This window comes from Dama dama, chromosome 25 (assembly GCF_033118175.1).
Source record: "Dama dama isolate Ldn47 chromosome 25, ASM3311817v1, whole genome shotgun sequence".
NCBI classification, from domain to species: domain Eukaryota; kingdom Metazoa; phylum Chordata; class Mammalia; order Artiodactyla; family Cervidae; genus Dama; species Dama dama.
In genome coordinates, this window is record NC_083705.1 from 67,756,849 (window position 1) to 67,901,027 (window position 144,179).

At 43.9% G+C, this 144,179-nt stretch overlaps 1 protein-coding gene across 1 annotated transcript; it reads left to right on the forward strand.

Moving 5' to 3' along the window:
• Positions 1–13,866: 13,866 nt before the first annotated feature.
• On the forward strand, positions 13,867–107,304 carry LOC133046637 (large ribosomal subunit protein eL33-like). Its single transcript, XM_061129510.1, has 2 exons — positions 13,867–14,004; positions 106,882–107,304. Exons 1-2 carry the CDS (start codon positions 13,867–13,869, stop codon positions 107,266–107,268), a joined length of 525 nt encoding a protein of 174 aa, XP_060985493.1. The 3' UTR covers positions 107,269–107,304.
• Positions 107,305–144,179: the final 36,875 nt, after the last annotated feature.

The window sequence follows — 144,179 nt, forward strand, 5'->3', positions numbered from 1 at the left end:
AAATGATCACATGGACCACAACCTTTTCAAATCAATGAAACTATGAGCCATGCCGTGTAGGGCCACCCAAGACGGATGGGTCATGGTGGAGAGTTCTGACAAAATGTGGTCCGCTGGAGAAGGGAATAGCAAACCACTTCAGTATTCTTGCCTCGAGAATGACATGAACAGTATGTGTGTGTGTGTGTGTGTGTGTGTGTGTGTATATGTAAAACAATGAAGATTAATCAAGTAGTGGATTCTGGAATTTATATTTACTTTGCTATAAAGCAGTACTCCCTAGAAAAATAATGGCAGAAATATAGGTTAAATTAGGGTTGCCAGGTAAAATGCAAGATACCCAATTATATTTGACTTTCAGATAGCAGTGGAAAAGATTTTCATAGTAAAATTTTTCTACAGCTGCCATAGCAAATCACCACATATTCAATGGCTTATAAACAGAAATGTGTTACCTCCGGAGATCAGAAGTTCAAGATGGGTGGGCAGAGTTGTGTTCCTTTGGGGACTTTGGGGGAGAATTGGTTCCTTTACTCTTTGCAGCTTCTGCAGGTCATCTGCTTTCCTCAGCACCATCTTTAAAGTCAGCAGCACAGTATCTTCAGACAAATCTCTGTCTGCCTGGCTCTCCTGCTTTCTCTGTCTCTCTTAACCTTAGTCTTGTGTCTCCCTCGCTCCCTTGTAAGAACCCTTGTAATTACACTGACAATCTCCCTATCTTGCTCTCTTTAACTCAATTACTTCCACAAAGTCTGTTTTGCCAGGTAAGCCAACATACTCACCAGCCTGTGGATGAGAATGCAGACAGCTCTGGGAGGACGTTATCCTGTCTACTACCTTTGGCTTTGCTGTAGAGTCATACAGAGACCAAAAAAAAAAAAACACTTCAAATAGTTCCTTGCTGTGTTGATATCTAAATTCCTAGAAAAAGACCCTAAAATAATCTAGCTCATAGTATGTGTTTTGTGGGGTGAGGGGGTAGGGTGGAGAATAAAATTCATTTATTTTTACACTGGTACAGTTCCAAAATCACTGAACAGGTGGCAATTCTCATACATATTTCTAGTTTTTTTTTAAAAAAAGCTTTCTTTTGCTAAATGTATTTATGTTATTTAACCGTATTCATTGGAGTTTCCCTGGTGGCTTGGCTGTAAAGAATCTGCCTTCAAATGCAGGAGACGCAGGTTCGATCCCTGGGTCGGGAAGGTCGTCTGCAGAAGGGAATGGCTACCCACTCCAGTCTTCTTGCCTGGAGAATCCCATGGACAGAGGAGCCCCAAGGCGGAGAGACTGGCCGCAGCACACAGCGCAGCCTCCAGGCTGTGAAGCATTCCTATTGTTCTGAGGCATTCAAATTGCATTAACTTTTGACAGGAGCCCTGGGAAACCAACATGCTTTCTTCAGGCAAGATTCCATCTAAGTGATAAAATCTGACCTTGCTCTTCATCTCTCAGTTCAGTTCAGTCACTCAATCATGTCCAACTCTTTGCAACCCCATGGACTGCAGCATGCCAGGCTTCCCTGTCCATCACCAACTCTTGGAGCCTGCTCAAATTCATGTCCATAGAGTCATGATGCCATCCAGCCATCTCATCCGCTGTTGTCTCCTTCTCCTCCTGCCTTCAATCTGTCCCAGCATCAGGGTCTTTTCCAATGATCAGTTCTTCACATTGAGTGGCCAAAGTACTAGAGTTTCAGCTTCAGCATCAGTCCTTCCAATGAATATTCAAGACTGATTTCCTTTGAAATCAGTTGGATCTCGGTTCCGAACCAGTTGGAAATCAGACTGGTTGGCTCTCCTTGCAGTCCAAGGTACTCTCAAGAGTCTTCTCCAACACCACAGTTCAAAAGCATCAGTTCTTCGGTGCTCAGCTTTCTTTATGGTCCAACTCTCACATCCATATATGACTACTGGAAAAACCATAGCTTTGACTAGACGGACATTTGTTGGCAAAGTAATGTCTCTGCTTTTTAATAAGCTGTCTCGGTTGATCATCAGTGAGAGACTTGATCTCTCATGGATGACATTTTTTAAGTCTCACCCTCCCTTCCCCTTCAGCCCTGTATCTGGACAGAGTCCTAGGAAGACCCCGAGTTCACCTCCTCCTCTGACGTCAGCAGGAAATTTAACCTTCCCATGCTTGGGAACGTGTCACTGTCCCACTCCTTAGTCCCTTCAGAAAGACCTAAATCCACTCCCTCTGCCCTGCTCAAGTCACCCTGCACAAGCTCATGGCCACCCAGCTCTTCCCAGAAGTAATAATACCTTCTCTTAAGTTCCCTGGTGCTTGGAGAGCCATCAACCCCAATATCCAAACCAAATTTTAGGTGGCATGTTTCCTCCTTTTTTCAATGGTGGTTATACTTTTAATATGCTGCTAAAGCAGGAGACAGCAATCCCTGGGTCGGGAAGATATCCTGGAGGAGGAAATGGCAACCCACTCCAATATTGTTGCCTGAAGAATTCCCATGGACAGAGGAGCCTGGCAGGCTGGCAAAGAGTTGGACACAACTGAACTGACTTAGCAGCTGCATGCTTTCAATATCCAGTGATTAAAGAAATGCATAATAGCAAAGTTGCTCTGAATTTATTAATGCTTTGAAATAAATTAGTACTTTTTCTTTCAACATAATATATGCACTTGAATATAATAGTAAGTATACGTGAGGGGTGTTGTATATTCACTCTAAAGACAGTGCCCACTGGGTATCCTAAATCCATTTTATTAATTAACTTTTATCAGTTTTCAAATGAGGTATAGCTGATTTACAATGTTGTGTTAATTCATTTTTTAATAGTGAATGGCCAGGTCAGAAGTCAGGGCACTAAATGAGCTCAGTCCCAAAGACTTATGGAACATTTACGAGTCCTTTGCAAAAAGTAAAAAGTTCAAAGAAACTTTTACAAAATGTTATGATTTATGAATTTATTTTTGGCTGTGCCGGGTCTTTGTTGCTACACTCAGGTTTTCTCTAGTTGCAGCGAGCGAGGGCTACTCTCCAGGTGTGGTGCATGGGCTTCTCGTTGTAGTGGCTTCTCTGGTTGCAGAGCAGGGGCTCTGGGGCACCCAGGTTTCAGTAGTTGTGGCTTTCAGACTCCAGAACTCAGGCTCAGTAGTTGTGTCGCATGGACTGAGCTGCCTCAAGGCACGTGAAATCTTCCCAGAGCAGGGGTAGAACCTGTGTCTCCTGCATCGGCAAGCAGGTTCTTAACCAGTGGACCACTAGGGAAGTCCGAAAGTTTAAAAAAATAATTTTTTTTTGAGCTTGTATGGTGAAAACATCTAGGAAATGCTGCACATAAATCTTCTTCCTCTTGGAGTCACGAAACAAAATAAGTTGCAAAATTTTTGAGAAGTCCTGAAATCACAGTAGCTCTGTACTTTTGTTTACCCTAGACTCTCAGTTCTAGAGTTCCCGAGTCACGTTTGGCTGTAGAACCCTTTCTTCCCATCAGACCGGCAGGGCGCTAGGTGCTTTTACAGAGAAACGTGACAACGCTAAAGAGGGAAGACACTGGCGTTGAATGACTGACATCTACCAATGTAGATGTCATCTACCAATGAAACCAATAGGACCTGCAACTTTTCTTCAACACCTGGGACGCCAGCCTTCATGTTCATCACCCGACCTGCCTCTTTCCTCAGTTCATGAGAAGAATTCTAGAGGTCATTAAGACAAGCTGACATCAGAAAGAATCAGTCAGAGTCTCTGAGAACATTGTCCTTGATGGCACCACAGATTTGGTGTCATCTGATTTCAGCTTTAACCTGATTTGTACCAAGTTTTGACAAGGTTAACTTAATTAGCAAGCAGACGATGGCAGCAATTTAACATAAAAAAAGAAAGAAAGCTCCTTTGGATCTCCAAGGTGATGACGCATTTCTGCTTTGGTCCCAACTTTTGCTTGCCATGAGACCCGGACTTGGCATTCACCTCCTCGGGCCAGATGCTAAATTAAGTTTGAAGACATTCAAGGTATTCATTATTGATTGGGTTTTTGGCAGCGACAAAGGGAACTAAAGAAGAAGCAGGTGTGGTTTCAAAGGTACCATCTCTAAGTTAAGACTTGCCAAAAATAACAAGCAAACTTTCCAGGTCATCTCCTCTTTGAGGGATCAAAGTCAGCTGCCCTGGGCTCTTTGCGGAAATGATCAAGGAAAACAGTGCTCCCAAGTGGCTCCATCGCTCCCTGCATGGAAGAAAAGAGGAGCTGCCAGGTTAAGAGTTCACATTAAGTAGGAATAATAAACCTATTAAGAAGTGGATGGCAACCCACTCCGGTATTCTTGCCTAGATAATCCCATAGACAGAGGAGCCTGGCGGTCTACAGTCCGTGGGGTCACAAAGAGTCGGACACGACTGAGTGACCAAACAACAACAGCAAAAAAAGAAGAAAAATGGCTCGCTCGCTCTCTCTCTCTCTCTCTCTCTCTCTCTCTCTCGAGAACCACATCTGTCACAATATTTTGGTTGCACGTGACTGAAACCTTGACCCAGACTGCAACAAGCAAAATGGAATTAATTTACTCATGTCAACAGAAATTCCAGAAGTCACCAGGCTTCAGGCATGGCTGGATTCAGAAGCCAGATAAAGTCACCACGGACCTGCTTATCTCTCTCTCTTAACTCTGTCTCCAGGGCTCCTGGCTGTAATAACCAGGTGCAGATGTCAAAACTCTCTAAGAGTCTTGTCCTCTCAACTGTAAATCCATTAAGCAGGAAGAACCCCAACAAACCTCAGCAAAAGTCTCAGGGCATCTCATTAGTTCTTTTAGGGTCCCAGGCTTATCCCTGAATGAGTTACTATAGATGGAAGAACGGAAAGCTCTAAAGATACAAACTGTTTAAAAGTTATTACATACCAAGCACGGCACTAAGAGCTTTCCTGTGTATTTCTTAAAGCCTTTTTAAAAATCCCAACATTAAAATATACTTTGAAATATTTTTTAAAATATTTGATCTTATAGTCAAGAAAAGAGAGACTCAGAGAGGTTAAATACCTTCTTCAAGGTCATACGGTAAGTGGTGGGATTTGGGGCTTCCCTGGAGGCTCAGCTGGTAAAGAATCCACCTGTTAATGCGGGAGATCTGGGTTCAATCCCTGGGTTCGGAAGATCCCCTGGAGAAGGGAATGGCTAACCACTCCTGTATTCTGGCCTGGAGAATTCCATGGACTGTATCGTCCATGGGATTGCAAAGAGTCAGACACGACTGAGCAACTTTCACTTGAGAGAGTTATATGAGTGTTTGGATTCACATACTTGAGTTATGAGCTTCCCAGGTGGCGCTAGTGGTAAAAAAAAATCCACCTGCCAAAACAGGAGACCTAAGAGACGTGGGTTCAATCCCTGGGATGGGAAGATCCCCTGGAGGAGGGCATGGCAACCCACTCCAGTATTCTTGCCTGAAGAGTCCCATGGACAGAGGAGCCTAGAGGGCTATAGCCCATAGGGTCGCAAAGAGTCAGATATGACTGAAGCGACTTAGCATGCACTCATGCACACAGTTAAATGGGGCTTGGGAGCCATTTAGCCCAAAGCAGAATCATACTTACAGCATCCTTGACACATGTTCTCCCAGATGTTCACAACCTTCTAGGGAAGGAAGAATAAAATCAGCCCTATCTAATCCAGTGAGTAGCAGAAAGGCCCCTCTTACACTGAACTTGCATCCATTCCCCCTGTAAGTTCCTTCCCCTAGGTCTTTTTGACACCGAACCTTCATTTTTCCTTTGAACGTGAAAGTGTTAGTCACTCAGTTGTGTCCGACTCTTCTCAACCCCATGGACTATTGCCTGTCAGGCTTTCTCTGTCCATGGAATTCATTAAAACTCTCAGTCTCTTTTATCTGGGAGGGCAGGGGGGGCGGGGTTGCTATGTTTGTTCCTGCAAATATGAATTCATATTATTAGGACCTTCTCTTTAAAATTTTGATCTTTTTAATTGCACTTGGATTTCACCTTGTTTGTTTCACCTGTCTTTCTGCATCCTGAGTCAGCATTCAAGGAATCCGACACCTCTCAGTGCCATAAACCTGACCCTGCAGGGCTTCATTCTGGTCCCATGTTCAACAGGAGCAAACCCCGCAGGTGACTTCTCAGAGTCAAAAATTTTATCAGTGGGGAATATTGTTCACCTTGCCATTTGTGGCTCAGATCTGTGCTCCATAACTTGTAAATATCTCCCAGATTTTTGCTCATCACAATGGATGCATTATAGAGGTAATTAATACCACCATCTTAGTCTTAACCATCTCACCTCTGGGAGATGGGGAAGGACCGGGAAGCCTGGCATGCAGCGGTCCACAGGGTCGCAAAGAGTTGAACTGAATGACTGAACAGTAGTCTTAACCCTGTCAGATGCTCTGTCCTTACGATGTGGCCTTTTGAACTTATGCTGTCTCACAACCTAGGAAGTGACCTTGGGCAGGCCCTTTTCTTGCCAGGGCCTCAGTTTCCTCCACTGGCAAAATGAGAGTATTGCACTACAGGGGCATCGAGGCTCCCCCTCCTGCAAATTTATTCTTTGAAATCTCTGGCTGTGCTTCTCACACAACCAGATGCTCAACAAAACTTTCACTTCTTGTTCTCATGGTTTGGTTTTGAATTTCAACACTATTTTTAAAACACCCTCAATTTCCTGCAAGTTTAGACAACAGCTAGTTCAATGTCTCACCTAGTACATTTACAGTCCATCCATTTACTTGCTTGTAGATTTTTTTCATTCCCTCTCATTTCGTTTCAAAGGCTTGCACGTCAAAGTAGCTCCTTGCCTGTCCAGAGAAATCTCTCTGGGTAATTCTTGGAGATGAGTGAAGTGTACCTTTCAGACATTTGAATATATACCTCGGCTTGAAGCAATTCCCACCAGAAACTCCAAGTGATATGCTTTCAATTACAGGCCAGGAATAGGTTATTTTCTGTTATAAAGACAAAGAGTCAATGGGACTTTATTAAAATAGCATTTGCTATCTTCCGTGACCACATCTTGTCTAGTTGACTCCTGGGAGCTGCGCTCTCTGCTAGCATCCTGGTTCAGCTGACACATTTTAGAGTCTATCAGGATTCCCACTACCAGCCACCACTACTGATGCTGCTTTAAAAACATAAGCATTTATCCATTTATCTCTGCACCATGTCAAGTTTAGCTCCTCTTTCAAAAGAATGAACAGCAAGTGAAGTAAGTACATGTTTAGCTTATGAACGTAAAAGAAAGAGAAGTTATAAAATTAATGAATCCAGCTGTTTCCAAATCTCCTGTTAGACAAAACCATTTGTCAACTGAATACCTCCTACACCTTGATTGCAAATGCTCCAGCTATGGAAATGTTGATGAATCCTGGAAACTTGTTCTAGAAAATCTCTGACTTGGATAGGGCTGACACAGGTCACTAAAATATCCAATAACCATCACTGGACTAACAGGAGATTTTGTTTCAAACAGGAAAATTAATACAGTTGACAAGAGCAAGAAATAATACCTGGAATAAGTAATGCCTTCACTTTTTTTCTGGTCTTAAGCATCTATCCATGACAGACATGTCATACGTGCTCAGTCATGTCCAACTCTTTGTGACCCCATGGACTGTAGCCTACCAGGCTCCTCTGTGACCCCATGGACTGTAGGCTACCAGGCTCCTGTATCCATGGAATTTTCCAGGCGAGAATACTAGAGAGGTTTGCCCTTTCTTCCTGACCCAGGAATCAAACCCACGTCTCCTGCATCTCCTGCCTTGGCAGGCAGATTCTTTACCACTGTACCACCTGAGTGGTAGAAGCAGACACAAACACAGAGATCTTTTAAGTAAGGACTCCGATCTACTTGGAAGAAGTTATTTGAATTTAGCCTTTCCTTTTATGGATAAAATGATATCCAATTTTTTTGTGCACCTTAGGTTATAGCCTTTTATTCAGTCAAGCAATACCACCCAGACAAAGAGTTGTCAAAATAAGAGTAATTGATTTGCGGGACTTCCCTTGCAGTCCAGAGGTTAGGACTCTGTGCTCTCACTGCTGGCTCCTGGGTTCGATCCCTGGTTGTGGAACTAAGATTTCATAAGCCCCATAACAAGGCTAGAAAAAAAAGTAATTGATTCTGACTGATAGAGTAGAAAAAGAAGGCTTTTACAGGACTGTTGGGAGGGCTAATGAGACAGAATTGAGGTTAAGACTCCAGACACCTAAAAACCAACATGGGAGGTGCCGGTTGAGGAACACATGCTTCTGCTGCTGCCTCTGGGCACAGAGGAAGCAACACTGATGTCACCTGCCTCGCGGCTTCTGTGTTAGGGAGGGATCTTGCCTGACATCTGTGCACCCACCTGTGCTGGGAGAATGGATTCTGCCCGGAGCCACCCCTCCTTCCGTGGTGGAGGCTGGGCAATCAAACTCAGGTCACTTGTTTGCACTGATGCTTCAAAGATGGCTCAGCATTTGAACATTCCAGTCTGTGCCTTGGGAAGGTTGGACTCAGTCCAAGCAAGATGTCCTAAGAGCGTCCCACCTCCAGGCAAAATGACAAATGCCACTAGGACATCCTTGAGGATTAAAATTACCTCTAACTTGAAAAAACTAAAAATAGAGTTACCATATAATCCAGAAATCCCACTCTTGGGTATATAGCTGGACAAAACTTAATTAAAAATGACACATGTACCCCAATGTTCATAACAGCACTATACAACCCAAATGTCCATCACCAGAGGAACGGACAAAGAAGATGTGCTATTTAAGTACAATGGAATTTTAGTCATAATAAAGACTGAAACAATGCCTTTTGCAGCAACATAGATGGACCTAGAGATTATCATACTAAGTAAAGTAAGTCAGAGAAAGACAAGTATCATATGATATCACTTCTATGTGGAATCTTAAAAAATGATCCAAAGGAACTTATTTACAAAATGGAAACCGACTCACAGACACAGAAAACAAACTTATGATTACCATAGGGAGAAGGGGAGGGAGAGGGATAAATTATGAGGTTGAGATTAACAGATACACTTTACTATATATAAAATATATAAACAACAAGGAACTAATATAAAAAGCAGAGACATTACATTGCCAAAAAAGGTCCATCTAGTCAAAGCTATGGTTTTTCCAGTAGTCATGTATGGATATGAGAATTGGACTATAAAGAAAGCTGAGCACAGAAGAATTGATGCTTTTGAACTGAGGTGTTGGAGAAGACTCTTGAGAGTCCCTTGGACTGCAAGGAGGTCCAATCAGTCCATCCTAAAGGAGATCAGTCCTGAATATTTTTTGAAAGGACTGATGCTGAAGCTAAGACTCCAGTACTTTGGCTACCTGATGGGAAGAACTGACTCATTTGAAAAGACCCTGATACTGGGAAAGATTGAAGGCAGGAGGAGAAGGGGACGACAGAGGATGAGATGGTTGGATGGCATAACCAACTCAATGAACATGAGTTTGAGTAAACCCCGGGAGTTGGTGATGGACAGGGAGGCCTGGTATGCTGCTGTCCATGGGGGTCACAAAGAGTCAAACATGACTGAGCAACTAAACTGAACTGAATGTATAACACAGGAAACTATATTCAGCTTCCCAGGTGGCTCAGTGGTAAAGACTCTGCCTGCCAGTGCAAGAGATGTGAAAGACACAGGTTCAATTCCTGGGTCCGGGAGAACCCCTGGAGTAAGAAGTGGCAACCCACTCCAGTATTCTTGCCTGGGAAATTCTATGGACAGAGGAGCCTGGTGGGTTATAGTCCATGGGGTTGCAAAGAGTGGAACACAGCTGAGCGACTGAGCACCATGATGGAAAAGAGTCTGAAGCTGCACACTTGAAACTATCACAATATTATAAATCAACTATAGTTGGATTTTTTAAAATGACATCCACCCATTGTCATTCATCAGCCAACTAGGAGAAGCTGTGAGAAGGACATCCAACTGTCGGAACTCTGAAGCCTATCAGATCCCCGTGCTTCTTCCATCCATTCCATTTGCCTTCCCTAGGCCTGGCCTCCCTCCATCCCAGCCAGACACAAAGTGTTCCAGTGTTTACGGCTGAGATGGAGTGACAGGAGCCCTGTTTATCCTCCCATCATCAAAACTTGGGAGACTGGACAAGATATGTGCAGTAAAGGTTTGGACCAGGAGCTGCCCAGGATTATCATCCACAAGACGAAGGAAACAGAATGGCCCCAGGATGGCACCAGGGCAAGGAGGGGAACAGAACCTGGCTGAGTTGATGAGAGCTCAAGTTTGGGGAGGCGAAGGGGACCTGAGTTTGTGGGCAGAGAGAGGAGAGAAGGAAGCTGCACAAGCTAAGTTGAACAGTGGCCCTCTCCCCTGACCCTGAGAAGTCCTTGCCTTGTCCTCCCCGGCTGGGCTTCTCCTAGACCAACACACTGATGTTCATACAGTTTTCAGACATGATAGTGAGCAGCTACTAGGCTACAGAATTCCCCAATTAGCACAAGAGTGTTTCCTGCGCTTCCCAGGTCATACTTTTTAGAAAGATCATCCTTTGAGTTTCTTCTGCAAATGTCTTAATTAATTTAGTTTAAAATGGTCTTCTAAGCAGCCCTTCTTTTCCAAGCATGTCACTAAATGTGGAGAGACTGTGTGTGGATAATGTCCCATTAAGAAAGTCAGCTCAGTAAGGAATACACCTCTGACTCACTCCATAAGGTACATTTTGGATGGTCGTGTTTTCAGCAGGTAACCTTTGCTCCGTATCCTGGGAAGATCTTCTTTCTTTTGAATTTCAACATATCTGCAGGCATCTTGATTACCTGCAGCACTCTGAGAATCTTCAGGAATAATTTTTGTGCTCATCTATGAAACTGAGTTACTTTAAATACATAAAGACCAAGCTACAACCCAGCTAATGTGTTCCTCTCCGTTGCAGTGGATATGTTAGGTTCTGGCCACGAAACACCCACTCATTCTGCTTTGGGTAATAATGATACTGCTTTCCTCTGGGGTTTGACTACCTTCTCCACCCTCTGATCTGTACATTGGGAGGAGAGTTGGCTCTTCTCCTAGCCAGGACTCAGATCTGGCCAATCAGAGTATGGTATCTCCCTCGTCACTCTGCTTGGTTCAGAGATGATCATGCATTCCAATCAGAGCCAGTGAATGTAAGAAGACTTTTCCTGATGGCTTCTTAGCAGTAAGGACAATGAGAACCAGCTGCTAGCTGAGAATGAAGCTCTGTGTGTGTGTGTGTGTGTGTGTGTGTGTGTGTGTGTGTGCGTGCTCAGTCTGTGTGTGTGTCTGACTCTTTGAAGCCCCATGGACTGTAGTCTGCCAGGTTCCTCTGTCCATGAGATTTCCCAGGCAAGAATACTAGAGTGTGTTGCCATTTCGTGCTCCAGGGGGATCTTCCTGACCCAGGGGTAAAACCCTTGTACGCTTGTGTCTCATGCTTTGGCAGGTGGATTCTTTACCACTAGCGCCACCTGGGAAGAATGAAGCTAAAGAAGCAGAATTCAGAGCCGGGAGATAGACGCAAGTCTTGGATGGCCATCTTCAAATGCCTTGGCCAAGTCTCACCTTGAGGATTTTAGTAAATGGACCAATAACGCCCCGTTTTCTGCTTACGTTTGAGTTGACTTTCCTATGGCTTGCCATTGAAGGGCCAAACCCCACCCGAAGCAGATCTAACCTGAAGCTTTTAAATAAATGAACCTATAATTTCCCTTCTGCTAAGGTTAGAGTTGCATTTTCCAGTACTTGCTATTAAAGCCCTCCTGATATGCCGATTGAGTCACTCCACTGCCTCATTTTGTGCTGATTTTCCAAACTGCTTTAAGGCCTGCTCATCACATAGGAAGACAGGGGCGTTTTTACAGATCCTTTATTTTAAATGTGGTGTCTGGACGTTCCTGGTTCTATGGACAATAGGATGGGAAAAGCTGAACATTAGGCAAGTTATTTGGGGCATTTTGTTTCACACATGCCAAAGGGCATTATGAATTTCCAAGGTTTATTTGGAAACTGCCAACTAAAAATCAGCATTTGCCATCTGCCTCTACAAGGAGTAAGTCACTGGCGACTGCAACCACTGATCTTTAACACCCACAGGAAAGGAATGAGGCACTCTGTGCTCTGGGAAAAATTGGCAGGATGGGCTTTCAGATAGTTTGATACTTTAAGGAGAAGATTTTTTGAGCCTCAATTCTTGCATTATCTCAGAGGTAGGAAAGCACTACAATCATTAATGGTGACATCTACTCCTCATGATTGGAAACAAGCCTTTCCCAAAATGTGTGCCTGACCGCATGTACCTCCTTCCCTAACATCATATACTCTGATAATGATCTTCCGTTCTAACTCTTTGGAGCAGTTCCTCAAAGTTATCTGGGAGGGTGTCTCCCAGGCTAACCATAGCTGACTTTTTTATTTGTTCACATTTTCTCTATTTAGTGCACCATTCTTTAAAAAACATTTATCAATTGTCAGTAATTGGTATGATCACTTTGTTCCCATAGAAGGTTATTTTAATTATATCCCGAGAGGAAGTAGCCCTTTTTAAGGACATAGAACCAAAAAAACGACGGACGCATGGAGCTACATAATTCCATAGGTCACTGAGAGACAGGGCCCATCAGTATAAGACTCTTAGCCAAGTGTGGGAGCTTGTACAGTGAAAGGGAGTACTTCCATTCTTCTTAAGGAAGTCACAAGAGGAAAGGAAAGGAAACCAGTGAGCAGAGAAAAAAGTCATGTCAGTTTCATAGCAGTCCACCTGGGGTGTGAAAATGTGGAACAATCCTCGTCCTTCCTCCGTTTCCCTGACAATTCCTTTCCTGGTGTTGCCTTGGGTTTTTCTCCCTCCATTCACTCCCTAAATGTTGATCATCCTCAGACCTCGCCTCTTGCTCTGTGTCCTCTGTTTATATAAATCAATGATTTGAGCCATCAGTTGTTTACAGGATACCTTCAAGTTCATATCTCTTGTCAAGACTATACCCCAAGCTCCAGACTTAAATGTGAGTGTTTTCATCACTTCTCCCATGAACCTCTCACAGGTAAGCAAATGATTCATTTTCCTCCAATTCCCTGTAAACCTCCTCTGCATCTTTCAGCTCAGAAGATGTCCCCACCGCCCGTGCAGCAGTGACCGCCATTCTAAACCCTCCTCACTCCTCTGCCCATATCACTAATCAATTCCATTGCCTTGAAATTTCTCAGTCCTACATGTTCTTTCCTTCCCACTATCTCTGCTTTTCCAAGCCTTTATTCCTTTTCACCTGGACTCTTAAAAACAGCATCTTCGTTGACTTCCCTTTCTCTAGAAGCTCCTCCTCCAACCTATATTCTACACTTTGGCCAGATCTGTTCTTGAGCAACATAAATCAACCTGTATTGCTGCCCTGCTTTTCAATTCCTTTTTGAGAACTTCCAGCATAACATCTGAATTTTAAGAAATTCAGTCAGAACCTGCCTCCACAGTAGCTCCTGAAACTTTCTGCCAGGACTTCCCTTGTGGTCCAGTGGCTAAGACTCTGTGCTCCCAATGCAGAAGGCCCCAGTTCAATCCCGGCTCAGGGAACTAGATCTCACATACCACAACTTTAAAAAAAAAAAAAAAACCCACAAGCTGCAATTAAGACCCAACACAAACAAATAAATACACAAATAAATAATTTTTAAAAGTAAAATTAAAAAAAAAAAGTTCTGCCATACCTGTCCTTACAACTGTCCCAAGCAATTGGCCATGACACAATGGTCCCCATGGCTGCAGTCCTGTACATCTGGAATGCCCATGGCCACTCTTCACGTCCATCAGGACTCAGACTAAACACCACCACCTTTAGGAAGGGTTCTCTGGTGCTATGATCTGATTTGGACCTCTCTCCCCTTCCACAGTGCCTCCTGCATACGCCGTCATGTCCTTCCTACTCTGTGTTGCAATCACTGGTTTGCTTTGCCGTTTCCAGAACAGAAGGCAACTTGAAGTCCACCCTGGGCATCTTGATGACCTGAGCTTCTGGCATGAAGCCTGGCGCGTGACGGTGCTCAATGAGGTGAGTGTTCCGTATAATTGTTGGGGGGGAGGGCACTTGAGATGGGTCTCCGCTCACAAATTATCTCACTCTCGGAAGACTTGGACATATCAAAGGAAACAACCAGCAAAGAACTGTACTATTGCAGTTTAAGCGATGCATATAGGATTTGGAGCATAGGAGCAGTATTTGACATAGAAATTGGCCAGGTGACCATTCTTAGACCCCTAAGATAGGAAGAGAGATTTTAGTCGAGGTAACAGACTGAAAAGCACAATGACTGACTTAATACTTTCGGTAGTTTCTTTGGGCTCATTCTCCATTTTCCTCAGACCACTGATCAGAAATCTTATGGTGTGTGTGTGTGTGTGTTAGCTGCTCAGTTGTGTCTGACTCCTTGCAACCCTGTGGACTGTGGCCCACCAGGCTCCTCTGTCCATGAGATTTCTCAGGCAAGAATACTGGAGTGAGTAGCCATTTCCTCCTCCAGGGGATTTTCCTGACCCAAGAATCGAACCCGGGTCTTCTGCATTGCAGGCAGATTCCTTACCACCTGAGCCGCCAGGGAAGCCCAATCATATGTGGATATAACACCAATAAAACTGACCTCCATTCTTTGAACAGGGTATTTTTTTGAATACTCTATAAAATAAAAAATAAATTTTATGTGAAGTCTTTTCAAATAATCCCAAACTCGATTACACGTCTATTAGAAGGATATAAACCTTTCCTTTGAAGCCACAATATCTCTCCTATTTTTAAAACACTGAAACTTTCATTTTTTTTTAACAGCGTCTTGATTTATGAGGTATTGCCATCCACAAGATCTTCATTCCCTCTAACATAAGCATTTCCCTGACAATATCTCAATGTACCTACGATACGAAGAGAACAAAAAAAGAAACCCTCTAAAGCACTGTGGATACCAATATAGCTTCGGTGGTTTAACTGTTTCTCATTTAGTAAAGAGAAATTTACCAGCCTTCTACCCTTCATGGGCATTTTCCAAACTCCAATAACCACCAGAATGTCAAAGCCATTTCTTTTATCCAGTTGGTAACCTCACACATAAGAACAGAGGAGTTCAGACATTAAAATGCCATTAAGATCACTTTGGTTGTAAGATTCCCACAGGCTCAGCAAATCTGGGCCTAATTACTGCCACACTAAATGTGAAAAGAGGATATTCTGAAGTTGCTTACAGGAAGGTCTGGCACAATTTAAAAAAGATGAAAACCAGCAGTGAGACAGTGGACAACTTTAACTTAATTAAAAAAATAGCTTTTGGTGAGAAAAGCAACTTGTATTCAGAACTGCTGATACAGAAACACTGAAATACCTAAAGTGGTCTGATAATTAAAGAATCTAAGTTCTTCTGCATCCAGTCTTCTTCTCCTATTGCAGGAGAGTTATGTGCTTCCCTTTGAAGAAAGAAGGAAAGATTATGATCCCATTAAAATAAGTTTTAGATAGGAGGGGTGGTAAGGGAAAGACCTATGAAGAAAGCATGTCACCCCTTTCAAGGCCAACCAGAAGAGACCACAGTTTAGATCCTCTTAAACCTTTTATCTTCTTGGACTCCAAAATCACTGCAGATGGTGACTGCAGCCATGAAATTAAAAGACGCTTGCTCCTGGGAGAGAAAGCCATGACAAACCTAGACAGCATATAAAAAGCAGAGACATCACTTTGCTAACAAAGGTCCATATAGTCAAACTGTGGTTTTTCTCAGTAGTCATGTACAGATGTGAGAACTGCTTCAAAAAGAAGGCTGAGTGCTGAAAAATTGATGCTTTTGAATTGTGGTGCTGGAGAAGACTCTTGAGAGTCCCTTGGACAGCAAGGAGATCAAACCAGTCAATCCTAAAGGAAATCAACCCTGAATGTTCGTTGGAAGAACTGATTCTGAAGCTGAAGCTCCAAAACTTTGGCCATCTGATGCAAAGAACTGACTCGTTGGAAAAGACCCTGATGCTGGGAAAGACTGAGAGCAGGAGGAGAAGCGGGTGACAGAGAATGAGATGGTTGGATGGCATCACTGACTCTGTGGACACGAGTTTGAGCAAACTCATGGAGACAATGAAGGATAGGGAAGCCTGGCATACCTGCAGTCCGTGGGGTCACACAGTCCGACATGACTTGGCAACTAAACAACAGTTACCATCAAGTGAATGCAATTCCCAACAGTATGTCAAGTACAGACAGACTCAGCTATGGAGAGGCTCTTCTCAGTTTAGAAAGAAATTATCTTCTTTCTCATGGCTTCACTTTTTTTTCAACAGTATAATCGAGAAGATAGCTGACAGCTATGAAAAGCAGAGGCCAGGGACTTGAATCTGAGCAAACTCCAGGAGATAATGAAGGACAGGAGAGCCGGGTGTGCCGCCATCCACAGGGTCACAGAGTTGGACACGACTTAGCGATTGAGCAACAGCAAAACCAGCAGCATTTTTTTTTCACTCTCTTTCAATCCCAGAAAGGCTCCTCTTCCATTCTAACCTCTTTCCAATCTTGACTTTCGTGCTCACTTCTCTCTGGATTTATCTTCCTTTCTCTCCCTACTTCTTCCACCACTGTTGGTGATACACATTGGAAAATTGGGAGATAGGATGCAGAGGTAAATGACTGTGGATTTTCCAAAACTAATGTTAGCTTGAGACAGACAATAAGAGTTTGAGTCCACATTCTCGCATCAGCAGTTCTTTCTCTGTGTATCTGAAGTACAGTGAACTCTGAACTGGAATTAAGTCCCTGGTGGCTCAGTCAGCAAAGAGTCCAGCAATGCAGGAGACCTGGGTTAGATCCCCTGGTTGGGGAGATCCCCTGGAGAAGGAAATGGCAATCCACTCCAGTATTCTTGCCTGAAGAATTCCATGAACAGAGGAGGCTGGAGGGCTACAGTCCATGAGGTCGCAAAGAGTCAGACATGACTAAGTGACTAACTTTCTTTCTTTCTTAATGTAAAACACAGTTCAAAAGTCACTTGAATATTGTGTCAGGTCCTCTTGAATCCCCATTTACAAGGCACTTCTGTGTGTCTTGCATTTAGTTAGGCACTAGGGTGAGCTTGCAGGTTTGGAGCGATTACACAATCCCTGTGCAACCTAGAGGATGCTAAAGAAATTTTGATCATCTCTGTCTAGACCCTGAGCCTCCTCCAAGCCTCCTGTGTCTCCTCTGTGTGGTCTCAGAGCTACCAGAAATAGACACCAGAGAGGGCGTGTTGCAACCCACCCAAGAGGCCAGGTCCCTCCTGTCCCGCTTTCTCTTTCCCTTAGGGACTGAAAAACAACAACAGAATCTCCAGGGCAGAGTTAGCAGGAAAACTCCCCAAAACCAAATGAGAAATGACCCATTCCTGTACTTAACACTCATCTCTTGATCTGGAGATGCTTCTAAAGCCCATTGCTGGTCATGAGTTTGTCTTAAAGATGACACATTTCATTGTTGAGGCAAAGAAACTAAGCCTTGATCTCATCTACCTTTAAGATGCACCTTCTTCTTTAAACCATGACTGAAGTACTGATGATGTCAAAGAGGGATGAACAATACGTGCCAGGAGAAAAATGAAAATGACAAGTCTCCATGTCTACCTCCTAATTAGTGAAGAATTACAACTGCCTTCAAGTTACTGTAGGAGGCAAAATTGCAGAGCTGTGACTTCTGAAAGGAATGTGTTGCTGAGTTTCTTACTCCTGGCTCTTGAAATTAAAAATCTCATTATTTAAGAGCTTCTAGCAGTATCTCAGCATATTAGTTTCCAACGCTCATTCTCAAAAACCTATTCTACATGAAGCTGTGTTAGGTGAAAAGGCCCATGCAAAAATGGAATAATTGAACTGGAAGATATCTAAGTCATGAAGTCCACCCTCTTTTCTTCAATTAAGACCCATTTTAGCCTCTGTGCAGGGAGGAACGGGCTGCATGTGATTCTTAAAGAACTTTGGAGAACATGCCACCACCCACTCAGCTTCAGTTGTTAGAGCTGGGACGGTGGTTATGTCAAAGTCAAGCCAACTACCTCTTCTTGTAAAGCCATCTTTGGTCTGGGCACCATGACTGGGAGTGAACACTCCAAATGCTACCAAACCAAGGGCATTCTCTCTTGTGTGTTTGAGACATTCACTCAGACACAGCATGATTCAGGATGATTCAGAACCAGATACGCTGACCCAAGCCTTATCTTCCAAAACATAGAAGTTCCAGAACAGTCTTCACAAAATGCTCCAGTGGCTCAGTGGTAAAGAAACCACCTGCCAATGGCAGAAACACAGGTTCAATCCCTGGGTCAGGAAGAATCACTCCAGACTTCTTGGATGGGACATCTCATGGACAGAGGAGCCACCTGGCAGGCTACAGTCCCTGGGCTCTCAAAGAACTGGATGCAACTTAGCAACTAAAGAGCAACGGCACTATTACATCTGCTCATCTGCAGCATCCAGAGTCTCAGTGGAAATGCATAAACTTTAGTCTGCCTCATTAGAACCACTGGTCACCAAAGAGTGAAGGGAAACAGCATGGAGGCTGGTGGCTGGAGCACAAATCCCCAAATATAAAGTTAACCATCACACTTTAAGAATTATGGTCCCCAGAAAGTACCTGAAAAGATCCACAACATTGCTAATTATTAGAGAACTGCACATCAAAACTGCAATGAGTTATCACTTCACGCCTGTCAGAAGGGTCATCAACAAAAAGCCTGCAAATCACAAACGCTGGAGAGGATGTGAAGCAAAGGGAACCCTCCTACACTACTGGTAGGAATGTAAAATTGGTGCAGCCACTACGGAGAACAATACGGAGGGTCCTCAAAAAATTAAAAATAGAGTCTCCATATGATCCAGCAATCCCACTCCTGGGCATATATCTGGACAAAACTGTAATTCAAAAAATACATGCACCCCAGTATTCACAGCAGCACTCTTCACAATAGCCAAGATGTGGAAGCAACCTAAATGTGCATCTACAGGTGAATGGAAAAAAGATGTGGTAGATAAATACAGTGGAATACCACTCAGCCATAGAAGGAATGAAAATAGTATCACTTGTAGTAACATGGATGGACCTAGAAATGATCACACTAACCAGAGTCAGAAAGAGGATGACAAACACCGCATTATATCACTTCTATGTGGAATCTAAAATACGACACAAATGAAAGAAACAGAAATAGGCTCACAGATATAGAGAACAGACTTGTGGTTGCCAAGGAGGGGAGGGACAGCTGAATTAGAGTTTGAGATTAGAAGATGCAAAATAGTATATATAGAATGCTATATTCTATTATATATAGAATGGAAGGAGAGATGGATGAACAAAGTCCTGCTATATAGCATAGGGAACTGTATTCAATATCCTGTTATAAACCATAACGGAGAAGAATATGAAAAAAAGAAAAAAGAATTAAGGCCCCAAAGACAGAAACAATGGGAAGGTCACTTCTTTCCTTCTCTTTCTGTCAACAGTTTTATTGTCCTAATCACCTCTGATGACTTCTGTCAATTCTAGCTGCTCTGGCTTCCTTGGACTCCAGCCTCAGTCTTCTCAACTCGGGAGATAGCTTCCTTGGGGACAGACTCAACTTCCTTGAATTTGAAGACTCCTAAGCAAGTTGCCAGATCCAGTTGTGATGAAGAGTTTTCTTAGACCACCAGGCAGCCAAGCCTTTCCTAACCCCTCCCTGAAGTGTCTGCTTCCACTGGGTTCTTGTCTGAGTGAGAGCCCACAACCAGTATCGTGTGCCAATTCCAAAATCCAAACACAACATTTTCATAATTACCCAGAAATAACATCCTAATACATTGCCATGGGTTGATCTGTCTCATTTGTTCTGCCAAAATATTCTTTGCCTCCTAAGTACTACTGAATAGACACCCTCATGGCACTGCCCTCATTGCATCACAAACTTACTTTTCCCCATACTCAATTAGTTGTTTACCATATCCGACTCTGCAAGCCCATGGACTGTAGCCTGCCAGGCTCCACTGTCTATGGAATTTTCCAGGCAAAAATACTGGAGTGGGTTGCGATTTCCTTCTCCAGGGGATCTTCCCGACCCAGAGATCAAACCTGAGTCTCCTGCGTCTCAAGCATGGAAGGAAGATTCTTTACCAGGGAGCCATCTGGGAAGACCCCAGTTTTCCCAGAGAGGTTTAATTTGAGTTAATATCAAGGACCTTTACATAGCTCTATGCCACCCTAACGTATCCATATGATACAACTGAGAAGCATTTGTCAAAAGCAGAATATATTCTGAAGAGACAGATGCTTACATTTTTTCCCCTTACCTTGAACTGAACACTATTTCCAGAGCAAAAATTACAGACTTGCTTTGCTGCCGGCCACAGCAGCAAATCCAAACAATAGCTTTCCCGGCAGCCCCAAAGCAGACCCATGACCCCCAGCACCCGTCACTTCTGTGGGTTGTCATCACCGCTCTTCTCGCCACAAAGAAGTACATTTTCCAAAGGACAAAAATAAGCAAGCGAGGCTGTCCATCATTTTAATTCTTCATTTTTCTGAATAGAATGTTTGTCTTGGTCTATTGAAAACTGCAGGGCCACTCATTCGGAATCCCTTCATTAACAGGCAGCATTAAGCCTAATCCCTTTTGCTATTTTGAAGAACTGTCTCCTGTGCGTTTGAAAGCATGCTCTCCTGGTGAGGTTAAACCCTCCACCTCTCAGCACTGTTTCATTTTGCTCAAGCTCCTGACTTCAGGTACTCAGGGCATTTTTATTACGTCATTGTAATTTATTGGAGAACAGAACTCATATTGTACCTGGAGAAAGTATTCTTGTATCCACTGCAGTATTCTTGCCTGGGAAATCCCATAGATTGAGAAGCCTGGCTGGCTACAGTCCATGGGGTCGCAATGAGGTGGACATGACTGAGCAACTGGCCACATAGGCACCCATATTGTATCCAAGAGATGAACATATGCAGCAGTATTTTGAAGCTCTAAAGAAAAGTACAAACACTGGCTACCTTTATTATCCTTCAGTACCTAACACATAGCAAAGACTCAATAAATGCCTACTGGACGAACTTAAATGTGGACAAATAATAAAGAAACAAAGAGAAATATTTCATAAAAATAATAATAAATTCAAAATACACAATCTCCCAAGGTGCCAGCATTGCTGACCCTACAGTGTTGGTTGGGGACTGAAGTGAGCTCTCATCCTAGACATTTACCCCTGGACCTAGATGTCCCTGGGGACCATCTGGTGCCAGCCTAGTGTTGTACTGTTATTGTTTAGCAGTTTTATTTTACCTGTGAATATTTTATTTATTGCATGCTATTTATTTGTTTGATTTATCTGTATATTATTTAATTTTTATATATGCTTTACAACATCTTTATGAAGCATTAGGTTATGAAAGTAGGAGAAGAATGTTGTTCATCCATTTCATCATCTCCTCTCGCTAAAGAAAAGACAGAGATGATGATACATTCCAAAGACATTTAAAATGGTGGAAATGCAATAGTGAGAGACAATGGACATAGCATCAACTCAAGGAAAGTTTCACCTGATTCTTGGTTTTCCTGACCGTCAATTTCAGGAGGCTTTTCGCTGGTCATTGCTGCCCATGGTCCGAACAGATGTTAGAAATGGGATAAATAATTGTTGAAGGTGATGCAGACACATCAGGTCCTGAAATCTAAATGCAGATGAATAACTCCTTGAATGACCTTTGCAGCCTTTTATTGTATATGAAAGAAATTGTCACATGAAGAGATGGACACTTCTAACTCGGCCACTGTTGCAACTTGTCACAAATAGATCTCTACTTTCACATCTCCTTCTTTAGAATCTTCATGCCAGCTCTTTCACAACTATAGTCTTTAACCTTCAGGGAAAATACAAAGTGCATTTGCTTTGTCCTGTATTCTAGTAGCATCTATAAACCACTGAATCCGATTTTCAATAAATAACCTCTCAAGATTCAATTGTTTCAATTTTTGTCCTCTCTACTGGCGAACCTATTGTTGACAGTAAGAGATAGCTTTGTGATGCTTTTAGAAATTTAATTTATGACAGAAGCTGTGCAAAATCCCCTCCTTTCAAACCTGGTGTAATTTGTTAACCTCCAGAATCACCAATGCACCATAAGCCACTTCCTTCATTGCTGGGGAGACACCAGCTGTTTGGGTGACAGCTGGTAGAACTGCCCCTGGCAAGTCCCCGGCCCCATGTCAACAATGATAGCATGCTGCTGTTAGGGAAAAATAAACCTGAGTGACTAAATGACGTACAGAGGGGAAGCATATATCTCTGCCTATACATTTCTGAACATTTATTATTTTGCCCTATTATTCTGAGAAAAAAAAAAAAGCTGCCTACTATTGATGCTTTTTTTTTTTTTTAAGTGGCACTTAGCCATTACAAGAAATTTTATTAACGTACTCTAGTAATCACGAACCTACACAGCTATGTTCAGTATTTTCAAGGAGAGTGACTTCCCCTGACCGGAGTGAATAGCCAGTCGTGGGACTCTGCAGGACAGTGACGGCGAGTGCAATGACAGGTGACGCGCAGTTCGATGGGAAACGAGGAATGACTGACAGAGATGAGACAGACTCCCCACCTACTGTGTCAACTGGGGAAACACCACAACGCCCGAGTCCCAGGGCTCTGACGATACCATCTTTACCCAGGCCACTCTAGCTTCAGGATGTCAACTTTCTGCAGTCTGACCCTTCCGGAGATGTGCCAGGCAGGGGCAGCACGGGGACAGTTCTGCAGAGCGGCAGCAGTGCCCACAGGGGCCAGGGCTACCAGATTGGTGACAGGCTCCCCGGGACTTGTGATGGCTCTTCTGGAATCCATATCTTATACACAACACCTATCCTCAAGAAGAACTTCTGCAGAATGGCTCGGAGCTCAGGAATCAGGTCAAACTACATAATTTCACACAGGTAGGGGTAGTACATGGAAGCATGTGCTTTAAACTTTTCGTCATTTATTTTGAGGGTTTTTGAACTGTGGTGTTGGAGAAGACTCTTGAGAGTCCCTTGGACTCCAAGGAGATCCAACCAGTCCATTCTAAAGGAGATCAGTCCTGAGTATTCATTGGAAGGACTGATGTTGAAGCTGAAACTCCAGTACTTTGGCCACCTGATGCAAAGAACTGAATCACTTGTAAAGACCCTGATGCTGGGAAAGATTGAGGGCAGGAGGAGAAGGGGATGACAGAGGATGAGGTGGTTGGATGGCATCACCGACGTGATGGACATGAAGTGAAGTGAAGAAGTGAAGTTGCTCAGTCGTGTCTGACTCTTTGCAACCCCATGGACTGTAGCCTACCAGGCTCCTCCCTCCATGGGATTCTTCAGGCAAGAGCACTGGAGTGGGTTGCCATTTCCTTTCTTCCCAACTCAAGGATCGAACCGGGGTCTCCCACATTCCAGGCAGACGCTTTAACCTCTGAGCCACCAGGGAAGCCCATTGAGTAAACTCTGGAAGTTGGTGATGGACAGGGAGGCCTGGCATGCTGCAGTCTGTGGGGTCGCAAAGTGTCAAATATGACTGAGTTACTGAACTGAACTAAATTCTTAGGATTAGAAAAAGATAAATGTAGGTATGATGCCATAATGATGGACAGTTGACCCTTGGACAATAGGAGTTTGAACTGCCATGAGCCCACATATACTTAAATTTTTGTCAATAAATACAGACTACAGGACTACACAATTTACCGCAGGTTGAATCTGCAGATGCAGAACTACGGATATGAAAGGCAACTGTAAAGGCATATGTGGAGTTTTAATTATGCCAAAGGCCAGCATCACTCATCCCCACACTGTTCAAGGGCCAGTTGGATTAAAAACTGGTTGGTTTAGACAACCTGAGTTTTCAGTCTCACAATTCTAGAAGCCACAAGGTCAAGATCAAGGTGTCATCAGAGTTGGTTTCTTATGAGAGCTCTGTAGCTGTCAGCAATTCCCATAATTTTCATGTTCTTAGCCTCCCTTTTATTATTTCCTATGGGACCTGATGAAAAGGCCTATAATATGTATACTGGAGTCTCAGAAATGGAGGGGAGAGAGAACAGAGTAATATTTGATGTGAGAGCAGAGAATTTTCTAAAACTGACAAAAGAGGGGCTTACCTGGCAGTCCAGTGGTTACAGTTTCACCTTCCAAAGCAGGAGTTGTGGGTTCAATCCTTGATCAGGGAGCATAGATCCCACTGGCCTTACTGCCAAAAAACTGAAACATAAAACAGAAGCAATATTGTAACAAATTCAATAAAGATTTTTAAAACATAAGAAAAAAACTTGAAAAGGAATTTTTAAAATTTACAAAAGAAATCAGACTATAGATTTTTAAAATAATATAAACTCAGCAATTGGAATTAGAAAATTGCATTTAAGAACATCACAGCTGAAAACCAAAGACAATGAGAAAATCTCAATAACAGCCAAAGACTGGAGAAAACATATTATCTCTCCAAAAACAAAAAGATGGACAACAGACTGAATCCAAAAAAACAATGTAGTGGCATATTTAAAATAATACAAGAAAGTAATTGCTACCATAGAATTAAAATTAAGGATAAAATTAATATTTTTCAATAGAAAACCTGTACTAACCTAAAGAGAAATTTTTTTCAGGTAGAAGAAATATGATATTAGCCAAAAGCATGGAACTGTAGGAAGAACTAAAAGGAAAATAAAGTAGAAAATGTGAACAAATCTGAATGATACTAACAGCGTAAAACAATAATAATAGTGTTCCATAAAATTTAGAACTATATGAAATTAAATATAGGATGACAATAATATGAAAGATCAGTTCAGTTCAGTTCAGTCTCTCAGTTGTGTCCAACTCTTTGTGACCCCATGAACCGCAGCACGCCAGGTCTCCCTGTCCATCACCAACTCCCGGAGTCCACCCAAACCCATGTCCATTGAGTCTGTGATGGTATGCAACCATCTTATCCTCTGTCGTCCCCTTCTCCTCCTGCCCCCAATCCCTCCCAGCAACAGGGTCTTTTCCAATGAGTCAACTCTTCGTATCTGGTGGCCAAAGTATTGGAGCTTCAGCTTCAACATCAGTCCTTCCAATGAACACCCAGGACTGATCTCCTTTAGGATGGACTGGTTGGATCTCCTTGCAGTCCAAGGGACTCACAAGAGTCTTCTCCAACACCACAGTTCAAAAGCATCAGTTCTTCAGTGCCCAGCCTGCTTCCCAGTCCAACTCTCACATCTATACATGACCACTGGAAAAAACATAGCCTTGACCAGACAGAACTTTGTTGGCAAAGTAATGTCTCTGCTTTTTAATATGCTGTCTAGGTTGGTCATAACATTCCTTCCAAGGAGTAAGTGTCTTTTAATTTCATGGCTACAATCACCATCTGCAGTGATTTTGGAGCTCAGAAAAATAAAGTCAGCCACTGTTTCCACTGTTTCCCCGTCTATTTGCCACGAAGCAATGGGACCTGATACCATGATCTTAGTTTTCTGACTGTTAAGCTTTAAGCCAACTTTTTCACACTCAGATAACATGTTATAAATGTTAAAAGATAAAGTTTTCTACTGTGCTTCCTTGTCCAGGAAGTAGACTAATATAGTGTAATGATTTATCACTACTAAGTTATTTTAGATTTCAGTAAATTAAGGATATACCTAGTATTCTCTAGAGTAAGAATAGTAGAAAATGTACAACTAGAAAATTAATAGAGGATAAATGAAACGGTTAAAAAATACATGCAAAATTGCAAAATAATGCAGGAGAAAGAAAGAAACATAAACAACTAGGAAAAATGGAAAATAAAAAGAAAGTGGCATCTGTAAATCAAATATATCAATAATTATATAAATGTAAAATGATCAAATACTTTCATGAAAAATATAAAAGACTATATTAAGAAAATAATACTAACACTGCTTGCAGGCTTCCCTGGTCACTCGGTGGTAAAGAATCCGCGTGCCAATGCAGGAGATGCAGGTTCAATCCCTGGGTTGGGAAGACCCCCTAGAGATGAAAATGGCAACCCACTGCAGTATTCTTGCCTGGAGAATCCCATGGACGGAGGAGCCTGGCAAGTTCTAGTCCATGGGGGCACAAAAGAGTCAGACGTGACTTCTTGACTACACAACAACTATAACAATGCTGCTTACAGGAGATTAACTTGAAATATAGGAACTGCAACAGTTGAAAGAAAAGAATGGAAACCTAGACCATATTAATATTAACCACCGTCCAAAGAACTATTGTTGGTATATGAGCATCAAAGCAGTTTTTTTAAGTTAAGATGCTACAAGAGATAAAGAAATACTTGTAATACTTTTAATATAGCTTCAAAATATATAAAGCAAAAGCTAGAAAGGAAAAGTGGATATGTGCCATCATAGAGATTTTAACAAATTCTCTCAGTAATGATAACACACATGGGGGAGGCAAAGACACAAGACAGCAACGACATGAGTAACGAATATGAAGTAATTGTCACATAAACAATACTACCCTACAACTGTACTACATTGCTCATCACTTTTTGGTAAATATATGAGAAATATTTACCCAAAATGTCCATGATCTGTGCTATAAAAAGCATCTCAACAAAATTCAAAGGATAAAGATTATGTACTATATGGCCTTTGGCCTTTTGCTAAACATCATAAGCAAAACGTAAATAGAAAATCCTAAAGCTTGAAAAATTAAGCACATGTGTAAATAATCCCTGGGCATTACTTTGTGTTGTGTGTTTACCTAAGCTATGGAGCCACGGGCTACTTCCCCAGATAAAATCCTTGCATGTGATGCCTGCCTTAACATTGGTTTCTCAAAGGATCTGAGTGCATCATTTCTTTATTGAGCTCCCGCGAGTCTTATGTTAATCACTTTCATTTTATGAAAGTGAAAGTCTCTCAGTCATGTCCAGTTCTTCGTGACCGCATGGACTGTAGTCTTCCAGGCTCCTCTGTCCATGGGATTCTCCATGATAAAGATATTAGAGTGGGTTGGCATGCCTTTCTCCAGGAGATCTTCTTGATCCAGAGACTGAACCTGGGTCTCCTGCATGGCAGGCAGATTCTTTACCATCTGAGCCGGCAGGGAAGCCCATTAACCAGAATGAGCTGGTACGATTCCTCCTACAATCCCTCATATTTATTCCTCATGTATCAGTCATTCAACAAATATTTGTCATTGCCAATGAGCCAGGCAAGACCTGATGAGCTTGGTTCTTTCCCTGAATGCTTCTGTCTTGACTGCATTGCTCCTAAAATGTACAGCAAAAAGCAAACCCAGCCCTCAAGTGAAGTTGGGCAGGTCCTGTTGGGAAAGAACCCTAGCCTTCCATGTTCAGAACACATGACTTCCATTCAGGCAGCCTGATGCTGGACAGAGGATGCTGCCTCTTACTGCGATCTCACTGTTGACTTGAAATCCTGGAAATTTTCCCCCGCTTACTCCTGTGGATTCATGTCTTACTCTGTATTTGAGCAATTGCTCTTTTGAAGCTTATATTTATAAGCTCTAACTTCACCTGACAGTTTATCCCGTTAGCCTAGTCTGTGGTTTTACCCTGTTGTGGTCCGTTTGGGTCTTGACTTGGAGAGGAAGCCTATTTGTTAACACCCGTATGTTGATGGGCAGGCTTCATACTTCTGCATCTCTGGGCAGGCCTGGTGAAAAGTGGCTGGTTAGCTGAACAGAGGGGCTTCCCTGGGGGCTCAGCAGTAAATAATCTGCCTGCAATGCAGGAGCCACAGGAAACTCCGGTTCAATCAGGAAGACTGAACTCGGGTTCGGTCAGGAAGATTCCCCTGGAGGAGGAAACGGCAACCACTCCAATATTCTGGCCTGGACAATTCCATGGACTGTATGGTCCGTGCAGGTCAGAGTCGGACACAGACTGAGTGACTTCCACTTTCACTTCCAGTATTCCTGCCTGGAGAATCCCATGTTCAGAGGGGCCTGGTGGGCTACAGGCCATGAGGTCTCAAAGAGTCACACATGACTGAAGTGACTGAGATGCATGCATGCAAGCTGAACAAAAGCACAGTACACATTATCTCTTTCCCCTAAATTTAATTTTCTATAGGAAACTACTTTTTGGAGAACTTAGAGCCCATTTAGTAGAAGCAGATTCTGTGCATCTTACCAGTAACAGTGGGAAAGGCTAGGGGTCCTGCTGGCAAGCAGTGTGGAGTGAGCTCACTGTGAATTTTTATGAGGACAATGACTTCTGAGAAGGCTATAGCTGAAACACTGATGAAATGTGTTCCTTCACAGATGACTGAGTCTAACCATGTTTGCGTATGATTTTAAAATTCAATATAGGGGCTTCCCAGGTGGCTCAGTGGTAAAGAATTCATCATCAACCAAGCTCAGTCCTGTCCAACTCTTTGCGACCCCATGGACTATACAGTCCATGAAATTCTGCAGGCCAGAATACTGGAGTGGGTAGCCTTTCCCTTCTCTAAGGGATCTTCCCAACCCAGGGATCAAACCCAGGTCTCCCACATTGCAGGCAGATTCTTTACCAGCTGAGCCACAAGGGAAGCCCAAGAATACTGGAGCAGGTAGCCTATCCCTTCTTCAGGGGATCTTCCCGACCCAAGAATCAAACTGGGGTCTCCTGCATTGCAGGCGGCTTCTTTACCAACTGAGCTATGAGGGAGTGGTAAAGAATCTGCCTGCCAATACAAGAGTCATGGGTTTGATCTCTGATCCAGGAAGATCCCGCAAGCTGTGGAACAACTAAGCAGGTGCACCGCAACTATTGAGCCTGTGCCCTAGAGCCTGGGAGCCACAACTATTGAAGCCCATGTGCCTAGAGCCTGTGTTCTGCAATAAGAGAAGCCACAGCAATGAGATGCCTGCACACTACAGCTAAAGAGTAGCCCCCACTTTCCCCAAGAGAAAAGCCTGTGCAGCCATGAAGACACAGCACAGGCAAAAATAAATAAATAAAATTATTTTAAAAGTCAGTTCAGTTCAGTCGCTCAGTCACGTCTGACTCTTTGATACTCCATGGACAGCAGCATGCCAGGCTTCCCTGTCCATCACCAATTCTTGAGCTTACTCAATTCCATGACCCCCAAGTCTGTGGTGCCATCCAACCATCTCATCCTCTGTCGTCCCCATCTCCTCTCACCTTCATTCTCTCCCAGCATCAGGGTCTTTCCCAATGAGTCAGCTCTTTGCATAAGGTGACCAAAGGATTAGAGCTTCAGCTTCAGCATCAGTCCTTCCAATGAATATCTAGGACTGATTTCCCTTGGATGGACTGGTTGGATCTCCTTGCAGTCCAAGGGACTCTCAAGAGTCTTCTCCAACACCACAGTTCAAAAGCATCAATTCTTCAGTGCTCAGCTTTCTTTATGATCCAACTCTCACATCCATCCATGACCACTGGAAAAACCATAACTTTGACTAGATGGAACTTTGTTGGCAAAATAAAATCTCCACTTTTTAATATGCTGTCTAGGTTTGTCATAGCTTTTCTTCCAAGGAGCAAGCGTCTTTTAATTTCATGGCTACAGTCACCATCTGCAGTGATTTTGGAGCCCAAGAAAATAAAGTGTCTCACTGTTTCCATTGTTTCCCCATCTATTTGCCATCAAGTGTTGGGACAAGTGGTGGGACCAGATGCCATGATCCTCGTTTTTTGAATGTTGAGTTTTAAGCCAGCTTTTTCACTCTCTTCTTTCACTTTCATCCAGAGGCTTTTTTGTTCCTCTTCGTTTTCTGCCATAAGAGTGGTATCATATTTTAAAAAGTACATTTCAAAAAAATTTTTTTCTGAATTAAAAATTCTTATCCAAAGCCAAAGAGGAAAATGTTCTGTTAGGTTCAGGGAAAGTGAAATAAAGATCTTTGATGTAGTAACTTATGGGTCTACTCTGTCTGCTATTCTGAACCTTCGTCAGGGTTTTAATAAACAGCAACCAAAAAACTGTCAGACAATTCTGCCTTCTTAAGTCAGAAGACTGACAGAAGAAAAAGGACACCCAGAACAGGTAATATCAGACATCACGTGATCCTGAACAACCTCCCTGGGTCTCAATTTCCTCAGTGGCTCCCTTGTCTATTTCATAGGGTCGTGATAAGAATCAACATCTTGAGTATGAAGGTGCTTTGTAAACTGCAATCCACTGTTCAAATGTCAAGCATGATTATTTATAAATTCCAGGAACTCCTAACTTATTCAGTCCCCTAACCTCCCATGCATGATTGACACTTAGGGTTATGAAAGAGTTTTTAAATGGATGGCATGCATGTCCAACTCAGGTAATATAGAAGAAGAAAATTCTCATTGAAGACAAAGAAGAAATGGTAATTAGAAAGAAGAAAATGACAAAAATGAGAAATCAGAAGCTCTGGGATTAATCAGTTTATGGTGTCAGGAATCTGAATGTGGGAAAGTCTGTTTTATGATATTTCACTGAGATACAGAGTAAGGTGGTTGGTAATGGGAACCATGGCCAGCTTTGATGATTCTCTTCCTGAAGTTCAAATAGACTCCACTGTTTTCCTTTCCCTTTGAACTTGGTTGGTTTATCCTCCCCAAAGCTCACTCATTTAGCTTGCTTACTCATTACTTGTCCCTGAAACACTTACACAGACCTTTAATAACCAAAGTGTTTAAGAACACAAGGACCTGGATAACAGGGAACAATGCAGAAGGTCAACATAAGCTATGACAAACCTAGACAGCGTATTAAAAAGCAAAGACATCACTTTTCCAACAAAGGTCCATAGAGTCAAAGCTATGGTTTTTCCAGTAGTCATGTATGAATGTGAGAGTTGGACCATAAAGAAGGCTAAGCATCGAAGAATTGATGCTTTTGGACTGTGGTACTAGAGAAGACTCTTAAGAGTCCCTTGGACAGCAAGGAGATCAAACCAGTCAATCCTAAAGGCAATCAACCCTGAATATTCATTGGAAGGACTGATACTGAAGCTAAAGCTCCAATCCTTTGGCCACAAGATGCAAGGAGCTGACTCTTTGGAAAAGACTCTGATGCTGGGAGGGATTGGGGGCAGGAGGAGAAGGGGATGACAGAGGATGAGATGGTTGGATGTCATCACCAACTCCAACTCAATGGACATGAGTTTGAGCAAACTCCAGGTGATAGTGAAGGACAGGGGAGCCTGGCCTGCTGCAGTCCATGAGGCTGCAAAGAATCAGACACAACTTAGCAAATGAACAACAACAACAAAATAAGCAAAAAGCTGAAGCCAACAAATGGACAATGATCAGGACATTGAATGATTTGTCCGTAGGCTTTTGGCACCCATTTTTCTGCATGAAATGTTGGAGTATCTGTCCCCACACCTATTCTCTACAATTAGAAAGACCCCTAGAGTCTGGGAGGAGAGTACAGGAAATGCATCTATTCAATTCAGACTGCGAAAGTTGTAATGTACTTGTATTTCACCTCTTTCTTGAACTTCAGGGAAGATGGAAGAAAGTGGGACAGGTTGAGCAATAAATATCCTCACAAAGCAAATGCCTTCATCACAACACATATCATATCTTGACAAGTTCTGTAGGCCCCAAGCTATGAGATGGTGTAAAAGTCTCATTTTTCATTCCATTGACTTTAATTAGACTCACAAGTTTGACAATTTATAGGTATTATCAGTAAGACTTTTTAAAGCCAGTATTCTTAACAGTTAAGTTCCTCCAAACTCACCCAGCTCAACTGCACAAATTTTAACAGAAGATACAAGCATATATTTTTGTGATGGTTTCTAGTATGCAGTCAACAGAGTGGCCATAGAAAGATATAGTAGAGCAATAACATAGAAAAGCTTCTTTAAAAATGGCTCTTTCAGAAATTCATAAAACATCTGAAAATGAGCCAAAAGGTTTCAGACTATGAAGAGAAGATTTTTTTTTAAATCCTTTGAAGTCTCCTTCTATATGTTTTCATTTATTTTTTTCTGGGAGCTCTTTCTGCTCCCCTTAATGTTTACATAGGGATGCTTTTTGAATGCATGGATCTAATATGTAATCATTTAACACCAGTTGTGTTTTTCTGACTGGGGCCGTTAAGCATATTCACCTTCCAGGAAACATTCCAAGACTGCAACACTATGTCACCAGCACTGTCAGTTCAAGCTGATCCCAGATGGTGTGTAATTCTCACTGAAAAATGGCATCAGTATATGGGACACAAATAATATCCTTAGGAGGGAAATCCAGAGCATGACGTTTCTTCAGATCATGTGAAAAAAGGATTCAACTTTATCATGTTTTACTTTTATGTGCTGTTAATAGTAAGGCTGACACCAACAGTGGAAAGAAAATTTGCTAGGCATCTCCTACTGAAGAAATAATACGATTATTAGCAAAGATGACTGGTCACTGAAAGGAACTTGGATCTACTTCTATAAGTTTGCAGATGTCTGATGGAATCAGAGAAGCTGGAAAAGTTAAACTTTCATTTACTTTACTGTACTTCTTGTCTCCTGGTCTCTCTTACTCTGAACAGTGTCTTCTTTTATGCCCAGTTCTGTAATTAGAAGGATAAACAAACAAAAACTTATTTGTAACTTGCTTCTTTGAGGAGCTCAGAAGACAGAGATCTGTGCTCCTCTGAAACAAAAGATGGGATGACCTGAGACTTGGAAGAGACAGAACTTTTAGAAGGTACCATGCAGTGGGAGTGATTATATTTTTGCCAACTCAAAGATCTTTGATAGAGATGTTGATCAGAGAAAGAGAATTCCTATAAACTGATTTTTCATCATTAGAAGAGACCTATAAGAAATTACTTCTATCGATAAACAGCAAGGATAAGAATGGGTCTTTGACTGAAGTAGCCAGTTGCCAGCCTGGTGAGACTGGAGGCCTCCTCCTGATCCCAGATCTCCAGTCTGGCTCACCACAGGCCCTGCAGTCATCCTAGGTCTCCCTTTCTTGGGGTGAGTAGTGAGTTCTAATTCCTGCTTTTGCATTTGAGTCATGTGGGGAGGGTTTATTGTGGCTCAGACAGTAAAGAATCCGCCTGCAATGCAGGGGACCCAGGTTCAATCTCTGCATCAGGAAGATGCCCTGGTGAAGGGAATGGGCTACCCCACTCCAGTATTCTGGAGAATCCCATGGACAGAGGAACCTGATGGGCTAGAGTTCATGAGGTCACAAAGAATCAGACATGACTGAGGGACTAACACTTTCACCTTTTTTTCACCTGGGTCCCACCCTGGATATATTAAATCAGACCATGAATGGGAGGGTAGACATTTGATCATTTTTAAAGTGCTGCAGGTGATTCTAATGTGCAGACCGGGCTGAGAACTACTAGGTCATTCCATCAATCTCTTCTGTGACACAGACCCGTGTTCTGGCAGAGGAAGAGAGTGGAGTCACTGAGTCACCGCCGTCATTTCCACCTTTGCTGGAAGCATGCAGCAGAAGAGCCAAGCGCAAGGACAGGAAGTGGAGGCTGAAAAGAGGGTGAACAGGAAAGCAAGCGGAGGAAAATGCCAGCCACTCTGGGATGGTGGAGAGTCTAGAAAGTCAAGGTGAAAATCAGGACCAACGATAAAGAAGATCTGAAAAGAGAGGGGGAGAGGACTCACGGAGACACATTTCACTTATTTCAAAATCACGCTAGAGCTAGCTAATTATTGGAACAGGAAGTAGGGTTGGGGCATGTGGAAAGGGAGATTGATTCAGTATTTTCTGGTTTGGAGGGCAGGTGATGCGATTCATTGTGGAAGCTGAAAAAGACATGGGCAAATAGTGACCCTCAAAATTTGTTTCACTGAGGGCACCACAAAGGGAAACCACCCAGGATCTTTTCTGTTTTCAAGGGCATGAGCAGTCATCATTAGTCTACTATAGTCCAGTAGCAAAAAAGAAATTTCTTTTTTACCTAAAATAAAGCCCTGATTTTTTTAAAAAAAATTCTTTTTGAGTACAGTCCTCAATTTTATGGTTCTGGATAATGGTAATTCAGTGCAGGTTGGCAATTTCACAAAATATAACAATGCTCCATTGTAATGCCAGGTTGAAATGAGGTGCTCCGTGGAACCTGTTAGTAGCTAAAAATTGTGTAGCGCAGTCATAAGCAGCACAAAGCCAAAAGCTAAAATATAAAGAGTCCTGCTCTCCTGATGAGAATTTTTAGAAAATCAGAGCTGTGTATTTCAATAATGTGGTTGTTTGCAGATATATTGTATTTTCATAATGTCAACTCAGCTAGATCTTGGTTTTGTCTTCTTATTCCCTGCTCCCCAATATAAGGTAAGTCATTGAAAGTACTCATTTAAAGACGTGTATTTTTAACATTACCATCTCTGAAATCAGGATATGCTGTAGAATAAACAGGATCTTATGTTGGAAGAAATAGGGCTGCCCTTCCAGGCCTGACCAATCACCTCTTTCCTCCATGTTCAAGATGTGCTACTTCTAAATGCTCTGACACACTCTTTTCAAGGACTTCTCTCTGGTGGTAGCATTTCTGGGACGCTTGGATGCTGGGCTCTGACTCTTCTGCCGGGGGTCCTGTGGTCTTGCCCTTTACCTTGATATACCTGCCACCACTCAGTCTTCACAGCAAGTGCATGAGAAGCAACTCTGCACTGAGACGTCCCCAAGTCATGGGCAAGAGAGACCATATGGCTCTTGTGAACGTTCTCCTCCAAGCATGCAGTTGACCTCCTTTTTATAAGAGAAAGCTCCTGTTCCTTCATCTCCCGATAAGGGCACTGACCCCATCACTGGGACACCGCTCTCATGACCTCGTGTAAACCTAACTCCCTCCCATGGGCCTCATCTCCCAATCCCATCACCATGGGGATAAGGTCTTTAACCTACGATGTTGGGAGAGACACAAACATTCATTTCATAGGAGATGCCTATGATATGGTCAAGGGGAAAAAAAGAAAATTAATAAATACCTTACTTAGTACGATGCAGTAAAAATGAAATGAATACTCAAATAAATGTTTATGTAAGCAAAGAGAAGAGTGCAGAAGAAAAATGTACTTAATTGCTTACATTGTGTACCTAAATTACATCATGGGTAGTTAGAAGGAGGGATGGGAACATTTTATTTATTTATGGCTGTGCCAGGTCTTGATTACTGCATACAGGCTTTCTCTAGCTGCAGCGAGAGGGGCCTATTCTTCATTTCAGGGCTCAGACTTCTCGTTGTGGAGCACTGGCTCTAGGATCCACAGGCTTCAGTAGTTCTGGCACACGGACTTAGTTACTTAGTTACCCCGTGGCATGAATATTCTTCCTGGACCAGGGATCAAACCCGGGGCCTCTGTATTGCCAGGTGGATTCTTAACCACTGTACCACCAGGGAAGTCCCCAATGAGAACATGTTAAATTTGAGTTTAGACTTTTCTGCAATGTTTGAATTTTTACAGGGAGGATGTATTGCTTTTGAAGTTTCAGTAGCTAAAAATAACCACACACACACACACACACACACACACACACACGGGCATGAACCCGCAATCTACAAAAACTGTGCTGCTCTAGCCTAGTCTGAAGCTCCAACATTAATACATAACACGCTGGAGTGTGGCCTCTTGGGGATGCATTTCCTAAAGAGCAGCCTCTGAGTAATAATGTCTGTATTTCAGGTACCACGTGGGGAAGCCGGTGGGAGCCTCGTCCTCATGCCTTGGTGAGAAGACCCCTCGTGCTTCCGGTCCTGAGATGGTCCACCCGTGATGGAGTTAGCAAGTGGAGTGTGGAGCCTGCAGCATGGCTCCAGATCTCAGAGAGAGGCTTCCTCTGAAACTTGAAAGAGAGCCAGTGATGAGGACTGTCAGAGTAATTACAGTCTTCCCAATAAGAGGGACTTCTATCATCGCAGCGGGCGAACGCTTCTATTTAGACTCACAGCTGACTCATGATTGGACGTGGTTGGCCACATAATTACGAAGTCTGTGTTCCTAAATGATAAATTAGATGCAGTGCCTTCGTTTTGTTTAAGTCCTACTTAGAGCCACATGGCCTGAAATAGAGCCCCTTGGAAATGAATCACACTGTACACCAGAGACTGGAAAAATAGATTACATTGAAAATGAATCCAAAAAATTCCATTTTTCCCCTCTCACTGAGCTCACCAGAGTCTTAAATCTTGTATTCATATGAGGCTGTTGAAGTACTCTGGGTCTAAACTCAAAATATAGATTACAAATCATGGGATGAAAATCCTTTTAATGAGTTGAATTCTTTTTGAGCGTGAGGAAAGATTTCTAGCATTTTACAGATTCACACAACTAAAGGCGACCTTCGGAGGCCATCTGGAGTTCCCACGTTCCAGTGCCCACCGGACCTACAGACGCAGTCACGTCCCAGAAACACAGCTAGCTAACATTCTCCTTCTTCTGCCTTTCTTTTTAGATTTTTAAAATTGTGATAGAATACACATAACATTGAAATTTACCATCTAAATAATTTTAAGTATACGGTGCCAAAGAGTTAAGTCTATTCATATTATTGGACAACCAGTCTCTAGGACTTTATGTTTTGCTGAACTGCAATTCTGTACCTGTTAAACAAGACAGCTCTTCACTCCCTTCTCCCCCACTCCCAGCCCCAGGCAACCATCATTTTACTTTCTGTTTCTGAGTTTGATTGCTCCAGAACCCTCAGGGAAGTGGACTCATACAATATTTTGTCCTGGCTTATTTCACTGAGCTGAGAGTCCCCAGAGACATTATAGCATGTGCCAGAATTTCTTTTTCTTTTTTTTTCTTAAGCTGAATAATATTCCATTGTATCTACTGGCCACCTTTTATGTATTCATCATCTGTTGATGAAGACTTTGGCTGCTTCTTCCTTTCTGTCATAATGAATAACACTGCTATGAACATGGGTGTACAAATATCTGAGATTCTATTTTCAATTCTGTCAAATATATATATATATATATATATATATATACATATATTTGAATATATAACAGCAGCCATACTGTTTTCCATATCTTCTTTCTTTTTAATGAAAACAGGTTCATTTGGGTTTTATTCTGGTGATGAAAATTACATATGCTTATGGCAAAAGCTGTCAAAGTGGAAAGAAAATAAAACCAGTAATTCCCCCACCCATAAAAAAACTAATGTTAATATACAATAACACAAGTTACTACGCATTATATAGTATGTAAATTATATAATGAATATAAAGAATATGTTGTTGTTACTCTTATCCTGATAAAAAACTAGGAATACATATGTGCATGTGCGTGCTAAGTCACTTCAGTTGTGTCCAACTCTTTATAACCTCATGGACTGTATGTAGCCCACCAGGCTCCTCTGCCCATGGGATAATCCAGGCAAGAATACTGGGGTGGGTTGCCTTGCTCTCCTCCAGGGGATCTTCCTGACCCAGGGATCGAACTAGCATCTTTTATGTCTCCTGCATCGGCAGGCAGGCTCTTTACCACTAGCAACACCTGAGAAGCCCAAGGAATACATGTATTCCCTAGTTTATTACCTGATTCCTTGTAGTCAAAATATCTTAAAAGAAAGTAAGTGCCATAACTAACAATAACCACAAAAATCAACTAACAAAATGACCACTAATGAAATTGAGGCTCCTCCCTCCCCGATAACACTGCCTGTCAACTGGGAATCTCTCTCACTGACTCTGGGATGTTCAAATAAAATAAAAATTGATTCTAAAGTGGAACTTTAGACCCATGGGGTCGCAGAGTTGGGCGCAACTGAGCCCCTGAACTGAACTGAAAGTGGAACTGGAAACATGGCAAACGATGACTGATTTCATTAAATCGATGCACTGATATAAATCATCTAAGATGTGGCTGGGCACTGTTGGTTTCTCAGAGTCCCCTGGGTGATTCTTAGGCGCAGCCAGAACAGAGAAAAAAATGCAGTCAGTGAAAGGTCCACACTGTCACCTAAGGCCAGCCCATCCTGGCCCTGGATCCAGTCCTACTAGCTGCTCCCAGATGTAGTTCCAGCTGTGTTCTCTCCACACGACAGTACCTTCCCTCTCTACCGGAGTATTCACTGGAAGGACTGACGCTGAAGCTGAGGCTCCAATACTTTGGCCACCTGATGTGAAGAGCCAACTCATTGGAAAAGACCCTGATGCTGGGAAAGACTGAAGGCAAAAGGAGAAGAGGGCAGAGAGGATGAGATGGTTGGATGGCATCATCAACTCAATGGACATGAGTTAGTGAAGGGAGATAGTGAAGGACAGGGAGGGCTGGTGTGCTGCAGTCCATGGGGTTGCAAAGAGTTGGATATGATGGATCAACTGAACAACAACTGGAATATTCCCACCAGTATGACTCAAACATGTTGCTATTTCTCCAGTTACCCACCCCCACAAAAAAAAAAAAAAAAAACACAACTATCCTTGACTCACTCTTATCTCTAGGTTCTGTCTCATTCCTCCACTGGTAAAAGAATTGTCTGCTCTCATCTCCACTTCCTCTATCATGGCAACAATGCTTTCTTCACCATCTCTCCAGAGAAGCTGCCCTGGGCCACTGACTTCCTGGCTCCAGTCCAGAGGTCTTCCTCAGTCCTTAACGAACTTGATCTCTCAGCATCAAGTCATCTCTCCCTCCTTCCTGGGACGCTTCCTCCATGTGGCATCCAGGTGGGCCTTCTCTCTTGGTTTTCCTCCCCTTCATCTCGCGCTACTGGGTGCACACCTGCCTGTCTTCCCCAGCCTGGTCCAGCCACACGGACACCATTGCTGGTCCTCAAACACATCGGCCTCAGTCCTGGCCTCTGCTCCTTGCATCCGCTGGTCCCTCTGCCTGGAGTGTCCTTTCCTCAGGCAATCCCCCCATTTTCTACAAGTCATCCCTTCCTCTTAGCAGACAGTCCTTCCCTTTCCTCTCTCTCCCCAGTGATCTTCTGCACCCACAATCAGGATCTCTTCTTCTTTTAGTGCTGACCTGGTGGCTTGCCGATTTCTTCTCATCTGGCTTCTCCTTTAGAGAGTGACCTCCAGGTGGGCCTTTCTTTTGTTCCCTGCTTGCTCTCTCTTCTGTGCTTATAAAAGGCCTGCACGTGCTAAGCGCTTCACACTTGTCCATGCACACTTGCTGGATGTCCCTGCTGGCCCAGTGGTAAAGAATCCACCTGCCAATGCAGGAGACAAGGGTTTGATCCCTGGGTTGAAAAGATCTCCTGGAGGAGGAAAGGACAACTCACTCCAGCATTCTTGCCTGGGAAATCCCATGGACAGAGAAGCCAGGCAGGCTACAGTCCATGGGGTTGAAAAAGAATCAGACACTGCTTAACAACTAAAAAACCGCAGCAACACCACCCACAGTTTGTAGGAAAAATGATGCCAACACAGTTCAGTACTCATTATTTTTAAAATTAGAGCTTAGTTGCCATTATATTTTAAATTTTGTTAAGAATAAAATATACAATTTCTCAAAAATTTTAGGTTCAATCTTCAAGATAAAGTCATAAAATACTTTTCTCTGTGCTCATATTTTCATTCCAAAATTTTGGTGCCCATTTAGATAGAGGAGGATTAAATGGTTAATCTCTAGCACCCCTCACACTGATGCAGTGAGATTTTGTATATTTCAGGAAAGTATCATATTACAGTTGCTTTATAATTTGCATTTTCACTTGATACTGTATCTTAGACATCTTCCTGTGTCAACAAACACTACTTTGCATCAGCATCTCAATGCCTGAAAGGCTGAACAATATGGATAGATCTAAACAGTAATGACAACGACAGTAGAAAAATTTATAGACCACTTATGTCAGGTGTTTTGTGAAGCACTCAACATGCATGGCTTCATTTAAATCTCATAACAACTCTCAGTTCAGTTCAGTTCAGTCACTCAGTCGTGTCCGACTCTTTGCGACCCCATGAATCGCAGCACACCAGGCCTCCCTGTCCATCACAAACTCCCGGAGTTTACTCAAACTTATGTCCATCGAGTTGGTATGCCATCCAGTCATCTCATCCTCTGACGTCCCCTTCTCCTCCAGCCCCCAATCCCTCCCAGCATCAGGGTCTTTTCCAGTGAGTCAACTCTTCGCATGAGGAGGCCAAAGTACTGGAGTTTCAGCTTCAGCATCAGTCCTTCCAATGAACACCCAGGACTGATCTCCTTTAGGATGGACTGGTTGGATCTCCTTGCAGTCCAAGGGACTCACAAGAGTCTTCTCCAACACCACAGTTCAAAAGCATCAATTCTTCAGCGCTCAGCTTTCTTCACAGTCCAACTCTCACATCCATATATGACCACTGGAAAAACCATAGCCTTGACTAGATGGACCTTTGTTGGCAAAGTAATGTCTCTGCTTTTTAATATGCTATCTAGGTTGGTCATAGCTTTCCTTCCAAGGAGTAAGTGTCTTTTAATTTCATGGCTGCAATCACCATCTGCAGTGATTTTGGAGCCCCCAAAAATAAAGTCTGAAACTATTTCCACTGTTTCCCCATCTATTTCCCCTGAAGTGATGGGACCACATGCCATGATCTTAGTTTTCTGAATGTTGAGCTTTAAGCCAACTTTTTCACTCTCCTCTTTCACTTTCATCAAGAGGCCTTTTAGTTCCTCTTCACTTTCTGCCATAAGGGTGGTGTCATCTGCATATCTGAGGTTATTGATATTTCTCATGGAAATCTTGATTCCAGCTTGTGCATCTTCCAGCCCAGTGTTTCTCATGATGTACTCAGTCAAAGGCTTTGGCATAGTCACTAAAACAGAAACAGATGTTTTTCTGGAACTCTCTTGCTTTTTTGATGATCCAGTGGAAGTTGGCAGTTTGATCTCTGGTTTTTCTGCCTTTTCTAAAACCAGCTTGAACATCTGGAAGTTCACGGTTCACATATTGCTGAAGCCTCACTTGGAGAATTTTGAGCATTACTCTACTAGCGTGTGAGATGAGTGCAATTGTGCGGTAGTTTGAGCATTCTTTGGCATTGCCTTTCTTTGGGATTGGAATGAAAACTGACCTTTTCCAGTCCTGTAGCCACTGCTGAGTTTTCCAAATTGCTGGCGTATTGCGTGCAGCACTTCCACAGCATCATCTTTCAGGATTTGAAATAGCTCAACTGGAATTCCATCACATCCACTGGTTTTGTTCGTAGTGATGCCTTCTACAGCCCACTTGACTTCACATTCCAGGATGTCTGGCTCTAGGTGAGTGATCACACCATTGTGATTATCTGGGACATGAAGATCTTTTTTGTACAGTTCTTCTGTGTATTCTTGCCACCTCTTCTTAATATCATCTGCTTCTGTTAGGTCCCTACCATTTCTGTCCTTTATCGAGCCCATCTTTGCCTGAAATGTTCCCTTGGTATCTCTAATTTTCTTGAAGAGATGTCTAGTCTTTCCCATTCTGTTGTTTTCCTCTATTTCTTTGCATTGATCACTGAGGAAGGCTTTCTTATCTCTCCTTGCTATTCTTCGGAACTCTGCATTCAAATGGGAATATCTTTCCTTTTCTCCTTTGCTTTTCACTTCTCTTCTTTTCACAGCTATTTGTAAGGCCTCCTCAGACAGCCATTTTGCTTTTTTGCATTTCTTTTCCATGGGGATGGTCTTGATCCCTGTCTCCTGTACAATGTCACGAACCTCCGTCCATAGTTCATCAGGCATTCTGTCTATCAGATCTAGTCCCTTAAATCTCTTTCTCACTTCCACTGTATAGTCATAAGGGATTTGATTTAGGTCATACCTGAATGGTCTAGTGGCTTTCCGTACTTTCTTCAACTTAAGCCTGAATTTGGCAATAAGGAGTTCATGATCTGAGCCACAGTCAGCTCCCAGTCTTGTTTTTGCTGACTGTATAGAGCTTCTCTGTCTTTGGCTGCAAAGAATATAATCAATCTGATTTTGGTGTTGACCATCTGGTGATGTCCATGTGTAGAGTCTTCTTTTGTGTTGTTGGAAGAAAGTGTTTGCTATGACCAGTGTGTGCTCTTGGCAAAACTCTATTAGCCTTTGTCCTGCTTCATTCCATACTCCAAGGCCAAATTTGCCTGTTACTCCAGGTGTTTCTTGACTTCCTACTTTTGCATTCCAGTCCCCTATAATGAAAAGGACATCTTTTTTGGGTGTTTGTTCTAAAAGGTCTTGTAGGTCTTCATAGAATCATTCAACTTCAGCTTCTTCAGCGTTACTGGTTGGGGCATAGGCTTGGATTACCGTGATATTGAATGGTTTGCCTTGAAAACGAACAGAGATCATTCTGTTATTTTTGAGATTGCATCAAAGTACTGTATTTCGGACTCTTTTGTTGACCATGATAACTACTCCATTTCTTCTAAGGGATTCCTGCCCACAGTAGTAGATATAATGGCCATCTGAGTTAAATTCACCCATTCCAGTCCATCTTAGTTCACTGATTCCTAGAATGTTGACATTCACTCTTGCCATCTCCTGTTTGACCGCTTCCAATTTGCCTTGATTCATGGACCTAACATTCCAGGTTCCTTTGCAATATTGCTCTTTACAGCATCGGACCTTGCTTCTATCACTAGTCACATCTCCAACTGGGTATTGTTTTTGCTTTGGCTCCATCCCTTCATTCTTTCTGGAGTTATTTCTCCACTGATCTCCAGTGGCATATTGGGCACCTACCGACCTGGGGAGCTCCTCTTTCAGTGTCCTATCATTTTGCCTTCTCATACTGTTCATGGGGTTCTCAAGGCAAGGATACTGAAGTAGTTTGCCATTCCCTTCTCCAGTGGACCACATTCTGTCAGACCTCTCCACCATGACCTGGCCATCTTGGGTGGCCCCACATGGCATGACTTAGTTTCATTGAGTTAGACAAGGCTGTGGTCCTGTGATCAGATTGGCTAATTTCTGTGATTATGGTTTTAGTGTGTCTGCCCTCTGATGCCCTCTTGCAACACCTACTGTCTTACTTGGGTTTCTCTTGCCTTGTACGTGGGGTATCTCTTCACGGCTGCTCCAGCAAAGCACAGCCACTGCTCCTTACCTTGGATGAAGGGTATCTCCTCACGGCCGCCCCTCCTGACCTTGAACATGGGGTAGCTCCTCTCGGCCGCTGCCCCTAACCTTGGGCCTCTAGGGAGTGATAAATTATTATCTGTGGTGTTGGAGAAGACTTTGAGAGTCCCTTGGACTCCAAGGAGATCCAACCAGTCCATCCTAAAGGAGATCAGTCCTGGGTGTCCATTGGAAGGACTGATGTTGAAGCTGAAACTCCAATACTTTGGCCACCTGATGCAAAGAGCTGACTCATTGAAGGCAGGAGGAGAAGGGGATGACAGAGGATGAGATGGTTGGATGGCATCGCCAACTCAATGGACATGAGTTTGAGTAAACTCCAGGAGTTGATGATGTATAGGGAGGTCTGGCGTGCTGTGGTCCATGGGGTTGCAAAGAGTTGGACACAACTGAGTGACTGAACTGAAATGAACTGAAGTAGACTCATGAAGAGGCCAAGTTTAAAAGTCATCTTCCTGGGATTGAAACCTGGCCTGTCTGATGACTGGTGTGCAAGCTCTCATTCCACGCTCTGTTGCCCACATGTTTACTCCTGCCTCTATTTCCCTGATGATGAATTTCTAGAAATGGAACTTCTGTGTCAACAGTGTGCACAGTTTAGCCTTACAAACACATACGGATTTCCTTCCAAAAGTGTGCAGTGAGTTTATAATTGTCATTTCTCACAACTTTGCCATTCTTTGGTATTTTATTGCTGTAATACACCTTTTAATTACTGACTTTGTTACAGTTTGTCTTTTATAAATTTCTTGTTTGTGAACTTGGATTGTTTTTTCTCTCGTGGTGTTTCTTTTCCTTATATCCATAGAAACTCTATATGTTTCAATGATTAATCCTTTTCTAATAATTTTCCTATTCTTTTTCTTCATAGACATAGGTTTTATCACTGAACTAAAAATTTTCATTTTGATATAGTCAAACCTTCTCTTTGGTAGTTCCTACTTTCTCGAAAATGCAAGAGAGTTCCAGAAAAACATCTATTTCTGCTTTATTGACTATGCCAAAGCCTTTGACTATGTGGATCACAATAAGCTGTGGAAAATTCTGAAAGAGATGGGAATACCAGACCACCTGACCGGCCTCTTGAGAAACCTATATGCAGGTCAAGAAGGAACAGTTAGAACTGGACATGGAACAACAGACTGGTTCCAAATGGGAAAAGGAGTATGTCAAGGCTGTACCTGCTTATTTAACTTCTATGCAGAGTACATCATGAGAAATGCTGGACTGGAAGAAGCACAAGCTGAAATCAAGATTGCCGGGAGAAATATCAATAACCTCAGATATGCAGATGACACCACCCTTATGGCAGAAAGTGAAGAGGAACTACAAAGCCTCTTGATGAAAGTGAAAGAGGAGAGTGAAAAAGTTGGCTTAAAGCTCAACATTCAGAAAACTAAGATCATGGCATCTGGTCCCATCACTTCATGGCAAATAGATGGGGAAACAGTGGAAACAGTGTCAGACGTTATTTCTGGGGGCTCCAAAATCACTGCAGATGGTGATTGCAGCCATGAAATTAAAAGACATGAACTGAACTTTCAAGCCCAGGACCACAGACATAATGACCAAAGCTTTTGTCCAATCATTTTAGCTTTATTTTTCACATTAAAATATTTAATTCTTCTGAATTGCATGTGCAGGCAAATTGTAAGGTAGAGATCCAAATTTGTTTATTTCTAAATCATTAGCCAAAAATGCCAATTAATATTTATAAAATACATCTTTTATCCGATAATTGACTTGCCATTTTTTTCTTGTACACTTGAGTCTTTTTCTAGAGTCATCATTTCAGTTCAGTTCAGTTCAGTCGCTCAGTCGTGTCCGACTCTTTGCGACCCCATGAATCGCAGCACGCCAGGCCTCCCTGTCCATCACAAACTCCCGGAGTTTACTCAAACTCATGCTCATGGAGTCGGTGATGCCATCCAGCCATCTCATCCTCTGTCATCCCCTTCTCCTCCTGCCCCCAATCCCTCCCAGCATCAGGGTCTTTTCCAATGAGTCAACACTTTGCATGAGGTGGCCAAAGTATTGGAGGTTCAGCTTCAGCATCAGTCCTTCCAATGAACACCCAGGACTGATCTCCTTCAGGATGGACTGGTGGATCTCCTTGCAGTCCAAAGGACTCTCAAGAGTCTTCTCCAACACCACAGTTCAAAAGCATCGATTTTTCGGCGCTCAGCTTTCTTCATAGTCCAACTCTCACATCCATACATGACCACTGGAAAAACCATAGCCTTGATCAGACAGACGTTTGTTGGCAAAGTAATGTCTCTGCTTTTTAATATGCTGTCTAGGTTGGTCATAACCTTCCTTCCAAGGAGTAAGTGTCTTTTAATTTCATGGCTGCAGTCACCATCTGCAGTGATTTTGGAGCCCCAAAAAATAAAGTCTGACACTGTTTCCACTGTCTCCCCATCTATTTCCCATGAAGTGATGGGACCAGATGCCATGATCTTAGTTTTCTGAATGTTAAGCTTTAAGCCAACTTTTTCACTCTCCTCTTTCACTTTCATCAAGAGGCTTTGTAGTTCCTCTTCACTCTCTGCCATAAGGGTGGTGTCATCTGCATATCTGAGGTTATTGATATTTCTCCCGGCAATCTTGATTTCAGCTTGTGCTTCTTCCAGTCCAGCATTTCTCATGATGTACTCTGCATAGAAGTTAAATAAGCAGGGTAACAATATACAGCCTTGACATACTCCTTTTCCTATTTGGAACCAGTCTGTTGTTCCATGTCCAGTTCTAACTGTTCCTTCTTGACCTGCATATAGGTTTCTCAAGAGGCCGGTCAGGTGGTCTGGTATTCCCATCTCTTTCAGAATTTTCCACAGTTTATTGTGATCCACACAGTCGAAGGCTTTGGCGTAGTCAATAAAGCAGAAATAGATGTTTTTCTGGAACTCTCTTGCTTTTTCAGTGATCCAGTGGATATTGGCAATTTGATCTCTGGTTCCTCTGCCTTTTCTAAAACCAGCTTGAACATCTGGAAGTTCTCGGTTCATGTATTGCTGAAGCCTGGCTTTGAGAATTTTGAGCATTACCTTACTAGCATGTGAGATGAATGCAATTGTGCGATAGTCTGAGCATTCTTTGGGATTCTTCGAGCATTCTTTCTTTTCCTGCATTTAAATGTGCAGTAAAATAACTTAAATACCTGTAGGACACAACTTAGTGACTGAACAACAACAATAGGACTAGTTTTAGCCCCTTTCAGATTTCTTAAAAAAAGTCATGGCTGCTTTCTTACATATAGTCTATTTAAATACTTGGGGGAAAATGACATTAGGTTCTGAATTCATAGAATAATTTAGATAAAAAATTTTATCTTTCCACTTTATGAAACTGTATCTGTCATTCTTTATTTACTCAAGTCTATGTATTCTTTTTTTAAAAAGTGTTTTAGTGTTCACATAGTTCCTGCCCCGTGTGGCTTGTTAACTTTGTTCCTAACAATTTGAACACTGCTATTGTGAATGGGATGTTGTATTTCTATTATATTTTCTATTTATTGGTGACTGAGTTAAAAAAAAATGGGTTGATCAAAATGAGGATATAGAAGCAATGAACACTTGTATATCCTTCTGATACAAACAAGAATTGAGTGCAATGGGGTTCTGTCTAGAAAAGATGAAGATATGGATTCAGCCTGTTCCTGGTACACACTCTAGATCCCTGGGGTCTGCAGCAGCACTCACATTTGTGAAAAGGAACATGTACATGAGAGTTCATGACAGCAAATGATGGGCTAAGTAAAGCCATACATATATATGCACTGGAATAGTGCATAGCAATGAGATGCGTGTACCTGAGTCCCAGGCATCCACTTCAGGGAGCCCTGCAAGCATGATGCTGACCCAAACAGGCAAGCCTGACAAAGAACCCTTCCGGTAGCATGCCATTTCAGTGGACATCAAACCAACAGTAATAGAATTTAGAAGCTCGTATAATTTAATGAAAGCACAGGTATACCTCAGAGATATTATGGGTTTGGTTCCAGACCACCACAATAAAATGAGTCACATGAATTTTTTGACTTCCTGGTGCACATAAAAAATATGTTTATACTATACTGTAGTCTACTAAGTATGTAATAGCATTATATCTGTAAAACAATGTATATATTTTAATTTAAAAATACCTTATTGCTAAAAAATGTTAACCATCATCTGACAACACAGGGCTGCCACAAACCTTTTGTGAAAAATGCAATATCTGCAAAGCACAATGACTTTTTGCTTTCATACAACAAAAAAATGATGCTTGTATTCAAACTGCACAAAAATGACACACATCAGATCCATGCTGAGGATTACCTCTGAGACAAGGAGGTGATCAGGAGGGAAATACAAAGAACTCCAACCATATCAGCAGCTTTTAAAAATTTCTTAAGCCAGATGGTGGGCACGCAGGTGTCTGTGTCATTTTTCTGGTATTGTTCTGCTTCTACAATATTTTATACTAATTTGTTAGTAAAAATGCTATAGCTTTTTGTAGCTCATTTTGTAACTAGACAATTTACTCACTTATCTTATCGTTTGTAAGAGTTATTCCATGGGGTTTTGTTGGGTTTTCCAGGTAGATAATCAGATCATCTGAAAGTGATTATTGCTTTTGTCTTACTGGGATATAGCACTCTAGTTTAAATTTCTCTCTAATTTTATTAAGTAGTACTTCCGGAACAAGGTTAAATGGTAGTGATTAAAGTAGTCTGTTCTAGGGGCTTCCTGGTGGCTCAGTGGTAAAAGAATCCACCTGCCAATGCAGGAAACAGGGGTCCGATCCCTGGTCGGGGAGGATCCCACATGCCTCGGAGCAACTAAGCCCCCGTACCCCCGCTACTGAGCCCACATTCTAGAGCCGGGGAACTGCAACGACAGAGGCCCATGCGTCCTAGAGCCCGTGTTCCGCAACGGAGAAGCCACTGCAATGAGGAGCCGGAGCACCGCAACTAGCGAGCAGCTTCTCACTCGCCACAGCTAGAGAAAAGCCTGCGCAGCAACGAAGATCCGGCACAGCCAAAAATAAATAAAATTGTTAAACAAGTAACCTATTCTAATATTTCACCATCAAATATGATGCTGGCCATTGTTCTGATTCAGTGATAGGCTTATGTGACTTACAGGTGTGGAATAGAGTGATGTGTGTGTATATTATAGTGTGTATAATATAGTGATGTGTGCATATACATGTGACTGACATGTGCGTAATATTACATGATACGCACATATAGTAACTGATTGTGTGATATGTACACACACATGTGATTAGCCGGTATAAAATACATATGTGGTATTTTCTATCTCGTATCTTATAACAAAGTATCTTGCCATCTACTTTATGAACAGTTTGGGGCCTGGTAAATATTTTTTGACCTATGAAGAAAATCATATAATTTTTCTCATTTCGTGTTGAAACACACTTATATTAATAGGTTTTCTCACATGAAGCCACACTTACATTCCAGGAGCCTGATCTTCAGCATTATTTTTTTACATCTGCTTCTGTATTTTATCTGACAACCCTGCCGGGAAGATGTTTGCATCCACATTTCAGGATGAGTCAGGTTGTCCAGATTTTTCCCATTTGTGCTCGCCCCAATGGTTAACAGGGTTGAACAAACATCAGGAAAGAAGAGAAAGGCTGCAGTCTAGAATAATTTATAGACTCTACGAAGGATCAGCTCCCTGATGACAGTAAAGAACTCTCCCAGAAAAGCATGGATTTGAGGTGGGGGTATGGGGTCTTTCTTCGACAGTTTTCTTAATTTTCCCCTCTTGATGATTTTCTTTTCATTTTAAGGAATGAAATCTAAAGATGGCATTGTCTTACAGCCACTGCAGTTTCAACATCCCATGGTCAGATATCTCTCCGGCTGCAGATAAAATCGTTGTTGTGTAAACTGAAGATACATTCAGCCATCACCTATGCAACGTGTCTTTTATTTGTGGAAGCTGGAATTTTTTTCAGACCCTTTCCAAATGAAATAAAACCTCCTCCTTCAGTGGTCTTGCTATGGTTATTCAAGTTAAAGATAGCAGAATGAGGAGAAATTGCCAATCTTCTATCTGAATTATGACAACCTCAATAAGCCTAACAGTACATTTTCAGCTGGTCAGAGACTGAGAGTAACAAGTTATATTCTTGCTAAGAAAGAAAAAACTAACAAAGAAATTTCAAGGGGAAAAAAATAAAGTAAAAATAGCCTTCTGTACAGCAGGGTTTTAAGAGGAGAACCATAAAAAACCTCATATTTTTTCCTAATGTTGATGAGCTCCTGCCCTGAGGTAGACAATACAGGTCAATTGAGATTATTGGTTGGAAAAGTTTTAGGCAGGGAAGTAAAAAATCCAATATCTCAGTTGTAGCAGCAGGGTCAAAGTCAACCTGTAGAAAATTCTGAACCATGGCTTTTGATGCCATAACAGAACTACACTGCTGTAAGTCATTCTTAACTTTTTAAAGCAGGCCCATATTGTTTTAAGTGTAGTTTTTATTAGCAGTAAAGCAATGTTTGGGCTTCCCAGGTGGTTCTAGTGGTTAAGAACCCACCTGCCAATGCAGGAGACCCTAGAGACCCAGGGTTTGAGCATAGCACCCCGCTCTAGTATTTTTGCCTGGAAAATCCATGGAGGAGGAGCCTGGTGGGCTACAGTCCATAGGGTCGCAAAGAGTCAGACACCAATGAAGCAACTTGGCATGCATGCACACAGAATGATATTTGTTATCATTTTGTAATAGTTCCCAGTCAATAGTCACCAAAAAATCTCCATCTTCATGCTTTAGGAATTACAATGAATGATGTAGAACCTCAGTTCCATATGACTGAAGGTTGATGATCACTTTTCAACATGGATTTCTGGAACACTGACTGTGACCAGCTTTAAGCTGACTTAATATCAGATGCGCTCATAACTACGTTAAGATCATTATCTTCTCCTTCTCCCTTTGTTTTACCTCAAATTTGGGAATTTGGTGGTAACAGATGGTAACTAGACTTATCACGGTGATCCTTTAGTAATATTAATATATAGAAATATCTGATCACCTTGTCATGTAGCAGGAGCTAACATAGTGTTGTAGGTCAACAGGCTTCAAAAACAGATAGACACATTCGTAGAAGGAGATCTGATTTGTGGTTACTGCAAGCGGGGGCTGGGAGGAGGGACAGTTAGATGGTTAAAGAAGTAACTTGGGAATTTGCTCTCTCCTGCTCAGTGCTGTGGTCTGACACAAAGACTGCCCTGCTGGTGGGCAAAGGACAGACGCAACAGGTTTGCTTTAGTCTTTAAAACTAAGATCATATCAGTTTCCACTTACGTGTTACTCTTCCGCATCCTTCCCAGGAAAGGCCTTGAAATAAAGGGTAAGAACCACAGCTTTACAGGCCAGTGACCCAGATAATCTGGGTTCTTTCGTTTCCTTCAGTGACGCTTGACAAATTCATTTCTAAACCGCAGTTTCCCACCCTAAAGATGTCCCACCGTAGGTGGGCACTGAGGATTTAAAAATACCATTCTTAAAGGGCTCAGCTTGATCTTCAGCATCTTGAAGTTTCTTAGACAATGCTTCAAAGGCCTTGGCTATTCACTCAGACAACATTATCTGCTTTTTGTCCCTGAATTCGTGTAACAAGTTATTTAAAACAGGACCTAAATCCCATAGAATTTTATGTGCTTGATATATTTTTCATCTTTTTAAAACGTACTGTTATCATTTTCCGGATGATGATGAGGTAGGACCACACACGTTCAGGCTGGGTGTCTGTTGTTGGGTTTATGTCCATGCAAGATGAACAGCAAAGTCCTGGCATAGACCGCGTGGAGAGTTTACAGTGGTGTGAACAGAAAAACATGGGGCAAGAACAGTACCAGCTCTGCCATGTAGGACAAATCAAGGGCAACCAGCACAGTGGCAAATACGGAAGGATAACGTTTTTTAATGAAAAGGTATTTTTTAGATTTCATGATTTGGGGGACCAGTTACTTGTTAATTGGCTTCTAGAGATAACACATCATTGATTTAAAGTGAGACCACATGTATACCCAGAGAAAATCATAATTCAAAAAGACACTCATGCCCCAATATTCATAGCAGCCCTATTTACAATAGGCAGGACACAGACACAAACTAAATGTCTATAAATAGAGGAATGAATAAAGAAGATATGGTACATATATTCAATGGAATATTATGCAGCCATAAGAATGAAATTGGATCATTTGAAGAGACATGAATGGACCTAGAGACTGTCATGCAGAGCAAAGCAAATCAGAAAGAGAAAAGCAAATATTGTATATTAATGCATATGTGAGGAATCTAGAAAAATGTTATAGATGATCTTATTTGCAAAGCAGAAATAGAGGCACAGATGTAGAGAACAAATATATGGATACCAAGGGAGACAAGGAGGTTGGAGGAACTGGGAGGTTGGAATTGACATATATACACTACTGATACTATGCATAAACCAAATAACTCGTGAAAATATGCTGTGTAGCACAGGGAAGTCTACCCAGTGCTCTGTGGGAACCTGAATGGGAAGGAAGTTCAAAAGGGAGGAGATGTCTGGCTATGGATGACTGCTTCATTCTGCGGTACGGTAGAAACTAACAGCATTGCAAAACAACTGTACGCCAATAAAAATTAATCAAAGTAAATAAATAAAATGCATTAAGGATTCTTTAAAATAATTCATCCACACAGAGAAACTGTCACAGGCAAGAGGGGACTGAATGGAAGAAATATGGAATCTTGGAAATAAAAGGGACATCAGTGTAAAAACAGTCAGGAGTGTGGTTATTAGCAAAGTACCAATGTTGTGCTTTGGTAGCAAATACACTATGGCCGGGTCAGAAGCTGACACTAAGGGAAACTAGGTGATGGGTGTATGGAAATTCTTATTGTCTTTCCAACTTCTGTAAAGCTACTCCAATGTAAAAATTTGACTTTAAATATTAAAACATAAAATAAGAATTAAAGAACATTTAAAAGTCATAATTAGCACTAATTGTGACCTTGCTTAATACCCTATACCAGAGACTCTTCTAAGTGTTTTATGTATATCATTTATGCACATACAGTTTTCCCAGGTGGTGCTAGTGATAAAGAATCTGCCTGCCAATGCAGGAGATGCAAGAGACATGGGTTCAATTCCTGGGTCAGGAAGATCCCTTGAAGGAAGACATGGCAACCCACTCCACTATTCCTGCCTGGAGAATCTCATGGACAGAGAAGCCTGGTGGACTACAGACCATGGGGTCTCAGGGAGTTGGACACGACTGAGCACATGCTTCCTTCACACACATACATCCTTCATGTGCTTTCATTCTTACTAAAGCCTGAAGAGGTAAGCACTACCTTTTCATTCTTCGTTTTCCAGATGAAGACAGCAAGGAATAGAGAAGTTAAGTAACCTGACCAAGGCCACTAAGTCCTGAGCAGGAACTTCAGGCTTTGACATCTGTGATTTTAACCACCACACAACAGACTGTTCACAGCGATAGTCACTTAAACGGTGGCCCATCCTGGGGAAAGTCTTAAGACAAGTTGACAAGAAGAAACCATAAATCTCTCCTTAAGTCCATTGTAAGTAATTTAGTTTCAAGAAAACAGCACCCATCCAAAAAAAAAAAAATCATATTAGATGTGAATGTTATTGCTTTCCTGTTTTCATCCATGTATCAGCCATAAATCTGCTAGGCTATAATCCTAAATATTTATACTCAGTTTTAGGCTTATATTTAAATAGTTTTACAATAAAAAGAGTTTAAGTCAACCCTACAGGGTCAAAATATTTTTGTAGAGTCCATATATATCTCAAGTTTGAGAACACGGTGTTACAACATCTCTTGTCCAGCTCACTCACTTCAGCCCTTGCAGTGTTCCTCCTGCCCCAAGGTCCAGTGGAATTCTTTATCTTTAGATTATTTAGCTTCAACCCTAAAGTCACATGGGAGAACATAGGTGCCATGCTACAGGGTAGAAGCCCAGGATTTAGGGTTCCTGGGGTCCTCACTCACCTCCTCAGTACTTTGCTCTCTGAGTCACTCGCCCCAGGGGTGTGTCCATCCCCTTGACAAAGCGCTCAGCTCAGTGAGGACGGAGCTAGGTTCTCCCCACATGCTCACTCTCTTTAGGAAGAACACACAGGATTTTGCCAATAGCAGGTACCCAATGATGTCTGTTTGTTCCAGAGAAACCCCAGCCAAAGATCAAGACCATCCTGCCTGGGAATTTGCCTGTGGGTGGTTTTCACAGCATCTTGGGGGGTCAGGATGAGTCCTGGGACCTCACTGCATCAGCCCCCCCAAGACCGACCTAGTTGAGCTGTGCCCACAAGGATGTGTGCTCTCGGTAAGGTGAGGCAGCACGTGCGATGGTGCCTTCCGAGAGTGTTCTGGAAAATCTGCCATTTTCACACAAATTTTATTTTATTATTATTTTTAGAGTAAACCCTTTATTTTCTTTATTTCTGTACAAATCACAATGATTGAATTGTCCTTTCTCTAGATTTTTATTTTATTTTATTTTATTTTATTTTTGGCCATGCCGCATGGCTTATGGGATCTTAGTTCCCCAAACAGTGATGGAAGCCCTGCCCACTGAAGTAGAATTGTGAAGTCTTCGCCACTAGACCTCCAGGGACGTCTCCCACATATTTTAAATTTCCATTTCGCTGAGGAAACTGATTCCCAGAGGCTTTCAAAGAGTTCCCCAGGGTCACACAGCTAGTGAGGATGGAGGCAAGGATGGTTCCACATATTTCCATGTGAACCTGGCCATCTGGATCAGAAGCTACCAGAACATAGGAAACTTGTCTCAAACTTAGCTGCACCCTCCTTGTCACTTAACCTAGATCCCAGTAGATTTACAATGAGTGCTCCTGCAATGGATGAATAAATACATACATTAATTACTCTGGGACAATTAATAAAGGCTAAATACCCCAGATGCTATTCCCTACACTTGGCATCGATGCGGCAATTAGCCTGCACGGCTCTCTGGACCAAAGCCACAAGGCGATTCACAAGGCTGTTTGGAGATGACATAGGACTCTGGCAAGAACCTTGCCGAAAACAGAAGATTACAATATGCTTTGAGAGAGGCGGCCATCGATATGCGGGCTGCTGAGGCATATACAATACAGGAACAGACGGAACCACAGCTTGGCTCTATGCTGGCATTTTCCCTAATTCTCTAAAGACATGTATCAAGGGCTCCAAAAGGACAGGCTGGGATCTGTCCCACGCAGGCTCAGAGCAGACACCACCATTCTCCCCCACCCCAGATCCTTGAGGGTCAAGTGGGCAGACACTAAAATGATGGGGAAGACGACCTTCTGTAACTTCCACTGCTGGAGGGCAGGGAGAGCTCAGAAGAGTAGAGATATTTTGGAACGGTCAAGGGGCAGCCCTGCCTGGTCCTGCACAGGTGGACACAGCGGCAAGAGGGAGAGAGAGGCTGGTGGCAGCAACAGCAACGGCCAAGTGCCCAGGCAACGTCAGCACTTGGCCAAGGGTGCTGAGAACGGGCAGGCAACCAAGGCTTGGCCATGCCCACAAGGGCTATTAGTCTGATGGCTTTCCAGAGCAGGAAGAGGCTCGAGGAGAAGAAATTGGCAACATTTGCCACAAGGGTGGAGGCTCATGCTCTGGTGTGCATCGCCATGTGGCCCATTCCCCAGGGACCCCATCCCCTTGGCCAACAACCCCCAAGGGCAGAAAGTGTGACTGAGTCACCCAGATCACGGTCCATACCAGATTCAAGGGTAAGTGAAGTGGGCTGGGAGTCATGAGACACACGATACCTGCTGGATCCCAGGCCTGGGCTGGCCATTTGCAACTTCTGACGGAATCTTCATTGTTGGGACTCTTGAGAGACTGACATGAGAAGCCTGAGAAGTTCTCTGTTTGGAAAGAGATCTCAACTGGAATCTAGCCTACCTCAAGAAACCAGAGAACAACAAATCAACAGCCTAACCTTACACCTAAAGCAGTTAGCAGAATCTTCTTTTGAGGCCATGCGGTCCTTTGTTCCAGGGTTGCCACCCCAAAGCATCTCTTGGTCATGCAAATACAAAGCACGTCCTGCCATCACTGTGAAGTCCTTCATCATGGACGCTTTACCAGGACATGTCCAGACGTCCAAGTGCTCTCTTTGGGGATGGCTATATCGATGATTTTTCATACTGTTCATGGGGTTCTCAAGGCAAGAATACTGAAGTGGTTTGCCATTCCCTTCTCCAGTGGACCACATTTTGTCAGAACTCTCCACCATGACCCATCCATCTTGGGTGGCTCTACACAGCTTGGCTCTCATGGTTTCATTGAGTTAGACTAGGCTGTGGTCCATGTGATCAGTTTGGTTAATTTTCTGTGTTTGTGGTTTTCCTTCTATCTGCACTCTGATGAATAAGGATAAGAAGTTTATGAAAGCTTCCTGAGGGGAGAAACTGACTGTGGGGGAAACTGGGTCTTGTTCATGGGCAGGGCCATGCTCAGTAAATCTTAAAGGCAATCTTAAAGGAAAACCAGTCAATCCTAAAGGAAATCAGTCCTGAATATTCATTGGCTGACTGATGCTGACACTAAAGCTCCAATATTTTGGCCACATGATGTGAAGAACTGACTCACTGGAAAAGACCCTGATGCTGGGAAAGATTGAAGGTGGGAGAAGGGGATGACAGAGGATGAGATGGTTGGATGGCATCACCGACTCGATGGGCATGAGTTTGAGCAAGCTTCAGGAATTGGTGATGAACTGGGAAGCCTGGCGTGCTGCAACCCATGGGGTTGCAAAGAGTCAGACACAACTGAGAGACTGAACTGAACTGAACTGATGTCGACGATTTTAGTCGAACTTCATCTCAGTTAGAGGTTAGGACTCTTCTGTTCCTTTAGAAGAGTCCCTCTTCTGTGGATTCAGACTTCTTTGAGCTGGCCATCACTGGTCCTGCAGGGGGGCACATGAGTATGTGTGTCAGTGTTCCGGCTCAAGTAGACTCCCTCTGACCATCGGGAGCTACAAGCCTGGAGATACCTGAACAGACGGGCAGGACTCAGCTTCACCTGCAAATGGGAGTCTGTAACAGGAACCACACTGGACTTGGCTAAGAACGATCTAGGCTGATATCCTACTCATAGGTTAAATAACTCAGGTGTGGGGAAAGGCGAATGATGAACTGTAACATTTCAGTGAAATTTCTTTTAGGGGACCACCAGGCAAACCTACTCAAAGAGGGAGGGATTGGGAGTTGAAGAGGGGGTTCCTTTGAAGGCAGCAGATGGAGCCACTGTCAACCAACCGGGGAAGACAGAGATCTCGGGTCAGGGAATGAAACTTCAGTGATGCACCTCGTGTTAGAGTGGGAGTGTGAGCTGGCCTGGCGTCTGTAGCTCAAGAAAGGCTGGTGGGGCTTGCCTGCTGGCCCAGTGGTAAAGAATTCGCCTGCCAGTGCAGGAGACACGGGTTCAATCCCTGGTCTGGGAAGATCTCACATGTTGTAGAGAAATGAAGCCCTTGCACCACAACCATTGAGCCTGTACTCCAGAGCTGGGGAGCTGTAACCACTGAGCTCACCTACTGCAGCTCCTGATGCCCACGTGCCCTAGAACTCGTGCTCTGCAACAAGGGAGTCACTGCAGTGAGAAGCCCGAGCACCACAACCAGAGAAAAGCCCATGCACCACGAAGACCCAGCACAACCAAAAATAAATAAATACAACTATTTTTTTAAAAAAAGAAAGAAAGGCTGCTGGAAGCAGAGGAGGAGGGGAGGTGGCAGCAGCCAAAGGGAAGCTCTCGGGGTGGCAGGTGGCCACTCGCAGGAGAGCCAGTGTAGACCGCAGATGGAGCAAATTGCACAACGGTCCTGAGCTAGTGGTAGCTAACCTGGCAATCAAGAGAGAATAGGAAAAAGGCTAAGGGATTCCCGAGTCTTCCCAACTGTTCCTAGGGAGAAGGATGGACTTCACTCAGAGAAGAATGCCAGTTCAAGTGAGTATATTTGGAAATATATGTGATTTCCAAATTTGGAAATTGTATGTGAGACATGTTCATGGAAGAAAATCTGAATCTGAAACATCCCACAGATTGCCTGCCAGACAGAAGAGCTCCTGGAGCTGTTTCCAGGGCTGAATGGGTCTGCACTCCGCCCCCAGGCTGGTGACCGGGAATCAGTCATGGCAGAAGACCTGACCTTGTGGCTTCCTGAACTGGCTCTGTGCTGAGCAAGATGTTGTGCGTTCAGGATCAGGTAAGATAGCACTGACTCAGGATGATCAGAAAAAAAGGAATTAATGCCTTACACATGGGGCTGACCCTCTTGAGGCAACCTACCCATCTCTTGAGAATGAGGGTGCAACCCTTGACTCTTATGTGCAGCCATAATATGCAAAGCATCTCAATTTGCTCCGTCTGCTCTTCTGAAGGTATCTCCTTCAATCCTAAGCAGCTCGCTTCATTTGAAATAGTTGCAGAGGTGTCTAGAAGTTATTCTGAGTGAATTTGTCTCTCTGTTAGATGAAGGAAAGGATATGTCCTTTGATTTACTTTTATCTCTCTGTTTTTCAGTGCAGCATCACACAGACAGGAGCGATTTGTAACTTACGGATGTGCATCTAGGTGTGACCAATCAAACGGCCAAGGCACAGGTGCACATGCGGCAAGACGTGCGGCAAGTCGTGTCCGACTCTTGCGACCCTCTGGACTGTAGCCCACCAGGCTCCTCTGTCCATGGGATTCTCCAGGCAAGACAACTGGAGTGGATTGCCATGCCCTTCTCCAGGGGATCTTTCCAACCCAGGGATCAAACCTGCATTGCAGGCTGATTCTTTACAAGGGAAGCCGACAAGTGCACGCACACACACACACACACACACACACACAAATCAGCCAATTGTCTGCATTCCTTCTGCCTCACCTGACTCATCCCAGCTCCTCCCACTCCGAGCATGCAAGGCCAGTGGTTGAGCCCTGTACAGTGAAATGGCGCAGAGCAAGCAGATGCTTTAAAATGAAACGTCAGCTTTCATTGGATTCAATACCTTCCTCTTAACCTGATCTTCTTTTAAAGTGGTTTCTTTGGTGTTGCCTTTGTTTAAGAATAAAGCGTGCAAAGACTGAGCTAAAGTAGAGCGTTCGTCACCAGTCACATCTGAGAACACTGGACTCCACTTGAAGGCAGGCTGGTGACCACCTGCCTCCCTTCTCCCTTTTTGCTCAATGGTAAACCCAAGGCTTCAGTTCCTTTCTGCCAAAACCCCTTTCATCTTGCTTTTTGAAAGAATCTCATTAGCACATTTTGTCTTTCCCTGAGAATGTTACTGAGTGTTAAACCATAGCAAAAGGAACTCTGTCATCAGCCACAGTTTTCTAATACCCTCCCTTAGCTAGTTTGTAGAAGGAATGAAATAATCAAAACAATCCTTGACCCTAGGAGGGAAACAACAGTCAAACTCAGCAGAGCTGGAGAGATGAGTCTGGTGGGTAAGTTTCCCTGAGTCACAAGCAAATCAGTAATCCTCTGCTAAAGGAGAAAAGATAAAACTGTTCTCCAGGTTTCATTAGGGAAGAAATCATTCCATCGATGGCCTGGGCTCTTTTCTCAACTTTTTTGAAAACATATTTCTTTATGTATTCAGCTGTGGCACATGGGATCTTTCGTTGCGGCCCACGGTCTCCTTAGCTGCGGTGTGTGGACTTACTGCTCTGCAACATCTGAGATCTTTAGTTCCCTGACCAGGGATCGAACCCAAGTCCCCTGCATTGCAAGGCAGATTCTCAACCACTGGACCACCAGGGAAGTCCTCCTTTTATTAACTTTTAATGGCCCACTTAAACACACAGAGACAGCGCAGAAACATTCTTTGGGCTTGAGTTCAGGTTTTTCCAAAAGATGCTATGGAAAAGCCCAATGAACTTTTTGGCAAACCCAATATGATCCTGTCACTCTGCTGCTGAGAAATGTTAGCAAAGGAATTACGAAAAATCAATGCAAACCCTTGCCTGCTACGAGCCATTTCCCCAGGCCCAGCTTGGTCGACCCCAGGACCCCACACAGATCCACACTGAACGGGGCCATTTCCCAGACGGACCATGGTTTCCCACGATTGGGGGCTCCTTCTTTTGTTTTCTCAAGTTCCCACTACCCTGTCCTGTTTTAGAAAGGCTCCTCCAGTCCTTCAAACCCTGCATCCTGTCACGTTTTCTAATTATATCAAATTTGAGGTCTTTTTTTTTTTTTCTTTAAGCAGCTCTGTGTCCTCCATTAGTTTGTATTTTCCTTGAAAGCAAGCATGAGACCATTTGTTTTGATATTTCCGGGGCTTTCCCTTATGCTTAGAGAGGAGTGAGTACTTGATAAAATTTGATTCTTGGGTGAAATTCACAGTAGTTAACATCTGGCATAGCCAAGGCAACAGACACTGGGACAGACCCAGCAGACAGAGGTTGGCTGGAAAAACGGGTCACCCACACGGTCACGTGCTAGCCCAGCATCAGCACAGATCTGATGATTCAGTGAATGAATGAATGAGTGAAAACTAGAAACCCTCCTTGCTGGCCTTAACCCCTTCACTTTCCCCAGGAACAAAAAGAACAGAGTGAGGACCAGACTCCCCCTGACCCCCTAGCATCCTCACAGCGGCTGTTCTGGAAAGCTCCCACCAGCCTGGCAGTCAGTACCGGGCTCGGAGTGGCCCACCTTGCTCGACTGTCTCAGGCATCATCTCTGCCCTTGGTGCCATTTGTCTTGAGAGGGTCTCCCCTCCAACACATTCAAGCTCCTCCTGGAGTGAACCCAGTTCTGCTGGAAGATGATTTATGTTCAGGGAGTAATGGTCAGAATTTCACGTCCACTCCATTTATGCTGCTGAGGGGGCTAAGAGATGTATTTTGAACAAAGCAAGACCAGGACAGGGCACCTGTAGGGAATGAGCTGATAAATGGGAGCTAGAAAGCAATGCCATTCCCAGAGGGGAAGGCGATATTCACCAGATAGACTCAAACCAGCCCGCCTCTGAATAAACAGAGCTGACTCCACAGTGGGCCCAGGGCCTCTCAGTGGCATCAGCAGGTTTGGACACTTTCCTGCTCCGTGTGGGGACATAACGTAAACTGGGGTCTGAGTCACCATCTCCTTTTTTCTCTGTCTTCATTTTGCTTGACTCAGCCAATGGTCCTGCTGTAACTAAGGTACCCACCTCCATCTCCACGAAAGGGACATTTCTAATCTCTACCCCTGACTCTCTCTCCTCCACCCCAGCCTCCCAAATGCATAAAATATAAAGTTTCTGTTCCAGATCAAAGAGAAATGTATTATGATACATCAACAGCTAGCCAAGTTACTCTACATTACGTCAGATGGTGACAAGGGATAGATTCGATGTTTGACACATGTCACATCGGAGATGCCAGATCGAACCACATCAATTTAAAATGGGATTTTGTAATAAACTCACAAGATTTCTAATAATCCAGAACATCCTGGGCCCAGAGAGCTGAATGGAGGTGCAGTCCAATAAGCTAACATCTCAGAGTCCCACCTTTGCAGTCCAATTTGAGGCCTGAATTGGATTTGAGCCATCTGGCAGGAAAGAAACAAAGATGAATCAGATATTGAGAGCAGAAAATCATAACTTGTTAGATCTGCTATGAACCATGGGCCTGTACATCTAATATTACCTTCACGGCAACCCAGGGAAATCCACACACAAGCCAGGCATCACCACTCCCAGCTGATGGATCAGGGTGGGTTCTAGAAGGATAGAGAAGGTGCCCACATTCAAATAGAATATCTGGGTGAAGTAGACGCCGGACTGCAGATCCCCAGTGGCCTGCCGCAAATTTCTCTCTGCTGAATCATGCTGCTTCTTGATAAAAAGGGGTGCAGAATGGCTCAGACAGTAAAGAATCTGCTGCAGTGCGGGAGACCTGGGTTCAATGCCTGGGTCATGAAGATTCCCTGCAGAAGGAAATGGCAACCCACTCCAGTATTCTTGCCTGGCGAATCCCATGGACAGAGAAGCCTACAGTCCATGGGGTCACAAATAGTCAGACACAACTAAACGACTAACATGTTCACTTTCACTAATGTTAATATTAGTTATAACATCTCTGTGGTTAGCACTGTCCTAAGACTTTCCCTGCTCTAACTCCCTTAAGCCTTCCAATAAATCCACAGAGTAGATTCTGCCCTACCCCCATTCCACAGATGAACAAACTGAGGTCCCAAGAGGTTAGGCAATCTACAAGTGCTAGTTAGGAGCAGGGCTGGGCTTTGATGCTAGGCAGATTGGCTCCAGGGCCAGGTTTTGCCTCGGACAACATAAAACCTTAAGTGCGCATTGTTGCTTAACATCCCAGCTGGAAGTTGAATTAATCCTATTGATTCCAGAATTCCCCAGCACCAGTCCCCAACATGAACCCTGAGAATGGACCCTCATCACTGGCCCCTGACAGTTGGAAGACAAAAGCCCAGGTTCATATACTTGTCAACCTCGGGCCCTCCAGATCCTTTTTCTGGACACACAGAAGGGTGACCTTTGGGGAGGACACTATAATCAGATGTGAGGGAAGAGACCATTCTTTGGACATAAAGCTTAGAGATAATATTTTTAATTTCTTTTGCTTCTACCTAGATAAGAAATCATAGAACATCAATTCTGGTTTATTTTTGATCTCTTACATGATGGGCGAGCTGAGCTGTCCCTCCCTGATCCTTCCCAGCCTGGCATTACTTCTTGCAGGCTTCTCTTTCCCCGAGGGAGCCTTGGGCTGAGCTGTGCACTTGTTACCGAGAATGTATTAATAGCCGCCTCTGTCCAACATCTCGCTGCTGTTCCTTCAACGTGAATGTGAGGCAAGCAGGGAACATGGTATTCTTTGTGGTTAAAAAAATAAATAAAAAGACAGTGTGTGGAAGTGTGGAGAATCGGTTAAGGAAGGGAGAGTGTTGGGTATGTGATATGGAATAAAATGTGCTTCCCCCTGCAAAAATAAATAAGACGCCTGCAGAGCACGCATCCCACTCCTGCCCTGTCGGAGAGATGAAGCTTCAGAAACTTTTTCAGCTACTCATTTTGTGAAAAGAGGTGAAGTCTAGAAATATGCATTCTGTTTTGTATCATTTTGTGGAGATCACGGATTCCAAAATAGAATCAAGACATGGAGTTTCGGGCTATTTCCAGGTGCCGGGGTGGTTGGAGCCATGGAATTAGAATTCCACATCCCACGATCCCCTAGGCTTTCTGTGTTTTATGAAGTTGATGAAATAGATCTAGAGTCAGTAATTTAGGGCTCTTCACCTGCTGCCCCGAATGAGACACCACATTTAAGTGAATAAACACATGACGTTAATACTGTTTGCAGAGTTCAGCAATAATGGCATTTCTGGGATGATATTAGGCTAGACGGAGAGATATTTGTGGGGGGCTTCTGCCAGAACCAACAAAATCCTGCTTCCCTGACTCTTTGTTTCCTTTTTGAGGATCTTCTGGACCCAGGAAGCCCCAGGTGGGACTAGTGGTAAAGAACCCATCTCCCAGTGCAGGAAGCGTAAGAAACACAGGTTTGATCCCTGGGTCAGGAAGGTCCCCTGCAAGAGGAAGTGGCCCCCCCCGCTCCAGTATTCCTGCTGGAGAATCCCATGGACAGAGGAGCCTGGCGGGCTACACAGTCCACAGGGTCAAAAGGAGTCAGACGTGACTGAGCACGCATGCCCAGAAAGTAGAGCCTATGATACAGAGCGAAGTAAGCTAGAAAGATGAATATATTAAGCTAGAATATATTAAGTTATATACATGGAATCTAGGAAAACGGGACTGATGAACCTAGTTGCAGAGAAGAATGGAAGTGGAGACAGAGCACGGACTTGTGGACACAGCGGGGGAAGGAGAGGCCGGGATGAATTGAGAAGGCAGCGTTGACACGTGCACACGATCGTGTGTAAAACGGACAGCTAATGGGAAGCTGCTGTCTGACACAGCGAGCTCAGCCCAACACTCTGCGATGACCTAGAGGGGGCAGGGTGGGAGTGGGGCTAGAAGGGAGGTCCAGGAAGAAGGGGATAGATGCATATATATGTATGATTATGACAGATTTGCAGTGTCGTATGGCAGAAACAAACGCAAGCTTGTAAAGCGATTATCTTCCAATTAAAAATTTTTAAAAAGGAAAACACTGTCTATCGTTATTATTATAAACAAGCATCTCCCACATTACCTGGGAAATAATTCTCGACTCCCATTTCCATTCAGAATGAATGGATGGGATGTTACCAATCCTTCATCTTACCTGAGCATTTCCTGAGTTTTCACGTCCTGCTACCCTAGGATACTGGGAGCAGGGGTGCAGGGGTAGACACACACATTGCATCCAGATACGATTCTGTAGATACACAGAATTGCATCCAGAAACGATCCCGGACATCCCCATGGCGTGAAATCTACACCCCACAGACCAACCCCTCAACGAGCACAGCTTGAGAAAGAGCCAAGTTTTCCTGGTCTGTGAATCGCTCCCACGTCACCCAGAGCACACTGACTGAGATCAGCAATTCACCCCACCCATGATCCTCGGAGTTTATTAATCAGCACACGAAGCTTTTCTTTTTTTTTTTCTGGGAAAGTTGCTGATCACCCAGCAGGCCTACAGAAATAAGTCCTCTCGGAGTGGAGCTCAGATGGTGACTTTTGAAATGAGTGCTCCAGGCAGCTCCCTGTGACGTCAGCACTGGGGACCATTGACAAGAGGAGGAGCATTGAACCCAGAGAGTGAGACACCCCTCGGGTCATTTTAATGAAAGAATGAGAGTAAGACAAGGCCACCAGCAAGGGTTGGTATAAAGGAGCCCATGGAGGGTCCAACAAATGACAGGACAACAGTCCAAGCAGTCCAGGGACACCAAGGAGGATATTGAGGTGCGTGGGCACCGAAGTAAGGAGTAAAGGGGATTCCCAACCAGAAAATACTGCTCTTAAAATTGAATTCCAGTTGGTTTACAAAGTTGTGTTAGTTTCAGGTGTCTAGCAAAGTAATTCTGGTGTCCAGTAAAGTATATATATAGTTCAGATAACCCTTACAGGCTATTACAAGGTATTGAGTAGAGCTCCCCTGTGCTCTATAGCAGGTCCTTGTGCTTCATCTATTTTATTTACAGTCATGGATTCAGAGTCTTGCCTGTGCATCTGGCCACAACATGCAGCCTTGCTCTGCCTGTGGACGGGGCTATTTTTCTCCAGCACTCATTCCTTGTTGGGAGCCATCATAAACGCACACCAGTCCACGGACAAGGCATCCTGACTCACCCTTTCCTGGGCCCCCTTCAGAACAGCTGTGTGTCCCAACCATCCTATCCTACCTTCAGTTCTTGAGTGGATGGAGTCTCAACAGAGCCCGAAAGTGAACGTATTAGTTGCTCAGTCCTGTCCAACTCTTTGGTGATCCCCATGGACTGCAGCCCGCCAGGATCCTTGGTCCACAGAATTCTCAAGGCATGACTGGAGTGGGTTGCCATTCCCTTCTCCAGGGGATTGTCCTTACCCAAGGATCGATCCCAGGTCTCCTGCACTGCAAGTAGACTCTTCCCCTTCTGAGCCACCAGGGAAGGCCCTGGTGAGCCGAGTCCAGCCCATCCACACTGACCCGTCACTAAGGCGGTGCTGCCGCAGAGCACAATGGTGTGAGAGTCTTCTCCGTGTCAACCTTGCTTCTCACTTTCAGTTGGGTGAACAGTTGGGTTTCTGGCCTCCAGTTCCCTGACAAACCAAATTATAGTGCAACTCATAGGCCTGACCATGGAGGCAAAAGCCCGGGGTTGCCAGAGGCGGCTCCAAGACAACCTCAATTCTGCTTCCCCAGTTCCATGAAAAAAAACTCCCAGGAAGGCCACCCAGGTCTGCTACTGTCCAGCCCCAGTGGCCCCCAGGCCTTCCAGGGTCCTGAAAACCCTCCTTCTCATCCCGTCTCAAGATGAAAGCAGTAGCCATTTATCCAACACCTCCCATGAGCTCTTTGTCCAACATTTTACCTCTGTTCTTGTTCATCTTGATCATTTCACAGCTCAGAAAAGTGGGTTTCAGAGAAATGCAGAGTGCCTTATCCCAAACCAGACGGTCAATAAATGTGTTTTTGGTGTTCCAGTGTTCCGAAAAGTCATGATATTTTTAAGAACTGAGATATGAATGCCTTTGTTGTTACAAAAATCATTTTGATATTGAGAGGGTAACAGGCAGGAAGGCCAGGGGTATCCAAACGGAGGAAAGAGGCTGCAAGTGCCAGACATTTTTATCTCTCTTAAGCGGCACGAAGAAAAAAACCAGTGATATTTTTTCTTCTCTGTACAAATTTAAAAGGAGGTTTCTCTTAAAATGCTGTGTTGCCATGACACCTGGTTTCACCTGAAGCTAACTACTCTCAAACATTGAGTTAACCAATACATTTCTTTTTCTTATGGAAATGTTGTCTTAAGCTATCTTAATGTACCCCAGACTCTATCTTCAAGTTGGTTCCGCCAAATGGCCCAACCTACTTACTCAAGTATTGTTCCCCTAATCTACGTAAACGAAACAATTTGTTGGTATTCTGCCCTTCTACAAGATTCAAGTCAATTGTTTTATGGCCAGGGATGAATTATCTGGTGCCATTCTAAATTTTATGACATTCCTTTCTTTTCATTAACAGACTGTGAGTGACTATATAACATACAGCTAAAGACAAGGAGGGGGTACTCTTTTGCCCTCTTCTGATGCCTATGTCAGAAGCTTTCTCTATCTCCTTTATACTTTAATAAAACTTTATTACACAAAAGCTCTGAGCGATCCAGCCTCGTCTCTGGCCCCGGATTGAATTCGTCTCCTCCGGAGGCCCAGAATCCCGCGTCTTATCGTTCAGCAACAACCTTTCAATATTTAAAAAAAATACGAGCTCCAAAGCATTTATAATTTTTGCTCCAGATCAAGGACTCAATTGTTCAATTTTTAAAAATTATATCCAAAGTCTAAACAGGCGTCTGCCTGAGAGAGCCAGAATGAGCATCCACATTGTGGTATCACAAATTTTTTTTTTTCATTTATTTTTATTAGTTGGAGGCTAATTACTTTACAATAGTAATTGTAGTGGTTTTTGCCATACATTGACATGGATCAGCCGTGGATTTACATGTGTTCCGCATCCCAATCCCCCCTCCTGCAAATTTCTATTTTGAGAATAAACCTTACTGTATTTAAAATTTTTTTTTTAACAAGTGAGATATGAAAATGATAGGGTAAAAACTGATGCAGTAACTGCACATTGAATTCATCCTCTGAACCCAATGAAAGCAAAGGAAACAAAGATTAAATCACATACTCTCTTAGAAACATCAGCAAAACTATTAATATACCGGCTATTAAAAACTATTAGCATCAGCAGGCTCAGACCACCATGACAGACAGGAGGCTTATACAACAGAAATACATTTCTCAGGATACTGGAGGCTGAAAGTCCACCATCCAAGTGTCATCAGGTGTGGTTGCTCCCGAGGCCTCGCCCCTTGGCTCGTGGGTGGCCACCTTCTCACCGTGTCCGTGTGTGGCCTTTCCTCTGTGCACATGATCCCTGGCGTCTTCTCCTTTCCTGATAAGGATACCAGTCCTGTTGGATTAGGGCCCCAAGCATATGGCCTCATTTAACCTTAATTACCTGGCAGCTCAGTGGTAAAAGAATATGCCTGCCAATTTATGCAGGAGACTCAGGTTCAATCCCTGGGTCGGGAAGATCCCTTGGAGAAGGAAATGGCAACCCTCTCCAGTATTCTTACCTGGGAAATCTCATGGACAGAGGAGCCTGTGCTATAGAGGAGGTGTGCTACAGTCCATGGGGTGGCAAAAGAGTTAGAGAACACAACTTAGCAACTAAACAACAACAACCACCTCTTTAAACGTCTTATTCCAAATACAGTCACATTGAGGCTTAGGGTTTCAACAGATGGATGTTAAGAGAGACACAGTTCAGCCCACAATTCAGTTTGCTCTTATGAGTTAGAGTGCAGCTCATGAGGGAAAGAATTTCCAGTTTATCCCTCATGGCACCTTCCTGTTTAACCCAAGGATTCATCTGGATGTCATGGCCTTCTCCCCTGATCTTTTGGGTGTTGCTCAATCACTCCACCTGGAGGACTCTGACTCCCCTGGGCTCCAGGCCCTTGCCAGCTTTGTCATTGTCCTTGAGCTATTTCTCTCTGGTTGGTTCAACACCTCTGCACCACGTTCTCAAGCCCCTTCTCCCTGTATTGAAGGTTCTCTGCCAGCTCTGGGTTGGGACTCCAGGAGGCCCTGGGACTTCAGTGGCTGCAGTATTTCCAGATGTTCTGCAGCATCTCTTCACATCTCCTGGCAGATGCCAGCTCATCTCTTCCTGTCTCCATTTACGTGGGCAACCAAGCTCCTGGTCCCGAACTGAATGGCCCATCCTCCCCACAGCCATTTCTGGAGTAGAGATGAGGATGAATGTGGAGCCTTAAGGATGCTCATCACTCACTGGCTTAGGAGACCAGCCTGCCTCTTCCTCGGGTTTCTGCAGTTCCCAAGGTCTCCTTAGCGCAGTCATGCACAGCCCATCATGTACTCCGAGACTGGGTTTTCCTAATTTTACATTAAAACATAGAGTGAGATGGGGACGGGGCATGAGTGGGACTTCTGGGGTCCCGACAGTGATCCACTTCTCTGTCTGGGCGTTCACTGCACAAGGGCGTTCGGTTTGTGAAAACTCACCATACACTTACACAGTTGCACAGTTTTAGCATATGACACTTTCATAGCAAATTCCTTCCGTTCCCCCACCAGAAACACAGAGCGACACTAAAAGACAATTTTGAAAATGGAAAAGAAAATCACCCAGAACGCCACCATCCTCACACTGTCTTCATTTTGTGTGCTTTCCTCTAATTTCTGTGCATAGGCTTTTCTATTTTTAGGCAGACCTTTTGGTATCCTGCTTTTCCCACTGAATGCTATGCAGTAAACATTTCCCACAGCCTGGTTGCAATCATTTTAATTTCAGCAGTTTCATATTTTCCCCACCATGTGGTGCATTAAATATAGGAACTCAACAACACAGTCCTCAGTGAGAGAAGGGTCTATTCTGGAGGCTGCCTGTAATGGGGTGTCTAAGAACATAGACACCTGGGTGGCTCCCTCCCCCAGTCCAACCCCGGGGAACAGAATGGGGACCTGAGGGTAACTCTGGGGACGCACGGGTCTGATGCTGGAACTCCAATACTTTGGTCACCTGATGTGAAGAACTGACTCCTTGGAAAAGACCCTGATGCTGGGAAAGATTGAGGGCAGGAAGAGAAGGGGACGACAGAGGATGAGATGGTTGGACGGCATCACCGATGCCATGGACATGGGTTTGAGCAAGCCCTGGGAGTTGGTGATGGACAGGGAAGCCTGGCGTGCTACAGTCCATGGGGTCACAAAGAGTCGGACACAACTGAGCGACTGAACTGAACTGAACTCCCATGAAATAAGCGATATTCCTACAAACCAGTATTGAGCATCTGATGCATATGGATCTCAGTTTTCTCATCAGTCACTTACTAGCAAACAATCTTGGAGAATAACCTCTCCACTCTGAGACTTGGATTCCCACTTGTGAAAGGAGAACTCCACCCTCACAGGGCTCGGGATTAAATGTGACAGCACCCAATGCGTCTAGCACATAGTAGGTGTTCAAGAGCCCTCAGGGGAATCGTTGAGGGGGTGTGGATCATCAGAAACTCTTCAAACACACTTGACACTTGAGTTCTGGGTCAGACAGACAAAGTCCAATGTCTACTCTCCCCACTTACTGAGGGTTCAAGCCAGCTCCCTCAATTACTGATTAAGAGACGTTAGGCAAGTCATTTCATCCCCTGGCACCTCAGTTTGGCATGGCACCTCAGTTTGGCATAACCCCTCATAACGGCATTCTTGTGAGAGCTAATGTGATTTATCAGAAGTGCTAAGACATAGTACTTCTTGATAACTAGAAGATATTAAATGGTGTTTTGTATATTTAATATGCCCAGCCAGGATATCACAAATCAGATCCCAGCTTTGTTCTGGCTGTTAAGAAAGTTACTTAACATTTCTGTGCCTCAGTTTTCTTATAAGTGAAGTGAAAATAATAATAATTATAGTAATCAGATATATTACAGGGTATATAATAACCTACCTGGTAGCTCAGACAGCAAAGAATCTGCCTGCAATGCAGGAGACCTGGGTTCGATTCCTGGGTAGGGAAGATCCCCTGGAGAAGGGAGTGGCAACCCACTCCAGTATTCTTTCCTGGAGATTCCCATGGACAGAGGAGCCTGGCGGGCTACTATTCATGGGGTCACAAAGAGTCAGACACAACTGAGTGACTAACTTTTACTTTCATATAATAATAATAATCTTAGGTAATGGTTGTTTAAAAAAATTAACTAAATAGAATATCCCAAATCCTGATATAGTGCTTGGCACATGGTAAGTTTCAATAAAACTTTATGAATAAAAAAGGAAAAGACAGGAGACTTGAGAAAATAACTGGAATCCCAATCCCCTGGTGAACAGCAAGGAAGCAACAATATACAGGTACTATGTTATTTTAGGAATTAACAATTTAAGGATCCATTCACTGAACCAGAGCATTTGGGCTCTTTTCTGAGTGTTTATCTTTGGCTTTCGAAAGCTCTCAACCCGGGAAGAGCTCTTTGCCTCTGACATGTTGACTTCTCCAGTTGCTTTTCCTCATTCAAGCTAGAAGTCCTCTCTTTGAGAAAACAGGTGAGGTAGAAAAGTGATTGCCCCACTCCAACCAGAAAGCCTTTCATGGAGACAAAAGAGGAGCCAGCTCAGAGAGAAAACCTCAGCTCCGCTTGCGGATCCCCGGTTTCTAATCTCTTCTACACAAACTGCTGTCAGTTTCAACTGCCTATAGCTCAGCCCCAAACAAGACTCTTTCCAGCTTAAAAATAGTCAGTACTTCCTTATTGTGGAGCAAATCGTATAAAAATAGGTCAGATTCAGTATTCAGAATCCTCCAGAATCCAGCCTCCATCCATCTCTCTGGCCTTACTTCCTGAAGACAAGTGAAAGTCGCTCAGTTGTGTCCAACTCTTTGTGAGCCCGTGGACTATAGCCTTCCAGGCTCGTCTGTCCATGGATTTCTGAGGCAAGAATACTGCCATTCCCTTCTCCAGGGGATCTTCCTGACCCAGGGATTGAACCTGGTCTCCCACATCGTAGGCAGGTTCTTTTCCATCTGAACCACCAGGGAAGCCCCATCCACCTCCCTGACCTTACATCTTAGGAATTTCCAAAGTTACTATCATGCACTAACCCAGCTCCATTGGTTACTGAGGCTAGATCACTCACCCATGAATTCTCCTTTCTATGTGTTGATGACTCTGTTTTCTCCACTTCATCCAACTCCTTCTGTTAAAATTCTACCCATTCTTCAAGAGCGGTCTACTCTTGGGTGACATCACCTACACCTGTCGTGCTTTCTCACTCTTAATTTTTCCTTTTGATACCGACCAGGATTTTTGGCCTTCCCCAATTAATGGAAACTGGCTAGAGGCCAGACAAGAAATTCAGGCAAGGCTTTACTGGGTCACTGTGCCAGCTGCAGGAGGGGGTGAAAACAAGTAACAGTTTCCTTTGCTTGCTCTGCAAGGAGGGATTGAGCTGGTTTCTTATACGGGGTGAGGGTAGGGATATGCCCAGGGTTTGGGCTGGAGGAGGGGGTGTAGGTGGTCTTCCCACCCTTTTGAGGGGTTGAGTGCAGGCAGCACGCTCTGGGCGCTGAGCCATGTGAAGCCAAGACGGCTGTGTATAGGACGGAGCCCACCTGGCCGTGGCTGAGACTGCCCTCTCCACCTGTGGTCCTTGACCCGGCATCACGCTTGTCACCCAGGGAACTCCAGAAGAAAATACTGATGCCTGGGCCAAGTCCTCAAGCCAGCTCGTTCAGGATCGGAGGGCTGGGTTCAGACAGTGGGTACTTGGTAAAGCTCTCCAGGGGGTTTTAGCATGCGGCCGGGGTTGGCGACCAGCGAAGTCACCAGTTTGGGTTCTCAGCTGAGGCTGTGGTACCCCTGGGTCCATCTCTTTCATATTTCCTCCCCACTTCGCCCTCCTCCTCCCCACCCATTCATCCCAACTCTCCCTGGGGACTTCCCCTCAAAAAGCAAAAGGTAAGGTATCTACAGCCTTGGCTGAGGACAATCCCTCGCCCACAGGGGACATCCAGCCATGCCTGAAGGCATTCTGGGTTGTCGCCCCTGGGGAGGCAATGGGTGAAAGGCAGGGATACTGCGAGACATCTTCAATGAACAGGACAGCACACGCATCCCTCACACACATACACACACAACAGAGAACTACTCAGGCCAAAGTATCAGCAGTGCTAAGGCTGAAAAACCTTCACCTACAGGAAGGGACAGCGGACTGCAGCCTCAGGCCAGAGGCTTCCTACACGGACACAGCGTGGGAGCAGCAGGCCTTGTGCTCCAACCTTGGTCTCCAGTCCAACGCCCCGGCCGTTTACTACAGCCCCTGGACCTCATCTGCAAAGAGCTTTCTCAAATTCCAGGTTGCCCAGTCGATCTGCTCTTATAAAAAGACAATCGGATATGAAAACCTAAAATTCCAGAGAGACCAGGAAAGGCAAAGTAAAAAAAGAGAGGAAATGTTACTTGCAAAGGCCATAAATGCAGCAGGTACACCGTGACTGTGCAAGACCGTTAGCCCATGAAAAATTAATTCTGGTTTCATTCAATAGTAACTGACCAAAAAAGAAGGGGAGACTCAAGTAATTTTAAACAGCGCCATCCCGGCCAGTGCCAACCGGTTGACTATCTGGAGGTAGGTACTGTCAATCACTGAGCCTGCGAAGCAGAAAAACAGTAATTTCAGAGAGCTTGCAAATCACCCAAACAGCAGCCTGTTTTCAGTTCTCTTTTCCATTTGAAAGCATTCAAGCAGCAGCTAGATGGAAAGCAGTCCTCTGAAAATGTGAAGATAGAAGGTTTATTGGTTCCCTTCAGACCAAAAGAGGGAAAATAAGGTAGTGGACACAAAGAAAATGAAGTGTGCATTTCTCTCACTCCACCTCTAATGAATGGAATCATCAGACGAGTCAGCCTCCATTGAGAATGGAAAATGGGCTGTCCATCACTCCATCTTTAGGCTGTAAGTATTGGGTACCAGAGCCAGAGAAAAGCATCCTGATTCCTCAACAAATAGAAACACCTGCCTCTCAGAGAAAATGTTGATGTCTGTTAATACAGGCTGAAGTTGTTGCCGTGAAGATGGAGACTTTAATTCACAATAACCACCAACACCAAGTTGCCACTGGGAGCTTGAAATGCATGCAGAATAAACAGGTTCTCTTGTGAGGCAGGACATTCCTGGTTTGACCAGTGTTAACAGGAGCTAGCAAATGTTTTACGAGCAGCTCGGTCATCAAGGTGTCACCTTCTGAGTTAGAGCGGGGGCTCCTTCCCATAAAGAACAATTTAAAGCCAAGTTGAAAGCTATGTCATGCTCTTTTTATCTCCACAATGGAATGCATCTGAAACCACTACAAGTTAGAAATGTCCATGGCACCGTGTTTTTTTCTGCATCTGGTTCCTTGATGTCACTTCCCAAGTTTTTCAGTTCTTATCCCGTCGTGCATGCATACTCAGGTCACTCAGACATGTCCGATTCTTTTGCGACCCTGCAGACTGTAGCCCTCCAGGCTCCTCTGTCCATGGGATTTTCCCAGTAAGAATAATGGAATGGTTTTCCATTTCCTCCACCAGGGCATCCAATGAACCCAGAGACTGAACCCACATATCTTGTGTTTCCTGCATTGCAGGCAGGTTCTTTAGCACTGAGCCACACTCTGGAGGTGTTTCCTGGAATTAGCTCTCTATGCTGTGGCCTTGGAACAGAACAAAATCAATCTTCTCCATACCAAGATCAAATCAGGTTTAGGCATATATAGGGTTTTAAAGAAACATGTCTTCCTTCCATAGATAATGGAAGGAGTGTCAGATGAACTCTGCATGAATGAAAAGTGAATGGATGGGCAAATGGATCCATGAAAGAATAAAGAGACGGCTAAATGAATGGATGTCCATGGGTAAGGACACAAAGATGGGACAAGTATACAGTTATATTGTTAAGGGCACAGTCAAGAGTGCCTAGTTCTCTCTGGACGAAAGCAGTACAGATGCAGAAGACTTCAGGAAAAAGCTTTTAAATATTATCAGAAGGAGATCTCTTAGCAGAGAGGAAGGTTTGGAAGTTTGGAAGAAAAGATACTAGCAGGAGGAAGAACAGAGTTTAAAGTGGAGTCAAAAAGTGATGAGTGGTCCATGGTGGCAAAGAAAAAGCGTGACAGAAGATGAGGCTTTATATAGAAAAAGAATTTACAAGTGACCCCCATCACTCTGTGAATGAATTTTGTGTTTTGTTTTGTTTTGTTTTACCCCTCAGCATTTCCTTCTGTTGGAAGAAAAACTTTTCTTATGCCCAATGATGTTTGAGTGGTTAGGGGGTCTGCAAATTAAATGACAGCAGACAGATCAATAGGAGAAATTTTGTTCCACCCACGTGCAGGGGAACACTGTAAAGAATGGCTTCCTGAATAGTCAGGGATAAGGGTTTATATGGGCTTCCCTGGTGGCTCAGATGGTAAAGAATCTTCCTGCAATGCGGGAAACTGGGGTTTAATGGGGGTAAACTGGAGGAGGGGTAGAGCTTCGGGGAGAAAGTATGGAAGGTCCTGAGAAGGCTCATTCACACAATTTTCTCAGAATATCTCAGTGTTAAAGGTCAGTTGCCTACCTACTGAAGACTCCATCAGAGGGGTGTTTATGGCAGCCAAATTCTTAGGAAGCTCTGATTTAGTCAAAGAAGGGACTTTCAGGTAAGATTTCCTTCTGGATTTTCTATAACCTGAATGGGCTTCTTGATGGCTAAGAGGTAAAGAATTCACCTGCCACTGCAGGAGAAGCAGGTTTGATCCCTGGGTCTGGAAGATCCCCTGGAAAAGGAAATGGCAACCCACTCCAGTGTTCTTGCCAGGGAAATCTCATGGACAGAGGAGCCTGGCAGGCTATACTCCATGGGCACAGAGTTGGACACAACTTAGCAACTAAACAACAGTACAACATGAATGTTTTTGGTTTTGAGTAACTGTGCTGTTCTGTTGTTCTCTTCACCTCCATGTCCTTCTTCAGGCTTGCTGACCATTTCAAAATCCTGCTAAGGACTTTGGACTTTGTCCAGAGGGGAGGGGAGCTCTGAAGGGCTTTAAATCACTGTAACTTGTTGAAAGCTGAGTTTTAGAGAGAACTGGAGCCACAGGGAAGACCAATGCAAGGCATAGCAAGATGAACGGCTCCAGAGAACAAGGCATTCCTGCAGGCTTGACACTCAATGCCCCCCGGGAATGGCCAAGGGGAGGTTGCATAGCAGATAGTGCAGGGGACACAGACCCATGGGGCAGCCGCTATTATACCTCCCTAGGGAAACAGTGGGTGACTTTATTTTTGGGGCTCCAAAATCACTACAGATGATCACTGCAGCCATGAAATTAAAAGACGCTTACTCCTTGGAAGGCAAGTTAGGACCAATCTAGATAGCATATTAAAAAGCAGAGACATTACTTTGCCAACAAAGGTCCATCCAGCTAAGGCTATGGTTTTTCCAGTGGTCATGTATGGATGTGAGAGTTGGACTATAAAGAAATCTGAGCATAGAAGAATTGATGCTTTTGAACTGTGGTGTTGGAGAAGACTCTTGAGAGTCCCTTGGACTGCAAGGAGATCCAACCAGTCCATCCTAAAGGAGATCAGTCCTGGGTGTTCATTGGAAGGGCTGATGTTGAAGCTGAAACTCCAATACTTTGGCCACCTGATGTGAAGAGCTGACTCATTTGACAAGACCCTGGTGCTGGGAAAGATTGAGGGCAGGAGGAGAAGGGGACGACAGAAGATGAGATGGTTGGGTGGCATCACTGATTCAATGGACTTGAGTTTGGGTAAACTCTGGGAGTTGGTGATGGACAGGGAGGCCTGGCGTGCCGCAGTCCATGGGGTTGCAAACAGTCGGACACGACTGAGCAACTGAACTGAACTGAACTGAAGGGGCAGAGTGGTGCCCAGCACAGAATCTGACCCCTAGACAGACTTGGGTCCTGTCCTCGCCCCATTACTATCTGTCTGCAGGTGCTTCATCGTCTTCAAGCCTTCCCAGCCATTGAATGGGGATAATAACTATGTCAGGAGGTTACTATGAACTTTAAAATGAGAAAATGACTGCACAGCATGGGGCAGAGTCCTGTCCACAGTGGAGATCTGTGAGAAAGTCTTTTCCTGTCCCACCTTCCCGCATCCCTGCACGAGGGGAAACTGTTTCATCAGCCCATGTCAACTGTCTTCCTCAGTGTTTCCATCTGAGAAACACTCTTCCTCCCTCCCTCCATATTTCTTAAGTAACTAATATTCAGATAAATATCCCCTCCTGTTAACACAGGGCTTCCCAGGTGGCTCAGTGGTAAACAATTCACCTGCCAATGCAGGAGACACGAGTTCAATCCCTGGATCAGAAAGATCCCCTGGAGGAGGACATGGCAACCCACTCCAGTATCCTTGCCTGGAAAACCCCATGGACGGAGGAGCCTGGTGGGTTACAGTCCATGGGGTCACAAAGAGTCGGACACGATTTAGTGCATGAACAACAACAACCTGTTGTATTCTTGCCACCTCTTCTTGATATCTTCTGCTTCTGTTAGGTCTGTACCATTTCTGTCTTTTATTGAGCCCATCTTTTTATGAAATGTTCCCTTGGGATCTCTTATTTTCTTGAAGAGATCTCTAGTCTTTCCCATTCTGTTGTCTTCCTCTCTTTCTTTGCACTGTTCACTGAGAAAGGCTCTCTCATCTCCCCGTGCTAATCTCCGGAACTCTGCATTTCAGAATTGTAAGAAAACAGGGTGAGAACTGGAGCTAACTGGAGCCCAGAGCTTCCCGCTGATTTGACACAACTTACTCTTCCACATGCTACATCAACAGGACTTTACTTGCCCAGGAAAATCAATTTGTGAATTACGTCATTATTGTTTCAGAAACTTCCAGAAAACCTGTAAATCCCGACAACAGATGACTCGGCTAGCTCTCGCCAGGGTAGGAATGCTTTTCTCAAAGAAACAGATCTTCCGTTGGGCTTAAAGAACATTCCTTTAAATCTCCCCAGCTGGCTTGATGACTCTTGCCTGGCTGCACCCACCAGGCCTCAACCGTGATATTGCAAGTTTTGCCCAAGCCCAAATGGCCTCTCCCTTCCCTGAAAGACCCCCTTTAGGGCATTTAAAGCCAGGCAGCATCTTCTGAGGGCCCACGTTTCCTGTTCACATATCCTTACCACCTCTTGCAGACTCAGCCTCAGCAACCCCCTGAGAGAAGCATTCTGTCTAACAGATCATGAAGTCATGCCTAGCCTGGGATCCCCGTGGGGTGAAATCCCTCTCCACGCAGAGAACACGGGAGAGAATTTAAGGCTCAGACCGTTGAGTGCTAAGGTTTGTGTGATCAGAAATGCATGCTGCCACATAACTGTACTTCTATTTTTCTACTTAGGACCTAAGGGACATCCAGGAGGGAATGATGAATGGAATGTTCTTATAGCAAACCGCAAGCCCGTCGTTAGCAGACAGATGACTACAAATGATTCCGGTGGCTCCCGAGAACCAGAGCCAAAGTTTTATTTTTACACAGCACACTTGTCAGAAATCACCAAATGAGAGGAGGCCGGCGTGGCAATATTTATTTTCTCAACTGCTCAGGTCCTGGAAAGTGGTTTTAAAAGAGGGAAAACAGGCTACAGATCAGTCCTTCCATTCTGCCAGGAACCTCAGGGAAGTTAAGTGGAGAACATCTGGCAAGACCCAGGGACGAAATCCCCAAAACATCTGTCACTAGCAAATGACAAAAAATCCCCAAACACCCAGAACGTCTCTCCATATTTGTCTAATTTTACCTGCAACTCAACAGCTTTTTTTAATTCATCAGCCAGCACACGCCGTTCACCATGACAGTGCTCTGAAGGCACGTCCCGGCGCTGCTGTTTAACACTGATTTAAAGGACGTCCGTCCAGCAGGTGCACGGGCTCGTCTGTGCAGACGACGGGGCTGTGAGCAGCTTGGAGACGGTGGTGGCCACCCGTCCCTCATATTCTGACAGCTTCCTTGGTTTCAGGCTTGCTGACTCTCAGCTGCACAGAGAGTATCAGCAATGCTTTCATTTTCAGCTAAAAAAGCAAAAAGTTCTGACTCAGATGAACTTCGTGGTCCGCGCCCCACCTGGATCACGCCCTGCTCTGTCCCGCATGAGAGCTGGCATCTTTTCTGATTCAAATATTTGGAAAGATGAAGGGAGGCTTTAGGACGGTTCTCAGCAAGCTGACACCAGTGTTAGGGACATCGGCTCACCAGGCATCTAACAGGGGGCAGAGCATCCTGAATCTCATACCGGCAGCAGGCCCTCTGCTGCTTGGCACCCCAAAGCAGGCCACTCTGCTAGGCTGCCTCCAGGCCTCCTCATCCCCCCATCCAGGATACAATATTTATTGAGCAACTGCTTTGACTAAGAGAGAGGGGTTGTGCCCTCCTGCAGCGCTGGGCTTCTAGCTTGAGAGACAAGACAAGCATCTTTAAGATGTTTGCTGCTGCTAAGTCGCTTCAGTCGTGTCTGACTTTGTGCGACCCCATAGACAGCAGCCCACCAGGCTCTGCCACCCCTGGGATTCTCCAGGCAAGAACACTGGAGTGGGTTGCCATGTCCTTCTCCAATGCATGAAAGTGAAATTGAAAGTGAAGTCGCTCAGTCATGTCCGACTCTTCGCGTCCCCATGGACTTCAACCTACCAGTCTCCTCCACCCATGGGATTTTCCAGGCAAGAATACTGGAGTGGGGTGCCATTGCCTTCTCCATTTAGATGTTTAGTAATGATACGAAAGCCAAAATAAGTGATTCAGAAATAATAGCAGCTGTCAGGTTCAGAGGAGAGAAAGATCCATAAGGGCTGACAGGATTGAGGGAGGTTTTCTAGATGACATCAGAGTATGTGTGTGTGTGCACGTGCGCTAAGTCGCTTCAGTTGTGTCCAACTCTTTGTGACCCCATGGACTGTAGCCCACCAGGCTCCTCTGTCCATAGGATCCTCCGGGCAAGAATACTGGAGTGGGTTGCCATACTCTCCTCCAGGGGAATCTTCCTGGGGGTAAACTTTATAGAGACCAAAAGCAGGAGAGAGGCCATCCTGGGAGAGGCATCTCCAGGAAAGATGGAAATGAGCAGATGGGGTTTGAGGGTGGCTTGGAGAAACATCAAGGTTATCTGAGGCCCAGGAGAGAGGGGATGAGGCCCAACTGGAAGAGGAATGCTATGGAAGCAAGTCTTCATGAACTGAAGGAACCTCGGCCTGAGGCAGTCCTCTGCCCATTTCTCTGCAGCAGACTCTCTGTCCAGGATCACAGGATTTTACCAGCAAACTGGTACTGACTTATTTCCTCCTGAGACCTGGGGAAAAGATGGGGTATCTAATGAAGATAAATGTAAACACTCTATCTTACTGAAGGCACCAAGTTAAACATACACAAAATACTCTTTAAGTACGTGTTGACCAAAACAGAGTTAGCCCAATGGTACAAGCTCTAAGGCACTCAGGTGCAAAACAGGGTCACAATTCTTCATTTTTTCTAAATCAAATGACAGACAATGAAACAAACTAGAGGGGACAGAAGCAGACCCACAGATTCGCATTCATTTGATTTATGACTGAGGTGAACTACAGAGTCAAAAGGAAAAGATGATCCTTCCCATAACTGGTGCTAGGTCACTTGAATAGTCACAGTTTTAAGAAATAATCTTAGGCCCTCACACTATATACTGAAAACAATTTCAGGTAGTTATGGTAGGTGGGTGCTCAGTCGTGTCCGACTCTTTGTTACCCTGTGGGCTGTAATCCACCAGCCTCCTCTGTCCATGGGATTCTCCAGGCAAAAGTAGTGGAGTGGGTTGCCACTTACAGCTTCAGGGGGTCTTCCTGATGTAGGGATCAAACATGCATCTCCTGCATTGACAGGCAGATTCTTTACCACCAGCACCCCCTGAGTGGTTATATGCCTGGAAAATCACATAAAAGAATATCCTTCTGCACATGGAATAGCAAAGATTTCATAAAGTATTAAAAACACAAAAGCACACTGACCCTCTAGAAAAAGTTTGAGAAACTGCAACAGTTTAGAATGAAGAAGTTTTGTTCATGAAAAGCCAACATTAAAAGAGCAAATGAGAATTCATAGAGAGGGAGGTAATATTTTCAATGCTTACATCTGATTAAGAGGTTGTGCCCAGAATGTGAATAACTCCTTCAGACCAGTAAGGACCAGGCGGGTAAACCAACAAAAAGTAAGAAAAAGATGTGAATAAGCAATTCATACATTAAGAAGATAACCAAATGGTCAATGAACATATGAAAAGTCACTCAAAACTCATTAGTGATTAGGGAAATGCTAACTGAAAGTGTTGTTACTATTGTTCAGTTACTAACTTGTGTCTGACTCTTTGCGACCCCATGGACTGCAGCACGCCAGGCTTCCCTGTCCTACACCATCTCCCAGAGCTTGCTCAAACTCATGTCTATTGAGTCAATGATGCCATCCAACCGTCTCATCCTCTGCTGTCCCCTTCTCCTCCTGCCTTCAATCTTTCCCAGCATCAGGGTCTTTTCCAGTGAGTCAGCTCTTTGCATCATGTGGCCAAAGGATTGGAGCTTCAGCTTCAGCATCAGTCCTTCCAATGAATATTCAGGGTTGATTTCCTTTAGGATGGACTAGTTGGATCTCCTTGTTGCCAAGGGACTCTCAAGAGTCTTATCCAACACCACAGTTCAAAAGTGTCAGTTCTTTGGAGCTCAGTCTTCTTTACGGTCCAACTCTCACATCCATACATGACTTCTGGAAAAACTGAAAACATAGTGAAATACTGTTACACCTTCGCCAAATGGTTAATATGGAAAAGATTCAAAGCCATGTGTTGGCAAGAAGGTAGAACAGCTGAGACTCTCACATTGTGTTAGGTGAGTAGCCTTTGAAACCACCTTTGGGAATGATTTGACAGTGTTGATGGAAATAAGCCATAAACAATCTATAATAGGAATAGAAAAGAGCTTTACCTGAGCCGAGCTGAGGGTGATAGCCCAGGAAACACAGATTCGAGGAAGCACTTCAATTGTGTTCTGCCAGACTGAAAAATGGGGGAGATTTATAAACGCCAGAAAAAAAAAAAAAAAAAACCCAACAACCCACAAAGTTACATAAGCTATTTGTCAAGAGTTAAGTTTGCAGCTTGCAAGTTTGCAGCTTGCAAGTTTGCAGCTTGCAAGTTAAGCTTGCAGTTTGCGAGAGTTAAGTTTGCAGCTAGGGTGCTTGTGAAGCATGGGTTACTTAGGGTCAAAAACAGTTGCATAATTACAAGGGGAGACCTGAGAGCATGTGGTTGCTCCTGACAGGCGCTAGCGGGTATTGTTTTGAGATGGCTGGTGGCATCCCTGAGTCGAATAAAGTTCAGAAAATGCAGGTTGTCAGTCATGCAGGAATGTCCGCACGGCCACGCAGCTCCAATCTGAATGCCAGAACCAGAGTTGCTCCGCTTTGGTTTGTACATGCGTTCCTTTCTTTAGTGGTTAAAGCAGGTGTATGATGCAGGCTTAATGGGCCACAAGCAGGCTGCTTGGTTAGCCTGAAGCCCAGGTTAAATTAGATGTAAGTCAGCATGACTTCCCCATACCTTAATATGTGAAAATTTCTTCCATCGGCAGGATTTCTAAAGTTGGCCATACACAAACCCCAGGACCCAACAATTCCAATACTAATATTTACCAAAGAAAAATAGAAATACATTCACACAAAGATTCACATTCCAGTTTTTATCACAACTTTATTCATAATAGTTAAATACTGGAAACAATCATATGTCTATCCCCAAGAGAAAAAAAAAAAAGCTAATTGTGATCTGTTTATACAATGGAAGCTACTCAGCAATAAACAAATTACTAATTATATAGAGAGGGAAAGGAATACACATACAATAGTGTAGGTGACCCTGTGATGGCAGATAGAATCCTGGATATAATCTAAAAGTTTATATTTTTTTAAAAAAAGAAATTCTTAAATAAATTATGATATCTCCACTCAACAGAATATTATATAATGATTAAAAGAAATAGAATAAAATTGGATGCATTGATAAGGAAAGAGTGCCAAGGTAAAGGAACTAGAAAGTTCAAATTCAGAGCAACGTGTAGAGCATTTCACATTTATGTTAAAAAACATATATTACACGTATGAAAACTTTCTGGAAGGACACCAGGAAACAGGTAACTATGATTAGCTCCGGGGAAGGGTCTGAGGCTAGAATAAAGTAACCACCTGGCCACCAAAAACAACCTTGCTCACGTTTCATTGTAGATATTTTGTACTGCTTGGTTTTCATTTGTTTGTTTGTTTTTAGTCACAAGCATATTATTTTCTTAGTTTAGAAGATTTAATTAAATAAAGTGTAAAATGCTCTACAAGCACGCGTGTTCAGTCACTTAGAGTGTCCAACTCTTTGTGACCCCATGGACTATAGACCACCAGGCTCTTCTGTCCATGGGCAAGAATACTGGAGTGGTTTGCCATCTCCTCCTTCAGGGGATTTTCCCGACCCAGGGATGGAACCTACGTCTCCTGTGGCTCCTGCATTAGCAGGCAGATTCTTTACCAGGGCTGCTGTTGTTCAGTCACCAACTCTTGTCTGACTCTTTGTGACCCCATAGACTGCAGCACACCAGACTTCCCCGTCCTTTACCATCTCCCAGAGTTTGCCCAAGTTCATGTCCATTGAATCCGTGATACCATTCAACCATCTAATCCTCTGTCACCCTCTTCTCCACTAAGCCATACCTATAAAAGGGATACAGTGGTGATGCTGGTCAAATTTAATAATTTGCATCCTAAAATGTGGTAGGCTGAAAAATGGTCCTGAAAGGTATACAACTTCTAATCCTGGATCCTGCAGATGTTCCCTTCTGTGGCAAAGGGGATTAAGTTAAGGATCTCGAGATGGGGATTTTATCGGATTAGCTGAGTGTGCTCCTTATAACAGAAAGGCAGAGGGAAACTGACAGTAGTAGGGACTGAAGTGATGCATTTTTAAGATAAAGGAAGGTGTCAGGAGGCCACAAGCAGAGGGACTCTAAGTGGCCACTGGAAGCTGAAAAAGGCAAAGAAGCCGATCATCTCACAGAGTCCAGTTGGTTTGTGGTCCTGCCAACACGTTGATTTCAGTCTTCTGGCCTTTAGACCCACCAGGGAAAAGATCTGCATTATTTTAAGTCACCAAGTTTATGGTACAAAGAACACTTATAGGAAATTAACATAGGATTTTCAAATGGTAGAAAGAAGAAGTCCACTCTTGTTGGACGGAACTAGTTAGCAGAGCCCTGCCACATGGAGAATCTGAGCATCTAATACAAAATAAACTCATGACGCCAGGTTTGCAGGTGTGTTCTATTTGGCTCAGCTGGTAAAGAATCTGCCTGCAGTTCAGGAAACTCAGGTTCCATCCCTGGGTCAGGAAGATCCCCTGGAGAAGGAAATGGCCCCCCACTACAGTATTCTTGCCTGGGACACAACACGACTTAGTGACTAAACCATCAGCTACCACAGTGAGGATTTTATTTGTATGGCCCATTACCTTCACCACTGACATTTCCTGGACGTTGGGTAGAAAGTTTCAGAATTCAAAGACTGAATTCTTCAGCTGAATACAAGTTCTCTGCCCAGGAAACAATCCAACATAGTTTCATAAATCAATATACACGTGTTACAACTCCAGAGTATACTTTTGCCAACATCTGTGACAGAGGAGAAAGTTAAATAAGTGTGGGTTTTTTAAGGCTGCTTTTTTAATATCAGCTAAAATCACTTCTGGATTAAGACTTAGATCTCCTGGGTTTATTACCTTTTCACTCTAAGTTAACGAGAAATTAAGTGGCAAAATTTTCAAACCTTTGTGAAGTAAGCAGTTGTACCTTCCTAAAATCACTTTTAATTTCATGAAATAGATCAGCTTGAGGAATGTTAATAATTTCCTGGTGGTGATAGTAATCAATCTTTCCCCCTAACACACAGTTATCCAGAGCTGCAATTCCTACATTTATTCAAAATGTTTTCTTACTTGCGATGAGGTGATGTGTTAAGGCTCTAGGATTTCCCTCTCAATTTAGTTTGTAGATTCAAAGTACCATGTTTTAACCTCTCTTTTTTTAAAGGTGAATCTCGGAAAGAGAGAGGCTTCAAAAGTCAGACTCTCTAGCTTTCTAATGGTGAATTTTTACCATTTTCTTGGTGACTAATTTTCAAGTCACGCCTCTCTCTCTCCTAGGTATTTTAGGATTTGAAAATTTCTCCCAAAGGAATGAGGACATATGAGTTTCCAGGTCACCCCCTTTCAGAAAGGCTCTGATTTTTATAAAAGGCAAACAAGGCAGGGTATGTTAGGCAGGGTTAAAGAGAGAGAAATTTGCTAAGAAATTTACGCTGCCAATAACTCAGGTCTGATAACCACTATGAGAAGCAGAACATGCGCGTGTTAACGAAGATTGTGCTTGAGTTTTCATTTCAATGCAGCTTCCGTACAGGGAACAAAGCTCCTTCTGTTGTATCCTTTCATCTCCCCAGGTCTTTACTCTTGCCTCCAGCTCAAGACATCAAAACTCACCCTAAATCCCCAGACAGGACCACATAATATCATCTGCATGTTCAGGTACCAATCTCTGGTTGCAGGCAGGGTGGAACTAGATCACTGAAAATAAAGAAAGAAACAGCAACACAACAACAAAGAATCCTTAACTTCCAGAAGACCCTCTGCTTAACATGCTCCAACTGAGGCAGGAGATAGATGGGCTGCAGCCTAGACTTTTACAACCAGCCTCCTGTTTGCACTTTGAGATGGAAACAACAGCAGGAACAGGATAAAGAGCTGGACTTTGTCTCCTGAGGACATTTCATGATAATAGTTTTGGCAGGGACAAAGAGGGGGCAAACCCTATTTGAGTAAAGGATCAAGAGGTCACATATTTCCCATCCGTGGGGCAAGGGAGACACATGAGCAGAAAGGCTCCTTGGGGGTCAAAAAGGAGAGGGCAACATCCCATAATATGTGACGCCAAGGCTCCCCCATAATCCTCTGGGCTGGACTCCATCTTGAAATAAAAGTTTGCGCATGCATGCTGGGGAAGGTCCTAGGGCAAGTCAGACGTGGGGGAAAAAACCCCCAAAAACAGATATTTGGCCAAAGGTAAACAAAGACCCAGAAGAACTGCTGTATGCAACGGATTTAACTGCCTCTTTGCTGCACCCCTCCTCATGAGGGGGTCGCCCACACCATTTCTCTCCAGGTGTGCGTTTCTGCCTTGCTTCCATCTCAAATAAGCAAATCCTTCTCTCCCACCTGCGCTGTGTCTCTAGTAATAAACTTTGCACTGTGTTTTTTTTTTTTTTTTTTTTACAGATTTTGCCTCCTAGAGAAATGCATTTTTTAATGGCGACAAGAGCCTGGGGAAATTTGCTTATAGCCTCTAGCCCCTGGTGGACTAGTGGCTAAGATTCCTGACTTTCATCCAGGCTGCCCAGATTCAACTCCTGGGCAGAGAACTGAGATCCCACTACAAGCCACCACTCACTACTGTCTCTCTGAGATCACAATGAGCACTGATTGACTCTGTTTTTTGCTGGGACAATAGTTCCCTGAACAAAAGGGTTATACAAAGAAGGCTGAGGTGAAGGAACTGAACTGGGGAGAAAGCTGTGTTTGAGATTAGATGCTTGCTGCTCATATTAACTCCCACCCTCTGGTCCAATTCAGCTGGCCATTGCCGAAGGGAAGACCATGTTCACAAGAGGGGATTTCCCCAACACCCCCAGGACTCTTGACCCAAGACAGCTTCCAGGTGGAGGCTACCAGAGTAATCATGACCTTCTGATCTGGCTCTAGCTGGTCACCCCCACCCCTCCCACCCACACCCATCCACACAGATAGTTCTTTCCTTCTACAAACTCAGACTCAATCCGAAAGGAAATCAACCCCAGATATTCATTGGAAGGACTGATGCTAAAGCTGAAGTTCTAACACTTTGGCCACCTGATGCAAAAAGCCGACTCATTGGAAGAGATCTTGATGTTGGGAAAGATTGAGCGCAGGAGGAAAAGAGGGCAACAGAAGATAAGATGGTTGGATGGCATCACCAACTCAATGGACATGAATTTGAACAAACTCCAGGAAAATCTGGCGTACTGCAGTCCATGGGGTTGCAAAGAGTTGGACACAACCGAGCAACTGAAAAACAGCTCAAAGAAAACATTTCGGTGCCTATTCCAGGACTGTATTTAAAAGAAAAAGACAAACCCTTCCCCCTTCCCAATTTCCTTTTTCTTTCTTTTTCACAGTCTTATCTTTCTTGTTCATGCAAGTCCGCCTAATCTTGATGATAACCATGCCCATCACTTATTAAGCTCCTGTTAAGTGGATTCTGGGCTAGAATGGCATCTCTTTCCACCACAGACAAGCTATGCTTCTATTTGCATCTGAAAAAAAAATGTGACTCAGAGGATTCAATTTGCTCAAAGTCAGATTGTTGGCAATTGAAAAGCCAGCACTGGTCATCTCCTGAAAACCTGAGCCGTTAGCACTCTTGCCTCCCAGGAGATAGGCAGTGATACAGAACAGCTTCTATGAAAAATTTATAGGGTTGTGCTGCCAAATTGATTTTTTTAATTTCTGTAAATTCACTCTTGAAATCACACTAACCTTCACAAATTATGAAGCTATACTCTAATTCAAGATAAGAGGGAGGGAGAAGGGAAGGAAGGCGAAAGGAGGAAAGATTAGAAAGATTGTTATTTTAAACTCAGGGAAATTTTATTAATATAAATGGCCTGAGTTTCTATTGACCTTCCTCTAAAATAGATCGCTGATCCTGAGATTATTTTTCCAAATAAACAGAATAAAAGGAGAAGCATCTTGTTGTAGATTTTCCCGTTGACTTTGCATCTCCAGAGCAGAGGCTGTCAAATTGGCCGAGGATCTATTTTTTATGGCTTATTGAACCTGGGGCAAATGGACCACGCCGAAGGAGAGCAGTAAATCGAGCCTGTAGCTGGCTTCTAACCACATCTGATAGCAGCCTGCATGTTAACAGGCGTGGTGGAAGACTCCAGAAAGAGCAAAGAGGCTCTATCTGATTCTGTCCCCTGCTCTCTCAGGGCCAGTGCCAAAAAGATAAAGTAACTCTCTGATATGAGATGTTCGTGATTTATCACCTTTATTTTTTTTCATATTCACAGAATGAAAACAGCTCCTTTGAAGAAACGGTGTTTTATTGGGTTTAAGAGGTGGGTTTATGAAATAAATAACTCTGCAATTGTAAGCGAAATACTAGCCCTAGAAAAGCTCCAATGGGCCAAGCAAAAACTGTGAATCAAAGAGAGAAGAGAGAGGGTTTTTCAGGCAGATTTAACCCATCTCTACACATTCACACAGTGAGCCAACAGGGTAATAATGCTGACAATGTTTCCTCCAAGCCTGTTTTGGAAGACAATTGTAAATTGAGAATATAATATAATCACCAACACAGTAAAGCACTTCATGGTTCATGAATTATTTTCACACACAGTACAAGTTCATTTGATCTGATATTTTCGATTTCTGAAACATGCAGCTGCTGAGGCCTTGTTCTGATAGACACTCTCGAAAGCTGGTCCTCCCAGGATGCACTGAGCAAGGATTCGGGTGCAGGCTGTTCATTGAGGCCAGATACCCCTCGAGGTGGGTGGAGCCAATCAGGAACCTCAGAAGCCAGTTGCTGCTCAGTTAGTCAGTTGTGTCCAACTCTCTGCAGCCCCATGGACTGCAGCTCACCAGGCTTCCCCATCCTTCACCATTTCCTGGACTATGCTCAGATTCATGTCCATTGAGTCAGTGATGCCATCCAACCATCTCATCCTCTGTCGCCCCCTTCTCCTTTTGCCTTCTATCTTTCCCAGCTTCAGGCTCTTTTCCAATGAGTTGGCTCTTCACATCAGATGGCCCAGGGAATGGAGCTTCAGCTTCAGCATCAGTCCTTCCAATGGCAATTCAGGATTGATTTCCTTTAGGATTGACTAGTTGGATCTCCTTGCTGTCCAAAGTACTCTTGAGAGTTTTCTCCAGCAGGCAGGCAAAGATGCAATTTTGGGTGAAGCCCCAGACTCTGTCTGATTCCAAAGGGGCTCTGAAGTGTATGTTGTGCCTCAGTGTTTGTCCCACTGGTCAGCAAAGGAGGCTGGCTTTTGTACTAGGAGCCATCCTTTTGGGGGATGGGGGCCCCCTAAACTTTCAGGCACTTCCATCTTTGTTTAAAGACAAGAGAGGATGGTGGCCCTGGGCAAGTCATCTGAAGGTCACAGAGAAACCTTGGCTGTGAAATGCCAGGTTGCTACTAATGGACTCACAGAGTTCAGAAAGAGGATCCTTTCTTCTAAAGGACTCCTGCTCATCCTTCAAAATTCTGTCCAGGGGATAGTGACACATTTTCTGATAACTGGTCACCCAAGTAGAAAACCTCTTCTTTTATGATCTTTCTTCACCCAGAAGGAGCATCCTTCTACAACAACACTCCTCATCACAATTCTAGTGAGTCTTTCCCCAGCAGCCCATAGGGCTTCTTTTTGGTGCGTTTGATCCTGTGGGTGTTCAGTCACTCAGTCTCATCCAACTCTTAGCAGCCCCATGGACTGCAGCCCACCAGGCTCCTTCTGTCCATGGAATTTTCCAAGCAAGAATACTGGAGTGAGTAGCCATTTCCTACTCCAGGGGATCTTCCTGACCCAGGGATTGAATCCTCATCTCTTATGCATCCTGTATTGGCAAGCGGATTCTTTACCACTATGCCACCCTAGGGAACAGATATTGAATCTTTCCAGGATCCTAATTATCTCCAGGAAGGCAATGGGGAAAAGCTAGCCCACTGGCTGTGAGTTACTAATGTAGCCTTAACTGGCTTCTAGCTGTAGGAAAGTTTGTCTGTCAAGTTGATTTTCTGAAAATGCAGAAGGGAATGTGGGAGTGAGTTCCTAAGAAGTTCAAGTTCTTAATCCTACATGTCCATTGTGGGTCTGCAATGAGGTTCTACCCATGCAGTCATTCAGGGACCTGGCACCTAGTGGGACTTCCCCGGTGGTCCAGTGGTTAAGACTTTGAACTCCAAATGCAGGGGGCCCAAGTTCAATCCCTGGTCAAGGAGCTAGATCCCCCATGCTAAAGCTAAGAGCTCTTCTGCCACAACTAAGATGAAGTGCAGCCAAAGAAATTCAAAAAAAAAGAAAACTTGATTTCAGATAACAAAGACCATTCTTCAGAGAATGACATATTGTTCATCAAGAATCTCCTAGAGAAAATTTCTCAAAAACCTGGGCTTTTCTCATTTTCATAGACAATTATGGAGTGATCCTGTCCATTGTGGATGGCTCTAGGGATAAAGGGGTTTTTCTGCAGAATATAAAATACAGAAGATTAAAGCGATGTCATGGTCAGAAGGATTCTCTCGCTTTCACCTCACATGTAGGTGTTCCTTCTACTGATGTTCAAAGTAGAAACACATTCAGCAAATAGTTCGGGTCTTTGAAGAAGTCCTCCTTTCAATTTCTTCAGAAAGTTCACAAATGTATTTTACAAGGCACGTAGGGGAAAAGGAGATCAATTCTACTGCTGAGAGAGAATCTGGGTCAATTTTATAGATTCACACCCACATGAAATCCACGGAGGGACAGAACTGGGGAAGACATGGGTTAAAAGAAAAAGCACACCAAGTGTCAATATAAGTTAAATTGCTAGATGATTATAGTTCCATAGATGGAAAATATCCTGGGTCTTCATCAAGATCAATGTCTCTGGCACCTTACAGAAGCGTCCGTAGGATTCTAGTAGTATTTTAAAAACCTAACATGATGGTATTTCTCAGGAAAGGAAGACCGGCAGCCAAATTTCCATTTTTGCTCGTCAAGATTTCAATTGATTTTACTTGAACAAGCTGTTTTATTCAATTCACGCTGATTAACCTTAGCCCAATCATTGAAAATGTTGTGGTTCTGGGATGAGGGTTTTAATTGTCTTCCTAATGTACTTGGAAGGTCTCTGGGCACATTGAATACAAGAGGTTTTCCAGACTATGTGGACAAAGGAGGGAATCTGAGTAGCCTGGACTCGAGAACCTTAATTTCCACCTGACCTTCGTGTCTCTTTCTCACTATTTTCATTTTCCACCAGTATTTAAGTAGATGAATATAGATGTCAGCTATATTCTTACCTCTAAATACTGCTCGATTAAAAATTTAGCAATAAATATTGCTTTTCCCTGGGCTTCCCAAGTGGCACTAGTGATTTAAAAAAAAAAAAAAGTCCCACCTGCCAATGCAGGAGACGTAAGAGACTCAGGTTCAATCCCTAGGTTGTAAAGATCCACTGGAGGAGGAAATGGCAACCCACTCCAGTATTCTTGCCAGGAGAATCCCATGGACAGAGGAGACTGGAGGGTTACAGCCATAAAGAGTCACACATGACCGAGGCAACTTAGCACACATGCACGCATTGCTTTTCCCTTGGTCTGTAATGTACAGACAAAATTTCAGTCTAAATTCTCATATTCTTTATCCTCTCTTTGTATCAAAGATGGGGCTTTCTATAAAACTTAAAGGGGTACAAAAAAGTCAGTCATTAAAATAAATAATGTCAATGCAATCTTTTAGAAAATAAAAATGAATGAGAAAAAAAGAACTCACGATGAGTAAAATATTAAAGATTCAGTCTCATTGCCTCATCCTAGTCCCTACCTGAATAGGGGCTCTAGGGTGGTCCTAACTGGTCAGTAGCGCTTCTGGAAGCAAGGAAGATGTGCTTCCTGGCTCCTGCGTGTACATGGGTGGGCTGGGTGACTGGCTCTGATCAGAGGTTCTGAATAGAAGTGACACATGTCACCTTAAGACCCTCCTGGCTGCTTTGTTCTCACAGCTAATAACACCTTTCTAGAGCAGCAATGCTGTGGGGCCAGCTCCCAGAATGACTACGTTGAGTAGAACCTCTTTGCAGACCCACAACAGATATGTATCAGACTAAAGCTTTATGATTTCAGTTCGCTGGGGGATGTTTGTCACAGCAGCTAACCAAGCCCCTCCTGAAAGATACAGATTATCAGCAAGGCTCTCACTACAGAAATCCTCAGTATTTCACTTGAGAGAAACAAAACAGTCCTTAATATCCTGTTTTCCACCTGAAATTCCTTATTGCCTTCAAAGAGCCAAATGCTTCTTCTCTCCTTCCCAATTCTCTTGTAAATTTTGTTCTTCAGGCTGACGGCATTGCAAATGGACAGACACAGTCTTGAAAAGCTTGTTTCAACTCTTATAAGCACCTAGGAATTGAGACAGTTCATGATCATGAATCTTCATTGTCAAGCCTGTAAAATATGGTTAGAAATACTTTCCACACAGGGCAGTTGTGGAATTAAGTGAGATAATGCATGATACAGGAATGAAGCTGGAACACAGCAGAGCATCGATTTTAATCTAATTGTACTCAGATCATCCGGAAATGTTTGTAAAAGTGCAGATCTCCACGTCATCCCCATCGGGAGATCCAGGATCCAGGAGTTGTATTTTAGCCAAACTCCTGGGTTTCGAAGGCACCCATTCCAGTATTCTTGCCTGGAGAATCCCATGGACAGAGGAGCCTGGAGGGCTACAGTCCATGGGGTCACAAAGAGTCAGACAAGACTGAAGTGACTGAGCAAGCACGCATGTACCTGGGTTTTGCAGAGGACTCTTTCCTTAAGAAGCCCTGGGTTCTTATATCAGTGACTTACTTTGCTAAGAATAACCCTGAGAGGAGAATCACTATCAAGTCAGTCTGCAACAAGCTAAAAAAATAGAAGGAAAAAACAGTGTGCTTTTGGGGGAAAAAAAAAAGTTCTGTCAGGATACTATCCTTTACTAGTCTTAGTGTATTTAAAGTAAAGGTAGAGTCAAAGAATTTTTTTTCTATGTCACCCATGTTTATTGGGCTTCCCTTGTAGCTCAGTCAGTAAAGAATTTGCCTGCAATGCAGGAGACCCAGGTTCGATTCCTGGATCAGGAAGATCCCCTGAAGAAAGAAATGGCAACCTACTCCAGTATTCTTGCCTGGAGAATCCCACGGACAGAGGAGACTGTCAGGGTACAGCTCATGGGGTCGCAAAAGTCGGACACAACTTAGTGATTAAACCACCACCACCACATGCTTATTGTTCATTTTAAAAGTTTTAACCTTAGAGAAAACCAGAAGTCAAAGAAGTCTAAAGCTTGGTTCTTTCTTTAGGTACAATATATTTGAGAGAAGAGTCTGGATAACACACCATCTAGAGCAATGCTTCCTAATAGAAATATAACATCACCATACATATAATTTTAGTTTATTTTGTAAGCACATCAATAAAGGTAAAATGAAACAGGTGGAACTAATGTTAATAACACATTTTAATCTGTTAGATACAAAATATGATTTCAATATGAAATCAGTACAAATTATTAAGATATCTTTATCAAATCTTTCAAATCCAATGTGTATTATATACTCACAATATATCTCAATTTGTATGCTAAATTTTCATTGGGAATACTTGATTTGTGTCCAAATTTCATAGAATTTACAATTGAAAATGTAAATTTGCATGCTCAACTTGTTCCCAGTATACTCAAAAGTTTTCCAACGACTTTAAAAAAAAAATTCCAAGACTGAACCAGGAAAAAAATTTGAGATTAGCAAAGTATGATTTGCAGGCATGTACTCATGCTCAGTCATGTCTGACTCTTCGCAGCCCTCTGGGCTACAGCCCACCAGGCTCCTCTGTCTATGGGATTTCCCAGGCAAGAATACTGAAGTGGGTAGTCTTTCCCTTCGCCAGGAGATCTTCCCAACCCGGAGATCGAACCTGTTTCATGCATCTTGGCAGGCAGATTCTTGCCATTGAGCCACTAGGGAACCTCAGAGATTTAGGGCTTAGAAGACCTGTTCCATGCTCAGAGTTTAAAAGGAGGCTGCAGTTCCTGGGCTCACTCCCCTGAGAGCCCACTCTACTTGCCCCTGGTCATCACTTACATGGGAGACCATGGACAGTCCTTCACTTCTCCTCCCTCAGAGCATCAGTCCACCAGTGTGCCCAATTGTCCCCTAAGATCATACCAGGAGCCCCCAAAGGCCCCCACTAACTATAACAGCTTCCTTCTCAGCCCACACAGCGCAGCATTTTGTATCCACCTGGGCATTTGCTATAATATTGCTTGCTTGTTCTAAGAGCAACAATGTATGACTGGGGGCCAACTGAGATTCACAAAGATGAACAATTCCTCTCTGGAGGGTCTGCAGAGGAATCAAACTCGCCTTATTTACGTTGCAGTGTGGGGACCAGGTTGGCGTGCTAACATGTTTTCTATGCAGCTCAAGGGCTTTGTGGCACTTCTAGGGTCCAGGGAGGGGTCCACCAGGGGAACCAAAGAGCTCTGGAAAAATAACTCAAGTTCATGGAAGAGAGGGCCAAGGTAGAAAGGCTGGATTTATGGGTCAGAATGGAAAGCGAGCGTAATTCTGTGTGAAAATGGTCTCTGTAACTCGAAGTGTCCCTTAACCCAGGTCCCTGTGGACTCGTGTCTCCATCCTGGTTGGGGAACTGCAATAAAGGGCAAGTGAAATATAAATGAGTCATTTTCATCAAAATCTCCATGTGACAATGAGAGCATAAGGCAGTGGCATTTAAGGATTTCTGCTCAGTGAAGGCTGTCATAAACAAGGAAAAGAGACAGATGGCCCACTTAGAGAAGACAGTTTAACTGTACACAACAACAAAGTCCTTTAAATTAAAAAATAAAGATAGTAAGGGTTGAAAAGAGCTGAAGGGGTGGATGGGGTGGTTGGGCAGACACCAGGGAGCACCAATACCCAAAAAGCAGGTGCAGAGGTGCTGAAAGCTGTTAGCAATGGAGAGGAAAACAAAATTAGTGATGGAAAACCAACATCAGAATGGCAAAATGGAAAGGAAGACCCCACCCAGTATTGGAGATTTGGGGACACAGGAACACGTGTGTGTTGCTGCTGCTGGGCACATCCAGCTCCTACGGACCTAGGGAAACCCCAGGGCAGTTGTATGTAGGACTCCACGAAGCTAAGTCTGCATGTGCCCAAGGCTCAGAATTCACTCCCATCTGTCCATTCAGAGAAATGGTCACACCGGTCCCAGGGACCATGTACAAGGAGGTCTACTGAGGTCTCGCCTGTGGCCATGAGGAGGAACAGGCAATCAAGGCCTTCTCAGCAGGGAGTGGCCAGATAAAACCCGGTGGTACGCCCTGCAGAACATGTACACAGCATGAGGAAGGAGACAAGGTGAGGGACAGATCTCTCTGTGGACAGTGCTGTGTGGGGACGGAGGGAAGTGTGTGAGTTCATGGAGGAACACGCTTCAAGTCAGCTACATACACACACACACCCCCACACACACAACACTACACATTCCAGGTAGACATCCTCTAAATTTGGGCCCCTAGAAGTAGAACCTGAGACAAGAGCCAGATGGACACGATGCTTTGAGGGAGGGCTACCACGGAGAAGGAAATGGCAACTCACTCCAGTACTCTTGCTTGGAAAACCCCATGGACAGAGGAGCCTGGTAGGCTATATAGTCCATGGGGTCGCAAAGAGTCGGACACGACTGAGCACCTTCACTTCACTTCACTTCACTTCAGTTTCAAGAAGGAGGGTGAGAAAGCAGAAGAGTGCAGAGGTTTGCATCAAGATAGTGGAGTAAGAGGTTGTAGGGCTCACTTCCTCCCATGAATACATCAATAATACATGCACATGTGGAGCAATTCTCACTGAAAGCAAACTGGAGACTGACAGAAAGACTCCTGTACAACCAGCATTGCAAGAAAGATACACGCATAACCAGGTAGGGAGGGAAGAGAAGTAATTAAGTTGGGGCCTGTTTCCCTGGGAGGAAACGGGGAGGAAAAGGAAGCTTGTAAGTTTCCCCTGGTGGCTCAGATGGTAAAGAATCCACCTGCAGTGCTGGAGACCTGGGTTCTATCTCTGGGTCAGGGAGATCCCCTGGAGAAGGAAACGGCAACCCACTCCTGTATTCTTGCCTGGAAAATCCTATGGACAGAGGAGCCTGGTGGGCTACAGTCCGTGGGGTCACAAGAGTTGGATATGACTTAGCGACTAAACCACATATCGGTGGAGATTCAACCTGAGGAGTAAGCTGTTTGAACCACACGTTGGACTTCCCAGTCCTGGCGTCCTATGTGGAGAGAGAAGTCCCCTTGGCTGATTGGAGGACTGCTGGGACTATTATAAGGGCTGTAGGGAGCCTGGACACCACTCAAAGAAAGACACGCGCACAGGTTGCCCCCACAGCTAGGCAGAGAGGGGTCTGCTCTAGCAGCTGCCGGCTTTCCTGAAACCCCCTCACCATGCCCCCCAGCCCTAGCTGAGAGAATGCTCCAGCCCTCACCACTTCATATCCCAGTGCAGCACTGAATCTGGGGTAGCCAGATTCAGGGGAAAGATCTGACTGTGGGATGCAGAGATGACCCCCTCTGGAGGCAAGGAGCTGGCCTTTTGTACCCTTTAGCAGACAGTCTTTGACTATATTTCCCTATCCTGGAGGTGGGTGAACTCTGAGCCAGAAGACCTCCTCCAGTAAAAGTCAAGTATCACCATCCAGAGATGGGGCAGCTGGAGCTGTTAGCAGCCCGCACTCATGGCAGTGGGGGTGGGGTGGTCAGGTCCACCACCCGGGAAGGGGTCCAGGTGGGGGCGCAATTATCATCCAGGGCAGGTATGAACACCTGCAGAGTAGGTACCTGTGGAGGCAAGAAATTGCAGAGGGGGCTGGTGATGACGGAGCAGCATCTCAGACAGTGATGAGAATTCACCGGAAACAAGAGCGGGATGAGCTCAGCCCCTGAACCTGAAGCATCTCTTTGTGACTCTGAGAGGGAAGAAGACACACGGGAGGGGTCTGCGCTTGCTGCTTTCCCAGAATCCGGTATAAAACGAGAAGGATGGACACCCTGCCACCTGCTGGCCTGGCCGACGGGTGCAGCACAAAGCATGTGTAGGCTGCAGAGGGGTGATGGCTCCGGACCCAGGTTTGTCTATGAACAAAGAATCCCAGTCCCCCGCCTGCGAGGGATATAGAATATCTGCAGCCACGAAACAAGTGATCAGAGAGGTAAAAGCAGAGAGGATGCATCTGTGAAACTGACATGCAAAAGGCAGGAGATGAAACACTGGACTTTGAGAGCAAGGCTGGAAATGGCAAATCCCACACTGCCGGGGACCTCAAATGAGGAGGCGAGGACTAGCTCAGAAAACTAGGTTACTGCACAGAAAGAGGAATTTCTATTCAACTAGAAACTACGATCGTGTGTGTGTCGGGTGCCCCATCCCCAGGCTTTGTGTCGGGAGCTGTTGCTGCTGCTGCTGGCTCTGCCCTGATCAGGAAAAGTGGAAAGCATACAGGCAGCCGTGATTCCACATGTATCACACACACACACACACACACTCTCTCTCTCTCACACTCACATATACACACACGAGAATGCCCCCTTCCTCTTCTCTGAGTCAAGCTTTGTCCCTTCTGCCCAGGAGAATGGCTTTGGTCCCTCGGTCCTGTAGAAACCTACCGGTAAACAGCTCTGGGGGCTTCTGCCCACAGCTCACTCCTCTGAGCTGAGACACAAGCCAGGAGGCTAGGCGGGGAAACCAACCTTCAGAAACACTAGGGGACATCCTTGGCAGTTCAGTGATTAAGAATCTGTATTTCCAATGCAAGGGATGTGGGTTCGACCCCTGATCGGGGAACTAAGATCCTACATGTCTCATGGTACGGCCAAAAAACAGAATTAAAAAATAAATAAATAAAACATGCTAGAGTTTTTTTTTAGTGCTCAGCTCATCACACAGCCTCTGTCTTCTTTGCCCGACCTCAAAAATCCCATGTGAAGATTAATTTCTGCCAACCTCTCCTGGCTTGCTTGCCCTCTCGGCCGTCAGGCTTGCCCAGGTGCATGGAGATCCTAGGCCGGTGGGTCTCAATCCAGCGGTTCTTGACTGGCAGCAGCAACACCCAGGGGCTTGTTGGCTTCACCTGAGAGGTGTTGTCAGAATCTCCAGAGCCAAGACCAGGAAGCTGTGTGGAACTCTCCACGTGCCCCTATGCCAAGCGTGAGGGTACCTGCTTTCGTCTGAGCCTTAACCAGCAGAGAACGTCATGGTCCTCCAAGAGTTGTGACCTTGGGTCTCGGGTCAGCTCCCAGGGAAGCCAAGCCTGAGACTGGGAGCTAGTCCTGGAGAATGGAGCACCACCCCCTACAGAAGGGGTGAGGGAGGTAAACAGGGGTGTGGTCTCCTCTGGGGAGCCCTTCAGCCTGACCCCATGTAGAGCTCCGGGTCACAAATAGCATCCCAGAGCCAGTCCCATTCTGGACAAGGAGAGTGGCTTTTATCCCCAGGTCGCCAGGCAGCCCTGTGCTGCCCTCCCCACCAGGGCTGGTCCCAAGCCTCCTGGGTGCGGCCACTTCCAGTCCCTGGGGGGCAATCCCCAGAGGAGAGCATCCCTGAGCCACCCGTGGCCCAGACTCAGAGCAGCAGGGGAACCGGGGCAATAAAGGGACCTAAGTGGGGTCCCTCCTGTTTAGTCCCCCGGATTCCTGTAAATCACGAGCCTTTAGGATATCCATCCTGAGGGCAGAGGCTCAGGAGGGAGGCTCCTGGGTGAATTCCCCTCCCAGGTCTGCTGTAGCGACATAGCACAGACTGAGTGGTTTCGACAGCAGAAACTTACTGTCTCACGACTCTGGAGGTTAGAAGCTGGAGATCAAGGTATTGGCAGGACCGGGCTCCCACCCAAGGTTCTCCTGGTCAGTCCATCCTAGCTTCCTCCTAGGTTCTGGTGCCAGCAGCCCTTGGCTGTAGACACGCCCTGGCTTGTAGACACAGCACTCCAGTCTGCCTCCATCCTCTCGTGGCCTTGTCCCTGCAAACCTGTGTCCCTGAACTCCCTCTCTGTTTCCCGTAAGGACATCAGTCCCTGGGTTGACAGCAATCATTGAGTTTAGGGGCCACCCTAACCCAACTTCATCTCCCCTAGACCCTTAACTGCTTACATCTGCCAGGACTCTGTGTCCAACAAGGTCACATCGGTAGGGACCAGGGGCCAGAACTTCAACATGGCTATGGGTTGGGGGGTGGCGGGAGACGGACACAATTCAATCTACAGCTCTGAGGATGACTCAACGTGCCACAGAGGCGACCCCACCTAACCCAACATCCAAGGAAGCTCTAGGTTGGCCCCTCGAGCAGGAAGCTGCTAATAGATGATACTAAAGCCAACTTTGAGAGGCTAAAAATGCAGTGGTCCCTTGAGCAGGAAGCTGCTAATAGATAATATTAGAGCCAACTTCGAGAGGCTGAAAACAGAGTCATCACACCGGGACCAACTGTCTAAAGAAAAAGCACATGCGCATGGCCGGGCAAGATCCTTCTACTGGTTCTGCTTCTCTGTACAGCGGGTGGAGCTTGGCCCTTGGAAGGGTGTCAGAGTGCCAGCAAGGGTGGTGCCCAGTGACCGTCCCCCACACAGAGCCAGTCCAGGCTCCTGGTGCTCGGTGAGCCAGAGCCTGTTGTGAAGTAGCCCTCGGATGCTTTTCCTACCCAGTAACGCTGCTTCGTGGCTTTCTCCTGGCCCTTCCTCCACTAGCACCAGACCATGAAGTTGCAGGGAAGAGCTGGCCCCAAGAGCCAGCAGGTGAAGTCACCAGACTCCACTTTGGGGAGCCCTGGGGTGAACTTCTGGGAACCCAGAGCAGAAATATGTTCTCAGAAATCACAGTTTTCCGCTGTAATATCCAGGCAGGTGAAGGAAAAAAGGGTTATCATCACTGTTGATGTAGCAGCCCTACCTGGGGGTGCCCAGAGTAGAGAGCTGGTCCTCAGCACAGGATGTGGACAGCAAGACAGGGGTGGGGAGAGAGAGATTCAGCCCCTCTTGAGACCAGTCTCCCCCCTCCCCAGGAGGGTCACGACCCAAGAGCAGCTCAGGCTTGTCTGAGCATCTAGAAGGGAGCTGACTCCTCAGATGTCTCAAACTGCAAGAGGTGCTTCTTGGGGTGCAGAAAAGGGAGCCCCTGAAGTTGGAGTGGGGGTGCCAGAACAGCTGACTGTTGAGAGTGAGTGTGCAATGTTGGTGGGCGACTGTGCTCTGAGAGCAGGAACCTGGTGGGCAACCTGAGCTGGGGACTTGATGGAGAGTGAGGCTGCGTTTTCAGAAGCTGAGCTAAGACCTGAATGTGAACAGAGAAGGCAGTGATGACAACCCGGCTCCGCGGGATCAATCACAGAGGGCCCTCTGTGTTCAGAGAGCGCCCCCTGTGGTCAGAGAGTCCCGCTGCGGTCAGAGTTTGGCTCCCAGACCAGACCTTTGCCTCCTGGGCATACTTGCTAGGACACAGATCACCCCCAAAGGAAAAGGGTGGGGTGAAGGGATTAGTAAGCCTGAATCAATATGTATTTCTCTCCCAAGACACTGAATCTTCAACCAAGGCTGAAAAATTGCCAGGAACCGGCAAGATTAAGTTCTCAGCCATTAGCAGAAATGAGGGCTTGTGAGCTAAATTAAGCTCAATTATAAAACAATAAAGAAAGTTTCATGTCTGTACACCAGAGTTTTTATCATGGTGAAATTTGTACCCACCATACAAGAGCTATAATTGCAATGCAAGGCAATGTGTGATAAATGCCATATAAGTTGTAAAAACAAAGTGTTCTGTGATTTCAAAGAAAAGAGAAAGCATACCTACTGGAGTTTTAGAGGCTGTCTATGTTTGTAACTTAGCCTATTCATCTTATAGATTGCCTAACATCTTTCCTCAAACCCAACTTTTTCCAAAGCTATGTTAGTTATGATTCTTTCTGCTGCAAATGATAAAACCCCTAACTCAAGTCAGCTTATGAAAAGGAAAAGGACTCTGGTTCTCAAAACTGAAGAAATCCAGAGGGAGCTCTTGCTTCAGGTATGGTTTGATCCAGGCTGAAATCAAAGTATTTCACTGGGATAGAGCTCTGTCTCTAGATATTTCAGCTTTTCTTCCTTGATGTTCAGTTCATGCACAGGCCCTATGTGCTCATAGGATGTCTACTACTGTTTCAGCCCCACCAGCCTTTCTCGTTTCACACCAACAGGAAAAGGCAGTATACCTCCTTGAGAACAACAAAAGCCTGGGAACTGAATACCCTTAGCTGGGATGGGTGGCATTTGTGCCTTGTGACCATCAGGAAGCCAGTCACTCTTGTCAGAAGAATGGGATGTGCTGATCCTATGCAGATTGACTCACACATGGAATCAGCGTGCCTCAAAAATGCATCATCAGAGAATGGGGCAAAGGTTCCCACAAGACAAGGTGAGAAGGCTGGGGGCCAAAGCAATAAATGTCCACTCTTCTGTCTCAGACTGTGGCTCATAGTTTGGTTGCTTTCCCTTCCAATGCAGACTGCTCCTTCAGCAGGAAAACATTCTGCTTGTTTTCCCAGCACTGAGTGGTTAGCTTGGTGAGCTCTTTGGATTAGTTAATGTCTTTGGCTTCTAATAAGGTATACCAATATTTGTCCATTTGGGCTGCTGTAACAACATATGATAGACTGGGTGACTAGTAAACAGTAGACATTTTCTTCTCACAGCTCTGGAAGCTGGAAGTCCAAGATCAAATTACCAGCAGATGCAGAGTCTGGGGAGGACCTGCTTCCCTCTCTGTTCTCAGATGGTGGGAGGGCAAGGAATGGCTCTGAGGAGTCTCTGTTATCAGGGCACTAATCCCACTCATAGGGGCTCCACCCTTATGGCCTAATAATCACTTCCCCAAAGCCCCCACCTCCTAATACCATCAACTTCTGGGTTAGGATTTCAATACATGAATTTGGGGGAACACAAATATTCAGACATGGGTATTAAATGCAAGTTACCCTTAGAGGAAAGAAAGGGAACATACTATCAAGCCACAAACGGGTCTCATCGACCCTAAGAAAGAATGGATTTACCTCGGAAAGAGATGAAAGCAAACCCTGGAAAACCAGGAGCCAGGAGCTGCCTCTCTGTTTTCTGACCCTCTCTCTTCTGCATGTGTATGTCACTCGCTTCTCTCATTTTGATGGGAGATTTCTGTGCTTCTGTCTGCATTGTGAACACGGCCATGGCCCCAGGTAGAGGGCATTTGGTAGCCTGGAACTGTCTTTTGTTTCCCCTCTTATTCTAATTATTTTATTCTATTATTGACTCCACACCCGGCTTCAGGTGAATCACAGTCAGAGCATCACATTTTCCCAGCTGAGAATTGGCTCAGCTACATGCATGCAATTCAAGCAAAGTAAATGAAATACAAAGGCACTTGCTGAGACTGAAGGAAGAGAATATTACACTCTTCTTCATGGACTTGAACTTGGGAGCTGTAAACTAGAGTTGATTAGCTTTCTTGACGCAATAATCTGAGATTGCACCACCCAGAGGAGAGAGTCAAGTAATGTAGCCAGAATCTGGGTACTGTTAAAATGTTCAGGCTCCCAGATGAAACTAACCTTGATTGAATTTTACCTTTATACTTTTCAGTTGTAAAGTCAATAAATTCCCTTCTGCTTAAGTCAGTTGGGCTAGATTCCAGCCACTTGCATCCCAAATAATTCTGATATACGATACCCATATGTTACTGTTTGTATTAGTCTGCTCAGGCTGCCATAATGAAATACCACAGACTAGATGGTTTAAGCACTAGATATTTATCTTCTCATAGCCGTGGAGTCTAGAAGCTGAAGATCAAGATGTTGGTTTCTGGTGTGACCTTCCTCTCTTTGGCTTGCAGATGGCATTTCTCACTCACGTGGCCTTTTCTCTGTGTCTATGTGCAGAAGGAGAGAAATATCTGGTGTCTCTCCCTTTTCTTATAAGGACTCCAGTTCTATTGGATTAGGGCCCCACCCTCAAGACCTCATTTAACCTTCATTACTGTCATAAATGCTCCGTCTCTGAATACTATCATATTAGGGATTAGGGCTTCAACATGTGCATTTTTTTTTATTGTTCACTAAGTCATGTCCAACTCTTTGTGACCCCATGGACTGTAGCACACAGACTCATCCACCCTTCACTATCTCCTGGAGTGTGCTCAAATTCATGTCCATTGAGTTAATAATGCTATCTAACCATCTTATCCTCTGTTGCCCCCTTTTCCTTTTGCCTTCAATCCTTCCAGCATCAGGGTCTTAAGCATTTTGAAAGTGAAAGTGTTAGTTGCTCAGTTGTGTCTGACTCTTTGCGACCCCGTGGACTGTAGCCCACCAGGCTCCTCTGTCCATGAGGTTCTCCAGGCAAGAATACTGGAGTGGGTTGCCATTTCCTTCTCCATTATGCATTTTAGGGAGACACAATTCAGTCCATAACACCATTCTAGTAAAATCCAAACTCTAAGGAAAAAGAATCTTATTAGCCCAGGTTGGGTCATGTGTCCATACCTGTTGCTGGAGAGTTCTGGAATGCCATCATGGGTGTGGGCAGTTCCAGCAAAAGAGGGCATCATTGGAAGCCAGGCAGATGTTTGCCTGAAGCAATTCATCCCAGCGTGTCAGTGCTTAGATGCTTTTCCTGCAGCTGGAATAAGGAGCCAGTCTGCCGACTTGGTCTGTGTTCTCAGTGTATTGCTGAACCTTGGTCTAGGACGAAGAATATAATGTACTAGAATGTGAAAGGACATCACTCTTTAAAGCCACCTGCACTAGCAGAGGGCTTCCCAGTGGCACTAGTAGTAAAAAACCCTCCTGCCAATGCAGGAGACCTAAGAGACTTGGGTTTGATCCCTGGATTGGGAAAATTCCCTGGAGTAGGGCATGGCAACCCACTCCAGTACTCCTGCCTGGAGAATCCCACGGAAGAGGAACCTGGAGGGCTATTGTCAGTAGAGTTGCAAAAAATCTGGCGTGACTGTAGCGACTTAGCACACACACCCCCGCAAGCAGAGAATATGGTTGTCATTCTTTGAAAGGTTGCCATGCTTTACTTTGAATCATTAACACGTTGTCTGCCAGTGTCTCTGGCCTCTTTGGCCTCCTCCTCTTGGAGGAAGCTTTCAATTATTACACATTGGGATCCCCATTATGTGTGACACTTACATTGGCCTCAGGGCTTGTAGAGGAACTACAGAGTTACTCCTGAGTCTGTCCCTCCCAGTACAGGTCTACTGTGCAGAGAGGGCCTCTCAATGGTCAGACACACCCCACCATGAGTATCCATGTAGGTCTTTCTGCAGAAGTCCTCACAGGTTAACTGGATGCTTCTCACCTTGTGTTATGGACTTAAAGAAGGTATTGTCTACAAGTCAGAAAGTAGGTTTTCAGCAGGAACCGACCATGCTGGAACCAAGATCTTAGACGTCCCAGCCTCCAGAACTGTGAGAAATACACAGTTTATTGCTTAAGACTAAAAGGATTCTAAATGCTTAAAAAGACTAAAAGTCTAAAGGATTCTGTTGTACCAGCCTGAGGATAAGATATCTCACCTAAAAAAAAAAAAAAAAAATGGATTAAGAGACATCCAAGGAATGAAGAGAGAAAGCAAGCCTTCTTTTTAATGCAGATATTTGCCAGGTCCAATGTGAATATAAATCTATTCTTATACACTTGGGGAAGTGTTTCTTAGACACAGCTTGCATTCAAAGTTTATTTACATCCTCAAAATGTACTCAGGTTTGCAAATCAGTGGGGATTGCAGCAGTACCAATGTAAACAGGGAACAGGTGCGGGGCGCTGTGGGTGACAACCAGAGGCAAGTGTCTGCACGGCATTGAGTGACTAATGGGAGAGGGGTCAAACAAAATAGAAGAAAGTCTGGCTATTCAATGTTATGGGGATCCAAATACTATGGACATCTGTCACGGTTCAATCAAAGAAGCAGAACCAAGGACACATACATACATACGTGTGTATCTGTAGATGGGTGTGAGTATGTATATTATATATTACATGCTGAGGACAGTGACTGCAGCCACGAAATTAAAAGACACTCGCTCCTTGGAAGAAAAGCTGTGACAAACCTAGACAGCATATTAAAAAGCAGATAGACCTCTTTGCTGACAAAGGTCTGTATAGTCAAACTATAGTTTTTCTAGGCATCACGTACAGATGTGAAAGTTGGATCATAAAAAGGCTGAGTGTCAAAGAATTGATGCTTTTGAATTGTGGTGTTGGAGAAGACTCTTGAGAGTCCCTTGGATGGCAAGGAAATCAAACCAGTCAATCCTTAAAAGAAATCAACCCATAATATACATTGGAAGGTCTGATATTTTCTGATTAAATTTTTATGTGGATATCCACATGAGACTTCCCACGTGGCTCAATGGTGAAGAATCCAGCTGCCAATGCAGGAGTCACAGGAGATGTGGGTTCAATCCCTGGCTTGGGAAGATCCCCTGGAGAAGGGAAAGGCAACCGTCTCCAGTATTCTTGCCAGGAAAATCCCATGGACAGAAGAGCCTGACGAGCTACAAAGAGCTGGACATGACTGCATGATGGAGCATAGTTAGTGCGTCACGAGTTATAATTTATTAATACAACACACATGATTCACTGTAAAGTAAAATAGTCAATCAATTTAACTCCAAAGTCTCAAGAAAATATGTATGGAATACCCCAACTCAATACTACCAAGTTCCGTGAGGGAAATTTTACACTAACATTGGTTATAACCCAGTCAGTGCAGAAACTCCACTCCCCTCAAAACCGCAAACATCTGCTCAAAATCTCGGCCTAGGTATTAGTCTCCTAGGGCTGCTAACAGAGTACCATAGACTAGGTGGCTTGAACAACAGATTTATTGTTTCAGAGCTCTGGAGGCTAGAAGTCCAAGGTCAAGGTGTCAGCCAGGCTGGTTCCTCCTGAGATTGTGACGGAGGATCTGGTCCAAGCCTTCACCTTGCTCCTGGTTTCTGGTGGTTTGCTCCTTGCTTCTGGCTTCAGTGTTTCTTGGCTTGTAGAAGCATCACCCCATCTCTGCCTTTATCTGCACATGATATTTTCCCTGCGTGGGCCTCTGTATACTAAGCGTCTCTTATTATAAATACACCAGTTATAATTTATTAGAGTCCAACCTAATGACCTCATTTTTTTTTCGGGGGGGGGGGGGGTATACTCACCTTACAGCGTTCTGTTAGTTTCTGCTGAACAACGAAATGCAACCAGCTACATACACGCCTGTATCTCTTCTCCCTTGGATCTCCCTCCCACCCACCTCTCCCCAGTCCTCTAGGTCACCACAGAGCACTGAGCTGAGCCTTTTGTGCTATACAACAGATTCCCACTGTCTATTTCAGACATGAAAGTGAAAATGAAGTCACTCAGTCGTGTCTGACTCTTTGCGACCCCATGGACTGTAGCCTACCAGGCTCTTCCATCCATGGGATTTTCCAGGCAAGAATACTGGAGTGGTTGCCATTTCCTTCTCCAGATTTCAGACTTGGTAATGCGTATATGTGAAAGGCCTTATTTTCGTTTGATTACCTTTGAAAAGTCCCAATTTTTAAAAATGACCATATTCTAAGGTACTGGGGCTTAGGGCTTCAACATATCATTGCAGGGTGGGAGCATAATTCAACCCATATAAGCCTGGTTTCGTATCAGATATTTTAAGTACACTTAAAACACAGTAGCTACTCCCTAACATTCACACCTTATAGAAGCACCTTGGCAAACACCACTATTTCCTTTTGGAACACTTCTGCTGTCAACAGTAGCTGCTCCACGAAAGCAAAAACTAATACTTCCTCCAATATTAACACGATTATTGACTATTTCTTGCTTATTAGGATATTCTCATATAAGATATTACATAACATTTTCCTCAATCCACAAGAACTAGGAAAGGCCAAACACAGTTCCATACCTGAAACCAAACAAGCACCTATTACCTCTGTCAGAGACAAGCTAATATTAATCATTATTGCCAAAGTAACAAAAAATGCCCTGTCGTTCAAAGCAAAATTGTCAAGCAACTTAATCAAGTACTTGAATAAAACTCTAGGGTTATTAGAAAACTGTATCCATATAAGAAGTCTTGCAGGAAATAAACATGAAGGCAAATTTACATGCTATATTTTTAAGATTCTTAAAGTTGCCGTTTTCTGTGGTCAGCAAAAAGAGTGATTTATTTCATAGATAAAAAATAATGCTATAATCTGTCACTAGCTTGCCTTTGTAATTGGATCCTCAGCTGGTGCATAGTCTTGAAAATGGAGATTGAAGTTCAATTTGTGAACTGTTAGATTTTGGCCTGGTGTGGGGTTTTGTATTCATTAAACTGGTAAATGGGCTTCCTAGGTGGCTCTAGTGGTAAAGAACCCGCCTGCCAATGCAGTAGACTTAAGAGACGCGGGTTAGATCCCTGAGTGGGGAAGATCCCCTGGAGGAGGGCATGGCAACCCACTCCAGTATCCTTGCCTGGAGAATCCCATGGACAGAGGAGCCGGGCAGGCAACAGTCCGTAGGATCACAGAGTCGGACGTGACTTAAGTGACTTAGCACGCACACACACAAACTGGTAAGTCCCTCAATTAGCGGCTACACCTATAAATTATTGATTAGCCTTAAGTTTACCTGGACTTTTGGAGTGGGGAGAACCAGAGTTCTTATCCATAGAAGCCAATATTTATAATATTCAGTCTAAATTTCCCAGTCATAACCATAGACATGCCCATATTTACCTTATTCAGTTCAGTCACTTAGACGTGTCCAGCTCTTTGTGACCCCATGGACTATAGCATGGCAGGCTTCCGCATCCATCACCAACTCCCGGAGCCTACTCAAACTCACATCCTTTGAGTCGGTAATGCCATCCACCCATCTCATCCTCTGTCATCCCCTTCTCCTCCTGCCTTCAATCTTTCCCAGCATCAGGGTTTTTTCCAATGAGTCACATTTTCTTCACATCAGGTGGCCAAAGAATTGGAGCTTCAGCTTCAGCATCAGTCCTTCCAATGAATACCCAGGACTGATTTCCTTTAGGATTGACTGGATCTCCTTGCAGTCCAAGGAACTCTCAAGAGTCTACTCCAAAACCACAATTCGAAATCATCAATTCTTTGGCACTCAGCCTTCTTTATGATCCAACTCTTACATCCGTACATGATGACTGGAAAAACTGTAGCTTTGACTAGATGGACCTTTGTTGGTAAAGTAATGTCTCTGCTTTTTAATATGTTGTCTAGGTTTGTCATAGCTTTTCTTCCAAGGATCAAGCGTCTTTCATGGCTGGAGTCACCATCTGCAGTGATTTTGGAGCCCAGGAAAATTTACCTTATTAGGAGAGTGAATTCCATTTTTTTGTATATGTATTGGTCATGCAATATATTTTATTTTTTTAATTAATTTTTATTGGGGTATTGGAGTATAGTTGCTATACGATGTTGTGTTAATTTCCACTGTACAGCAAAGGGAATCAGCTGTATAAGCCCCTCTTTTGTGGATTTCCTTCCCATTTAGGCCACCACAGAGCACTGAGGAGAGTTCCCTGGGCTGGGCAGCAGGTTCTCATTAGTTATTTATTTATAATTTTTAATGTATTAACAACTAGTCTTTCTCCTCATCCAAGTATCAAATGCTTTCCAAGTGAGAGGAAAGGCTGTAACATTTACAGACAATACAGAATACTAGGTTGTTGGAATGCAAATTGAAAATGCTTTTCTCATCTCTTTCAGCCATCTTCGTTCCTGTGGCGGCCTGCTGGGAACGGGACTTCTAAAACGACAAGTAAGTCTGGAAGTCTGTGGTCCAAGGCCATTTTTGCTGGCTATAAACGGGGTCTACGGAACCAAAGGGAACACACTGCTCTCCTGAAAATTGAAGGTGTATATGCTCAAGATGAAACTGAATTCTATCTAGGCAAGAGATGTGTTTATGTGTACAAAGCAAAGAATAACACAGTAACTCCTGGTGGAAAACCTAACAAAACCAGAGTAATCTGGGGAAAGATAACTCGAGCTCATGGAAACAGTGGCGTGATTCATGTCAAATTCGGAAGTAACCTTCCTGCTAAGGCCATCGGACGCAGAATCCGTGTGATGCTGTACCCTTCGAGGATTTAAACTTCTTGAAAATAAATAAAAGTGTGGATTTGTTAAAAAAAAAAAAAAAGAAAAGAAAAGAAAATGTTTTTCTCTATTGTCTTTTTATTGGTCAAATAGGGATGAAGAGAAAAGACAAGCCACATTCAATGTGGTTGTCAGTTTTCTTGGGAGTGATAACAGTATTGTGGTTATGTAAGAGAGTGCTGTCATTTTAAGGAGATGCATGCTATAGTATTCAATAATTAGTGATGAAATGTCAAGATATTGGCAACTAGCTTTCAAATGATTCAGTAATAACCGTATGTACATATGTACTGTTGTTTAGTCACTAAGTCGTGTCTGACTGTGATCCCATGGACTGTAGCCTGCCAGGCTTCTAAGTCCATGGGATTTCCCGGGCAAAAATACTGGAGTGGGTTGCTGTTTCCTTCTCCAGGGAATTTTCCTGACCCAAGGATTGAACCCACATCTCCTGCATTGCAGGCAGATTCTTTACCACTGAGCCACCTGAGAATCCCATATGTATATGTGTGTATATATATATATATACACACACACACACACACACACACAAATATACATATATTTGCAATTTTTGAGCTTAGAATTTAGCTCCTCTTGTGCTATTTCCCCCACTTTCTGTATATTTGGCAATTTTTTTATAATAAAATTTTGTGTTGGAAAAGAAATGGTGACAATGGGAAACATTTCCTTCTTCTGGAAAATGTTTTAATGAACACTTATCCTGCATCCACACATTGAAGATTCACCTCATCACATCCCCGCAGCACCCTAAAAGAACATAGTAAGGCCTAGGAAATATTGTTGGGAAGTGAAAACATTTCCATTTATATTTTCAAATTATTGCCCAATTCACAGAGTGTTTTGAGGATTAAATGAACTATTTCGAGTAAGGTGCTTAGGACAATACTTGGTGCAGAGTAAGTGCTCAGTACAAGTTGGCTTTGTGACTGTCATTACGTACAAAAGCAGTGCATGCTGATGGCCTGGTGTTAGCAGGTAGGTGCCACAAGTGCTGTTCTACCAGGAAATTACAGGCATTTTTAGGAAGGAAAGATTTCCACTGACTCTGGTGAATAGAGGAGGCAAGACAGGGCTGGCAGGACGGCGGCTTCCATGAGCAGGGAGGTTAGAACGCGGAGATGTGGAAGGGACGCGCGTGCTGTCTACCTCTCTCCTCTCTTTCAATAATTCGAGAAAGAAAATTAATCTTCTATTAAAATGTGAGTCTTTAACCAACCCTACCCTGACTTCAACCTAAAGTGGAATGAAGCGTAATTACTGTGGTACACACTTGTCATAGTTAAGCAAGAACACTTGAGCCAGAAAAACTACTCCTTTCCAAACGCTCATTGACCTATGTCATTAAAAATGTCTACCTTTCTTTGCATAGGAAACTTCACATTTTCTTGGCAAAATTTTAAGATGTTAAAAGTTACAATGTAAGCCATATCCCAGGTGGCTCAGTGGTAAAGAATCTGCCTGCAATGCAGGAAACATGGGTTCAATTCCTGGGTCAAGGAAGATCCCCTGAAGAAGGAAATGGGAACCCACACCAGTATTCTTGCCTGAAAATTCCCATGGACAGGAGAGCCAGGAGGACTGCAGTTCATGGGACCTTTAAGAGTCGGACAGGACTGAGCGACTAACACACAAGCCACGTCATGCTGGTCAGCTAAGATTCAACTTGACGAAATAGTACTACATTTTTACAACGAATATATGTGCAACATTACAGTATAGAAAATGACTTTCCATGTACTGTGCCCTTTGAGCCTCCGACAGTCTTGGGGTGCAGTTGGGAGGTGAGCCCAGCTTATCTCATCCTACACCCCACACTACTCTATGGCGAATTTTGAAGCGGAAGTCAGCATGTGCATTTCCGGAGCCTCACTTCCGGTGAAACTTCCAGTGTGAACGTCTGGGGCACGATTGTAATCCAGCCAGGAGATGGATTCCATCTGGGAGCTATATTAGCTGAATAACCTTGTGTGTAACTTTTAGCATTTCTGAACCTCAATTTCCTCATCCTTATTTACCACCCAGATTATTAGTTGATCAAAGAAGGCGTATGAAGCCACTTTATGAATTTTAATATACAATGTTAATGTTATTGCTGTGGTTCTAAATGACTATTTCTCTAAAGAACTTACAGAGAAAAACTTAATAAAATCAATGAATAGTGTCACTCTCTGATCTGCATATACTACAGACTACGACTCAGTGAGCGCTGACTATGGGCCAGGCCCTGGGCCAGCTTTTTTCATGCATTATCTCAATCCAACCTTCAGAACAATTCTACAAAGTGAGCCTAATGGCCATTCCCATGTTGCAGATGAAGAGAACAGGAATGCTGCCCCGGAGAAGGCGTCTCGAATGTGGGAGCCAGGGTTTGACCCGAGTCTGTCAGCCCAGAGCTGGCCATCCCCTCCACTGTGCTTCCTGCGGGCCTGCGTTCCCTGGCTGTAACATGGGCTTGTAAAGAAGATGACTGCGTGCGTGCGTGCAAGTCGCTTCAGTCCTATCTGACTCTTTGCAACCCTATGGACTGTAGCCCACCAGGCTCCTCTGCCCATGGGATACTCCAGGCACAAATGCTGGAGTGGGCTTCCCTGCCCTCCACCAGGGGCACCCAGGGATTGAACCCGCATCTCTGTATTGCCGGCAGATTCTTTATAGCTGAGCCACCTGGGAAACCCAGGAAGATGATTAGTTTTACTAAATCACATCTCACAGAGTTGCTCCTCCAACTGCCTCAGATGAGAGGCAACAAACACGAGTTGCCGAGCACCACTGTGGTTGCGTGGTTACTTGGTACACAGCCTCACTGCTACACCACGGCATTCCAACACGCAGCCAAAGGGGAGATTCACTGCCTGCTTCATCTCAAGGGTCCTAAACACAGCTCTCTGCCGCCAACACACTGGCTAATTCATACCCCTCCACAACCCCCGACACACCCACCCTTCCGATTCTTGGTCTAAAAATCATGCCGCCTGGAAACCTCTTCCCTGATGCCCTCTCTCCCCACAAGCCCCCTCGTGTCACATCCCCGCTCCCGACCCAGAGCCGCTTTAACGCTCCTCTCCTGTGCTCTCTGATGGGAAGAGCTGACTCGTTGGGAAAGACCCTGATGCTGGGAAAGATTGAAGGCAAAAGAAGAGGGCGCCAGAGGAGGAGATGGTGGGATGGCATCACCAACTCAAGGGACGTAAGTTTGAGCAAACTCCGGAAGATAGTGAAGGACAGGGAAGCCTGGTGTGCTGCAGACCATGGGGTCACAAAGAGTCGGACACGACTGAGCGACTGAACCACGACAGCCTGTGCTCTCAGATCACCAGATACTTTCCCCAATAAGTGCGTCTCCCAATTCACGTGTAGCCAGTGGAGAGCAGCTTTATTCTTAAGAAGCAGTGAGGGTATTGAGAGTGTGGCTTAACCAAAAAAAGAATTCTGCTAAGTCAAGAGGCTGGAAAATAAAGGGAAAAAACAGACAGGGGGTTTAGTGAGAATGGTTAGAAACGACCCCACTGTTTGTTACTCTGCAGAAGAAGCATTTAGGAAGGAAGGAGGTGGATTGAGAGGAGAGGACCTGAATGTGATGGTCACTAATAGCTGTCCCTGAAACAGCACTTTATAATTTACACCATGGCTTCTAGGCACAAATTGCTCAATGAATATTTAACCATGATTAGAACTACCTTATGACCTGTGTCCTTCTCGATTAATTGAGGGAACCGGTCTACTTGCTGATAAGTGCTCTGTGCTTACACGTAAGCTACATCTATTCATCCAGGGCAGTGCCAACTCCAAATCAGATAATTTGGAATGAGAGGATGTTGTATTTCTTATAAAAAATATTGTCTTCTATATTAACATATTGCCAATTCAGAGGTACTAACTTTGCTGTACTCCTGAAATTGACACAACATTGTAAATCAACTATACTTCAGTAAAATACAAAAAACACAAAATAAAATAACAAAGCACTGCAGAATGATAACAGAGGCTGTTCATTTGGCTTTGCCAGGCATTAAAGACATAGAAGTGCAGACACATGTGAAGGAGCTGAGTGCGGATGGGAATAGCATCACTGTGAACATAGCGACGGACTTGAGATCCAGGAAGAAAGTCTGCATTTGCAAATTGCATGACCCTGGGAAAATCATAATTTCTCAATTCCCTCATCTGTTGCATGAAGCTAAGAATACCTACCATACAAGCTTGCTTAACGGATCAAACAAGAGAAAGTGTGGGAAATATTTGTCTGCTGCAAGATACTATGCACGTGGAAGTTTTCAGCTTTGAGTGGTTTCTTTCAGTGTCTTGTACAAACCAGGCATGAAAAATAATGTCTCTCTTGGCCATAGTGAGGCTGCAGTCTGAACACAGGGGTGTGTTTTTATAATTCAAGTCGAAATGCTTCATCCAGAGCAACCTGGTATCAGAAACTGTAATGTTGTTTCACTATTCATTTATTAAACTTCTATCTAAAGCCCAAGACCTAAGAATTCAAAACAACATCCTTTTATTTATTTTTTATTTAAAAAATTTTTTCTTTTGTCTGTGTCTCGCGGCTAGCAGGAATTTAGCTACCCAATCAGCAATTTCTTTTTTGTTGTTCAGTCGCTAAGTCATGTCTGACTGTTTGTGACCCCATGGAATGCAGCACACCAGGCTTCCCTGTCCTTCACTATCTTCTGGAGGTTGCTCAAACTGATGTCCATTGAGTCAGTGATTTTTTTCTTAATATTCATTTATTTATTTTCACTGCAGTGAGTCTTACTTGCCACATGCAGAAGCTAGGTTCCTGACCTAGGAGTGAACTCGAGGTCACTGCAGTGAAAGAGCCAAGTCTTAACCACTGGACCACTATGGAATTCCCAAAACAACACCATTTTAATTCAGAATTATCTTTCATAATCCTTCAAGGAAATAAAAAATTGCTTCATTTTCATTAGTGGTAAAGAATCCACCTGCTAATGCAGGAGATTCAAGAGACATGAGTTCAGGCTTGGGTCAAGAAGATCCCCTGAGGAGGGCATGGCCACCCACTCCTGTATTCTTGCCTGGAGAATCCCACAGACAGAGAAGCTTGGCGGGCTACAGTCCATGGGGTAGCAGAGAATCAGACACAACTGAAGTGGCTTAGCATTCAGCACAAGACCAGTTTCATCATTTTGTGATCAGCTATTGCCTGCACTTTTCATTTTTATGAGCTCTTCCTTCCAGTGTACATGGCACCTAAGTCTAATTTGTTCTAATTTGGGATCCCCAAATACAAACTTCACACAGGATTTCACTTATCTCTGAAATAAAGTTATTGCTCTAGTTCCCAATTCCTTCCTCCAAAACATTATTGTTTGTTGCATTATTGATCTTACTCAGAAAATTAGAATATTAGCTTTCAAGTCCTTTACATTAAAATGCCATTTGTTAATTTGCATTAAATAGCTGGCATTATGGGCCCACTGAGAATTAACTTTGCTTCTAGCTGTTACTAATTATTAACATTTTTTATCCTTGGCCTTCAAGTATTTGTTTTGTTACCCTACTTTCCTAGCTGTTTCAAGTCATAAGTCATCAGGGAGGAAGCAATTAAGCTACCAGATTGCCCTAATGGCATTCATCCTGGGAGAGCATTCATATTATGAACTAGAGTTTGTGTTTTAACAACTGGTAAAGATCAATCTGCTTAAATATTGAGAATTAAAACCCAGAGACTTCCCGATTTTATGTACAAATATCCAGAGTCTTCTGCTTGACCTTGAGCTTCTGGCATTGGAGAGAACTCCAGGCTCACTTGCTCAGTCATGTCCAACCCTTTGGGACCCCATGGACTATATAGTCTGCCAGGCTCCTCTGTACACGGGATTTTGTCAGCCAGAATACTGGAGTGGATTGCCATTTTCTTCTGCAAGGGATCTTCCCAACGCAGGGATCAAACCCATGTCAGCTGAACCTCCAGCATTGGCAGGAAGATCCTTTACTACTGAGCCACCCGGGAAGACCAAGAACTGGGGATGTCCATTTCTTCCTCAAATGCAGAGAAATCCTTGATAAATATTACAAGATGTGGTAAAAGTCCATAGTGAAGTTCAAATGCAAGGAAAATTTTCTGGTGCTGCTAGAAACTTAATAGGAAGCTCACCCAGAGAGACGATACAGATTTGGACAAAGACCCTACTGGAGTTTTAAAGCCTATGTAGGGAGAGATGATAGGAAATTCTCCTATGTAGGATAGATGGATCTTAGACCCCCCAAGAGCTAGAAATAGCTGAAATTGCTAGCCCTACATCAACTCAGCACCTTTGGAGACCTTTGCCTCCATCAAGAACTCATTCCATTATTGGAAGTAGACTAGTTATCTATGGCTGTGTAACAAATTACTTCAAAGCTTCCAGTTTAAAACAGCAAATATTTATTTTCTAATAGTTTCTGTAGGTTAGGTGGCTGGATGTGGCTTAGCTGAGCCCTCTGAATCAGGGTCCCTCAACAGGCTGAAATGAGGGTATCAACAAGGAATGGGTTTGCTTCCAAGCTCACTCTTGTGGCTGTTTGCAATACTCCCTTCCTCACGAGCTGTTACAGCTTTCCTTCCAAAGAGCAAGTATATTTTAAGCTCTGACAAACCTAAATAGTGTATTAAAAAGCAGAGATATCACTTTGGTGACAAAGGTCTGTATAGTCAAAGCTATGGTTTTTCCAGTAGTCATGTACAGATGTGAGAGCTGGACCATAAAGAAGGCTGAGCCAAAGAATTGATGCTTTCGAACTGTGGTGCTGAAGGAATCTTGAGAGTCCCTTGGACTGCAAGGAAATCAAACCAGTCCATCCTAAAGAAAATCAACCTTGAGTATTCATTGAAAGGACTGATGCTGAAGCTAAAGCTCCAATCCTTTGGCCACCTTATGTGAAGAACTGACTTGTTGGAAAAGACCTTGATGCTGAGAAAGAGAGAAGGCAGGAGGAGAAGGGGATGACAGAGGATGAGATGGTTAGATGGCATCACCAAATCAATAGACGAGTTTGAGCAAACTCCGGGTGATGGTGAAGGACAAGGAAGCCTGGCATGCTGCAGTCCATGGGGTGGCACAGAGTCAAATATGACTTAGCAACTGAAAAACAACAACATAAAATGTTGGCCTGAAGGCCTCAGTTGATTGTTGGATATTGGCTGGATGCCTCTCTCGGATCCTAACCACTGGGTATCCCTATGGCAACAAGCTTCCATCAGAAATAGCAAGCAAAACAGTGAGAGAGGTTAGGAAAGATGAAAATCAGCATCTTTCCATAACCAATACAGAAGTGACAACCCACCATTTTTGCTACATTCTGCTTATTAGGTCCAGCTTGTGCTCAAGGTGTGGGAATTATAAAAGGGCGTGAAGACTAGGAGACAGAGATAATTAGGTGTCATCTTAGAAGCTGTTGAACACATGATTATTGATCTGGACCCATGTGTTCTTGCCCAGGAGTGGGGTTATTAGGACATAGAACTTTGGAGGTGGTACCTTGCAGATGTAAGATTCAGAGCTCTAAGGAGTGCAGCCCAGCTGGAATTGGTGTCTCTAGGGGTGAGGCTGATACTGGTGGTGTGAGAAGAAACTAGAAACTAGAACCACTGTCACCAGTGGGTTGATGAACCATCGCCAAGATGATGCTTCAAGAGTAGTGAACAGACAAGAAGTCTCTTCTCTCTCCCTCAGTCTCCCACTCCCATTCTGAGCACCTCATTGGCAAGAGCTGAAAGAGAGGAAGATGGAAAAAGGGAAATGTGATTTGCAGAATCCCAGCCCATCCAAAAATAGAGTCTAGAAGGAGAAGGGGTCAAAGTTGGCAGCTTGTAGCTGAATAACCAGGACAAACAGCAAAACAGATTATCTTCCTACTGGCCCCAGAAAGTGATAAGGAAGCTTCTCTCTGCCTGGGGATCTCGGTGAAAAACAATTTTAACATCTCCAGTGAGAAATCAAAACACTAACTTTGTACACAGCATAGCTGTGGAGTCTGAATTTATACCATCCAAATAATTCAAATGGAAATCTGAACAAAAAACAACAACAAAATTCCCCGGCAATCACTTGTGAAACCCCTGTGGTTCCCAGCAGAAGCAGATGCAAAAACCCTCTGTAGGGACCCTGATGTCACTCAGGGCACATGGGCTTCCCACAGAAAGAAAGAAATCTACACTAAAAATGAGCTCATTACCCAAAATTAAAAAACAGAAGAGGAAACAGTTCACCATACGGTTCACAGGATTCAACAATCACAAAAACAGAAGAAAAAAAGAAAGAGAACAGAAGCAGCTGGCTTGAGAGGTTAGAAAAATCTTGAAAAAATTACAAGCACATCTGTTTAAAAGAATAACAGAAAGATCAAAGAAAATAATCATAATGAAAGAACAAGAAAACATTGGGGGCAGGGAGAGGCACATTTCTCCAACAGTTAAAACAGGACATCTAGAGGAGAAAAATACATCCATTGAAATAAAAAACTCAGAGGTCAGGTTACATAGCAGATTAGAAAAGAAATGAGAATTAGCCAACTGAAAGCTCAAGAGCTAAACAAATTATCCAGAATGTGGCACAGAGAGAGACAAACTGTATTTTTTTTCCTTTAATTTAATTTTATTATTTTTAAGCATTTTTACTGGAGAAGTGTTGGCTTATAATGATGTATTGGTTTCAGGCGTACAGCAAAGTGAATCAGTTGACAAAGAGATATTTCTTAAAGAGAGTTTCTAGTTAAACACAACACTTTTGACATAAACATTTATCACCCTCCTTCCTGAAGATTCCCCTAAAGTAATAGTGGTAAAAAAGAAAGCAGAAATCCAAAGGACAGATGGAAAGGGAGAGGGGTGCAGTAATGAAATGTTAGCAGTTAACATTTAGTCCAGAGAATGCTAAAATCTAAGCTAACAATGGCAAAATCCTAAGCAGGCAAATTCATGCTGCAAAGATCTGGTGCCTCTGAGAGCAGGTGGGCGCACAGAACCGATCAGAACTGGCTGAGAGGCTGAATGAGAAAAGGTTGGGGACAGTTCCTCTCTCATTCCCTAGCAGAAAACTCTATGGAGAAATTGAACTAAACAGACTCCGAACTCAGCAAAACTCAGCTCAACCTTGGACAAGGATCATGCTAAAAACTGAGAAAGTCAGCCAAGTTCTGGAAACTACAAGATGAGCCCTGGCTCCTTCCAGCATCTGAGTTTGAGTTTGTTAGCAAATTTCTACCCTTCAGACAGGCAAGTGCCAGATGTCCCCTTTAGAAGACCAAGCAGCTCCAAAGAAAATATCTACTATTTTTTATATAAAATGCCTTACTTCAAAGCCTGCTAATTTTTGGCTAGGTTCATATTATGAGTGAGGATTAAAAGGTTGATTAGAAGCTCTGCATACCAAAAAGAAAAGGGAAAAAAGGAAGTAAAAAGAACAGAAAAGAAAAAGGAAAAGAGGCTCTGAGGAACCAGAAACAATACTTAGAGTCAGAAGAAACAGAAGCAAAAAAAAAAAAGAAATTATATCTTCAGAGTTATAAGACAGCACATACATTAAACAAGAACAGGAGATCACTAAAAAAGAAACAACTAAAGCACAAAACTAATCTCTTGGAAAATAAAAATATGATAGTAGAAAGAAAAATTTGCATGATGAGGTTGAAAGATAACAGAAGGAAGGCAAGTGCTAACCAAGAAGGCATAAATAAGAGCTAATTCTTTTTCTGTAGTAAAAAAAAAATTAGATGATATCCAAATCTGAAAAATCAATAATAGCATCAGCATATTGTAGTAATGAGTAAGTAAGTGTTCGTTGCTCAGTTGTGTCCTTCTCTTCGAGGTCCCACAGACTGTAGACTCTTCAGTCCATAGAATTCTCCAGGCAAGAATACTGAAGTGGGTTGCCATCTCCTACTCCAGGGGATCCTCCCTACCCAGGGATGGAACCTGAATCTCTTGCATCTCCTGCATTGGCAGGCAGATTTGTTACCATTAGCATCACCTGAGAAGACCCAGAGTGAAAGTGTTAGTTGTTCAGTCATGTCTGAGTCTTTGTGACCCCATGGAGTATAGCCTACCAGGTTCTTCTGTGCATGGAATTCTCCAGGCAAGAATACCAGAGTGGGTAGCCCTTCCCTTCTGCAGGGGATCTTCCCAACCCAGGGATCGAACCTGGGTCTCATGCATTGCAGGCAGATTCTTTACCATCTGAACCACCCAGGGGCCCAGAGGGCAATATCAGAAGAAACTAGCAAAAGAGTTGAAAACGGTTGTGTCTGGGAGTTGGAATCTAGTGTGAGGCAGGGGCTACTCTATCTGGTCATTGGTCATCATCAAGCCATCACGCTACAGCCTCCCCAATGGGGAGCCCAGAGGGAACTCAGGATGAAAACAGGATGCCCACCATCTGGCAGTCAACAGCTGCAGCCGCCCCAAAAGGTGCACCCCGAGAAGACTCAGGATGAGACAACTCAGGATACTGACCCCACGTAACTGAGATGTAGATCAAAGGAATGATTTCAGTGAGCCCAGACCCTTGCATCTTCCCATATATAGAAAAGCACTAAATTCCTAAACTAGAGACGTCTGATTTTCTTTAGCAGTAATCCTTTGACATTCCAACTTCCTGACCTTTGCTGCAAAAACTCCTGTGTATCCTGCCCCTGCCCCTTGCCTCTTCAGAGCAGTCCCTCAGAGCTGTCCGAGATGCTGCGTCTCAGTCTTAGGTCCTCAGCTGTGTCTGCCAAATAAAACACAATTCTCAACTTTCAGGCTGTGTGCCTTTTCACCTCAACAAGCTGTGTTACTTTGGAGGCTTTTCACTTTGCTGGCCCCTGGTTTCTCCAGGTGACAGTCTTGCCTGCTCTTTTGAACTATTGAATTCTAGTACCTAGCTCACATGCACTCTGACACCCCAAACACACTCAGGGAATTTAACTCTGTGCAACAAGAATTTCCTTCTCTTGGATATCTGCGTCCCCAGCACCATGAGATTTCCTGGGTTCTGTCCCAGCCCCCAAGTCTCACCTTTCACGTGCCCACATTCCCAGAGCTCTGCCTTCACGTCCTTCCTGTTCATCCTCTTATCCTTACCATCCCTAATCACCTCTTCGGTTAAGATTCCCCCCGATCAGCACAATGAATGGGGTTTTGACTAGTAGATAGATGAAAAGGAATAATAAAGCTCAAGAAAGAGACAAAAGCAAAGTCTTCAAACATTCAGAGATGCAGAGAAAGCTCTCTGATTGTCTCAAGCCACTCCACTGTACTTGACATCTCTTTTATTTCTTCTGAATATAGTGGCTAGAAGTCAACCCAGAAAATATGTAAAATAAAAACACATGAATAAGTACCAAGAACACCAAACTGAGACTCCAAGTCTAGAACACAATAATTCCTTGGAAAATGTTCCTCACAGATATTCCTTTGAGATTCAGAAGCTCAGACCCATCATGACATTTAAAGCATCTCTTGCTGTGTATGAGATGTTTGTCTCCATAGGGAGGGAAGAAGAGGATTCAAGTGACAGCCCAGATCAAGGTAGACTGGCCTGCAGGAAAACTATGAAGTCAGAAAAAAAAAGGGGGGGGAAGGGAGCTGAAATTTCAGGAAGGAGTATTCTTCACTAAAAAGCCCAGAAATCAAATCCAGTTTCCCTTGCTATGTATCATTCTGAGACTTGCCACAACACATATGTCCACAGATGCTGTAGGCTGTGATCAGAAATTTTCAAATAACCAGCAAAAAAAAAAGATTTCCTTCAAACATGGGTTTCTAAACTTCCCTGGTGGTCCAGCAGACTTCCCAGGTGGCTCAGTTGTAAAAAATCTGCCCATCAATGCAGGAGACTCAGGAGGATGAGGTTTTGATCCCTGGGTCAAGAAGATCCCCTGATGGAGGAAATGGCAACCCACTCCAGTATTCTTGCCTGGGAAAATCCCATGGACAGAGGAGCCTGGCAGGTTACAGTCCGTCAGGCTTGAAGGAGTCAGACAGGACTGAGCCACAACTAGGAACTGGTGGTCCAGTGGTTAAGAATTCGCCTTGTAAAGCAAAATTTGCGGGTTCGATTCCTGTAAGATCCACATGCCATGGTCCATGTGCCACAATGAAAGATCCCACATGATGCAAACAAGATCCCACCTGCCAGAATTAGGAGCCGACGCAACCAAATAAATAAATATTTAAACAAAAACCCCATGGGGTTTCTTCCTGCTAGAAATAGAATAGTCGGTATAAGAACTGCTATTCTTATAGCAGGAGAGGAGGGGGAAAATAAAGAAAGAAAAAAACCTGAATATCCAAGAAAACAACCACATGCTGTGATGCTTTAAAATAAAGCAAAAATATTGATTCTGTGTATTAATCAAGGAGGAACAGCCACATGCAATTTCCCAAATAAGAAGTAGTTATGGTTACTGCACTTTGGGAAGCAGGAGTGGAGGGAAGTGTCACTTTAAATAACTGCAATTTAAGCAAAACAGCAGCTTAATAAAGTGTCAGCAGCTCCCTCACGGTTTAAAAACAGATGGGCTTTGCTACTCAGGAAGAAAGGATTTTTCGATGTGCTGAGACTTGGAGAATCTGTCATTGCCCTTTACTGAATCATTAAAACTCTGAAAAGCAGAAATAATGATGTGATTTCCATTTCACTTCAGAAACTTTAGGGCTTCCCTAGTAGCTCAGTTGGTAAAGAATCTGCCTGCAATGCAGAAGACTGGGGTTCGATCCCTGGGTCTGGAAGATCCCCTGGAAAAGGAATGGCAACCCTCTCCAGTAGTCTTGCCTGAAGAATTCCATGGACAGTGGAGCCTGATGGGCTACAGTCCATGGGATCGCAAAGAGTCAGACATGACTGTGTGACTCACTTTCACTTTCAGAAACTTTGGTGCTGTATGCTATATGCAGTCAAAAACCATCATCGTCTTCACATGACAATACAGAGAACAGATAGTTATATATTTGCAAACTTTGAAGATGATTTCAGTCAAAATATATTTACCATCCTTTTATCTTTTTTATAAAAAGCATAATCTCAAGATTTTGTTGTCTTGGGGAGGAAACAAGATGCGAAGCTGAGAACTGGGATCACTTGATCCTATCCTTCTCATCTCTTCCCAGTTCAAAACGCTTGCCTCTCTCAATAGCCAGCATTCTCTGAGATCTGCAGCTGGGCTCAAAGCATTCAAGTCTCAGCACAATCTTCTTGGTAATTGTAGCCCTTGTCTGGAAAATTGCCTTAGTCTGTCGGCTATAGACACTCCGCCTCATGTCGTAACACCGCTTTCCCTGGGCGTACAGAGAAGCCTTGCCCTGCCTCTCTGTGGCACTGGTGCTTGCCACACTTCTTACAGAAAGTCTGACAGGTTTTAGGAATGTTCACTGGGTTTGAGTAAGCACTACTGGCATGGATTTTTATCTTTTTTTCTGATCGAGTATCCAGGATGCTAATAAAATGGCTAATATGTCAAGTTCAGATTTATGAATTCTGTGTGTGTGTGCATGTGTGTATACCAGCAAGGAATGGTATACATTTCCTTTCTGTCACAGATACGCTGGGCATCTCCTTCCAGGCTGGCCAGAATGTTCCCAGTTTTAGCACTGGGAAGAGCCAGTTTTCTGAGAAATTCCTCAATCTTAGGCAAACCAAGACAGTTAGTTAACCCAGACATAGCAGCCTCTGTCTTAGTACTTTCAGATGCTACTATGAGTTGTTACAGAGCCTTTTTTCCTTCTATTTCCCCAACTTTATTGAAATGTAATTGATGTAAAACATTGTGTAAGTTTCAGGTGTGTAATGTGTTGATTTGATACAATGAGATATAGTATCACATTGATACTGTAATGTAATCACTACCATGGCATCAGCTAATAACTCCATCATGTCACATAATTGCCATTTCTTTTTTCCTGTGATGAGAGCTTTTAAGATCTACTGTCTCAGTAACTTTCAAGTATGTGGTACAGTATTGCCATCCATAAACACAAGGTGGTACATGAGATCCCCAGAGCTTATTCATCTTCTAAGCAGAAATTTGCACTTTTGGACCAATATCTCTCCATTTCTCTCATCTCCCAACCTCTAGTAGCCACCATTCAATTCTGTTTTCATGAGTTCAGCACTTTTATATTCCACACATAAGTGAAATCATACAGTAGTTGTCTTTCTCTGTCTGGTGTATTTCACCTAGCATAATATCCTCTAGGACCATCCATATTGCTCTCAAAATTTAAACTAGAACTGCCATATGATCCAGCAATCCCTCTTCTGGGTATATGTCCAAAGGAAGTGAAAACATCATATTGAAGTCTCTGCACTCCCATGTTTATCGTTGGATGTGATCATAGAAAAGAGATTTTTTCTTGATGGAAGGCCCTGGCACCGTAAGGAAGCTGGGAGAACCCATTTATCCCCAGTCCTAACATAATAATCTTGGCATCTGCCTTGGTTTCCCTTTGGAGCCAGAAACCAAATCATTGGAGATGGAATGTGTAATTCCCAAAAGCGCTCCTGCAAGCAAACCTAGGAGTTTCATAAGAGTTCCAAGGGTTCTTTCATCACTAGTTTTGCAGGATATTTAACAGGAGTGACTATAACGTTCCTTCAAAAAGGTGGTAGCAGACTTGGCCAGTTTGGGGGACCTAGGTTTTTAATCTGGTGCTGTTCTGACTAACTGTGTAAACTTGAGTAAATTGCTTCACCTACATGGTTGACTAACCAACGTGTTGACCAGCCAACTGGCAGGTTGGGCTGGGGGTTCTCTTCCCAGATGTCTGACTCTCACTGTTACATCTTCCCAGCTACATGCTAAGAACCCTGTTCAACTCTAAGGAGCTCCACAAGCTTGTGTGTTCCAGAGACTGGGCAACTTCAGATAATAATATAGATCTTCTATTGGACATGTTTCTTCAGACTACCCATAAGTTTTCACATGGATGATAACGTTAGGGAATAACAGTTTTCCAGAAGATTTTACTCCCTTCACAACCATGATTAACATTTCTCCCCAAATTCTGAAACCAATTAGAATTTCTAGCACATGGAAGTGTTTCCCTGGTAGCTCAGTAGTAAAGAATCCACCTGCCAATGCAGGAGACTCGGATTCAATCCCTGGCTCAGGAAGATCCCCTGGAGAAGGAGATGGCTACCTACTTCAGTATCTTGCCTGGAAAATCCCATGTACAGTGGAGTCTTGCAGGCTGGGGTAGCAAAAGAGTTGGACACAACTTAGTGACTATAAACAACGATAACAACAGCCACATGGAAGCCAGGTAGTATATGACACTACACTTTGTGTTTAATTACTAGTTAAAGAGATTATTTAAATCAAATCAGTAGAAAGAACAGCTTTAAGTGATAGAAGAAATGTGTGGGAGTGTTAACTTGTCATCTTTAAATAGTTCAGACATAGTTTTGTCATAAGGCTGTATACTTCTTCCCATTGCAATATGATTCTCATTTGGGGTTACAAGACCCATCACGGCATTTTATTTAAAAAGTAAATTCACACCAACATAGAAATAAGAAGATAATAAGACAACATCATCTCCATTGCAGCTCATCATCAAAGTTGCAGATCCCAAAGCAGCCAAACTTTGTCCCGGACTTTCAAAAGACAGGACAAAGCTTCCAGAGTTTTGTGATTCTGGAAGGTGCAGTCAGCAAGCCCTCGAGTTTCTATGCTCACACCTTTTGTGTTAGAGGAGGAATAGGTCAGTAAAAATTAATTAAAAGAGTTACTTAAGCAGAAAAGAGAAATTTACTGAGCAATTTCCCACTTCCTAGTAAAAATCTTATCCCAGGCCATAGTCTCTCTTGAGCTTGTGGCTTTATTTCTGATTTAACAGTGGGGTATCTCTCAGCTTCCACATCCCATCTGCATCCATTTTCACAATGACTGAACAAATGCAATTAGCTTGCAGTGAGCCAAGTAATGGTTTTCTTAAAGGATTGGGAACACTTTCTTAGACTCTAATACGCACGGGCGTCTGCCGCAGCTCCTTCCAGCCATGCTCCCGTTCTTAGCAACCACATGTTTTTCCTAGTGCACCGAGACGAAAGTTTTGCTGCAAGAAAACAACACCAGGGGATTGAAGAGCCAGTGAGGGTCTAGATGGGAAGATGCGGGGCCTCACTGCTATGTCTGCTGGTGAACTCTACCCGGAAGGAAAGGAGACTGACACTCGTGGGCACACCTACTGAATTCTGGGCATTGCACTTAGGCTTTTATGTACAGTATGCCAATTGTCTAGAATGTCTGTTCTAGAGACATCAGACCAGAGACCTCATCTGCCTTGCCTGCCACTGTGTCCCCCGTACCCATGGAAGGCACTCAAAGAATATTTGTCGGGGGCAGCAACCTGAAGACCCCTGGGATTCATCTCCACCCTTGGATTTGGGAGAATCCAAGGCATGTTCTCACTGTCGGTGGTCCAGGGAACCAGAGAGCTTCTCAGGAGTTGTCACCCCTGGGAATCCTCTGAAAGCTCAACAGCAGTAACTCCAAGACGTTCAGAGTTAAAAGAGCTTGGAAACATTTTCATGGATACCTTTGACTCGCTGTTCAATGCAGAGGCTGTCGTGGATAAAAAATATTTGAATGAGATAATCTAATCTTGAAAGGGGCACTTCATCTTCCCTGATTAAATTAGCCGACACTATTTCATAAAGTTACTGGTCTTTCAGTATTCTTCAGCTCTATTTCTTCAATATATGTCTTCAGTAATAAATATCTGATTGTCTGCTATGTGTGTGTCACGTGTTCCACTAGGGACAGTGGATTTTGCAAATTGAAACAGATGTGTCCACAGTAGACCAACGGAGCAACATAAAGACTCCTGGCTCCATGTATATGTGTGGCTGAGTCCCTTTGGTGTTCACCTGAAACCATCACAACATTGTTAATCGGCTACACCCAGTACAAAATGATTTTGGTGTTAAAAAATAAAAGCAAAATAAAAGACTCTTACATCCCAGTCTGTTGGTAACTGCATTTCATCAAATCTAAGACATGTCAAAAGTCAGAAACATCTTGATTTCAGAGATGGTATGATGTGAAATATGGTATTTTTACCTCTCCCTGCACTTAGCTTTGTTCTGTTCTTTCTTCTATCGCACACATAGGAACAAAGAAATCTGAAAGTGCCTGACGGTTTAGGGTAGAACCAGGGCTCTTCTCCTCGGAACAGATGTAGTAAATAGACGAACCACTGAACTCTATTCCGAGCCTCAGTGTCCTTCTAGTACCATGATCTATTAATACGATATCACTTTCGTTTGATTACACATTTTGCACACACACAAAAATTTAACCAAAATGGGAATTGACAGTAGAAACACATTTTAAAAATTTATTTATTTGCTTATTTAGGGGACACTGGAGAGTGAAAAAGTTGGCTTAAAGCTTAACATTCAGAAAACTAAGATCATGGCATCTGGTCCCATCACCTCATGGGAAATAGATGGGGAGACAGTGGAAACAGTGTCAGACTTTATTTTTGGGGGCTCCAAAATCACTGCAGATGGTGACTGCAGCCATGAAATTAAAAGACATTTGCTCCTTGGAAGGAAAGCTATGACTAACCTAGATAGCAGATTAAAAAGCAGAGACATTACTTTGCCAACAAATGTCCATCTAGTCAAGGCTATGGTTTTTCCAGTGGTCATGTATGGATGTGAGAGTTGGACAGTGAAGAAAACTGAGCACCAAAAAATTGATGCTTTTGAACTGTGGTGTTAGAGAAGACTCTTGAGAGTCCCTTGGACTGCAAGGAGATCCAACCAGTCCATCCTAAAGGAGATCAGTCCTGGGTGTTCACTGGAAGAACTGATGCGGAAGCTGAAACTCCAATACTTTGGTCACCTCGTGCGAAGAGCTGACTCATTGGAAAAGACCCTGATGCTGGGAGGGATTGGGGGCAGGAGGAGAAGGGGGTGACAGAGGATGAGATGGCTGGATGGCATCACTGACTCGATGGGCATGAGTTTGAGTAAACTCCGGGAGTTGGTGATGGACAGGGAGGCCTGGCGTGCTGCGATTCATGGGGTTGCAAAGAGTCGGACATGACTGAGCGGCTGAACTGACCGACTGAACTGGGTCTTTGCTGGGCACACCGGCTTTCTCCAGCTGTGGGGCGTGGGGGCTACTCACTAGTTGCAGTGTACCGGCTTCTCACTACGGTGGCTTCTCTTATTGTGGAGCACAGACCCTAGGGACCTCAGGCTTCGGTAGTTGTGGCACCTGGGTTTAGCTGCCCAGTAGCATGCAGGATCTCCCTAGGCCAGGGATCCAACCCATGTCCCCTGCATTCACAGGCAGATTCTTAACCAGTGGACCACCAGGGAAGTCCAGTAAAAATACATTTTTAGTGACAAAGTAAAGTGATAAATTGGGAGGGGAAACTGGATTTTTATGCTTGTATACTCTTTGGTAGATCCATATTTAAATTCAATTACTGCTGATTTTTAAAGGATTGTAAATTTTTTCATAATTAGTGCAAAACTACTTGGCAGGTTAAATTCTGCCTGTTTCAAACACTTTATTCTCAGGAGAAATTTGCAGTTAACTTATATAACAGGCATACCCTGAGTCTTCTTTCAGAAACTGACACCAATAGTGTATTTTTGTAGCCCAAAGGAACTTGCCCAAACAGCTTATTTTTAAAGAAAGAAATGAACAGTAATTTTCCTTCAAATCATTTCTGTCTTTTCAATTCTTTGTGTGGGAGGTGGGGGGCACGTTCCATTACTAAGTGAATTTTCCCATACAAATAGATCAAGACTTCCTAGTCATCATGATTTCTAATGATGAATCTTGAAGACCTTTTAGTATATGGAAACTTGTTCAGCACAGTAACCATGGTGGTGGTGATTTAGTCGCTAAGTTGTATCCAACTCTTTTCGACCCCATGGGCTGCAGCCCTCCAGGCTCCTCTGTCTACAGGATTTCCCTGACAAGATTACTGGAGCGGGTTGCCTTTCCTTCTCCAGAGGATCTTCCCAACCCAGGGATTGAACCCAAAGTAATCATAGTTTTCTGGAAGTGTTCCCTTTTGTAAATTTATCACAGCAAAGGCACTCAAAGAGAAAAACAAAAGGCATAAATGTGAAGCCCGTGAACCATCAGCCTCCCAAAAGGGAAGGACTGATGCTGGGCTTCATAGCACCTGGTATCTAACAGGCTTTTAATAAATAAACATTTATTTTTTGAATGAATGGGTGGGTGGATGGTTGGCATCGCCAGGTAAGACGAAACTATAATAAGCAAAAGATAACAGTTCCAGGGCTATAGAGTATTAAAGAATAGCTATAAGAACCTGGTAAGGGGATCCACTGGCTTAACAGAATGTCAAGTTAGCATTATCTGAGATCAAGTTAGTTAAGATGGAGGTTGTTCTTTATTTCCAGAATGAGTCATGGGTTTATTCTAATCTGCAGAGCTAGAAAGATTGTTCATATTCACACAGAGCGGGAAGGCAACTCCAACAGAAAGTGGGTGCTGTTGAGTCACTAAGTCCTGTCCGACTCTGCGACTCCATGGACTGCAGCGCACCAGGCCTCCCTGAACACAGACAGGCTTTCTAAACTGGGATATTTAAGAGCTTCACTACCCAGTTGTAGTTATTACAGCTCTGTTGGCTTCCCATTGTGGACTCCACACTTAGTCTCTCAGTCATGTCCGACTCTTTGCAACTCCATGCAAAGAGTAGCCCAACTCCATGCAACTGTAGCCCACCAAGCTCCTCTGTCCATGGGGATTCTCCAGACAAGAATACTGGAGTGGGTTGCAGAGTGGGTTGCCACGCCCTTCTCCAGGGAATCTTTCCAATCCAGGAATTGAACCAGGGTCTCCTGGATTGCAGGTGGAGTCTTTCCCAGCTAAGATACCAGGGAAGGACTCTGCAAGACCCAAATAAAGTTCACACAGATCATTTAGAAAATTAGATGACTTTATGAATCCTTTCTCCTCCAGTCCACAGATGGATTGCAACAGAGGTGGCTGCCAAATCCTTGAGTTCTCAGTCTGTGCCCAGAGCTGGTTCTCCTAAAACATAATGCTTTCCTGAGTCTCTAGCAAGAAGGCCAAGGGTTTGACTGATGGACTCAAGTCCTGAAAATAACTGAGGAAAGGAAAGGAAAGTGAAGTTGCTCAGTAGTGTACGACTCTTTATGACCCCATGGACTGTAGCCTACCAGGCTCCTCCATCCATGGGATTTTCCAGGCAAGGGTACTAGAGTGGGTTGCCATTTCCTTCTCCAGGGGATCTTCCCAACCCAGGGATCAAACCCAGGTCTCCCACGTTATAGGCAGACGCTTTACCGTCTGAGCCACCAGGGAAGCAAATAACTGAAAATAACTGATGTCAGAAAATAACTGATTTGGTGGCCAAAGGGAAACAGGACAGTCCTTTGACTCAACCCTTGTCATTTAGCCTTGTCACGTGCCTGAATCAAAGCAAGAAGGCAGAGTCTGATGCTGAACATTCCGCCAACCACCACAGACCCCACCAGCGAGGGTGGGAGGAGGAGGCAGCCCAGGAACCACCGGCTCTGACTAATTCTAAGCCACAAGGCTCAGCGGCGGCGGAACTGCCGAGCTGGGCTTTACTTTGCTTCAGGTGCCACTGGCAGGGCTGTCAGCTGAGCAGGAATTGCTGCTGAATCTTTATTCCTGGCAATGAGGCGAGAAATAGCAAAGGCACAGAGGGATCTTCGGATCACAGGTTGGGTTTGCCAGGCTTAGGGTTGGGGAGAGAGACAGTCGTCTTTTAATGCACTAACTGAACAGTCAGGCTGGAAGTCAAGATCTCTAAAATCGAAGAGGGAATCCCATTTTTTGTCTGCTTCCAGTTCTTAGATGAGGCTGTTCTTTCAAGACAAGTAGCAATGCTCTTTTAGGTGAGCAAATGAAACAAGGAAGTCCTCCCCTTCCTGAAAAAAAGGTAAAAATCATTCAATTTAAATAACTTAAATACAAATTCTCTCTTCTTTTTATAGCCTGCCTATAAACTTGAGAGTGGGGACCTTGTCTTCCCTATCTTTTATTTCCCATAGTACAATTTATGGTGCCACAAACACGGCAAGGAGTGAATAGATATTTTTGGAATGAGTGACAGAAGACAAACCCAGCATAGCTCAACTCTCCATTAAACAGAAATGTAGATCTAAAAAAGACACACAGAATAAAAGCTTTGCAACTAGTATATTCGGAAGGAAATACCCCTAGTAAATAAAGCGAAGACTTCAAGGTAAGAGCACCTGAGCAAATCCTGCCCCATCACATTCTCTCTCTGTGATCATTGGGAGATAGCCCCATTTCTTTTTTAAAAAACTTTTTTATTTTTTGCTTTTAAAAAAAAAATCAAAATATAGTTGATTTGCAATGATTCAGGTGTACAGCAAAGTGATTCAGTTTTACGTGTAGAAATTATCCCATTTCTTGAGCCTGAATGGCAGACTTTGCAGGGCTGTCATGATCTGGTGAAGACATAAGTCAGATTATATTATTTCTCTGCCCCAAGACCTCCCTCCAATGACTTCCCACTGCATGCCAGGTAAAAGCCAGAGTCCTGACAGGAGCAGTCTGCCCACTCTGCCCTCACCCTTGACTTTCTGAGGGAGAAAGGCTAAGACAGATCCTATACATCTTGTTGATTTCTTACAGTTATTTTCTGTTTTCGTCCTAGAAGGTAAGCTCGCTGGGGACTGAGAGGTCATGGACTTTATCCGCAACATTTTAAATGGTGCCTGGGACTCAGTAACTCTTTGTTGAATGAATGAGGGAGCGTCCAGCACTTAGGAGCAGCCTGCTAACTGGACATGTTCACCATGAGTCAGCCCTTAACCGATCATTGAATCTGCAGATGTGAAACCCAAGCACATGGAGAGCCAACTGCCTTCTTGGCGCTGGACCACTTTACACAAGGCACTAGAGCATCAGGGAATGCCGGTGTCCTCGGGGCTCCTGAAACCACCTCCCCTACCCGCCTCCCCACCCACCATGGATACTGAGGAACTACTGTGTCCTTATCATCTAGACTCTCAGGAGGAACTAAGCTAGGTACTGTGTGCTTCACGTTAGACACAAAACTCAGTGTTCGAAGAACAAAATCGTAAACATTTACAGTGAGTTTTTTTTAAATTAACATCTTCTTTCTTTACTTTTGGTTGCCCTGGGTCTTCGTTGCTATGCTTGGGATTTCTCAAGTTGCGGCGAGTGGGAGCTACTCTCTAGTTGTGGCGGGCAGGCTTCCCAATGCGGTAGCATCTCTTGTTGCAGAGCACAGGCTCTAGGCATTCGGATTCCAGGAGTTGCAACTTGTGGGCTCAAGAGTTGTGACACATGGACTAGTTGCTCTGCAGCATGTGGAATCTTCCCAGACCAGGGACCAAACTTGTGTCCCCTGCATTGGCAGGCGGATTCCTATCCACTGTACCACCAGGGAAGTCTGCGAAATGTTTTTATATAATATTTTTAAGACCACAAAAACTGATAAAATGAGAAGGAGACACAGACCACAGAGTAAAGAGTAGCTCCAAGAAGAACCTAAAAGGTAGGAAGGTGTCAGGATATGTGCTGGGAAGAGCTAATATACAAGAAAATGGAGACAAGGAGGCAGAGAAGGAAGAGTTTCAGAGAGAGACAGGGACCATTAATTACACGTTTTTGCAGTGCCATCTGCAACTTTAAAACTTTGAGATACCATTTTGAGCATGTTAAAAGCTCTGCTGTCTTCCCTTGCAGATATTTTCCTCAGCACATTGCCAGCGTGGCAATTGCATTGATTCCATCCGGTGGTTCCAAAGAGGTATGCTTTCTCAGACAAGCAGATAGCAAACATTTTTTTAGAGTTGCTAATATAAAAAAATTAATTCATGATTGCACATCTGGAAAACCCAAATGAATCAAAAGGAAAGCTACCATGATAATAAAAGATCCAGTCAGGTGGTGATTTTTTAACAAAAGTAAATAAATAAATACCCAGTATGTAAAATAATCAAAAAACTAGGAAAATATAAAAGATCACACTTAAAGATAGTGGAAAAGAGAAGACATATATCTTTCAGGCATAATTATTATGAAGAAGTATCTGAAACACATATGAGGAAAACAGTAAAACACTCCTGAAAAGACACAAAAATAGAAAAACAAATGGGAAGGCACTTTACATTCTTGGGCTGGAAGGTTTAGCATCAAAAAAGTATGAGTTCTCAACAAGCCCATGTGTGAATTTAACATGATCTGACTTTTAAAATGTATTATGTTTTCCCCCCTCTGGATCAGAGGGGTTAATTACAGAGATCATCTGTGATAACAAACAAGTAAGCATAACACCCTCAAAAAATCACAGGAATGAGTGAGAAAGCAAGGTGGACTTATCAGATATTAAAATATACTATAAAGCTTCTATAATTTAAAAGGTGTTGCATATGTGCTTGAATAAACAAACATGTTTGTTGTTGTTCAATTGCCAAGTCTTGTCTGATTTGTTGCACCCCCATGGACTGCAGCACGCCAGGTTTCCTTGTCCTTGGCTATCTCCTGAAGTTTGCTCAAATTCATGTCCAATGAGTCAGTGATGCTATCTAACCATCTCATCTTCCGCCACCCTCTTCTCCTTTTGCCCTCAATCATTCTCAGCCTCAGGGTCTTTTCCAAGGAGTCAGCTCTTTGAATCAGGTGGCCTAAGTATTGGGTCTTTAGCTTCCACACCAGTCTTTCCAAAGAATAAATACTGAATGGACAGAGGAGCCTGGCACGCTACAGTCCATGGGGTGGCAAAGAGTTGGACATGGCTGAGCATGCGTGCACACACACACACACACACACACACACATTTCTTGGAAAATAGGCTTTTGCATGTCTAGAGCAGAAATACATGAACTGAGTTTGAATATTTTTTCCTATATGGAAAGCCACACTATCAAAGGTAAGCTAGGATCTATCAAAATAGCTTAGGATCCAAGTGAAAACAACCCAGATGTCCATCACCTGGTGGACAGATACATGAGCTGTGGTACCCATGTTGTTGTTCAGTCACTGGTCATGTCTGACTCTTTGCCACCCCGTGGGCTGCAGCAGCTAGGCTCCCCTGTCCTTCACCACCTCTCAGAGCTTGCTCAAACTCATGTCCACTGAGTCGGTGATGCCATCCAGCCATCTCATCCTCTGTTGTCCTCTTCTCCTCCTGACTTCAATCTTTACCAGCATTAAGGTCTTTTCCAGTGAGTCAGCTCTTCGCATCAGGTGGCCAAAATACTGGAGCTTCAGCGTCAGCAGTAGTCCCTCCAATGAATACTCAGGACTGCTATCCTTTAGGATGGACTGGTTTAATCTCCTTGCAGTCCAGGGGACCCTCAAGAGTCTTCTCCAACACCACAGTTCAAAATCATCAATTCTTTGGCGCTCAGCTTTCTTTATGGTCCAGCTCGCACATCTATATGTGACCACTGGAAAAACCATAGCTTTGACTAGATGGATCTTTGCTGGCAAAGTAATGACTGCGTTTTAATATGCTTTCTAGGTTTGTCATAGTTTTTCTTCCAAGGATCAAGTGTCTTTTAATTTCATGGCTACAGTCACCATCTGCAGTGATTTTGGAGCCCAAGAAAATAAAGTGTGTCACTGTTTCCATTGTTTCCCCATCTATTTGACATGAAGTGATGGGATCAGATGCCATGATCTTAGTTTTTTGAATGTTGAGTTGTAAGCCAGATTTTTCACTCTCCTCTTTCACCTTCATCAAGAGGCTTTCTGCCATAAGGGTGGTGTCATCTGCATATCTGAGGTACACCCATAGAATGGAGTGTTATTCAGTAGCAAGACCAAGAAATTCAGTACTGGTATCTGCTGTAACATGGATGACCTTTGAAAACATTTTGCTAAATGAGGGAAACTAGACACAAAAGACCACATACCATATGGATTCTACATATATGGATTATCCAGAATAAAATTAATAGGAGGCAGAAAGTTTATTAGTGGTTGCCTAGATTTGGGAGTGGAGGAGCCGTATGGAGAAGAAGGAGGTAAGTTGATGGAAACTGGGAGTGATGGCTAATGTGTACATTGTATCTTTGGGGGAAGATAAACATATTCTAAATTTGATTGAGAGGATGGTTGTGCAACTGTGAATATACTAAAAACCATTTAATTCTATCCTTCAAATGGGTGGATTTTATGGTACGGGAATTATATATGTATATATATATATATATATATATATATATATATATAACTGATTAACAAAATTTCAGGGACCTACGTGGAATTACATAGGGAATATACCTACCCTATGATAGGAATATACCTATCAAATGGGTGGATTTTATGGTACGGGAATTATATATATATATATATAATATATATAACACTGATTAACAAAATTTCAGGGACCTGAATATGGTACGGGAATTATATATATATATATATATATATAAAACTGATTAACAAAATTTCAGGGACCTACTTGGTCAAAGACAGCACATTCAATCCTCAATAAGAAATGTAAATGCATTGGTTTGAAATATGTCAAAATGGTCAAGTCCTTAAATCACAATAATATTAAAAAGAAAAAAATCTTGGTTATCTTTGAGAAATGTCTGGGAAGCAGCTCATTATTATTAATATTAAAATCAGGAAGTAAAAAGAAAAAATACAAGGCTTTATCCTGGCCTTTCCTAAATGAACTGTCTCTGAAGATAATTAAATAGGTGATGAGGGAAATTTTCTTTATAGAAATAATGCAACTAATAAAAGAAGACTAAAGAGAGACCATCACCATTTTGTACTCTCTAACGAATTAATATATTTGGTCAGTTAGGGATTGTTCACACAGCCCACCAGCTCAGAGTGATTTTTATATTTTTAAAGAGTTCTAAAACAAAACAAAGGAGGACGTGCTCATTCACAGTGCTCAGCACCACGGAGAGAGCCAGGTGATCTCTGTGTACCTCTATTGGAAGAAAGTGGAGCTTCTCTCGTAGCTCAGCTGGTAAAGAATCCACCTGCAATGCAGGAGACCTTGGTTTGATTCCTGGGTTGGGAAGATCTTCTGGAGGCGGGCATGGCAACTCACTCCAGTATTCTTGGACTTACCTGGTGGCTCAGACAGTAAAGAATCTGCCTGCAATGAGGGAGACCTGGGTTCCATCCCTGGGTTGGGAAGATCCCCTGGAGGAGTGCACAGCCACCCACTCCAGTATTCTTGCCTGGAAAATCCCCATGGACAGAGGAACCTAGTGGGCTACAGTCCATGGGGTCACAAAGAGTCAGATACAACTGAGCAACTTAAGTACAGTTGGAAGGAGGCTCACTCCAGCACCCCAGCAGCAGCCTTGCCAAATAAACCAAATTCAAATCTGATCATTCATCTGCCTACCACTTCATAGGAAAAGCAGCAGACAGAGGGACAGGATAAATATCACAAGGGAGAAAAAATCAGCTAAATCCAGGCTGCTGGAGACCCTCAAGATAAAGACCCAGACATGTCTACCAGCAAGTGCAGGAAAAACTTGTGAATAAAGGCAGATGTAAGAGAGATGTCACCCAATACCATGCCAGGACTGTGTTTGCATCCTGATTCTAACAAACAGATGGAGGAAAGCCACAGAAATGAACAAGCCAATCGGGAAAAAGCAGCCCTGCTGGGTGTTTAATGATATGAAGACATTCTTGTTACTTTTGTTGGGATGTTATGATACATAATGCATAACACACATATACTTGATCTTTTTTAAATAAAGTTGCCCTAAAAGCAGCTTATAGAGCAATCCACCCTGTATACCATCTAAAAGTCATCTCTAACTTGCCTTCCAGCACCGGAGCCCATGCTTCTCGAATCCTCTGCAGCCTCCTTTTCACAAAACAGGAAGAGACGAAGGTCCTCCCATGAGTGTCTCTACTCTTTGAGAACTGACCAACCCCCACCCCCTCAAGGCTAAAGTGCCTTCAATCAGAAAGAAACACTGCTTCTTTTTATTCTCCAAAGAGGAAAGCAGTTTCTCCCTCCTCAACATCACACAACGTGAAAGTGAAGTCGCTCAGTTGTGTCCACCTCTTTGCGACCCCATGGACTGTAACATACCAGGTTCCTCTGTCCTGCCAGGGTCCAGCCTTGGCAGGATCCAGGGGGTACCCTCGGGATGAACGGCATTGGTGAGGGCAGACACGTGAGACCAGCCTTGATAGGGCCAAGTCTGCAAGAGAGAGAGAGAGAGAGAGAGAGAGTGACCAGACGGGGCGTGCAGCAGAGTCTGGCAATGCTTTACTTTTTACCGTGGCTTTTATACCCTAAGTTAGTACATCTCTAAGGGGAAGATAGTTTAACATTACATCAGCTTGTCCTCCACAAAACCAGGGTGTTTTCTGCATACTTCTTTGCTTATGAAGGTCTTGTACATTATCTTCTGGCCTTGGGGTCTATTAACATTTTATGCAAGTCAGGTGAATGTAAACCTATTTTCTGTTTCTATGGTGACCTTAACTGAAAGGTAACAGTCTCATAGGGCAACAGTACAGAGTAGAAGTATAACCTTGTTAACACAAAAATGAATCCTTCTGCAGAAGTTGTCAGTTGAGTTTATCTGAGAAGGTTACCCCAGACTGACTCTGCAACTTTGGTGAGGCAGCCTCTGCCTAGCACTCCTGGCTGACAATTAGCAACCATCTCATTGTTACCACACTAGGGCTAAGCTCTTATTTTTCTAGATCTATAACTATATTAACAATGGTTTCCACTGCACAACCTTAGCACATTAAGAGTAAAAACACAGCAAGTAAATGTTAACCCAATAATTATATAATTATTTAAATTATTCAAATTATATAAGAATAATTTTTCTTATGTTTTCTAATAGGACTCCTTCACCCCCCAAAAAGGCTCTATGTCTATTAGGGCCTTTATATTATCAGGTTCTTTATGCTGTTTTATGATTAGGGTATTATGAGCAGTCATGCATATTAGTACCAAGGGCATAAATGCATTTGCCAAACAAACTAAAATACCAGCAAAGGAGTTTAAATTAAAACACTCCTTTCACCCTGGATAATCTCATAAAATACCACCACCCGGGAAACTTATTGATTAAAGTTCTAAATTGATTTTTATTTGGAAAGAGATCAGGGAAGGCCTTCTGCCTGTGTCACAGAAATTAGGGAGTAGCCTATTGAAGCAAGCATCAGAAAGACAGATATCATCTTTAAGGTGAGCACCAGGGGCAGCTTTTTGGAATCCCTGAAAACCTGATCCACCTTGCCCATCAGGTTTTCTCCCTCATGACCTTGTCATGGGTGGGATCTCATGTGCCGGCTCCCGGCACTGTCCTTGGGATTTTCCAGGCAAGAGTACTGGAGTGGGTTGCCATCTCCTTCTCCAGCATCACACAAGGAGGATGGGAAAACCCACTTGCCTCCCAAGAACCTCCTTCAGAACCTCAGAAATGGCTGCAGTCTAGGAGGTCCGATTCTTACAAACTTTCCCCTGTGCAGAGCCTTCCAGAAAGTGTGTTGGTCTTTAAGCATGGGTAGAAAGGAGCTCTGCAAACAGTCCCGCCCTTGGGGTCTGAGATGACTGGATACAGGACGTGTGGACTGAGAGGGAAGCGGGGAGGCCACAGCAGTGGGGAGAGTTCAGGGGGATACCCCAATCCTGTCCCCTCCCCCGATGACATGGAGAAGTAGGGGCTTTGTGATCCAGACGCCTCTGCAGTCATATTGGGTTGGCCAAAATATTCATCCTTTTTCTGTAACAGATTACAGATGACTTGAATGAACATTTTGGCCAACCCTGTTTCCACTTCTAACACTGAGCCTACATTTCCCACTGTTCCGTTTCCACAATGACACTGCTTCTCCTAATCAGAGACTTTGCTGTTTCCATTCAAACAGGGGAGGAGCACACTTGCATCTCTGGCCAGAACCCCCTGCCCTGACCACAATCCCGGCCTGCCCGCCCAGCCTGCCTGAGGCCCCAAGGACTCAAAAGCTTTCCCCTTTTCCCTGCCTTTCACCTTCTCCTTAGTTTTTCCACTCATCTCCTCAGTAGCCTGGCCTCCTTGTGGAGAAAAGTGCTTTTCCAACATGAATCTGTGCTGGTATGAGTGTTTAGCAGCCTTTAGTGCTTGCTGAGAATTCTCTCCCCCAGAGAGAATTTGAGAAGAAGGTGCAGAAGAAACCAGTTGTGACAACTAAAATGACCTCACACCGGGGCTTGCTTTTCAGTTAACTGGAGGAGGCCGGGGTGCTCTAACCAGCCTGTAGCTGCACCCACCCCCCGGCTGCTGAAAAATGTTGGCTGGTATTATAGATTCAGTTGTGCCAGCCCAAGTATTCTTGTGTTGATGTTCTGGCTCCCAGCACCTCATACTATGACTTTGTTGGAAATAGGGTCTCAACAGAGGTAATCAAGTTCAAATGAAGTCAAGGGAAGAGTGGTTAACCCACTATGACTGGTGTCTTTATAGAAAGGTTCCCTTTTATTTGGACCCTTAGGGGAACATGACATAAGGAGACACAGCAAGAATATTCTTTTTTAGATTCTTTAGATTTTTTTGATAGTGGGTTGTTATAGGATAGTGAATATAGTTCTCTGTGCCATACAGTGGGACCTTGTTTATCTGTTTTATAAATGGTCGTGTGTATCCATTAATTCCAAACTCCTAACTTATCCCTCCCCCATCACCTTTCCCCTTGGTAACCCTAAGTTTGTTTTCTATGTCTGTGAGTCTGTTTCTGTTTTGTGAATAAGTTCATTTGTATCATTTTTTAGATCCCACCTGTAAGTGATATCCTACGGTCTTTGTCCTTCTCAGTTTGAATTACTTTGCTCAGTATAATCATCTCTAGGTCCATTTATGTTGCTGTAAATGACATTATTCTATTCTTTGCATGGCTGCATAGTATTCCACTGCATATACATACCACATCTTCTTTACCCGTTCCTCTGTCGATGGACGTTTAGGTTGCTTCTATATCTTGGACACTGTGAATAGTGTTGCAATGATGAACACTGGGGATATTGACTCTGGACTTCTGGCCTCCAGACTGTGAGTCAATCAATTTCTGTTGTTTAAGCACCTTCCCCACCCCACCCCTGGTCTGTGGTCCTTCATCCGGCAGCCTGCATGGATTAACACACCAATGCATTTTGTCCCAGCTGCCTGGATGGACTAACACAGCTGATAATGCACCACTGGCCTCATCTCCTGAGCATTCCCCTTGCCCAGTAGAAGTTGCCCCACTCCTACCCCATGACCAAACATGATATACAGGGCCAGCCTTCTTGCCTCTAAAAGGACCAACCGTGTGGTACAAGGCCTGCTCCGGAGTTCCCCGTGGGATCAAGCTGAAGCTGGTCTCCAGTGAGGCCCACATTCTCACCTGGCTCCCCTCTCCCCACTCTCGAATTGCTCTCTCCTGACCCCTCTTGCCCTTGTACCAAGGGCACTACCTCAACGAACCCCTTGAATAACATCCTGCCTCAGGCTCTGCCTCTGATATAAGACACTCAGCATCTGAGTCAAGAGTGTCTGGCTGGCCGGAGGTCCTTCCAGCCTCCCCCAGCCCTTCTCAGCACAGAGGCACGTCCTCGTCTCCAGCTTGCCATCCCTCCTCCCTGAAACCTCATGGCTCTGACAGCTGGGACTCTAGGGCACCCCGGAAACCCAGCTCCATCAGGGAGTCTCAGGGGCCAGGAAGTCCCCCTCCCTCCACCGAGCCACGTCTCAGGGCCCCAGGGCCCCAGCACATGTTACTCCCCAGTGAGGGAGAAAAACTACTGCACGGCTCCTTCCCCTCGAGCACGGCTGCTCAAGGCGTGTGCATGCCACTGTTCTGGGGAGGCCTGCGGGTCATCACAGATCCTACTCAGGGCCTGCCAGCAGGCCTCACTAATGGGACAGACAAGGGAGAAAGGAAGAGAAATAAAGGGGGAGGGTGGAAATGGTATTCTTTTGAGATTCACTAGGGGAAAAAAAAATATCCATCCATTTTCCCATTAGATTTCACGTCCTTAAGGGTTTCATCTCTCGGTTTTCTCTTGCAATAGTGAAAAGAAAGCATTTTTCCCCTCATTTTGCTGGCAATTTGGAAGAGAAGTGATATTTTTGTTTCTCTCTTTTTTTTTTTTTTAACCTCTAATTGGGTTCTTCACTCTAGTGACAGCCCAGAAAGCTAATAGGAAGGGAGAGCTGGTGTAAATCACTCTCCTTTGATCACGTTTCAGCGAGTCCAGGCCAACCCACACGTATAATTTATTAATGGTTCCTATGTGTGTGTGCAGAGCAGAAGGTTTTAAGTGCTTTGCACTCAGCAGCCTGCTCCCTGCTGAATACTGTTGCTCTCACACGCTGCAAAGCATCTCAAAGGCAAGTTAATTCCAGAGGGAAAAGACAGAATCTCACCCCCGTCCAGCCACCTTTCCGAGGCAAAGCCTCTGTAAGATTGTCTCCAGAGATCAAATGTTTTTCTCACAGAAAACATTCCAGGATACTCAGGCAAAATGCTGTGCTAAGCAGCCTATATTTTACTACATGGCTGCAATAGCAGGTGAAGTAGTTAAATTGTACATTCAGGGTTTCTCCACCCAGAGTTTCACATCTTCCTCTGGGTCATTCCAGAAGCGACACAATTCAAATTCATCTTTCCTGTTTCTTGCTTTTCTAATGAGATTATTTTAAAATTTTGGCTCCTAAATACAAAATAGAATCAAGGGACTTCCTTGATGGTCCAGGGGCTAAGACTCTGCACTCCCAGTGCAGGGAGCCAGAATTTGACCCCCAGTCAGAGAACTGGCTCCCACAAGTGGCAAATAAGAGTTCTCATGCCACAGCTAAAGATCCTGTAGGTCACAACCGAAAAACAAACAAACACACACTAAGACTTGGGGCAGTCAGATAAAGAAATATTTTTTTAAAAAATAGAGAACAGCATTGAAACATGTATATTACCATATGTGAAACAGATCGGCAGTCCAGGTTCGATGCACGAGGCAGGGTGCTCAGGGCTGGTGCACTGGGATGACCCAGAGGGATGGGATGGGGAGGGAGGTGGGAGGGGGGTTCAGGGTGGGGAACACATGTAAATCCACGGCTGATTCATGTCAATGTGTGGCAAAAACCACTACAATATTGTAAAGTAATTAGCCTCCAATTAAAATAAACAAATTAATTTTTTGAAAATAGTAATAAATAGCATTTCAAAATGGAGCAAAACTGGACTTCCCTGGTAGTGCAGTGGTTGAGAATCTGTCTTGCAAGGCACGGAACACAGATTCAGTCCCTGATTGGGGAACTAAGATCCCACACGTCACAGAGCCACGCGCCTGTGCACTGCAACAGATTATCCTGTGTGCCATGGCGAATCCTGGACCCCATAAACAAATGAATAATTTCAAAAAAACAACCAAAAAATAAAGCAAAAAAAGCATAAACAATGTTATTTTATCCCACTCATCTTTAGGAAAATATGCTATTTGTCTACCTATCCTTGAGCGAAGAGGGAAGGCTGAGCAACATGCGGAAGCTGTGCTTAAGAATTTCACAGTCACATATTAAGGTGATCGAAAATACACCGAAGTAGAACACGGGGCAGAATGTGATGGCTGTCATGGGGATTTTACAAAGCAGTGCAGGCAAGGAAAAGAATGGTCCCACCAAACCGTGGGTTTGGGAGAGCAAATGGCTTTATCAAGAAGGTGGTATTCAGGTCAGACTTGACTAATAGACATGGTTTCAGGAGTTAGAGATGGAAGGGGCACAGCATGGGAATGCAAACGTGTTTTCCATAAAGGGAACAACCTGTGTGTGTGCCAGGCCACAGAGGCAGGAGATCCCAGGACATGTCCACTGCATGAAAATCAGCCCAGAGTTCTGGGCTGATTCTGAGCTGAAGCACAGAAGGTGAATGCATAAGCAGTGAAGACAGTAAAGGCAGGTCAATTTCAGACCCTAAGGTCCCAGAAAGGAAGGAAGTCTGCTTAATGCAAAGAAACTAGAAACTGTCAAAAAGTTTTGAACAAATGACTGACTTGATCAGAGCTGTCTGTATTTGTTTCCTAGAGCTTTTGCAGCAAAGTACCATAAGATGGAATGTGTGGTTTCAGTTCAGTTCAGTTGCTCAGTTGTGTCCGACTCTTTGTGATCCCATGGACCGCAGCACGCCAGGTTTCCCTGTCCATCATCTACTCCAGGAGCTTGCTCAAACTCATGTCCATCGAGTCAATGATGCCATCCAACCATCTTATCCTTTTCATCCTCTTCTCCTCCTGCCTTCCATCTTTCCCAGCATCAGGGTCGGTCTTTTCCAATGAGTCAGTTCTTCACATCAGGTGGCCAAAGGATTGGAGTTTCAGCTTCAGCATCAGTCCTTCCAATGAATATTCAGGACTAATTTCCTTTAGGATGAACGGGTTGGATCTCCTTGCAGTCCAAGGGACTCTCAAGAGTCTTCTCCAACACCACAGTTCAAAAGCATCAATTCTTCAGTGCTCAGCTTTTCTTATGGTCCAGCTCTCGCATCCATACATGACCACTGGAAAAACCATAGCTTTGACTAGATGGAACTTTGTTGGTAAAGTAATGTCTCTGCTTTTTAATATGCTGTCTAGGTTGATCATAGCTTTTCTTCCAAGGAGCAAGTGTCTTTTAACTTCATGGCTGCAGTCACCATCTGCAGTGATTTTTGGAACTCAAGAAAATAGTCTCTCTCTGTTTTCATTGTTTCCCCATCTGTTTGCCATGAACAACTGAAATTTATCTGGAGTTCTGGAGGCTGGAAGTCCAAGATCAACCTGACAGCAGGGCTGGTTTCTTCTGTGGCTTCTCCCCGGGTCCTCCTCTGACCCCAGAGGGCCATCTTCTCTCAGGTTTCTTCACATGGTCTCCCCTGCGTGCATACCTCCACACCCAAAGCCCCTTTTCCTGTAAGGACACCAGTCATACTGGATTAGGGTCCACCTCAATGACCTCATTTTAACTTAATCATTTCTTTAAAGGCCTTGTCTCCAAATATAGTCATGTTCAGAGGTACTGGGGGTCAGAACTTCAACATATGAATGGATGGGTTGGGGGGTACAACTCAGTCCATGTTGTAACCTGTGCAAAATATACCCTTAAAGAGGATGGAGATGAAGAACAAGAAGGTAGTGGAGTGAGGAAGGCCGCTGGAGGCCGGCACCGTGGGTCCAGGGAGAAACAATGAATGGACAGGAATGAGGAGATATTGTGAAAACGGGTGCTTAGGGATTGGCACTGATGGATGCTGGAAATGCTGAGAGGGAAGAAACCAAAGAAAACTTCATGAATCTCCATGGGCCAGCCTGCAATGGGCATATAATAGTGTTAGTCACTCAGTCAAGTCTGACTCTTTAGACACCATGGACTATAGCCTTCCAGGCTCCCTGGTCCCTGGAATTCTCCAGGCAAGTATACTGGAGTGAGTTGCCATTCCCTATTCCAGGGGATCTTCCAGACCCAGGGATTGAACCTGGGTCTCCTGCATTACAGGATTCTTTACCAGAAAGTATAATTCACCAGTAAATTGGAAAGAAGAAATGGAATAATGAGGGGGGAAGACTGGGGCAGGGACTAGTGTGGGAGGCAAATTTGCTTTTTTTTTTTTTTTTTACTTTCTGTAATTTATTTTTTGCATTTATTTTGTTGAAATATAGTTGATTTACAATGCTGTGTTAATTTCTACCATACAGCAAAGTGATTCAGTTATACATATACAAATACATTCTTTTTCATATTCTTTTGCATTATGGTTTATCACAGGATATTGAATACAGTTCCCTGTGCTGTAAAGTAGAACACTGTTTTTTACCAAACATACTATTAACAGTAATTTTGTGTTGTGGCTTTAAAAAAAAATTTGCTTCGATTCAAAAAATCAAAAACAAAATTATGGAACGTCAAAGGGTTTTCCCTTCTGGCCTGTTTTTTTATATCACTGGACTCTCTCCTAGATCCCTGGTCATGTATACTGAGAACATCATCCAAGACAACAGTCCAGGGAAGACATCACTGAGGTCAGAGGTGAGGCCAGCTGCTAGAAAGAGCAGAAGAAACTCACCAGAACCACAACAAACTCTTATTTAGAGAGAGTAATTTGATATAAGAAGAATTAACCTTGGACTATTCCTAGGAGTTTCAGTTACTCAAGGTACACTCCTCTTCCTCCAAAAATTTCATTAGAGGGGGATTTCATTCCGGCTGTTGAGATGGTGAATGAGATGACACCTATAAAGTGCTAAGCACCCCACGAGGTACAGAGTAACTACCCAATATGTCATCATGTCACCATCACCATGGCGCCAACAGCATCCTATCTCTGATGTGTGCCATTTTGAAGAGCATCACCTGTGAAGCACAAGGACCAGAGAGATGCAGTGGTTCCTGGTTGATACCCAGCCAGCTCTTTCCTTGCAGTTTCCCTCCTTGCCTGCCATCAGAATCCCAACTGTGTTCCGGGATTAGAAGGCCCTGTGCTTCTGTGGACGAGGCTCACTCTAGGTCCTGGGACAATCTTGATTGGTCCAAGCCAGTCATGCCATGTTACTCCGCGTGTAGATGATGGATATAGGTTTAGCAAAGGGATGGAGTCATGGTCAACGGCAATGGAGGGGAGGTATCTGCTGGGAAATATCAGGGAAATTGTTTCCTGCTCTTACAAAGGTGTAGAGATGTTGTCATCTGTGTGATATGATGGGAATCATAGGAACAATCGTTGGACTATGCGGGAAGCTGGTTTAAAACGACAAACCAAGCCACCTGGTAGCTTAGACCATGAAGAGTCTGCCTGCACTGCAGGGGACATGGGTTTAATCCCTGGGTTGGGAAGATCCCCTGGAGAAGGGAATAGCAACCCACTCTAGTGTCCTTGCCTGGAAAATTCCATGGACAGAGGAACCTGGCAGGCTACAGTCCATGGGGGTCGCAAAGAATCAGAGACGACTGAGCGACTAACACGCTTTCAAGCCACTGGGGGCAACAGAGACAGAAGGAGGAGTAAATTGAGTCCTAGATGATTCTGCTGAGCTGCTGATGTAATGAGTCCCGGCACTGGCCCATCTCGGGGCTTCTTTTTAAAGGGTAATGAATGACCTTAGCCTTGCAAGCTCTCTATTATTTGCAGCCCAAAGCACCCTAATTAGTATAACTCTGTATGGTCCACATGGAAAAGTTCGTTCAACTCCTCTTCCTCTGGAGCATCTCTGTCTTCTCTGCCCAGACTAAGGGTGGAGTTTGGACACCCCTTTGCAGGGCTCTGTACGCCAGCTCCCCCCACCTCAGAGCAAGGCACACATCCCAGTGGAGCCTGGGAAGACAAGTGCTATTTTCTGGGAGCCGAAGTTCAGATGCCAACTCCCTCCCAATTTGGATCTTCCATTCTGCAGTGACCCACATGGCTTTTCCCTGGACTCCTTCCAATGTTTTCAGCATCCTGGTGCTAGTGTTTCTAAACCCCAGTGCAGAATTCCAACTGTGGGCTCATCAGCTTTCCCCAGACTATTTTCTTTGTGTTTGTTGCCAGGTTTCTTCTCTGATCTGAGTCACACTGCTTTGCCTACGTTTATCTGCTGATAAAGAAACAAGTCCTCCTCCCCGCCCGGCCACCCTAGGCTGTCTGCCATTTTTCCCAGATCCAGTCTCCCCTGCTGGACCTGAAATAGTAACAACCACAACAATGCCTCACTATACTCCATTATACTATGGAGTTCTTGATAGTTTACAAAGCATTTCCAACATGCCATCTAATGTCATTCTTGGAATGGTGCATGAGATAACTAGAGCAGACAGAATTATTCCTATCTGGGGGAAGAAGAAACACATTTACAGAGGATGATTTGTTGGGCCAAGGTCAAACGGCAGATACCCGACACTAGTAGAAATCAAACCCAGAATTAG

Coding starts and splice junctions, on each gene's coding strand:
- LOC133046637 (XM_061129510.1), top strand. CDS start 13,867: ATGTCCTTCCTACTCTGTGTTGCAATCACTGGTTTGCTTTGCCGTTTC. Junction 14,005..106,881: donor GCGTGACGGTGCTCAATGAG/GTGAGTGTTCCG, acceptor CATCTCTTTCAG/CCATCTTCGTTCCTGTGGCG.